The following is a 141,356-nucleotide window of genomic DNA, read 5'->3' as shown; positions in this document are numbered from 1 at the left end:
TTTTCAAAAGCCACTTCTGACTTTGGGGGCCTAATCCCAACCCCCCAGGCCCTGCTGTGCCAAGGGGCTGACGGCATGGTGTGCACCTGCTCAGTGCCTTGGAGAAGCAGGCCCCGGGTGGCTTAGCTTGGCTGCCTCCCCTTGGCACTGGCTCTGCTGACAATGCTGGCCCTGCTCTACTACACTGATGTAGGCAAGGGCCCAAATGCAGGTGTGGAGGGAAGGGGCAGGACTGGGCTCCTTGGGAGGGATTAGAGTGGGTGACGGCCTGTGCCCTGCCTGAGCAGCAGCTTTCAGGAGCGGAAAAGCCTCTGTTTCACCACACCCCATGGTTACATTCCTAGGAAGTGCTTGTGTGCACCGCCTGTTCCTAGAGCCCTCCCTCATGTAGTCACTCTTCCTGCCCCCTGGAAATACTCACCAGGTGCTAGTTGTCAGACCCCTCCCAGGGGGCTAGAGCAGGGTCTGCATGCCCCAGGGCACATAGCAGGTGAGATGGCCACTCTGCCAGCGCTCGGAGGAGCTGGGAAGGGGAATCCACCCATCTGAGTCCTGACACCATGCCGTGGTGTGGCTTGTATCAGCACACAAGCATGAGAAGCACCCATCCCACCTGTGTCACCACTGCCCTAGCAGGGAGTGCACAGGGGGGCAATGGTGTTAGGTGAGAGGGAAGATGGGAATAATTGTTGGTATAGAACGGGTCGGCAACCTATGGCATGTGTGCCAAAGACAGCACGCGAGATGATTTTTAATGGCACGCTGCTGCCAGGTCCCCGGCAGGCAGCAGCATGCTATTAAAAATCCTGCCTGCCCTCGCCTGCTCTTCTCTGCACCCCAACCCCCCGCGGGGGCAGGGTGAAGAAGCTTGGTCCTGCCAGCTGCTGCAGAGCAGGCAAGCGCCCTCTTCCCCCGTGTGCTGGGTTCCTACCCCTCTTCTCCCTCCCTGCCACCAATCAACTGATGAGGGAGGGGGAGAAGCGGAGCCGCAGGGTGCTAGCTGCTCGGGGAGGAGGCGGAGAAGAGGTGGGGATGGGGCCTTGGGGAAGGGGGCTGGATTCAGGGCATATCCCCTCCAGCCCCTGCCGTGAGCCGCTCTGGGCAGGGGGCTGGGAGCACCCCCACGACCTAGCCCACCCTCCCCCAGCCCTCTGCCCTGACTCCTGCACCCCCCACACATACCCACCCCCCCCATGCTCTGACTCTTACACCCCGCACATTCTCACCCCCACCCTGAGCACCAAACAGGAGCTCCTGCACCCCCCCCACATTCCTACTTGCACCCCTCAAACCAAATGGGAGCTGCCCAGGTAAGCACTCCACACCCCAACCCTGAGCCCCCTCCCTCATTCTAGCTCCTGGCCAGACCCTACACCCCAACCCCCAGCCTGCTTCTTCACCCCCAGCCCTGTGCTCAGTGCACTCCCACCCTAGCTCAGTGCAGAGAGGGAGGAAGAGAATGGGAGAAGGTAGGTATGTACCCACTCTATGTGGGCAGGGCCAGGACCCCAGACCGGCAGCGGGCTGAGTGGCAGCGGGCTGAGCTGCTCAGCCCACTGCCTGTCTGGGGTTCTGACTGCCGGTCCCTTGCCAGCCAGGGTCCTGGCCGCAGGCCCCACTCAGCCTGCTGCCGGCCTAGGTGAACAGAACTCCAGGCTGGCAATGGGCTGAGCGGGCCAACGGCATGAGATCAGCATTTTAATTTAATTTTAAATTAAGCTTCTTAAACATTTTGAAAACCTTGTTTACTTTACATACGACAATAGTTTAATTATATAATATATAGACTTATAGAGAGAGACCTTCTAAAAAACATTAAAATGTATTACTAGCACGCAAAACCTTAAATTAAAGTGAATAAATGAAGATTCAGCACACCACTCCTGAAAGGTTGCCGACCCTGGTCTAGAATTTAGCATCTCTGGTTTTTTCCATGTCTGTTTCCTAACCCTGTATTTGTAACCCTGCTGGGCTGATCTCACTGTGACAGATGGGGAGGGCATGAAGTGGGAGCCCTGTCCTGTCCCTCACCCCTCCACACACACACACACACACACACTCCTCCTCACAACAACAGGAGACAGAGCATTCAGTAGCCCATGAAGGGCTACAAAACAGGGAATACGCCTCCTTTGTGTTATACCTCTGACTAGCCACGAGGTGGCTGGACCTATTAGCACTCTCCTCTGCCTTCCCCCCTGCCCTGGGATGCAGGAGGACTCTCCTTGTACTTTTTAAAAAAAAAAAAGGACTACTTGTGGCACCTTAGAGACTAACAAATTTATTTGAGCATAAGCTTTCATGAGCATCCGATGAAGTGAGCTGTAGCTCACGAAAGCTTATGCTCAAATAAATTTGTTAGTCTCTAAGGTGCCACAAGTACTCCTGTTCTTTTTGCGGATACAGACTAACATGGGTGCTATTCTGAAACCTCTCCTTGTACTGTCCACAGCTTGTACTGTCATGATATCTACCACGATTAAGCAGGAATATGTGTATCAGAGTTATTGCTGTGTGTGTATGTGAACATCAATGGATGTGTCGGTGACCAAGGAGACAGGTGGCTCTGGTCACATCTGCAGTGAGCCAGGTAGCTCCTGTACAATTGATCCCAAGTGTTTAAAATACATTTATTTAACAAACATTAAAATATTAAATGTGGCCAAGGAGCGCTGTGTGCTTTGTACCTCAGTACTCTTGCAACCCACTGGGGCCAATCACAGCAACAGCTAGCAGGGTCTAGTAACAGAAGGGGAGCCAGATACTTCTCTCCTGCTGCAGCTGTGAGACTAATCAGCCTTAGTGGAAGATCCTGGGGACAGTCCTGCAGTGAGGGCCCTGCCCATGTCAGGCAGATGAAAGAGCCACCACACAAGAGAGATGAGAGAGTCAGGACTCATGGGAAAGTCACTTTCAATGGTTTATTGCCAGTGTTACAGAAGTTGACACAAGATCAGACAGGTGGGAACCACACCAGAGTTGTAAAAAAACACTTCTAAGATTTTAGTTTACTTCCAAAAGAACCAAAGAGTTGGTTGTGGCCAAGCCAGCTGCCCGTTCCAGGAGAGATGCCAGAGGGAGTTGCAGTTTCTGGCACTTGTTGCTCCACCATGAGGAGACATAGGTGGCTGCTGCTGTTTTAAGCTTGATAACCAAAGAACAGCAGTGAGGATGTGGTGGAGTTACCTCAGCATTCAGGACAGAGCCTCCAGTGAGGAGGGAATAACCTGGTCCCCTAATTAGTTTGCCCTCAAGGGCTGAGGCAGGTGTTGCATGAGATGAGCAGACTACAGCATTCCTTCCTCTGTCTCACACACACGGGCAGGAGCTCACAGCCCAGTGGGTTCCAGGAGTTAAGCCCTGTTATGAATCACTCTGTGATAGGCCAGATCCCACTCCCAACAGCGCCAATATAAGTTTTGCCATTGATTTCAGTGGCAGTAGGATGAGACTGTAAATAACCCCCAGTCCTTGAACAGTTCAGCTTCAAAGGGCAGGCTAGTAAGGCTGTTGTGACGCGCAAGGAATTTCCCCTTTGCTCCCGGGAGTGTAACACTGCACCCATAGAATAGCAGTGGCACAGCCTGAACCCATTTGAGTAGGGGAAACGAAAGGAAGGCTCATGTACCAACCGGACTTGATGGGCCACTGATCTCACCAGATACCTCAACTATGAATGGATATTGGGCTAGGCTCCAAAGCATACCAGGCATTTTAGGCTTCAGCAAAGTCCTGGCAGGATGGTGTCTCCTCTCTGAGTCAGGGCAGAACCCGCGCACCCATGGTACCGGAAGCAATACCGGGGAAAACACTGCCCTCTAGCCACCATACAAAGCCACCTGACAGCGTTGCCCCCTCTTCTAACACAGGTGCTGCTCATGCACATGTGCTTTCGCTCTCTGGACCAGGCAGCCCATCCACTTCCCCCAAGGGCATCCTGCCACTCAGCAAAACTGACTTCACCCCGCACGCCACTGTTGTTGCTGTGCTTGGCCAACATCCCCTCCACTCCAGCTTCTTCACCCTTGGGATGCCGGCATTTTCCAGAGGACCAGCCCGAATGAGTCCTCAGGAGGACGTGTTTGGTTACAGAGTCTCCAGAGGGTTGATTCAGGTTGAGGAGCAGATAGTATCAGTGCACACAGAGTTTCAGCCCTGGCTAAACCCCTGGTCAATACACATGTGCTTACACTGGAATGTGCCTCAGCCTGCCGATAATATGCAAGATCATACCAGCTACGCCCTACACACAGAGCCCCTCCCCTCTCCTGTCAAGCTGCATTGGGAGATTTGCCTCCTCAGGATATTTATAGGAAGACCAGAAATTAAGGTTATGTTGTAGCAGTGATCCTGTATGCCCCAGGGGGAGGTGCCCAGAGAGACCCACGTACTATAACTGGAGGAAGCAGGACTAAAGAGGCACATCTAGGCAGCTGAATTCCCACCATGAATTACTGCATAGCCAACTAGACTACTACCCCTGAGAACATGCTGCCACCTATACCCTTCCTCCATCTCCCTCACTTCCCAGCCACACAAACATACGCAAAGAGAATTTGTGTTAACAAGAGGGGAGGGGAGCTGTAGCCCAAAACTCAGGTCAGCTCCAAAGAAAAGTGCTGCTTCACCTGCAACACCTCTAAACACTGCGGAAGTGCAGAGGGGTCTTCAACCCCAGGTCTCTGGCCATGCAGCAGCATAGAGCAATAGCTACCAGCCCAGACCACTGCTCTGCTATTCATCCATTCTCAGTGCAAAAATCACCAGCTGGGGAGGGTGGGGGTGTACCTAGCAGGTCTTTTTCATCTGCAGCATCTATGGTGCTGTATGTGATCAGGATATTAAGAGTTCCTGCTTCAGCCATCAAGCCCAAATCACCCCCTGGCACAATCCTCCCTATCCTGTATAGAGAGTGTGACCTGTACATACAGCACACCATGGTACCATAGCAACCACAGTAATTATGCCATGTAAATCCACAGGGTCACAGAGACAGAGTTGCTACAACAACTAGGACACTCAAGGACAGGAACAAACCATGGGTTTTTGTGTGTGTGTGTGTGAGATGGGGGAGCAGGAACCAGAATGTACCATTTGTTGCGGCTAGAGGAAACTTGAGAAGAGTGCCTCCTAAAAAAGAAAAATCTTACATTTTGCATTTGCAAAGATTTATTATATTAAATTGCTTAAATAATTTAATCAACTTAATCTAAAGCAGGAACTATTTATCCAGCTATGTAGCTAGTGAGGACCACTCTTTTGAGGATTAAAGACAGCGAGTAGCCTACAATTTGGTGAGTCTGCATGACTGGACAGGACATCAGTAACTAGAGTCTAGATTTATTCCCATTGCCTTCTTGGTTTGTTATGCTCTTTCCTGATCTCTCTCCACACACACCCACACAACAATAAACACCACACAAACGTCTATACAGGGATGTTTGACCTGTGATCATCTGAACGAGGAAGATTTCTAAAGGAGTATGAGTAAGACTGTAAATACCAACTAGTACTTCTAGTGAACCTCCGAAGCGCAGGCCTCAAAATGGGTAGGACTGAGGGAGAACAGACTTCATTGTCCCAATGGGGAAATGGAGGCAGAGGTTCAGAAAAGCATATACTGAGACACTTAGGCCCTGATTTGCAGACATGCTGCAGACCCACAACTCCAGATGAAGTGATTGGGGACTGTGGATGCCCAGCACCTCTGAATGTCTGATCCAAGATGATTCAAATTCAGCCACTAAAAACTGAAGCACCACGAAATAAGAATCAGAGATCCCTTCTGAGTCTGCTGCCTAAGTGACTTGTCCAAAGCCCCACAGTGAGTTTATACAGACTAGAGCCAAAGTCTCCTAGCACTCTGGACAGGAAGAAGTTTTCAAAGCTAACCTAATTGTTTTTAGGACATCTCCCTCCACACTAATGAGATTTGGCAAATCTCAATCACATGTGTGGGGACCTGAGGGAAGGGTGGGGAGAGAGACTTAATTCATATTTTAAAAGACTCCCCCATGCCCCCACACAGAGGTACATTCCATTGCCTTAAAGAAAAAAAAAAAACAGCCTCTTGGTATATACTCCCCAGGCTCAGGATGCCAGTATTTGGGGGAATTACAGGCAAAGGAGGTGCAAATGAGCCTCACTAGAGCAGTGGCCAGATCCAGAGCCCATGGAGCACAACTTTCACTCTGCAGCTGCTCAGAGCCAGCAGGCAGGTGTATAAAATGACCTGGGGGAGGTACACTCCATTTTGCCTCTTCTCTCCCCTCACTGGCTGGAGGGGGAATAAATTCCATCTCTTGCCAGGTGAGGGAGTCCCAGGAAAGACTCTAGAACCCCGAACTGGAGCTTTCAATCTACATGTTTCTTTAAGACTCTGTGGGGCTGCACTGCCCCTCAAATGATGAGTGCCTCCTTGCCCACTGTCTCCAGGAATATTGCCACCCACCCCTTATTCCCCCTGGCTCTCGTTAGCATCTGCTTTGAGGAAGTTGCGGGGCTCAAAACTCTGGCTGTCCTGGCCCCCTGCATGGGGGATCTGGATCTTCCTGAAGGAGTTGGGATCAGGGAAGGGTGGTGAGTTTGGATAGCATGGGCAGCAGGATAAACTGGACATCAGCTCCTGCTGGGTTCACACCTCTCCTCTCCCAACACAAAACAGGCTCTTCTGCACATGTCCCTGAGGAGAGACCACATGAGCTCATGACATGTAGGAAAGTGGGAATCTGCCCCAAAGCAGCTCTACCTCTCCCTCCGCCCTCAAGAAGACACAGTTACAAACAAGGATGTAATCGTATAAAAAACACAGAATGGATACGGCTACATGTCACTTCGCAAACAAGAAATGTGATCCCACCCCTCTCCCCCGCAAGCCAGCTGTCCCAGACTTTATCCCTGTCCCCACCCCCACCCCGCCTCTAGACTGAGCCAGCCCATGTAGTCTCCACCCGAAGCCTAGGATCCAATTATTTGGCCGGACCATGTCTCGTGCTTTGTGTGCGGGGCCAGGTTGGTGAGCACCACCTCCACAGCCTGGAACTTCTGGTTCTTGGGTGGAATGGGGCAAATTTTGTATGTGACCTCATCTCCTTCCATGGGGACGTACTCCCCCTCGATGCTGGAAGAGAGGAAGACATGGCAGATCATTAGAGGATGAAACGAGACCAAAGCCAAAAAAATAATCAGGAACTAGTGATGTCCTTGGTCACAGGCTGCTCTTGGGGGAGTGGGGACAAATGCTTCATTCCTGAAGACCTGACATCAGCTGTGCCCTTTCTATAGGGGTGGAAAGAGCTGCAGTGATAGCCCCTCCTCTCCCTGACTACAGGATGATGCCATGAGGGACTCTGGTACCAGGCTAAGTCCCATTATCTGGGGTCCTTCAATGGGGCAAAAGCAAGTTCACGCCTCTGGCATTCAGGTCCCTGACTCTGTGGGCCCCTTTGGAAATCCCAGCCTTAATAAATGTTTTGCTGTGGTGGGACACAAGATCCAGACTTCCGGAAGAGGTTTTACCTCCAGAACAGGTACAGCCCAACCAGCAGCACTGTGTGCACTTTGCTGACACACACTATGCCTCCAACCTAGAGAGCCCAGTTCTGGAAAGGAGCAGGCTTCAAAGTGGAGTCGGCCCATCCCTCCCCCCTGAAGATTTTAGCCAGTCCTAGGTTCCATAATCAATCTCATCAGCTAGCCCTCATGCCCCAGTTAACACCAGTCATCATGGCTATTTGTATCATGTGAATGCATCTCCACAACAAACTGACCTGAAATCCTGCTGGCTCCCCTAGCCCAAACTCACTTCTCACAGGCCCCAAACAGCCATCAAGTGGCAACAATTTCTGGTCATTCCCATCTATTGTTACCAGTGACCTCCAAGTTAAAGAATCCTGTCCCATTCGCAGTCCCTTCGTTCATCCAGTCCTCCTGGACCTAGCGATGCCCTCAAGGTGAAAGGTTCTATATCCCATTCCCCACAGGACTCACTCAGACACGTGTACAAATATGTCCTCTGTGCCGTTCTCTGGAGTGATGAAACCGTGGCCCTGGGAGCGCGAGAACTGCTTACAGACGCCCTTGAAAACAGGACCAGCGGAGGCACGAGCTGTCCTAGGGAAGGAGAGAGGAGTGGGGAAGAGGTGAAGTAGTCTCACAGTTGGCACCACAAGAGACACCATTAGGCAGTGCCACTTAAAGGAGCCAGACCAATCAGTCTCACCACATCTTTAGCCCAGGAGAGAGTTGTGTCGCCACTTTTCTAAACAAAATGGTGTCCCTTACCATTAAGATCATGGTCTTGTGTTCCCAGGACCACTGAACTGGCAGACCAGGGGGTAATGGGTAACTTCTATATATGCCATCTGCTAAGAAGCTAGATACTAAAGTGACTGGTGCTCTTAATACCAGAGTTAGACCTGCACACTCGGGATAAAGAAGGGAGAGTTTGTTTGAAAGTGTCAGTTGTTTACAGGGTCTTCTGGTTGCCATGGATGCCACTCAGTTTAGCAGGACAGACACTGTTAATCACGATTTCTCAGAAGATCAAGGTTGCAATTACAACCGGGAGGCAGATTTTTAGGATCCTCTCCTCTGCCAGAAGCAGCTCTCCACAACGGACAATCCCAAACCCAGCCAGGAATCAAAGACATTGTATTGCTTCTATTGTTATCCCCACTGTCTGGCAAAGGCCTGTCAGACCCAGGTATTGCTGGCGTTGCAGCGGAGAGATAGGCAGTGGAAGAGGAAAAGGTTGGGTCAGAAATCAGTCAGCTATTTACAAAATTAACAGACCGTAGCCAGGCAATAGCCTCCTTTCAAAGGGAGCAGTCACTATGCGACTGAAAGGGCTGAGCCCCCTATGCCACACAGAGCACTTCTCTCAACCTCTGCGGCACATTGGGGGGAGGGGGACGGGGTGGGTTCAGCCACGCACTCACCATGTCAAGTGGCCACTGGCTAGGGAGGCAGCAGCCCAGAGTGCCACATGTTAAAGTGGCACCTCTGCAATAGCACTCTGAGTGCCAATCACCCACCAACGTGCCAGTCCCAGACAGCTCTTCACCAGCCCTGGGGCATCTGCCTATCTGCTCCCCCATGGCTGCTAAGGGGCAGCTCCCATTTTTACTCAGTAGAGGGGGAGGTGCGTATGAGGGAGGGGTCCTTGGCAGCCTAGAATCCTTCACGTCCATTACCTCAGGACCTCCTTTGAAGCATCACTAACTAGTGCAGAGGGTTCTAGGAGGGAGGGGGGCTGAAATTAAAAGCACCTGCCGTGTGCTTTTGAGTGGGTACCGATTCCTCTGTTTAGGGGAGGGGATGACAGTAGGGAGCCAGCTGGGTGGGTGGAAGTAAGGGAGCTACTTGTGGAGGCATCAGATCCTCTCCATGCCTAGGGCACCCGGGGACACAGGTCTGAGTTTGCTCACCATGAGCATTGTTGGCGTGTAACAGTATGTGCATGCGCACACATACCCCTGCGCAGAGACCACAGGGCAAGCGCCAGCTCAGTTACACATAAGCTGTTCCCCCGTCTGCAGCACACACTCAAAAACACACTCTCCATGGCCCTGTCTCCCCTGGCTTCCTACTCCTTATGCGTATGCATCATCCAGGTCAGCACAGCTCCGAGAATACCTGCTTGTCTCTGAGCTAATGTGGTTGAACCAGCAAAGGAAGACCACCCCAGTGGGTGTCTGGGTGTAATCACATACACACAGCAGCTACAATCTCTCCCATTGCTCCCCCACATTGGGGCAGTCCACAGGATTTTTATACTCTGCCCTATTGCCCCTTGTGCAGTGACCGCCCCGTCCAACCCTCAGCAGCATAAGCCAGATACTTACGCAGAGTATGTTCTGGTTCTTTTGGTGGGGAGGGGGCTGGGCAGGTCCCGGAGCAGAAGATTGCCCCGCTCCCAGATTCGACTTCCCTCCCGATGAAAGGGGAAGGTGGGCCAGACAGGCGACTTTGGGGAGTGGAGGGTTGGGACTGTCGTAGGAGTAGTTGGGTCTGATGACATGGTGTGGCTGGCAGGATGCGCCGTCGTTTGGAGGGGAAAGTGGCAACAGGAAGAAGAGAGCGAGCTCACAATTTTGGCTCTTACTTCAACCTATGGTACAAAGCAGAGAAAGAGACGGTGTAACTTACAAGGAACAGACTGTGTGCTCTGCAGCCCGTTGCCTCCCTCTCTCATAGGATGAGCAGGGTCAGGCCTGGCCAGTGCTTGAGTTGGAGATCAGCAAGGAAAAGCTGGGTGCTGTAGAAGTGGCGTTGGCAACATGGTAGGCGGTGGCGTTCCCTGTGAGTCCGTACAGACCCCCAAGCCCCAGCGTGCTGTAACAGCATGGAGGTGCTGCCAGTGCTTCAAGCGTGCAGGGTGGGAATGGGTCGCAGATCTGGGGACAAGGGTGGTGGTTGTTGTTTTTGAAATCAAGCTGGGTCACAGTGGGGCATGCTTTAAGCACAGCTTTTTACAACAGCTCCTGTGTTGTATCGCTCCTGCAGCCCCCAGACTGGGCTCCACACCCCCACAGACACAGGCACAACCCACTCCCCACACACACACACACACACACCAGGATCACCCCTCCCCACTGGAACCCACACTGTTCTCACAAGAGGGGAGGGCAAAGGAGGAAGTGGAAATTACCCATCTGCTCTGGGTGGCCCCAATTCCTCCTCTGCTCCTGGGAGCAATAGGATGGCTCCGCCCCTGTCCCTCCCTGCTGCATCCAGCATGGGAAGGGGCAGAGGGAATCCTGTTCCCACCCCTCACTGCTCTGGGAAAGGGAGGTAAAGAACCCCAGGAGCTGCAGGAGGAGCAGAGGGGAGGTGGGGCCAGAATCAGTTGCTGGGCAAGCAAATGGGCACGGATGGGGGTGATAAGACCCCCACATACGTTTGTCAGATCACTTAAGCACTGGGTAGTTTGTTATCCGAGGTGGGAAAAAAAAAATCAAGGTCTTCCCCGCGCTCCCTTGTGGTTAGAAAATATCTGTCTGTGGCTGCTGCTGCAGGGTCCCATGTCGTTGGAGAGATGGGCCCCACACAGAAAGCTACTAGGCTGGATGGAGCTGCAAGAACTGCCGCTGGCTGCCCATTTGTCTCAATTTTATTGACTTTGCTGTTATCTTGAGGGACCCGTCTCCAATCCCTTTACTGCTGAGAGTCAGAGCTTCAGCAAGGATCAAAACCTTGTCACTTCTGCTTGAAGGAACCTTCAGATATTCGCTATGTATGTGCTGGGGAGGAATTCACTAGGCAAGTTGTAGGGAAAATTTAGGAGGAGTTAGCTCCACTACCCCCATTGCAATTAATGTGAACTGTGCAACTAAGTCCCCTAGTAGGCTTTGAAAATCTCATCATATAGAACAGAACTACTGGTAACTCCCACTGGTTAGTCCTATGGGGTGGGACTTTTCAGATGTGATTTAGGCCAGGGCTATGCTAGAAACTTTTGCAAGAACAGTAAATTCAGTCAGGAGTGGGATTTTTGTGTGACATTTCTATACCAGCAAAAGGCCTAATGTAGCAGTGTTTGTACCAGCATAAAAGTGGTAGTAAATATTAGCTTTATGATTTATAGTGTTAAACTCTCATAATTATTATATGCTAACCAAAGTCCCTTTTATGTTGTGAATCAATATATTTAGTGCCTTATATCTACTGAAACGGAAAAGTACTTTGTCCTTCAATCGAACCTAATGGGTGAAGGAAACAATGAATTCAGTAATGGAACGTGTATAATCTTTTACCCTGACCTTACTAATATAGCCAGACACCCAGGGAAGGGACCCCTCAGAACTAATGAAAGGTACCTATAGAAGTATGTTATAATAAATAAGACTGAGTAATTGGTAAGGAATGCTTGCGATCTAATTATGTTCCCTGCGCAATAAGAGGTACTTGTGATTGCAAATGTTTTCTGTAAGGGGTGAAATAATGACCCACTGAAAGGTATTTTTAAACTCATTAAGAGCTGCCAGTTGCCACAGCTGTCAGTAATAACGACCAGATCAGAAAGCCCTTTAGTTTAACTCAGCCATGGAACCTGGGACAGCCATGACAGAAACACCATAAGTAATTAGTTCAGATAAGGTATCAAAAGCAGAACAGGGTGAAACTAATCATGGGAAAGTATTTTGCCCTCCAAAAAGGCATTTCTTTGTCTCAAACCCTATAAAGGGACAGAGGTTTGGGAAGTTAGATTGGGAATGAATGCTGCCAGCATTCCAGCAGGTACAGAGGAAAGGCCCAACTACTTTCTCTTCACTATCTACAGGGGATGGGAAGACATGTTTTCTTTCTGTATCCTGTGCAGTGCTGTATGAATATTTGATTAAATAATTCCATTGGAGCCCGTTATTCTGACATTTTCCATTGTTATTACATTCCAATACACCACAAAGTGCTTTTATCAGTGTAGCTTATTTTGCTTTGGGAATCAGTATAAGCTCTACTGGCAAAAACACTCCTTTGCCAATTTAAGCTGCATCCACCCCAGAGGGTTTGCCAACATAGCTATACCAACACACCTTTTCTGGTGTAGACCTAGCCTAAGGAGCAAAACTCCCGTTGGTTTTCAGTGGGTATTGAGCATCCAAATCTCTTTGGCACTTTTGAAAATCTCTCCCATTTTTTTCTAAATCCCATGAGTAGATTCAAGAGGTGAGTATGGGCACAATGCTCCCCCATCTCTGCTGGGATCTACATGCTACCGGAATACGAATAAGAGTTTCTATAATAGCATTCAAAAATATATCTGCTGTTGGAGGAAACAAACCTTTATCCTCCCTCCCAACCCATTGCCGTAAGCTTTGTGAACATCAAGGCACGTAGAACGGGCCAATTCAAAATTAGCCAAAGGAAAGTAAACCCCACGGAAGCTGTTCCATTGAATAGAATCCTCTCCATTTTTGTTCTGTCATCCCAGATTCACGCTGTGCCTCACAAACTGGTATTGACTTCAACTACATTGTTGTCATCACCTCTTTCTTTTAACAGACATCTCCATTTCCGTTGCCCTCCAACTTACTTCCGTTCCCCTCCTACTGCTAAGCTAATCGTCTCAAGTTATTTTTTTCCCCACACCAGAAAGAAAGAGCTAGAACAGAATCTAGTGATGGTTCTGTAAGCTGAGGTACCCGTGCCCCATCCTTCCTCTTCTATCAGGGGCTTACCCAGTCATTTTCCATATGCTGGAAAACCCCAGAAGGGCCCCTCAAGGATACTCAGGCAATAGAAAGTCACAATGCAGTTATGGAACCCCCATCACTGGAGGTGTTTAAGAACAGGCTGGACAGACACCTGTCGGAGTGATCTAGGTTCCTTGGTCCTGCCCCAGTGCAAGGCGCTGGACTAGATGACCTTTCAAGGTCCCTTTCAGCCCTACATTTCTGTGATTCTATGTTTTTCCAAGGGAAACATGCTGCAGAGTGACTATTCACCAGACTCCCCTCTCTGTCTAGCCATGCTCAGGCACATAACATCTTAACTGAGCCAGAGAGATTCCATCTTTTAAAGAAACCTGCATCAGTTTATTGCTTTAGAAAAGTTGTGCTTTTCCTGGGATTTGGCAATACAACATTGACCTGCCCTCTCTACCACTGATCTACTGTGTGACCCCAAGAAAGTCACTTCACCTCCCTGTCTGCGCCTCCATTTCCTCTCCTACCCTTTGCCTCAGCCATTTACATTGTAAGTTCTTCAGAACAAGGACTCTGTGTTGCTGTACACTGTCTTGCACAACTGGGACCCCCAACTCAGTCAGAGCAGTAGATAATAACATAATACTAATGCTAACACTAACAATTCATTTTGATTTGAACCACAGAGCAGAAGTGGATATTGAGAGTTGACTCCACACCGTGATTCCCTTTTTTGGGAGCACAGTGTTTGTTTCCCCGGATGTTACTCAAATCACCTTGCACAGACGGAAGTAGTTGTTTCTCTCTCTAGTTTCCCATTGTAAAGGTTTCAATGCAGATTTTAAACTTCTCTATGCCTGCTGATGTCAGATGGCTCTTCAGAAAGATGTACGATCTGGACAAACTGGAGAAATGGTCTGAAGTAAATAGAATGAAATTCAATAAGAACAAATGCAAAGTACTCCACTTAGGAAGGAACAATCAGTTGCACACATACAAAATAGGAAATGACTGCCTAGGAAGGAGTACTATGGAAAGGGATCTGGAGGTCATAGTGGATTGCAAGCTAAATATGAGTCAACAAGCAAACATCATTCCTGGATGTATTAGCAGGAGTATCATAAGCAAGACACGAGAAGTAATTCGTCCGCTCTACTGCGTGCTGATTAGGCCTCAACTGGAGTATTGCATCCAGTTCTTGGTGCCACATTTCAGGAAGGATGTGGACAAGTTGGAGAAAGTCCAGAGAAGAGCAACCAAAATGATTAAAGGTCTACAAAACATGACCTATGAGGGAAGATTGAAAAAATTGGTTTGCTTAGTCTGGAGAACAGAAGACTGAAAGGGGACATGATAACAGTTTTTAAGTACATAAAAGGTTGTTACAAGGAGGAGGGAGAAAAATTGTTCTTCTTAACCTCTGGAGATAGGACAAGCAGCAATGGGCTTAAATTGCAGCAAGGGTGGTTTAGGTTGGACATTAGGAAAAACTTCCTAACTGTCAGAGTGGTTAAGCACTGGAATAAATTGCCTCGGGAGGTTGTGAAATCTCCATCATTCGGGATTTTTAAGAGTAGGTTGAACAAACACCATCAGGGATGGTCTAGATCGGGGGTCGGCAACCTATGGCACGCATGCCAAAGATGGCACGCGAGCCAATTTTTAATGGCATGCTGCTGCCTGCCAGGTCCCAGCCGCTGGTCCCGCTCAGCCTGCTGCCGAACCCAGGCCGGGACCCCGGCAGGCAGCAGCGTGCCATTAAAAATCCTGCCCTCCCCGGCCCGCTCTTCTCTGCCGCCGCCCCCCCCCCCGCGGGGGCAGGATGAAGAAGCTTGGTCCTGCCAGCTGCTGCAGGGCAGGCAAGCTCCCCCCTCCCCTGCCTCTTCCCCTAGCGTGTTGGGTTCCTGCCCCTCCTCCTCTCCCTCCCAGCTGCTGATCAGCTGATGGCCCTTGCACGGGAGGGGGAGAAGTGGAGCCACAGCACATTCGCTGCTCCAGGGAGGAGATGGAGAAGAGGTGGGGATGGGGCCTTGGGGAAAGGGGCTGGAATCAGGGCATATCCCCTCCAGCCCCCTGCTGTGAGCTGCTCTGGGCAGGGGGCTGGGAGCACCCCCATGACTCTAGCCCACCCCCCCACGACCCTAGCCCTCTACCCTGACTCCTGCACCCTCCTCACACACCCCCAGCCCCCTGCCCTGACTCCTGCACCCCCATACATACACAGCCCCTCCACCTCATGCCCTGACTCTTGCACCCCCTACAGTCTCACCCCCACCCTGAGCACCAACCGGGAGCTCCTGCACTCACACCCCCACATTCCTACCTGCACCCCTGACACCAAATGGGAGCTTCCCAGGTAAGCACTCCACACCCAAACCTCCTGCCCCAACCCTGAGCCCCCTCCCTCATTCTAGCTCCTGGCCAGACCCTACACCCCAACCCCCAGCCTGCTTCTTCACCCCCAACCCTGTGCTCAGTGCACTCCCACTCTAGCTCAGTGCAGAGAGAGAGAGAGAGAGAGAGAGAGAGGAAAAGAATGGGCTAGAACCAGGGAGAAGGTAGGTACCCACTCTATGTGGGCAGGGCTGGGATCCCAGACCAGCAGCGGGCTGAGTGGGGCCAGCAGCCAGAACCCTGGCTAGCAGGAGCCAGCGGACGGAACCCCAGACCAGCAGCAGGCTGAGCCGCTCAGCCCACTGCCGGTCTGGGGTTCTGGCTGCTGGCCCCTTGCCAGCCGGGGTCCCGGCTGCAGGCCCCACTCAGCCTGCTGCCTGCCTAGGTGAATGGAACCCCAGACTGGCAGCGGTCTGAGCGGGCCAGCGGCGTAAGATCAGCATTTTAATTTAATTTTAAATGAAACTTCTTAAACATTTTGAAAACCTTATTTATTTTACATATGACAATAGTTTAGTTATATAATATATAGACTTATAGAGAGAGACCTTCGAAAAACGTTAAAATGTATTACTGGCATGAGAAACCTTAAATTAAAGTGAATAAATGAAGACTCGGCACCCCACTTCTGAAAGGTTGCCGACCCCTGGTCTAGATAATACTTAGTCCTGCCTTGAGTGCAGGGGATTGGACTAGATGACCTCTTGAGGTCCCTTCCAGTTCTATGATTCCATATATGCAGGAATGCCAACCCCCCACATTCAAAAGATCAGGAATCGTGAGATTGGCATAATATGAGGTTTAAAAATTGAGGGTTTGGGGGGGTGGCCTTGTGCTTTTAAAACTTTTAGGGTTCATGTTCTCAAGCTTCTGTCTGCTGCCACGAAGGCTAAAAAGTCTCATGTAAAGCAGAGTTTTAAGACTTACAGCAAATTCAGAGAGACAAGCAATTAAATTGCAAGAGTAGACAACACTCAGATGCCGGACTTTACGCTAAGAATGAGAAATCCGATACTGTTGTTGGCGATCTGACCACAGCTGAAATGAGAATCAGAGCCATTATCAGGATCCCAAAGCTAGTTGTTTAGTCATTTTGAAATCACCATGTAAGTGTGATCTCAACTGTTTTGGCACTCGGTCCAATTGCACACTAGTGCTAGCTCTGATGGCGCAAGAGGCATTTAGAGAGGTTATTTTTGTACATTTCTATCCTCTTGGGCAATTCGGTGGCCTCTGTTTGATGTGTATATGTGATGTCATTGGGAGGCAGCTGTTGTAATCACAATCACTTCAGGGGTAGTTTTGTTTTTAAGCCGCATTCACTGTATCATGTGGGGAGCGCTCGGCCCTTCCCAAGTGGAGGGGTGCCCTGGGCAAATCCCAGTGGCAATTTCAGTTGGAGCTGGGGTTCATTTCACACCTCAGATCGTTCTATGGCACTTCATTTAAACTGCTGCCATGGTCCAGCTCAAAGGCCTTTGCACTGCAGCAGTGAATGACTGACTCCTAGGTCTCTGGTGAGGTAGAGCCCTTCAGAGGTAGCAGCACTATGGATATGCCAGAGAAGAATGTATTAGCTTTATCTAATCACATGCCTGAAATCATCCCACACAGAACTTAACTGGCACCAGCTAGGATAAAAGTGACCATGCCCTCATGCAGTGGGGGTAAGCTGATTTCCAGGACATGCTCCACGTGAGTAGCTGTCCAGCATAGAATCATAGCACAGAAAGGGACCTCGAGAGGTCATCTAGTCCAGTCCCCTGCACTCATGGCAGGACTAATTATCTAGAGCATTCCTGACAGGTGTTTGTCCAACCTGCTCTTAAAGATCTCCAATGACGGAGATTTCACAACCTCCCTGGGCAATTTATTCCAGTGCTTAACCACCCTGACAGTTAGGAAGTTTTTCCCTAATGTCCAACCTAAACCTCCTTTGCTGCAATTTAAACCCATTGCTTCTTATTCTGGTTAACCTCTAAGGATAGGACAATTTTTCTTCCTCTTCCTTGTAAGATCCTTTTACATACTTGAAAACTGTTACGTCCCCTCTCAGTCTTCTGTTTTCCAGACTAAACAAATCCTGTTTTTTCTGTCTTCCCTCATAGGTCATGCTTTCTAGACCTTTAATCATTTTTGTTGCTGTTCTCTGGACTGTCTCCATTTTGTCCACATCCTTCCTGAAATGTGATGCCCAGAACAATACTCCAGTTGAGGCCTAATTAGAGTGGAGTGGAGCAGAAGAATTACTTCTCGTATCTTGCTTACAACACAGCACTCCTGCTAATACATCCCAGAATTTTGTTTGCTTTTTTTACAACTGTGTTACACTGTTGACTCATATTTAGCTTGCGATCCACTATGACCCCCAGATCCCTTTCCACAGTACTTCTTCCTAGGCAATCATTTCCCATTTTGTATGTGTGCAACTGATTGTTCCTTCCTAAATGGAGTACTTTGCATTTGTCCTTATTGAATTTCATCCAGTTTACTTCAGACCATTTCTCCAGTTTGTCCAGATCATTTTGAATGTTAATCCTATCCTCCAAAGCACTTGCACCATGCTGTGGCATGGGAAGCAGAGCAGTTGTACAAAGGCTGTGAACATGATGCTGTCAGATTGCAGAAGGAAAAGTCACTTTTGTCCAGGGGAGGGGTGAGAGAAAGATACCACCTGGCTTAGGGGGACTCATGAGTAGGTGCAGTTTGTGTGTGTTGGAGAACGAGGCTTTGAAAGGCTAGCCTAGCTCCACACCCCCAATTTGCAATTAAACCACCAGCACCTTCAGCTGGACTTATTTAACACCCTAGGAAACCCAGAGATTTGAAATTCGATTTCAAACTCATGCATAGCCTCCAGAGGAAGGAACAGAGTCCTTGATGCACAGATAAAGGGGGTCCCCTCCACTCTGAAAAGAGAAGGTGCAGAGGGCTTTGGGGAAGTTTTCTACATCAGTTTCAGTTTCTGGAAGAAAAAAGCCGAGTGGAGCAGACTCCCCCGCTCTTCCCACAGGTTTTGTTTTCTCTGGAAGTTGCTGAGCCAGAATGCTGCCAGCGTTCATCCTGGCTCTGCCCCAGCAGACCCTTGTATCCATGCCTTAACCACTTCCCATCTGAACAACAGCCATTGCCACTTGTGATCCCCCCAAACCCTTTACTCAACTTCTGTGGGTCCTGAATACTGAGGCCATGCTGCTCTCATTCTAGGAAGTGGGCCTGGCCTATGCTAGGAGCGCTTTCCCAACATACCAGCAAAGTGATTCTAATGTGGGCACTGCTGTACTGGCAAAGCTGTGCTTTCACTGGTATAGTCACATTGACACAAGAGGCTTTTGCCAGCACAGCTATGGCAGGCAGAGATCACAACTCATCATCACTCCCACCCTCTTTGGTGGCTTCCTCGCCATGTTCCTAACTACCCCAAACCATTCTATGGTCCTTCCCCGGCTTCCTAGCCATCCTACCACCCCTTCCAAATTCTTTATCCCCTTCACTGACTTCCTCTTGTGATGAACTGGGTAGTGCCAATGCCTAACACTGCCCTCTGCTAGGTGGAACCAGAACTGATTGGTAGAGCAGTATTAATGCCGTTGTTCTGGTGAGCCCTCATTTGGAATAGCGTGTACAGTTCTGGTCACCCACGTTCAGAAAAGATGAATTCAAGCTGGAACAGGTGCAGAGAAGAGTTACTAGGATGACCAGGGGAATGGAGACTGGAAGAGCTTGGCTTGCTGTGTCTAGCAAGAAGGCTGAGAGGGAATATGCTTGATCACTATAAATACATTGCCAGGGAAGGGGAAGGTAAATACCAGGGAGGGTGAAGAGCTTTTTAAGCTAATGGACAATGATGGCACAAGAACAAATGGGTATAAACCTGCCATGAACAAAATTCAGGCTCGAGATTAGAAGAAGGCTTCTACCATCTGAGAGGCGAGGTTCTGTAACAGCTTCTGAATAGGAGCTGTGGGGGCAAACCACTTAATTAGCTTTAAGAAAGTGCTGGACAAATTTCTGAGTGCGGTTGTAAAATGGGGCTGAGTGTGATGGCAGGGGAGAGGGCTTGGCTGCCCCAGGGGCTCACGTCCAGTTGATGTCTTACGTTCCTAAAGCTCATGCATCAGGGTGTCAGCAGGTCACCTGTCGGGCTCAGGAAGGGATCCCCCCCACACACACACACTCACTCATACAATGTATTCTGTGAGGGTTTTATTTTAATCGCCTTCCTCTGAAGCATCAGAGATGGGCGCCACTGGAGATGAGACATTAGATGGGTGGGGCCAGGCCAGGGCTCTGAGGTGGTATGAAGCATTCTCTCTCAATTGCTTGGCTGGCTGGTTCTGGCTCATATGCTCAGGGCCTAACTGATCACCATAGGCGGGGTTGGGAAGGAATTTTCCCCCAGATCAGATTGGCAGGGACCCAGGGGCTTGAGGGTGGGGGTTTCGCCTTCCTCTGTAGTGGTGTGGGTGCAGGTCATTTGCCAGGATTATCTGTATATACCTCACAATCATGTCCCTGACATTGTGCACCTCGGTCTCTCCTAATCTCTGCTTATGGCACATAAGAGTCTACTCTCAAATTTTAAGGCCAGAAGGGACCATCATGATAATCTAGGCTGACCTCCTGCACATTTCAGGCCACAGAACTTCACCCACCACTCCTGTAATAGACTGACCCTTAACTATGGCTGAGTTACTGAAGTCCTCAAATCATGATTTAAAGACTTCAGGTTACGGAGACTCCACTTGCAAGTTTAAACTAGAGTAAATGGTGACTTGTACCCCATGCTGCAGAGGAAGGCGGAAAAAAACCAGGGTCTCTGCCAGTCTCCTGTGGGGTTGGTAATACTTTGGTCTAATTTCAGTGGTAGACGTAGTGTGAGGGTGCTGGTGGCCTGTGATACACAACAAAGCATCTAGTCTGACCTCGAGGGTCCCTTCTGGCCTTAAGCTCCAAGTATGATGATGTGTCATAGTCCTTATACTGCTAACTATCTGTGGAGAGTCCTTTAGTTCATATATAGGGGGCTGGGCTTTTGGAGCAGGATGATCAGCCTTCTTCCCCCATCATCCCCAGGACGGTCTGAATAGTCACGGTGTGCAGCAGAGAGACACCAAAGTTCCAAATGGCCACAAATTTGCTATGCTATCCCTTCTCCCTAGAGCGATCAGATGTCCCAATTTTATAGGGACAGTTCCGATTTTGGGGTCTTTTTCTTATATAGGCTCCTATTACCCCCTATCCCCTGTCCCAATTTTTCATACTTGCTGTCTGGTCACCTATTTCTCCCAGCCCCATCCAGCTTTCCTGCCTCCTACCATTCTCCTCTCACTGGAACCAGTCTGGCTCACATCATAGCATTGGGGGGTGGAGGGGGAAAAGACTATTTGACTGTTTGTAGAATGTTATCTAGTTCCACTGAAATGAAACATCAGGATTAGGTAACTTCTTGCAGCGTCACTCCAAAGATTGCACCAGAGCCCTCTGGCTCCTACAGTCAGCAGAGGGGACTATCTTCACTTCCTTCTCCTCTAGGGGAAGCAGCAGTTGTTGCAAAATAGTGTGATACATCCTCCTCTGGCCTGCTCCATTCTAAGAGCTACAGGACACACACAGAGACCCAAGAGCACACCAGTTCTGAAACCTGATCAGATGTGGATTTAGCCCGACAGCCAGATTAAGACAGCAGCACTACAGAGGTGCATCTAGGGTCTCTGTTTCTGGAGTCATGTGATTAAAAAAAAGCTGCCCTGTTGATGTAATAAGAGTTTCTAGCCCTTATGGTTTGTTATGCTTGGGTCACATTTAGCAATCTAGAGACATCTGCTGGAGTCTGCCACCATCCTGAAACAGTGACTCTGAGAAGTGTGAACTGCCCCCAGCTTCTCAGCCAGCTCTGGAAGGACCCTGCTAACATACCCCAATAAGGGATTATGGTTATAACAGGAAAGAGTGTAAGGGGCCCTGCCCTTTCACCCAGGCAGGTAGATCCAGACTGCTGAGTTAAGTACCAGGGGGACCCCAGCCTGCCGCCCCAGCTTCTCCAAAGGGCAAAGACAGAATTCCTGCTGTCCTCTGGAAGGTGGAGAAGAAGAGGCCCCATATTGCTGCCCCTGTCTCTCTGGGAAGGGAGTGGGGCCTGCCCCTGCCTTCACCAATCCAAGTGTGGGTGGGGCCACAGGGGCAGAGCTATGAGAGGCCCTATGGCGTGGGGCTATCAGGGCACAATACATTACTCCAGCCCTCTTTGGACCAAAAACAAAACGCTCTCGCTGAGCTCCCTTTTCTTTTAGTCAAAAAAGCTTTGATCAACCGTCTGACCAGCCCTTCTTGGGGTAAAACAGCAGCACATTGGCAGACCTAGAGGGGAGCCCCAGTAGGGAACACAGATTAGCCAAAGTGCATTGAGAGAGCTGGGTGGAGGAAGAGCAGGGCCTCAGGGCTAGAATAGCAGGAAGGGACATAGTCACCTGCACTACAGAGTTTTCTGCTTTGGAGTCTCTTATGCTAATTTTCTTGCATCACTTCATTCCTATTCTGGTGCCTAGACACCACAGTGATCTGCACCTTCCAGATGCCTAGATGGAGCTATATCGGCAGATGCAAAACAGTGTCAGGTCTGCAGTAGCAGGGGATGCTGCAGCTCACAACTGAAATGCATTGGCAGAGTTGCGCAAGGAAGGTTGCACAGCGCCTGCTTGAGACCAGTGCTTTCAATCCAGTAAAGGATACTGATCAACTCTTATTTTACCTTCTTCCCTTGCTGTCCACCACTTTAGATGCAGCAATGCCATGTTTGCCTTCTCTGAAGAGCTGCTTGTGACCAGCCTCCAGGAAGAATCAACCACATCACCGTATGGCTTTGCTAGGATACGGCTGGCATTTAGGTTGCTGTGTCTTTGGGAAATGTAGTGTCATATGTCACTAGATCTAGTGACAGATCCCCACCATTCTCCCCATTCACTACATGAGAGGCAGGGAATGGAAGTTCTCAGGAGACAATGCAGCAGCAACTTTTGGGTATGAATTGAATGCTGTCCAGCCCTAGAGCATGGCAGTGTAGCCATCTCCTGGTTTTATCAGATGATGTTTTGCATAAAGCTCCAGCTGGTAGAACCAAGAGATTACAGGAGAATCTCAGCTCATTTAAAAGAAAGTTTCTAGCTCTCCTGGTTGCAGAGAAATGTGTGAAAACATGACAAGAGCGTCACTGAAGGCTTAGAACCTATATGGCAAAGAACAAGAACCCAGTATTTGTTATTATTTGAATTTTTTAAGCCACACTCCTGCTTTGAGCACTTGGGGTGGTAGCAGTGGAGTAATATCCTGTATAGCCACAGAAGAGATACAGCGTGGAGTGGCACTGCTGGCTTCCCTATCCACACGGACCAGTCCTTCCTCCTGATCTGGGCTAGAGGAGAGGTCTGTCTCCATGCTCAGTTTTGGCCCTGTTGATGGCAATGGGAGCAGGACTCATCCCTCAATCTCAGGCCTCTTTCCTCAAATAGTCAAGAAGGGAGCCAAGTGTGTTGGTGGCTCTTTATAAGAACCATTGTCTGCTAGGAAATTAGCCGACACCCCCTCCAAGTCATTACACATGGACCATAGAACAGCCAGCAGCTTTGAGTCACTGCCAGTTCGGGGGTCACTTGAGCCAGCAGCCGAGAAGCAACAGGCTGGGTGTCGTATCAGTCCCCTCAGCCATCCAGCCCTGCAGGGCAACATACGACCTTCTCTTTGGGCAGCAGAGGCAGAAACATCCGTGTGCTGAAAAAGACTATGTCACAGAGAGGACGTGCGCAGCAGCGAGTGGCACTGTCCCAACAAAGCACCTTCCCTGCCTGCCCTAAGCCCCGCAGGAAGCAAGGCAGTGCTGTAATCAAGGCTGAAATCATGTTGTGCACGTACAGACAAGTCCTAGCCCCCCCACAACGCCCTCCACCCTCTGCTAGTCAGGCACACTTCCAGTATGCAGGGACCAGAACTAACTGGAGGCAGGTGCAGGGACTGGTATCCTGCAGTCTCTCTCTCTCTCTCCCTCTCTCTCTCTCTCACACACACACACACACACACACACAGTCCCTCAGTGCAAGAAGCAGCCCCATGGGCGATGTCAGACTAAATGAAGGAGCTTTAAGTGCCCCAAGATCTCCCAGATCAGTCTGAAATAAAGTATCTGCTCCCACCCCACTCTTCTTCTGGCATCCAAACTCTAACAGCGTCCGAGGTCTCCCTCTGCCCCCACACTCAGATCCTGCCCTCAGACTCGGGAGGGAAGAGCTGCGGAGGAGAGATCAGAAGAGCAAGCTGGATTTCCCCTGGGACGTACAGTGATCTCCAAGAAGTGGCATGTCTCTCATTGCTGGATAATGGCACTTCATTACTTTGTGTCACAAACCAGCTTAGGCAGCTTGTTTCAATGCAGCCAGCCTGCCTCAAAACTGTCCCCGAGCTCTCATTTGGACTATCAGTGCCCTCCAGTGACCCACTCCCAGTGAGGGCTTGTCCTCTCCTGCCAAGAGTTTCACAAAGGGCACCACCAGATTGTCTATTGGACCCTTATACTTGGAGACTCCATCGCTAAGGGAGTCTGCAAACAAGCCTCACTGGATGATCCTCTTTGTTCCTAGACTTTAAGCCAACACCTGCCTTTCTCTCCCCCCTCCCACCTGGCTGCCCCTGGTTTTCAGATCAGCCCCCGCAGCAACAATTTCTCACCTCCTCTGCTTCTACCAGGCTCTTGCTGGATCCAAATGTCGATCCCCCAGGCTGGTTTGCGCCCCAGCAACAGCGTTGCCTCCCTCCTCTCTGATCCCGTGGCCAAGACGGCCCCTCCACCCTTCCTATGTATGTTCACCTCCCCTCCCACACACAGCACTGAACCCAGCTCTGGCAGAGGGACAGCTTCCTATCTCTGCGAAACACCACTCAGCATGCTGCAAAACAACACAGAAGGCTGAAGGAGGGTATCCGTGCCAACCCCCCAGATGCACCGCTGCACGACCAGCCAGGGATTGCTGCCACCTAACACGCAGTGAGGCAGGGGCTGGGGACCCAAGAGACAGACTCCAAAACGGACTGGACCACAGCAGAAGCCTGCTCACCTCTGCCCCAGTCTTTTACAAAGGATGAGAAGCCAGGGCTCTGGTCACTGGCAGTCATTACAGATCTCAGGGCACTTCTCAAAATTAGGGTTGTTTACAATAAGATCCTGGCCTGACTCCAAATCAGATAATATTCTGTTGGCCTAACCCCACCTCCTGTGGGTTCTAATTGTCACTTCCCCTCCTAAGACATTGTTGGATTGTTACTGGCAGTCACACTGCTCAAGCTACACAACCCCCGCCACGATATGACGACAAAACTTAACATTTATATAAAAACAATCCCTGTATATTCCGCCTGCTCGGCATTTAGGATTATTGTAGCATCATTTTCCTTTAATTTCAAACGCCAATATCTGAGCAAAATGTAGCAAAGGGATTATCTTCCCCATCGCCCAAGTCTCTTCCTCTCCCTTGAGGTCCTACCTTCTCTGCCTTCCCCCAGTCAACCCTGCAGGGCAGTCACCCAACACAAAGCCTGTAACATCACAACCACTTCTGTGACCGACCACGAGGAACATCACAAGCAAGCTCTGGCAGAAGGAGAAGCCAAGTGTTGGGGAGGAAAAAGCTCATTCCAAGAGGCACAGATATCTGCATTAGCCGGGAAGGAACCACAGGAAGTTGCTGGCAGAGTACACTGTTTTTGATTAGCATCTCCCACCTGTTCCTTGTGACACCTCGTCTTGTGACACTTCAATCTCTGTGTTGTCACTTCTTTGGGATTCTTCAGTTGTTTCATGAGGCTGTGGGGCAGACCAATTACAACCAGGACTCTCCCATGCAAGCTTCTTGTCCCTGGACTGGGTGGATGGGCTGAAGGGACATTTTGTGAGAACATGGAAGAGCCACTGGAGGCAGAGATTGAGGCCGTCACAGAAAGAGTCCCACAGGTAGCTGATGGGATGTAAGGTAGCGCTCAGCATTCCCATGGCATTTTACAGCTACTACTCCTGGAGGAATTCTGCACCAAGATATTCAAAATTCTGTGCACAGTATTTAAAATTTGGCAAAATTCTGCATATTTTATTTGTCAAAACAACAATATAAATCATGCCAGTTTCAATTGTTTTGGTAATTTATTTCAAAATACCTGTCAGCAAGTACATTTGTAACAATACAGACAACACAAGAGATTCAGGAAATGTTTTTTGACAAGTAGATTCCCTACTAGGCCTATTCATAAAGAACTCTGGGTAATAATTCATTTAAAGTTCATTTTTGTTGGTCTTTCAGAAGAGGTCTTCTAAAGAGAAGGATGTGTGGTTCTGGCTCGTGGATCATGTAATGGACCCAGCAAAGACTTTGCTGGACACCAAGTCTTCTCCAATACAGAACCATATTTCCCGCATCCCTCAGAAGCGGTGTAAAGGCTTGGAAGTCAGGGATAACGGAGGAGCTGCGGGAGAGGCAAGTAATTGCTGGGAAGGAGCCTGGGTGTGAACTTACAGGGTTGTTGGATGTGGGTGGGAGAAGTAAGGAACAGGTTTTTGGGGGGGTGGGGAGGGCTTGGTTAGGGAGCCTCCACCACGCAGATGCTGGCTGACCCCTAGCCTCTCTCGTTCAGTCAGGCACATCTGCATCTGGGCAGCAGGTGGCCGGCCTGGTCGGGGACTAGCCCCCGCCCAAGGCCCTGCTCCTCCCACCTGAGGCCCTGCCAGAGCCCAGAGGCCCCACCCCCACGGCTGCCAGCCCTTGAGTGCCAGGCAGCGTGTGATCCCCCCAGCCCCAGAGTGCCCCAGCTCCATGTGTCCCTGCACCCCTACTCCCATTTAGTCCCCACCCCAGTCTGTTGCCCCCCCCCACGCACACACACACTCCTTGGTGCTTGAACATAGGTGCTGAAGCACCCCCTGGCTTGAAGAGGTTTCCATCATATACAGGGTTTACAGTTTGATTCAATGCCCCCCCCCACAAAATACAAATTGTTCCAGCACCACTGCCCCCACTAGCCCTTCTGAACCCCAGTCTGTGACTCCCCAGCAGCCCCATGCTGTCTGTCCTCCCCATACCCCATGCCTCCTGACCTGGCCCCATGAGCAGAGCACTGTGAGGAAGGCAATCTCTTCTTTCCCCTATCCACAGCTGGGACTGGCCCAGAGTGACTGCTCTCTGTTCTGGAGTCACAGCAGCTGGGTGAGAGGCATAACTACTGCACCGCTCCAGCAGAATGGGGGAGGGGAATTCTGCATGGCACATGAATTCTGCATGTGCGCAGTATTCCCCCAGGCGTAATCTGCAAACAGAGATGATACATAACTCTTGATGATGGGAGGGAGCACAATTCCAAGATTTGGGGTTTGGGGGGGATGTGACCGCCCCACCCATTGCCTCTGGGCTAAGGAGCAGCAGCAGAGTCAAGAGCATTAGGGCAGCAGTGAGCAAGCTCCTCAAGGAGCATCTTATTGGAGCCTGCCTCCACAGGCAGGGGCCGGGCTCCTTCAGGGGAAGAGGCAAAAATGCATCAGGGTGCAGCTCAGAGCTATGCTGCCTGCCCTACCTGGGGAGTGCCTGGCCACGCAGAAGCAGTCCGGCAGAGAGGGATGCCAGGCAGCCAGCCAGCGCCCTGGCTCCCATAGCCTGCGCAGCTCCCACCAACTTCCAATCCACCAGCTCCTGGCAGGAGATGGTTTTCAAACTGTGGGGTGCAGCCCCCACCCGCAAGAGCTAAATGGAAGGCAGAAATCTGGGGGAGTACCTGGGTTCACATGCCCCCCATGTCACCTCTGTCTGCAAAGCATTCTACATACAGCTAATCTCTCAAGATCAAGCTGCTGCACAATAAGAAGCCCATAAACCTCCTAGCTGATCAATATTTTTCTAACGGGGGTGGATTGGATTCTTCCACTTCTACCCTCCCTAGTTAGGGGTTCATAATCTGGGCAACAGCAACCTTTTCAGGCACTATCTCTTAATTAGCACCTTAGTGGTAACTCAAGTTTTACCCCTCAACCTATGCGTGCAAGTTATTGGACCATTCGATTAGGTGAATATGTGCTTGAAGAGCACACCTCAGACTCAAGTTTATTCTCCCACTAGGGTTGCCAACTCTGACTGAAGCTATTCTGGGAGATTTTTCCCCCTCCCCCCCCACAACAGAATGTCATTTTCTTAAAATATCCTATTAAAATCTCGTTGATTGGTTTCAATAGTTACTGGGAGATTGATGTTGATTCCAGGAGGATTGGCAACCCTATCTCTCACAGGCCAGCAGGAGGTGGGAGGGCAATGGAGAAGGGACAGAGCCATGTGTAAGTAGGGTGTTTTTGGCAGATGTTGCTTTCCATGCTGGGGGACCATGGCATCTGTGGGTCCTTACATCTCCATTGCCCTGGAGAAACCACCTTCCTTTAGCTTGGCCCTGGTGTCTTGCCAGTCAAATACTGATGGGGCCCAAAGGGCATCACCTAGTCCAGCCTTCCCACCACTAGAGATTGTGTCTCAGGGTCTCCTCTTGAGGAGCGTGTGCATTTGGCAGGGCTGAGGTGGGAATGCCAGGTAGGATTACGTTCCGTCTCATCTGCAATTACAGACGGTGTTCACCACATATCCCCAAATCCACAGGGCAGCACCCAGCTTCACACAGCAGTGCCATGAAGCTAATGCCCACTGGCCCATTCAAGTGCCCCAAGTTTATGTCAGGCACTACTGATGCCAGGACACCTCATGACAGCAGTCTCATCGATGCCCACAAAACAAATACAAGCAGGGAAGGGACCCTCCTTTCCACATTCATCTCTGCTGCAAGGAAGCAATCCACATGCCCTGAAACAGAGAGACAGGAGGGCCCCTCCCCAATTCCAGAGACCCGTTAAGGGTCCCAAGACATGGGATAGTTTGCTCAAAAGTAAGCCAGATGGAAATCTTAGCGCAATGGGTCACTATGGGATAGTCATGCTGACCACAACCTAATCTGAAGCCCCACCACAAACAAAGGAATGGAGGAAATTAAAGTCATGGAAAAGATGCACTAGAGCAGTGGTTTTAAACCAGGGATCCGGGGCCCCCTGGGGGGGGGCACGAGCAGGTTTCAGGGGGTCCACCAAGCAGGGCCAATGTTAGACTCCCTAGGGCAGAAAGCCAAAGCCCCCCACATGGGGCCGAAGTTCAGGGCCATGAGCCCCACCACCCAAGTCTGAAGCCAAACTTAGCTTTGTGGGGGCCCTGTGGCATGGGGCCCCAGACAATTGACCTGCTTGCTACCCCCTAACGCTGGCTTTTATATGCAGAAAACCAGTTGTTGTGGCACAGGTGGGTCATGGAGTTTTTATAGCATGTTGGGGTGGGGGGCTCAGAAAGAAAAAGGTTGAGAACCCCTGCACTAGAGGATGAGAAAAGTCCTTGCTCTTCCCATCTTGCTGGAGGGGGATGCAGAGGGGCGTGGGAGCACAGAGAAAGCCTATTTCATGCCCCTCCCCAGCAGGATTCCCCTTTGGATTCCAGCAGCCACATTCTTACGGGTAAGATCTATATTAGGCAAGGTGGAGGAGGGTTGTTGAAAAAAGCACCTTGCATTGCTCCTCTTCCACATCCCCAACAGCCATGCTCACCTCTGGTGTGGGACTAAGAGTGCTTCCTTCACAAGTGTTTCAACCTCTGCTGGCCTTGGCAACAGAGATCCCACGGACAGGTGGCAGACCTGCCCAGGGGAAGGGAATCCAGGTCACTCCCATGGTACAGTACTGCATACACCAATGCAGCTCCGCAAAATGGAAGTCAAGAGGTTTTCCAGTACAGCCCCCTGCCCATTGCTGACAGACTCATTCGCCCCAGGCATCGCCCTTTCGAGAACAGAAGCTCCATGGCTTTGCTTGGACAGTAGGAGCAGGTGAAAGCCATCTGAGTCCAGGACCCAAGCATATAGGCCTCCCACTCTGAGCTCATTTGGGGGACCAGGCTCAGCAGCCTGTGTTTTTATTAAACACCAAACCCTTATATTTCACTAAAAGCACTGCAATAGTCCTGAACCCTGCAGTTTTACTCTCTCCTGCAGCAGCATGAGGGACAGCTACCTTAGCTTCTTCAGGAAAGAAAAAAGAACATTTCCAAGCGTCACGGACATAGAAAAAAAGAAGACTTGTTCTACCAAAGAATATGCAAAAACCTAGTTCAATTATTCAAGAGAGGTTGTAGACACATCAGCTTTCATCCAGAGCTCCCTGTGCCCCATTCATCCCGATGATCAGAAGCGCCCACAATTTATCAAATAAAAATCTCTCTTTTAAATATAGACATATTCATTTGGGAGCTGGCTGTGACCTCCTTTAAACAAACACCCTTTGGGTGCCTCCAAATATGGGAAGGATGCTTTTGAAGAGATAATACCCCCATTTCTCCCTCCCCCCCTCCCCTCAGTACAGGAGCAAAGAAAATCCCTCAGATATCATTCAGCCAAGCTAGCGTATATATAGCTAGTTTGGTTACTCTGCCCCTGTGAATCAATGCCTCCAGTCCTTTAATCATCTCTGTTGCTCTTCTTCATATTTCCTCCAACTTGTCAAGATCTTTCAGGTAAGGAGGTGCCCAGAAGATAATATTTCAGGGGTGATTGCACCAAAGACAACTAAAATGGGACTGTTTTACATTCCTGCTCTCTAATTGGACGCCTCTGCACATCCAACCCCAAATTGCATCAGCTTTTTTGGTGGGTAATTATATCCCATCACAAATTCATGTCTACTGTGCTATCCACTCTCATCCCGGTCTGTTTGAGCATTCCTGCTCCCCAAGCTTCTCCTGTTCCTGCTTCCCTAGCTTCTCCTATTCCATAGACTAGCTGCTTTCAGATTATTTTTCCTCTGGAATCTCATTTAGTTATTTCCTTCCCATCTCTCTCACTTATCTAGGTCGCTAGTGTTTGCAACTCCTCCCAGTTTAGAACCATCGTGAGTTTCCTTGTGCTATTTGCCACCTCTTCCAGATCATTAATAAAGATGATACATTTTAAGAAGGGGCTGATACCTGCAACATTTCACTGAAAATCCCCCCTCCCCAACTACTGCATCAAAGGGAGCATGTTGCCAAACTGGAGACCACCATGTGTATTTCCTTCACCCTAGAAAGCATTCTTGGCACACCCTGGCCTCAGGCAATGAAATAGTGGTAGTATGGGCACAGAAAAGTTAAAGCAGCATTCTGGCCTGTAGCCATACATGAAGCTGGTCTAACACCCCCAAAACCCAAATTGTCTAGACAGACAGATCTCTCTCCATATTGGTCTACACACACATACAATTAGTTTGTCCTCAGAGTTCAGTAACAAAATTACATTTTTATTTCCCCCCCTTATATACACACCCACTTAAGGTCACTGGTCTGAGAACTGGACTGGACTGCTCCCATGGGTGATTATTCTAATGGATATTCATCTGGGAAATGTGGTGATTAAATAAATAGGTTATTATAAACAGTCTGCTGCATTGGTTTACAGACTACCCTTATTCTTTCTTCCTTCCTTTCTCCCTCCTCTTCAGATCAGAGCTTTGGTGTCTGGCAGGTTTTTATAAATGCTGTCTCTATCCAATGCTAATGAAAGCCTCTTATCCCTGCCTGGGTTGGTTACAGTGTCCTGCAACCAAGAGTTAAATCACATCACAAGCAATGCACTTTCACTTACATGTCCTAGATGTTAAATGCTCCTTTAGGGAGATGAATCACAATAAGAAAAATAAATAAACCATTTACTGGATTACATATTTAAAGCTCCCCTCCCTTGAGCTGATCACACTTACCCCTCCGAGGAGCAGCCACGTCTACAACAGACCAGCCCGATTAATGGTAAAATATAAATGTCACCTTTATAGCTAGATTATAAGAGCCTTCTTAGTCAGTGCTAGGCTACTGGATTTGGGGGCTGGTGATGGGAGAGAGAACAAACAAGCTACCAGTGCCAAAGGGTGGGGGTTGGAAAGAGAAGCCATCATGGAGTCTTGATGAGCTTTTTTTTAAATATATATATATATATATATATATATATATGCATAATAATAAAAAAAAAGATACCCAGCTTGTTTTTTAATGGGAAGAGTGGCTGTTTTAATACCTCAAGCTAATGTCTCCATACACCCTCTTCCTTCCTCCTTTGGAGACTGGAATTGCTGTTTGCAGGAAACAATTTTAGTCAGTCAGTCAGTCAAAAAAAAAAAAAGCCACCCTCTTTAAAAGATCATTAAGGAGAGGTTTTAACAAATCGCACCACCCCCACCCCCGAAAATGACAGAGTAGATACGAGACGTAGCCCAGCTGATCCCCGCCTTCGATGGCAAAACTACAGCTATTCACCCACAGCACACAAAAAATAGATCACACACACAATACTACGGCTGATGCCAAAGGGTTTTTGTTTTAAGGGAGGGGAGGGGAAGAGGAGAGAGAAATAGGAGGGGGAAGTTAATGCACATTTAATTGTACACCTTCTCCTCAATCTCAGCACAACTGTTTAATCTCCGAGGATGAGTCACTACACACCTCTGGCTCGCCCGGCAGGGTTCCAGAGGATACCAAAGGGGGCATTCCCCCTCCTCGTCAATTACAGCCCCTGCTGCAGCTGTAATTTACAAAGCTTCCGTGCCTCCAGCGGAGGAAGGCTCCGCTATTACCTTGCGGGGAGCCGCGGTCCTGCCGCACTCAGCCTCGCTCCGGGGTTTTTCTTCTGCCCCCTCTCTCCTCTCGTCGGGCTGCTGGCGGCTCCTGGTGAATTGGAAATATTTGGCGTGTGTGATGTTGCACCCTGAGCGTCGCACATTATACACTCCTGACGTCAGGATGCTGAGGGAGGCGGGGAGGATGGAGGGGACAAGTGGGAGGGATGATGATGATGATGATGATAACGGCTGCTCTGGATTTAAAGAGACATGTATTTTTTGCGCGGGGGGCGGGGGGGGGTTTGTTGGAGCACATCTCTCAAGAGTTCAGACATGCCTCGGGCTGGGGGTGTGAGAGAGAGATGACATGACATAAGAGGGGTAGCCCTGAAAACTGCCGGGAAAGAGGCTGATTATGAGGAATAGAGAATGACCCAAGAATAGCACGGGGTGGAAGCTGGGATTCAAGGAGGGGACAGTCATTTATTTCATTGGCCCTGGCAGGTGGAGCTAGACTTGCTCTAAGCTGCTTCCAGTCATTCCCAGTCATAATCAGCTCTTAAAAATCATTAGAGATTTGTAAGAGCAGGTTGGACAAACACCTATCAGAGATGGTCTAGAATGATAATACTTAGTCCTGCTATGAGTGCAGGGCACTGGACTGGATAATCTCTCGACGTCCCTTCCAGTTCTATGATTCCTATTGAATAGGTCCCCAAAGAGTAGTGAAGGGTAACTTCTCTTCCCCAAGGCCTTTAGTCCCATCAATCATGCCTCCTTCTCAGTACCTGCCCCCGGGGAGACTGTGAAATGCTATAAGCTCTGCTGCTCTCGGTAGGCAGATGCTTGAAGCGACCTTTTCAACAGTTGTGAGTAAGGCTAAGATCTTGTCATGGTTATTTTTAGTAAAAGTCACAGACAGGTCATGAGCAATAAAAAAAAAAAATCATGGAAGCCAAGATCCTGTCTGTGACTTTTGCTGCTGCAGCTCCATGGTTTCCTCCCCCACTGTGATGGCTGTGAGCTGCGGGGTTCCCCCTCTGCCCAAAGCGACTGGGAACTGCAGGGTGATCATATTTCCCAAAGAAAAAATGGGACACCCCTAGCCACAAGCCTGAAGTCTGTCCCCTGCTCCTGCCCCTGTGCTGGAACTCTGAGGAAGGCCCCCTGAGGAGGCTGTCGACCTTCAACCTTTGCTGAAACCTTGCCGGGGGGCCCTGCTGGCTGCCAGCTCCAGTCCTGCTGCCCCTGGGGCTGAAGCAGAAAATGTCTCTGAGGTCTCTGGAGTCAGGGATTTCATGACTTCCGCAACCTCCATGACATAAATGTAGCCTTAATCATGGGTGCTGTGATTCCCTCTTGATACAACACGAGTGAAGTGTGGCCCTGGATGAAGAGCAGCTGACTGAACCAGGTAAGACAGAGATAATGCTGTTCAAAATTGAGTAAGCAGTTTGAGGAACTAACTGAAAGGAAGACTTCCTTTTTCCCTGATGGTGTCTGCTGGCTGCTGTGGTCAGGCATACACCGTCTCAGGGGCCTGCTTGCCCCAAGATGCCCGGGAAGATGCAGTAACCAGAAATCTCTCTGTTCTCTTTCAGCTGGTCAACTACCAATACTCATTGCTAGACCCCTTGCCACAGAGATCTGAGATTCTGTTGCTGCTGGGCTGGACTATTGCAACTCGCTCCATCTGGGGCTGACTACCCCCAGAGATACCCAGAAACTGCATGGTCTAGCATGCCTTCTAAGCAGAGCTACACACCATCAGTTCATCACACCAGAGGCATGGCACTCTGTGTTGGCTGCCATTTGCATTTCAGGTGCATTTCAAGGTCCCCATCTTCAAAGGCCTGGCTGGGTGAGGCCCCAGGTGCTTTAGGGGCCATATCTTTCTGCCCTTTGCCAATCCTGCTATGCCCAAGAGAGCCATTTCAGTGCGCAGAGCCTAGATTTCTACTTGTGAAAGCTCAGCTTAAGGCATCCTCAGTGATGGGTCCACAATTACGGAATAAACTCCTACAGAAAATCAGAGTGAGCCCAAATCACATTGTCCTCAAGTTTATATGGCTGGGTAGGAGGTGTCTGGATCTGCTGCTGCTCCTGCTGGTTTGGCAGGAGATGAGGAAGTAAAGCACCACTAAAGAAAGGCAAGCTGTAGATTCTCCCCTGCCTCCTCGTTCAGCTGCTGCTGCAGGGCTGAACCAGCAGAACCATGGTCCAAAATGTTTTTAAGCTACTATCTATATACTATTAAATGGCTTTAAAATAAAACCTACTTAGACTAAAGAGAGGCAGCCCAGCCCTTTGGGCATTTTTTTTAAACTATAGATTTGTGGCTTTTGTCTTTTTCCCCTGTGCTCAGACAATGGCTTACCAACTGACCATACCAAACCACTAGCCCTGCTCAGCGTGCTGCGAGACACACTGGGCTGAATTTACCCCATGCGGGTGCTGAACCCAGCACAGGGACAAAGAAGACAGACAAGGCACCTATGTCAGGGTATGTCCAGGGGGCAGACCCAGCTGCCTTAAAGCCCCTATGAATCAGCAAAGGGAAGAATTCAGCCCACCAATTTTAAACTACAGATTTTCAATTAGAGTTTTCCCAAATTACCATGGTGTAAAATACCCTGCACAAAATGAATTGGCCACTAGCAGCACACAGTCTCCATGAGAAATTGACTTACCTAGAGAAAGGAGGAGAGAGATCTACCTTCTAGAAGTGATGAAGTAGCTTTACATTTGTGAGGCACTCAGCTACTACAGTGGTGAGTACCATAAAAATGCTGTGACATAAATAAAGTACATAATGTGTCTGTAGCTTTTAAAATATTTTTACTTACTTGTTATGATGCCATAAGTGTACATAGAGCTATACAATGAATGTTCTGTGTTGATCAATTAACAGTCTCCTTGGTAGCTCCAAAGAGCTTGCAATCTAATAGCATAAGCTAAACAGTATGGTACAAGACAGGACAGACTGGGATATGGGTATCAGAACCTGAATGCTTCATGGAATAACTGGGGGCTTAGAGGTTTTTGAAGGAAGAGTTCTTGGGAGCATGACACATGGTGACTTGAAGGAGGTTCAAGGCATATAGAGCAGTGATAAAGGCATAAAGTCCAGAGTGCGTAAAGAAGACAAAAGGAGATGAGAGGAGGGAAGCTTTAACTGAAATTAGGGTGTGGGTGTTGGAGGGAGATAAGGACAGAGATGGAGGCAAGGGAAGAATGATGGAGGGCTTTGGATGTGAGAAGATACTTGAACCTTTTGTGGGGGATCAAACCCAATGCCGAAAAGTCTATCTATGGGATTGCCAACTTCAAGTGTTCAAAAATCATGAGTCAGATCCCAAAAAAACATAAGGTTGGTTTTAAAATCATGAGATTTTTTACAATAATAAATGTTGGATTCTTTTGATTTTCCTGCTGGTTTCTGAGCCTTTAGGTAACACTCACTTGATGATTTCAAGCTTTTCTCCCCAACCACGAGGTCTAGAAATGTACCTTTAAAAAAAAAAAGAAAATGAAAGCTGAGATTCTCATGGATCTCTTGATTCCAGAAACCAGGGCTTTAAGTAACACACCAAATATTACAGCACTCACAATACAATAGCAAAAGTTGGCAACATTGCAGATGTATGTATTGTGACAGGGTCAGGCCAGATGGCTATAGGAGAGTAATTTTCTTTTTTTTGGTCAGCTCGGGGCTCACTGAGGTTTCAGATGGCACCAGGGCAGGAGGGGCTTCCTCAGAGGGGAGGGACCCCCGTGGAGGGGAGTTACTGCCTTCCAGTGCTGCCACGTCTTCCCCAGCCGGCATTGGTGGATGGAACACCGGTGGGCTCGACGGGGCAATCAGAGGTTAGGGGTCAGTCGCTAACACAGGGTGGAATTCCAGCTCCTCTAGCTGCACTGGGGAGGGGGGGATACAACAGCATTGGGGGTGAAGAGGGTTGAAACTAAAATGGGGAGTTGCACAAGCGCATGGGAGGGGGCATGGGCGCACGGAGCAAGGGGCTAAGCGGGCTGGAGTTAGGGCAGGGAAACCAAGGAGCTAGCTTCAGAGGCTGGGGCAGGGCAAACAAACAAAGGCTGCAGAGGGAAATGGGTGGGGCAGGCAAACAAACTGAAGCTAGTAAGGGGGCTGGGGCATAATGGGGGGCAAAAGCTGCAAAGGGCAAACAGGGCAGGTAACAAAGGGCAAAGCTGTGAGGTGGGCAGTCTGGGGGGGGGGGTACATGCACCCACGTGCACTTGCACAAAGTCTTTTTAGGCTGGCTGCTGCTTCTGGCCCAAAGGGTGGAATCAGGGCATGGCAAGCCAAGCAAGTAACTGAGTCCAGAGGCAGGAACTGAGGTAGATGGTAAACAGCCAGTGGGGGTAGTGGAGGGGGCAGCGGTGGTAGTGGTGGGGGGTCGGGGGGGACACACAGATGGATCGGGGGGCAGCTCCACGCCACACCCCCTGTGTCCCTGCAAACACAGTCAAGACCCCCACCACAAGAGCACAGTTTGAAAGTTACTCAGTCTTAAGGCCCCCTCCACGGTGGTCTGCAAAGTCTCTGGGTGCTCCCCCACTGGTAGATGGTCCCCTCCTTCTCCTCCTCGGGCTTCAGCAGCTCCAGGCAGCAAACTCCGCAGCAGCAGCTCCAGAAACTCCAGGTGGTGGTTCAGATAGGCAGAAAGGACCCCTCTCAGGTGGTGGTGGTGTCCACAGCAGTAAACAGCTGGGGTGGGGCCCCTCACTCTCCCCTTCTGGGGAGCGGGCCAGCAGACCCCCCCCAAGGGGTTGCAGTTGGAGCAGTAGCAGCACCCAAGGGTGGGGGGGGTCCAGCAGCCGGCCAGCAACCAGGTAGTAGAGGACGGGGGGAGGGGTGGTGTCTGGCCCAGCCAGAGGAGCAGTTAGAGCAGCAGTCGCAGCAGAGAGAGCCCAGGACCTAGCAGCAGCAGCCTTCTCCCTCCAGGCCAGAGAGCTACAGGAGTGTAATCCTACTGGGATCCGGGAAGTGGGCGGGCAAAGCCCGTCCACTGCTAAAGGATCTCCCCGAGCCTAAAAGGCGGATCCACAGGACCTAGATACCAAATAATTCCGGGGGACAACTAATGAAATAACAGGGACAGGGGTGTGGTCAAAGGGTCAAATGAAGGGAACTGGATGGGGACACTAAGCAGAGAACCCCGGACAGTGCCCACTGCTCCTCAAAGGCATCAAGGGAGTCAGAGGACGCCGCCCAGAGGAACTCTGCCCGGATACGTGAACAGACCGAGGATCGGAAAGAGGCCCCACAGTCACAGGAGACTCCATCGGCCAACCTCCTCACTCTGGTTTTATAGATGGCCATTTTAGCTAGGGCCAGGAGGAGGTTGACCAGGAGATCCCAGACTTTGTGGGGCCACAGATAGGGAGTGCATAAATAAGAAGGTGAGGGGAAAAGTGCAACCAAAAACGTAATAAAATATTGGTGAGGAGCCGGAATAGGGGCTGCAAGCTGGCACACTCCAGGTATGTGTGTGCCAGGGTTTCCCTCATGCCACAAAAGGGGCAGGTTTCTGGGATTGAGGTGAACCGCGCCAAGAACACGCCCGTGCTCACAGCTCCGTGAAGGATCCGCCAACTGACATCCCTGGCAGGCCTCGGACCAAGGTGGAATATAGGCTGGCTCACCGGGGCTCATCACCCTCCAAAAGTGGCAGGGGGTCCCGCCATTTTGTAACGGGGCAGGACACAAGGGTGAGGGTGTGAAGGGTATGGAGCACGAGCATGTATAGATGTTTTCTTGGCGCGGTTTGAAAGCAGACTGGCTGCATCTCGTGCAGCTGGCTCACAGTGAAGGGGTGAGGGGGTGGGTTGGGTCCATGGGGCGGGGGTCCAATTAAAAGGTCCGGCAGGCCTGGGGTAGAGGGTGGGCGGGACGTGCCCTCGTGCAGGACCCGGTTGAGATAAACCCAAGCAGCGGGCGGCAAAGCAGCCTTCACCTCCTGAAGTATGCGCAGGGGAATACGAGGTCTGGAGAGCCCCATGCACTGAGCGAGCGTCAGGGGATCCAGCCAGTCTCCCCAGTCGTAGTCCAGGAGGTCTCCGACTCTGGTGACTTCAGCCAGGACCAACCTCTGGCGCACCGAGCGGGACTCCGCCACCTGCACACAGAGCTAGGGGTTGTGTAGCAGGGGCTCCATGAGGAGATCTGCCCCCTCCGTGGCTGCCACAGACCTGGTCATTGAAAACAGTTTCCAGGTCCGGAGGAGGTCCTGGTAGAAGACCGGCAGCCCGGAGAGGTCTCGCGGAAGATCTCTTGGATGGAGATAAAGGAGCTGCCGGTCATATCGGAGCCCTCAGAAGCGGGGTAGGAAGGCATGCGCCAATATGCTCCACACCGGACTACCTACACCATAAAGGAGCTCTGCAGGGCCTGGAGGCGGAAGACGTGGACCTGAGTAAGCGGACATTTCAGGCCCTGCCCTCCCTCCTCCAGAGGTAGATAGAGAACCCCTACAGGGACCCAGTGCAGTCCTGACCAAAAGAACTCCAGAATCGATGTCCAGAGGTTGGCCAGGAAACCCGGGGCTGGGACCAGGGTGTTGAGCCGATACCAGAGCATGGACAGGACTAGTTGATTAAGCACCAGCGCTCTCCCTCAAAGGGAGAGGCACCGGAGTAGTCCTGTCTATTTCTGGAGCCGCTCTATCACCCCGCCCTCTAAATTCTGCCGGTTTTCCGGTGGAGAGGGATGTGTGGCAGAAAGGTAAACGCCGAGATAGAGCAGCAGACCCGCACTCCAACGGATGGCCTGAAGTGTGGGTGAGAGGGAGCTCGCCTGCCACCAGTCCCCTACCACCAAGCCAGAGCTCTTGACCCAGTTGACCCGTGTGGAGGAGGCTGCCGAATAGATGGCCTGGCAAGCCTGCACCCGCGCCAAGTTGCCCGGGTCCTGGACCACGAGGAGCATGTCATCGGCGTACGCCAACAGGACCAGCTGCAGCTCCAGCTCCTGCAGCACCAATCCTGTCAACCTCTTTTGGAGGAGACAGAGGAAGGGCTCGATCATCAGAGCGTACAGCTGGCTCGAGAGGGGGCACCCCTGTCGTACTCCTCGCCCGAAGCTGACCGGTTTGGTCAGGGTTCAGTTGAGCCTGACCAGACACACTGCGGAGGCGTACAGCGCCCGGAGAAAACCCACAAACTGGGGTCCGAAGGCAAATGCTTGCAGAGTGCTCAGGAGATGGCGTTTGACAGGGTGGATAATGGCTTTCTCCTGATCCAGAGACAGGAGGGTGAATGACAGACCATCCCTACACCCGAGTTCCAAAAGGTTCCGGACCAGATATAGGTTGTCAAAGATGCTGCAGCCTGGGACGGTGTAGGTCTGGTCTGGGTGGACCACGTCCGCCAGCACAGACCCTAGCCACAGCGAGATTGCTTTTGCCACGACTTTGTAGTCCGTGCTGAGGAGCGAGACAGGATGCCAATTTCGTAAATCGCAGAGGTCCCCCTTCTTCGGCAATAAGGCGAGCATGGCTCGCCTGCACGAAAGAGAGAGGACCCCACCCTGGAAAGATGTGGCCCAGACGTTAACAAGGTCTGGTCCAAGGACGTCCCAGAACACATGGTAGAACTCCACGGTCAGCCCGTCCATGCCCAGAGATTTATTTGTGGGCATGCGATGGAGGGCTTCCGAGAACTCGGCCAGAGTGAGAGGCAGCTCTAGCCGGTTTCGGTCGCCCACGCTGACCGTAGTGAGCTCCTCCTGCACATCTCTACCAGATCCATGAGGGGGGTGCCATCTACTGCCAGAAGGCAGGTGACGTGTTTCTTGGCCCCCCTCCTTTTCTCCAGAGCGTAGAAGAAGCGGGAGCTGTGATCCAACTCCCAAAGGAGATGGATGCGGGATGGAACAAAGGCACCCCGGGCCCAATGGTCCTCGAGGGCCCGGAGCTTCTTCCGCTTCTCCCAGCATGCTCCGCAGAGGGGCGGATCTTCGGGGCTGGCGGCCAGACGCCTCTCCAGTTCTAAGACCTCCCGTTCCAACTGCTCTATTGCTGCATCCCTCCGTCGGCTGGCGCCCTGGGTGTAGTCACAGCAGAAGAGCCGGGCGCGCACCTTCCCTAGGTCCCACCACCGCCGCGCTGAGGGAAAGGCACGCCGCTGCCCTCGCCAGCCCAGCCAGAACTCTCGGAAGGATGCCACGAAGCCCACATCCTCCAGCAAGCTGTTGTTGAAATGCCAATAGGCCGGCCCCAGCCTCTCCATGCAGAGGGAGGCCGTCACGGTGGCTAGATGATGGTCAGAAAATGAGGCTGTCCGGATGTTGGAGGAGTGGGCTCGTGAAAGATGGAAGCGTGATAAATAAATGCGGTCCAACCGGGAGCGGATCAACCTAAGGGCCTCCACTCGGACAAAGGTGAACATGGAAGTGTCATCTGGGTGGTGGTTGTGCCAAACGTCCACCAGGGAGTGGTGTTCGACTATCTCCCGGAGGACAGCGGCGGCGGCCGGGCTCTGCTCGGTCACCCTTGGTCTTCTAGGGTGATGGTAATGTCCCCTCCCGGGACCAGGCACTCATGAGGATCTAAGGTGCCAAGGAAGGCGGACGCCTGCTGATAGAATTGCAGCCACTCCGGGCTCGCTGCCGGGGCATAGACGTTAATGAGGTTGACCACGAGCCCCTTCATACGGATCCGGAGGTGCAGCAGGCAGCCCGGCACAACCTCGGTAACCCCCAGCACCTCGGGCCGTAGGTCGAGAGAGAACAGGATCGCAACTCCAGCCATACGCACTGTGAGATGGCTAAAGTAGATCGTGTCCCCCCAATCCAGCTGCCAGCTGTCTTCGGCGGTTGGATCCGTGTGGGTCTCCTGCAGGAAAACCACAAAGTACCCCCCGTCCCAGAGGAAGGAGAGCACCTGGGACCTGCAGAGACCCATCCTACAGCCGCGGGTGTTCAATGTTGCGATGGTAAGAGGTGCCATGAGGAGGGCTGGGGGGGATCCTTCCCAGCAGGGAAGCTCGCGGCTCCCGATGGACCGTGCAACACTCCGTGACCTACCCCATAGGTGAGTAAGGAGTCACGGAAGAGGCGGACCTGCTGGGAGGCCGCGGTGCCCTGCTTCCCGGTCCTTTTACCCTCCCCCATGAGGGCCCTTGCAGCCCAGAGGATTTGATGAAAGTCCCCCCATCGCTGGAGAGCAAGCTGTACTTTGTTGCGGGAGCCATGGACGTCTTCTAAAAACTCCCACAACTCCTCTCGCAGCGCATGGGGGGGTGGGGTTACGGTCTCCTGGTGGAGCCCTTGGTACAGCCCCATGGCCCACTGAGATGGGAAGACAGGGTGCGGATCCCAGATGGGGCTCCTGATGGGTTGGCGCCACTAGGCCCACCTCGAACCCTGGGGCGATAGGGGGCGGCGGAGGGAGGATAGCAGCCCCTGGTGGGTTGGGACAGATAAACACAAAGGCCGCTCCCTGGGGATCATCTATTGGAAAAGGGAAGGAGACAGCCCCAGGGGCGGCAATAACAGCTCGGGAGGTGGATGGGATAGGGGCAGGGGCAGGGGCAGGGTTAGAGGCGAGATTCCGGGCAGGGAGAGATCTCTCAGTGATGCTGGGCGTAGGCTTTATGGTGGATTTGGCAGCCACGGCATCAGGAGGTGGACTGTCTTCTGTAGGGCCCCCTCCTGGGAAGGAGGTTGATTGCTCCTCACCAACGAGGGGTGCCCCTGATGGCTCGGGTCCCACTGGCCATCGCCTCAACAAGCTCGGTGGCTGTCAGCGGGGTGCTATCTGCAGCCGGGTTGATGGAGGAATCCAGGGGCTCCTCAGAGGTGGGAGCAGAAGCAATGGTTAGGGGGAGGGAGCATGGGGAAAGGGGGGCTGGAGTGAAGTCACCCAGATTGAGGCCCGCTGGCATAGGGTCGTCTTCCCCCTGGGTGACCGGGGTCAGACCTAGGGCCTCGATCTCCTCATATATGGATGGGAGATCGCTTTCTGCTACCCCGGGATTCTCCCTGCCAGCACCTGACGCGACGGTTGCCTCGGGGCTCATAAAGGTTTCAGATGGCACCAGGGCAGAGTGGGCTCCTTCGGGGGCCTCTGAGGGGAGGGACTCCCGTAGAGGGGCGATACTGCCTTCCAGTGTTGCCACGTCTTCCCCAGCCGGCACTGGTGGATGGAGCACACCCGTGGGTAGAGCGGAAGGCTCGGCATCGGTGCCCCCCTTCCTGGTCTTCTAGGGGGCCTCTGCATCAGATGGGAGTAGAGGAGCTCAAGCCTTCCGCTTGACCTGCTTCCCCTGGACTAGGGTCCAGCCCTCCCTGGCATCATTCGGGGGCTGGCTAGCAGGGGTCGTGTCAGGGGGCAGAGGCGATGGCTCAGGGACTCGAGGGGATAATGGTGGGGCAGAACAAGGGAGGAAAGATTCCCCTTGGGGTGGGTTTTCCCATGCCCGGTGGTGTCCCTGCCGCACCCTCCTCCACAGGTCCCACCAGATTGCAAGCAGCGGGGGCGGGGTTCTCCTGCTCATCTGGGCATAGTGGGGGAGGTGCCCCTTGGGCCCAAGTGGAAGCAATGGTGGACTGGGAAGGAGGAGGGGTGGTTTCAGGCGCCAGGCAGCCAGGGGCACCAGCGATGACGGGGCTGGTGCCCTGCCGGGGCTCAGGGGTCCCGGATGCCCCTCCTTGCCAGGCCAAGGGGCAGTCCCTCTGGATGTGCCCCATCGCCTGGCAGAGGTAGAACCGGGCCTCCCCCGTGGAGTAGTACATCCGGTAATGGGCTCCCTGGTAGGGGACTAGGAAGGACCCCTCGAGCGCTTCTCCGTCACGCACCGCCGGCGGCAGTTGAAGCTGCACTTGCCGGCGGAACGAGAGGACGTGACGGAGGGCAGGGTCTTTGCAGCCCAACGGGAGAGGGCTGATGACAGAGATGGGTTTCCCCAGGGTAGAGAGGGCGGGTAACAGGGCGGCATTGGGAAGAAAGGGAGGGACGGAGGTCAGGACCAGGCGGACGCCCAGGTCCTCTAGCGGTTCCAGGGGGATGAACACTCCCCCACTGCCAGGCCCTTCTCCACCCCTCCTGGACAGCGGCCTCCGATGCTAAGAAGAAGACAACCTTGCCATACATTTTGGAGGCCGCCACAATGGCCGTGGGCCCCACCACCCTCGCCAATGCCCGTACATAGGTCTCCACGTGGGGTGAGGCGGGCACCAGGGGGCAACGGACGCCGTGCTTCCTGGTCATGGTGGGAAAGGGGCCCCGGCTGCTATAGATGGTAGCGGAGGCGGTGGGCGGGAGAGATGACGTAGTGGCAGGCGGGGGGGCTGCCGCCACCTGGGCGTATGCCCTGGGTGCCGGGGGAGGGACACCCGCAGAGCTGGTGGAGGGAACAGCGGGGAGGGACGCTGCGGCCGGTGGCAGGGCCACAGCAGTGGGGGCATCCCCTGCCATAGAGGGTCTGGTCTTTTTAGTGGGGCCCTTCCCCTTCTTCTTACCCTGGCCCTTCCTGCTGGCAGGAGGGGCTCCCCCAGAATCTGAGGTGGGGAAGGACATGGCAGCAGCAGAGGCCACCCCGGTGCCTGTCGCTGCTGGCACCCCAGCGGGGGCGGTGGCAAATGGTTCGGCAGCAGTAGCAGAGGTAGAGGTTTGGGGGGGGTGACGGAGAGACAGGCGGGGAAGGGGCAGCTCGGGCTGCTGGAGGAGCCCCATCCGTCTCATCCCCCGCCATCATGAGCGGGGAGGGAATTGGAGATACCAGAAGAAGGAGGGGAAAGGGGAAGCAGGTCGACCACTCCTCCCTGCTAGGCTGCAGGCAGGGGAGAAGGGCGCCAAAAGGGGTGGGCTGGACAGGGGGGCAATCAGAGGTTAGAGGTCAGTCACCGACACGGGGTGGAATTCCAGCTCCTCTAGCTGCACTAGGGGAGGGGGGAATCCAACAACATTGGGGGTGCAGTGAAGAGGGTTTAAACTGAAATGGGGAGTTGCACAAGCACATGGGAGGGAGCATGGGTGCATGAAACAAGGGGCTAAGCGGGCTGGAGTTGGGATAGGGAAACCAACAGGCTAGCTTCAGAGGCTGGGGCAGGGCAAACAAACAAAGGCTGCAGAGGGAAAACAGGCAGGGCAGGCAAACAAACTGAGGCTAGTAAGGGGGCTGGGGCAAAAAGGAGGGGGCAAAAGCTGCAATAGGGCAAATGGGTCAGGTAACAAATGGCAAAGCTGTGAGGTGGGCAGTCCAGGGGGGGCACGTGCGCCCACGTGTGCTTGCACACAGTCAATTTGGGTTGGTTGCTGCTTCTGGTCCAAAGGGTGGAAATAGGACATGGCAAGCCAAGCAAGCAGCTGAATCCAGAGGCAGGAACTGAGGTAGATGGTAAACAGCCAGTGCGGGTGATGGAGGGAGCAGCGGTGGTGGTGGTAGTGGTGGGGGTTGAGGGCACATGCAGATGGATCGGGGGGCAGCTCCACACCACACCCCCTGTGTCCCTGGAAACACAGTCAAGACCCCCACCACAAGAGCACAGTTCAGAAGTTACTCAGTCTTAAGGTCCCCTCCACAGTGGTCTGTAAAGTCTCTAGGTGCTCCCCCACTGGTAGATGGTCCTCTCCTTCTCCTCCTCAGGGCTTCAGCAGCTCCAGGCAGCAAATTCCACAGCAGCAGCTCCAGAAACTCCAGGTGGTGGTCCAGGCAGGCAGAAAGGACTCCTCTCAGGTGGTGGTGGTGGTAGTGTTGGTGGTGTCTACAGCAGCAACAGCTGGGGTCCCTCACTCCTCCTTTCTGGGGAGTGGGCCAGCAGGCCCCCCCCAAGAGGCTGCAGTTGGAGCAGTAGCAGCACCCAAGGGTGGGGGGTCCAGCAGCCAGTCAGCAACCAGGTAGCAGAGAAGGAGGGTGGTATCTGGCCTAGCCAGGGGAACAGTTGGAGTAGCAACAGCAGCAAGGAGAGCCCAGGGCCTAGCAGCAGCAGCAGCAGCAGCAGCAGCAGCCCTCTCCCTCCTTCTTCCTCCAGGCCAGAGGGCTACAGGAGAGTGATCAATGAGAGAGCTGTGGGTCCCAGGTTAAGCAGGTCCCTTTTCCCTGGGTAAGGGAACAGGGAAGGTTCCAGAACAATTAGCAACCTTCTGGAGACAATGAAGACAGGCTGATTAGAACACCTGCAGCCAATCAAGAAGCTGCCAGAATCAATTAAGGCAGGCTAATCAGGGTACCTGGGTTTAAAAAGGAGCTCACTTCAGTTTATGGTGCCTGTGTGAGGAGTTGGGAGCAAGAGTTATTAGGAGCTGAGAGTGAGAAGGCATACTGTTGGAGGACTGAGGTGTACAAGCATTATCAGACACCAGGAGGAAGGTTCTATGGTGAGGATAAAGAAGGGGTTGGGAGGAGGCCATGGGGAAGTAGCCCAGGGAGTTGTAGCTGTCGCACAGCTGTTCAGGAGGCACTCTAGACAGCTGCATTCTACAGGGCCCTGGTCTGGAACCTGGAGTACAGGGAGGGCCTGGGTTCCCCCCAAACCTCCCAACTCCTGGTCAGACACAGGAGGAGTCGACCTGGACTGTGAGCTCAGAAAAGCGGCCAAGCTGAGGGCTGCCGTGAAGCTCCAAGGTGAGCAAATCTGCCAATAAGCACAAGACCCACCAAGGTAGAGCAGGAACTTTGTCACAACTGGTGTCTGAAGTGGGATCTGCTGTCCACAGCATGGTGGAAGGAGGAGGGTGTTTGGAAGGGGGAAAAAAAAGGGAAGAGGGTCTATTTTTATTTTTTTTTCACTACAATGGAGGAGGTAGTGTGAGCACTGATACAAGCCACGGCTGCCTAGCAGGAAGCTACTCGTGTCCAGGCAGCCACCCAACAGCAGGCAGTGAGGCTGCAGCAAGAGACTAATCGCCTGCCGATGGACCAGGCTGCTCAAGACCGGGCTATGTTGCGGGAACTGGTAAACCAGGTAAAGGCCTTTATAGAGCTCAACCAGGGCCATGATGGGACGCAGATCATGCGGGCCAGCAATTGGCTGCAGAAAATGACATGGGAGGATGATGTAGAGGCATACCTCCTGGGCTTTGAGAGGACAGACCTGCAGGTGGCTTGGCCCCAAGAACAGTGGTCTGGCATCCTCGCTCCATTCCTGTGTGGGGAGGCCCAGAAGGCCTACTGTGATTTGCCTGAAGAGGCTGCAGCAGACGACCCCCAGCTGAAAGCAGAGATCCTGGCCAGATCTGGGGTAACGATCGCAGTGCGGGCCCAGCGATATCATGAGTGGAGATACCAGGAAAACAAAACCTTGCGGTCCCAATTATACGACCTCATCCATCTTGCATGAAAGTGGTTATGAACTGAGTCCCGAAGTCCGGAAGAGATACTAGAGGTTCTGGTCATCGACCAGTATATGAGAGGACTACCGCCAGACCTTCGTGCCTGGGTAAGTCAGAACGAACCCTCCACCTACAACGAGGTTGTCGCGTTAGTAGAAAGGCAAAGGACGGCAGGGAGCTGACCTGACCAGTTAAGGAAGAAGCACCCCGGGTTAAACTAGCAGCACCAAGCCCTAGAGCTCAAGTGACTGGGCCACCAGGAGAACCCAGGTGGAAAAAGAGAGAGGCTGAAGGCCCACCAGAAAGAGTCAGAGAATTGAGGGGGAAGAGGATCGTGATGGTAGACTACCCAAACCAAGAGACTGGGGAACACCTAGGGCTCCATACAGATGTTACGCCTGCGGGGAGTGGGGACACATGGCTGCACAGTGTCCTAAGGCCGAGGAGCCTATGCAGTATAACCTGGGGAACTGGGCAAACCCATGCTCCCTAATCCACCTTCTGGGGGTTTCACTAACCCCACATATGTACACTAGACCAGTGAAGCTAATGGGGTAGAGACCACAGTACTTGTTGTTTTGGGGAGTGCTATCACGCTTGTCTAGGGTAAGCTCGTGAAGCGTAGTCAGCTGCTGTCTAGGGTAAGCTCGTGAAGTGTAGTCAGCTGCTGTGGGCTAAGCATACAGGGATAACATGCGTCCATGGGACAGTTGGTTATTACCCCACCATCAGTAAAAATCGAGATTCAGGGGAACACTACTGAGGTAGTAGCAGGTGTAGTCCCTAAACTCCCATACCCAGTGCTCATAGGGAGGGACCTCCATAGGGAGGGTTTGGAGACTTATTCCCTGTAGGGGAATTGGAGAAAGGGAGAAGCCCTGAAAGTAGTGAGGCATCCACAGTAGACTGTCAACCCCCAACCTTCTCTGAAATATCCCCAGATTTGTTCTCCACTCCCAGACAGGGTAGAAAGACGAAAAGGAAAAGAAGGGCAGCTAAGGCCTCGGGAACACGAATACTGGCCTAAAGCCTGAGGGTCGCTCTTGTAGGTAGGCGGACCCGAGCAGCTGAAAAGGAGGCCACCCAGGAGGGAGAAGCACCCAAGTCTGACCCACACCTTAGCGCCTCTGAACCAATAGAGGCAACAGAGACTGGCCCCCTTGATCTTGGGCACATTAGCCCCAGGAGAGGAAATTTTGGATGGGACGAGGCTGAAGACCAAGGTACGACAACATTAGGAAGGAGGTGACTGAAATAGATGGGGTCCCCGTGGAAGGGAAAACCCAGGGACAAGGACCCTACTTCATAATGAAGAAGAATCTCTTATACTGGGTTGCACCAGTACAGGGGCAGAAGGTACAGCAGATCCTAGTACCTCAAAAACACCAGAATGTGTTAAGTCTGGCCCATAGTCATCTTTTTGCGGGGCATTTGGGGATAGAGAAGACTCTGGCACGGGTCCTGCGACGATTCTTCTGGCCCAGAGTATATGAAGAAGTGCGGAGGTACTGTGCGTCCTGCCTGGAGTGTCAGCTGCACAGTCCCCACACCTTTAGTATCCCTTCCCATCATAGAGTTCCCCTTCAAGCGAATAGCCATGGATCTTGTGGGACCCCTGGAGAAGAGAGTCCAGGGCCACCAATATATACTTGTCATTCTGGATTATGCTACTCGCTACCCAGAAGCCGTCCCCCTGCGGAACACGGCCTCTAAAACGATAGCTAAAGAGTTGGTGGGGATCTTTGCCTGAGTGGGACTACCAAAGGAGATATTAACAGACCAAGATACCCCATTTATGTCAAAGATAATGAAGGAGCTCTGTACACTGCTCCATATACATACCCTGAGAACTTCAGTCTATCATCCGCAGACCGATGGGCTGGTAGAAAGGTTTAACCGAACCCTCAAGGCAATGATAAGGAACGTGGTAAGTTGAGACGGGAAGGATTGGGACACCCTACTACCCTACCTTATGTTTGCAATCCGGGAGATACCTCAGGCCTCAACTGGGTTTTCCCCCTTTGAATTATTATACGGATGCCACCCCCGTGGCATACTTGATATTGCAAAAGAAATCTGGAAAGAGGAACCCAATGAGGGGAGAAATATAATTGACTATGAGTTGCAGATGCGAGAACAGAGAGCCCGGGTCACCCCTATTGTACGGGAACATTTGGAAATGGTGCAGGAGGCCCAGCAAACCCATTAAAATCGCCAGGCAAAAGTCCAACAGTTCGAACTAGGGGATCGGGGGATGGTGTTGGTACCCACAGCAGAAAGCAAGCTTTTGGCCCAATAGCAGGGGCCCTATGAGGTGATTGAACTCATGGGGGAAGTAACCTACAAGGTGCGGCAGCCAGGACGCTGGAAACAAGAACAAATTTATCACATTAACCTCTTAAAGTCTTGGCACCAACGAGAGGCATGTGTAGTGGCCCAAGAGACCCCGATCCAGGGAAATAACATGCAGGAGCAGATCGGGATATCCACAGATCTGACACCAAACCAGAAGAAGGAGGTAACTGAGATGATCAACCGATACCAGGACGTGTTTTCAACCAAACCAGGCCAGACTACCGAAGCCTATCACCACATTATCACAAACCTTAGGGCCTTAAAGTTACCTTTGGCCCATCGGGTCCCAGCAGCAAAAAGGGAGGAGATCAAGGCAGCGGTAAAAAGGATGTTGGAGCTGGGAGTCAACAGAATCCCACAATCAGTGGTCAAGCCTGATTGTGTTGGTGCCCAAACCTGATGGCACCACTAGGTTTTGTAATGACTTTTGCTGGCTGAATGAGAGATCCAAATTCACTGCATACCCCATACCCTGTATTGATGAGTTAGTTGACCGCCTGGGCAATGCCCGATTTTTGACCACCCTTGATTTAACAAAGGGATACTGGCACATTCCCTTTGCCAAAGCTGCAAGGAGCTCACTTCAGTTTGTGGTGTGCATGTGAGGAGCTGGGAGCAAGAGGCACTAGGAGCTGAGAGTGAGAATGCGGACTGTTGGAGGACTGAGGTGTACAAGGATTATCAGACACCAGGAGGAAGGTCCTATGGTGAGGATAAAGAAGATGTTGGGAGGAGGCCATGGGGAAGTAGCCCAGGGAATTGTAGCTGTCACACGGCTGTTCCAGGAAGCACTCTAGACAGCTGTATTCCACAGGGCCCTGGGCTGGCACCCAGAGTAGAGGACGGGCCCGGGTTCCCCCCAAACCTCCCAACTCCTGGTCAGACACAGGAGGAGTTGACCTGGACTGTGAATTCAGAAAAACAGCCAAGCTGAGGGCTGCCATGAAGCTCCAAGGTGAGCAAATCTGCCAATAAGCACAAGACCCACCAAGGTAGAGCAGGAACTTTGTCACAGTATGTATGCATGCGTATCTGCATACACACACACACAGGTCTACAGCTGTACAGGGCATCAAGACCAGTGGGATCTAGGATGCATACCCTATCACCACACATTGAGCTGAGTATCTGATTTCCAGAGCTTTACAAAAGTCAAGAATTCAGAAAATCAGCCTCACATATAACATTAAATCACTAGGTCAAGTGAGTGAGAGAAAGGCAATACAGAAACAAGTGCACTCCAGTATATGTATTGTTACCCCTTTTGACCCAAGAGGTTACCAATATTTGGGGTCTTGTGGGTTGTTTCCACCAGGAGGAGAAATTGATGATGAACTCTGCTATTTCTTTGATGCAGTCCTGTGTATTTATGAAGAATGTACAAAAAAGTCTTGATTCCCTGAATACAGCAGGAAGCAAACAAGGCAGTTTTCTTGCTGTGTAGTCCAAGCCTCTTTTTCCAGCCAGCATGCTACCCAAAAAGCTCTCTTAGCTTAAGAACATAAGAACAGCCATACTGGGTCCATCTTACCCTGTCTTCTGACAAAAAGAAAAGGAGTACCTGTGGCACCTTAGAGACTAACGAATTTATTAGAGCATAAGCTTTCGTGAGCTACAGCTCACTTCTTCTGACAGTGGCCAACGCCAGGTGCCCCAGAGGGAATGAACAGAATAGATGCTCATTAAGTGATCCATTCCCTGTCACTCATTCCCAGCTCCTGGAAAACAGAGGCTAGGGACACCATCCCTACCCATCCTGGCTAATAGCCATTGATGGACCTATCCTCCAGGAATTTATTTAGTTCTTTTTTTGAACCCTGTTATAGTCTTGGCCTTCACAACATCCTCTGGCAAAGAGTTCTACAGGTTGACTGTGTGTTACGTGAAGCTTCCTTTCAGGGGCCTGCTACAAGCAGTAGAAAAGATGGTCCAGTGGTTTAGGGCAATGGAGTGGGCACTTTAGGTTCAGTTCCTTGCTCTGCCATGGCCTTCCTGTATGCTTTTAGGAAAGTCAGTTAGCCTCTCTGTGCCCAGCTGTGCAATGGGGACAATAATGCTTCCCTACTGTGTGGATGTGTTGTGAGGATAAACACATTACAGATTGTAAAGTGTTGTGAGAGCTACTGATGAAAAGCACTGTATAATAAATAGGGATTAATATTACTAAATGTTTCTGCTACCTTGTCTGTCTGCTTCTGTGGTGTTTCTGGCTGCACCTCCCCAGCTCCACCAAAACAGGCCCTTTGCAGTCAGCCCTGTGACAATCCCCAGGGTACAAGCTGGACTGATTGACAGCTGTGTCCCCTCAATTCTCCAACATGGAGTGCCTTTTACACTACTTTTCTGTGAGAGCAACTACTCCCGATCTGCTCACATACAGCCTCCAGCACGTAAGTTACTTTCAGCTGAGTTATATGAGTGCTCTTTGCCAGCCACTCCTGAATTATACTACAGAGAGACACCAGCAAATTCCCAGTGCCAGACTTGTCCCCAGAAATGTGTGTTTATACTGTTAGCTCTCTCCTTCTGGACAACACAACCTCATATTAAATCTGTCATTTTATTTTTGAAAATGATATGCACAAACCCTGTTATCTCAAAGGGATTTTCTCAGACACTTCAATCTAAACACATACTGGTTTAGATAAAACAATAAAACAAATTTATTAACTACTGAAAGAGATTTTTTTTAAGTGATTACAAGTAATGAGTCATAAAAGTCAGAAATGGTTATAAAGAAATAAAAGGTAACATGCAAACTAATACCTAACTTAACAAGCTAAGTGAATTTAAAACAAAAAGGTTTCTCTCACCACATGCTTACAGCAGTCTGGATTTTTCAGCCAGGACCCTTCCCCCAGTTCAATGATGCTTCTTTTCTCTTTCAAACATTGTTGAGGCCGTGAGTAGAGATGAGAGGACAGAGGCAATTTAGGTCCTCTGTTCTCCCTGCTTATAGCATTTCTCTTCCTTGAGAATCATCTCCAACTGGAGTTCAGGCAAGAGCAAGTCTGTTTGCAAAGATGTAAATTTCTCACTCATACCCTACTCCTGGGGGAATTCTGCTCCACTGCGCATGTGTAGAATTCTTGTCTGATGCAGAATTTTTTTTCTGCACAGAAAATGCATTCTGCCCGAGAAGTGCTGCAGTTCTGCCTTTTGCCCACCAGAGGCTACTGTGGCACCAGAATAGACAGCAGCAGCTGACAGGCACTAACAGCCACCTGCCGGCTGCATTCATAACAGCACCCTTGCCTGCGGAACCAGGTTAGGAAGCACAGGATATGGGGAGACAGACTGGAATACATGGGGCTGCTGGGGGCCACAGACTGTGGTTCAGAAGGGCTAGGGGGGACAGGAGCTAGTGGGGTGACAAGCATTGCACCAGGGGCTGAATGGGAGGGGGCTGCAGGGCCACATGGGGATGGGGGGAGGAAGATGCAGGGACACATGGGAACAGGGGCAGATGTACCTGACTGAATGGGAGAGGCTAGGGTCAGCTCTGCAACAGTTCCCCTCCCCCATAAAAAAAAACTGTTCCATACTTCTCCCACCCACACCAACAACCCTCCAGGTTCAATCCCATGCTCTTTCCCTCTTCCTCAGTTCCTCCCTTTCTAGATTCCCCCAGTCCTTTGCACTGCTTCTGAAGGGTGCAGGAAATATGTTTCTTTATTGTAGTTTAAATGAATTATTACCCAAAGTTATGTATTAATTTGCCTAGTGAGGAATCTATTTGTAAAAAAAAAAAAAAAAATTCCTGAATTATGTTTGTGTGTATTATTACAGACATTACTTGCTGGCAGGTATTTTGAAATCAATTACCAACATAATTGAATCTGGCATGATTATATTGTGTTATTTTGACAAGTAAAGTATGCAGAGTTTTGCAGAATTTTAAAACTGCAAATCCTAGCCACCGGCCCCAGAGCTCCAAGCCGCCGCTGGTGGCGGGGGGAACGCACAGCTGCTGTGAGCTACAGCAGCGTTGGATGCTGGACCCTCCACTTCCCATTTTGTCACAGTTATTTTTAGTAAAAGTCATGGATAGGTCCCAGACATCCGTGAATTTCTGTTTATTGCCCATGACCTGTATGAGCCTTTTACTAAAAATATCCATGACAAAATCTTAAGCTTAGTTATAAATGGTGCTGCATTGATGGCTGGGAGCACCAAGTGCCTCTGTGTGCCTACAGAAGAGATAAAGCATGGAAAATAGCAATGCAAGCATCTGCCACACAACATATCTCTCTGGCACACCCTCTTATTGGAGGGGCCAACCATAATGGATGAGAACAGAGATCAGTCTCTCTGCCCCATTCCATTCTTGGCAGAGGGTGCCGACTTGTCAATTAGTACCAGCTGTGGTGGTGTTTTTTGTGATATGGCCACTGTTGAATTGAGACCCACAAACCCATTTCCTACAGGACACTCAGCGGACTTTGCACACTGACCATTTTTGTTTATTACCAACATGGGCCTGATTAGATCAAATGTGATCTAGAGCTGAAAGGCTTGACAGACTCTAATATGACATGATTTGCTGCTAACTCACTTTCCTTCCCCATCCCTAATTCACCTTCCTCTCTCCTTTGCTGCCCTGACTTAACTGTCTTGTTTCTTATTCAAAACTCTCCAGACTGATCATCTCTCTCTGCCATCCCAATACCTCTATTTCCTCTTGTGAGGTAGAAATGTTTTATTCCATACCATTGGGAGAAAGACGTGGGCAAGAGCCTGGGGCAATGGAGAAAAGGAGTGATGGAGCAAAACTAACAGACAACTGTAACAAAACAACTGTGCCTCAGTTACAGGTCCTAACGATGGTGCATTGAGAGACATATGTAAGGCAAGGACTGGAATAGCAAGGGGCGCTGCAGATCTCAATCAAGATGCACTAGCAAAGCGCTGTGGGGCCAGGATTGGGATAGCTGGCACTGTAGGCCAGCAGGAAGGTACATTTGTAGTCTGTGTGGGACTGGGACAGGAATAGCAAGGGGTGCTGCATATAAAGCTTGAGGTACATTAACAGAGCTGTGTGGAGAGCTCAGGACTGGGATAGCAGCAGTTAAGGACTCCGGTACTCACCTGGCAGGTGGAAACTGGAATAGTACATGCCCCCGCTAAGCACACTTCTAGCCTTCATCATCCCCCATTAAAAAAAACAAAATTATTCAGACCACAAATATTTATGAAGAAAAAAATTCCAGTGAAATGGGATAGTTACTAAGTGAGAGAGCATAATATTGGTCTGAAAACCCTAACTTCAGAAAAATAACATGCTAAATAAAGCCTAGAAACACTACTCCCAATCCTACTCCCACATGTGTTCCCCAAGACAGTACAGTATCTAATAATTCAGAAACTCCCACTGCATACTGCTGGGAAGAACATAGTGTTTGCATCAAAGCGATTGCACTGACTGTGGTTTTGACTGGCAGCTGCTGAGATGCTTGGTTTTCCTTAAAGCTTTTTTTAAACACCTCAAGCCTTCTCTTTTCATCTTGCTTTGGAAAGTTTCAGGCATTAGCAGAGCCCCTTGTTTTCCACAGTTCTTCAACTACTCATTTTGCTGCACAATCCACTGTGGAAGAACTGCGCAGGAGAAATTACAATTATCACTGGAAAGGTCATGGATGTGATTATCCAATTTGTATACATGTATCATTTCTGTATCTGGAGTTAGGAATATTGACTATGTAACAGTTACAACTGTGGTTATATTTGGAGATGCCCACCAGATAGTGAGCAATCAGCCTTAATAGGCTATTAGGAAAAAGACAATGAGTCTTCAAAGATGTGAATTATCACCCGAAATTGGGCCAGCTAGTAAGCTTAGGGAGGACTAATGACCCATCAGAGTTTAGCAGAAAGTAGCATGTTTATTATACTGATAGCTAAGCTCAAAAGAAGGGGGGGGGGCGGTTCACACTCACACTCTCCCAGGACAGGCACAGCACTGGAGATGTCAGGATTCTTCAAGGTAAGTGTCCCACAGTGCAGCAATGGATAGTGTGATGAAGGTAAGTCTTCCCGAGGCACGATGGAATGCAACGCAGCGAACCACTGGCCAGGCGGTCCGGGTGAAGGGCCTTCATGGGAGGTACAAGCTTGTGAGTGCACTCCTGAGCACATGGCCCCTTCCCCTTTTAAGGACCTGCTCCTCATGGCCTGTGACTAGAGATGACCTGGCCACATCTTGTTGGTCACACTCCTCCTCGGACAGTGTCCATGCAATGTCATGCATTGGGTGTGTGAGTGCTGCCTAATCAGAGTGCCAGACATCTTGTCTACCTGGGAGGTCTTCTGATCTTTCAGTTGTTCAACCAGCCCATTCATCCCACAAGCATTCCAGGAGGGAGGGGGAAAGCCACTTCACAGGTATTCGAACAGGGAGAGGAGACAAAACGGGGTTAGGGGGAAGGTGTAACAGACCTTTTGAACATACAGGTTATACAGAGCATATAGATCACTGCTTCTCCTACAACATGGATCCCTCATCTCTTGGGAGTTCCTTCCTGCGGATATTGAAAATAAACCTGGTTTCATGGTTGTTTTGACACTACAAAGTCAGGTGATAATGTTACCTGGTAAAAAGTACCACCTTGGACACTGTTGTACTTTTACACTGGAAACAAAGGCTTCCCACCTTATGTAAATTCTATATAAGGCTGGGGTGTCAGGCAAACAGGACTTTTCTCCATTGCCTTCCTGCCCAAGAAGAAAGACAGCTCAAAGTACCCGAGGAGACAAAGGAACTGGGCTGAGAGGAAGGCATGGGATGAGTCTAGACTGAGGCTGTGTCTACACTGCCAATTTCAGCGCTAAAACTTTTGTTGTTTAGGGGTGTGAAGAAACACCCCCTTGAGTGACAAATGTTTTAGCACTGAAAAGCGCCAGGATACACAGCACTTTATTGCTGGGAGCGCTACCACCGCTCATTCAGGGTGGGCTTTTTTTTAATCACTGGGAGAGCTTTCCCCCAGTGATAAAGCGTGTCTACACTTCCCACATCACAGCACTGCCGTGGCCACGCTGTAATGTGTGTAGTGTAGATGTACCCTAAGACAGGAGTCTAGTCTGTAAAGAGAAATAACTGGAACTCTATGCTACAGAAACTCTGCAACTTGCCTAAAACAACATTTAGAGTGAGAAATTACATTTTGTAACCTGTTTCTTGAGTGTATTAAGCCTAGTTTGCGTGTTTTGTTTTATTTGCTCATTAATCTGCTTTGTTCTGTTTGCTAACCCTTATAATCACTTAGATTCTACCTTTTATAGTTAATAAACTTGTTTTTGTTTATTATAAAGCCCAGTTTGTGCAATTTATAACTGGCGTGGAGGGCAAGAAGTTGTGTATATCTTCCTCCACATTGAGGGAGGGGGTGAATTTATGAGCTTACATTATATAGAGATTTCTCTACAGTGCAAGACAGTATTATCTTGGGTGTACTTTCCAGAGGGAAACTGTACTTGACTGCTGGGCAATTTCCTAGCTGAATCTCCCCATAGAGAGCTGCTTGCAGACTCTGTGCAATTCTACAGCTGGTGTGCCCTATCTGTGTGTGCACTGCCAGAGGCAGAAGAGCCTGATTCAGCAAAACAGAGAAAGGGGGACCAGGCTAGTGGAACATGTGGGCTCAGTGAAATCCCAGTACATCAGGGGCATCCCGGAAGGGTGTCCACCCTGTCACACTCTCCTGCTTTGATGACAAAATAAAACTACCTCGATGAGGGACATAGACCTTTTTGCAGCAAAGTTATATCGACAGAATATCAGTGCAGACACTGCGCTTGATTATGTCACTGTAAATGGCCTCCAGGAGATATACCACAATGCCTATCCTGACTGCTCTGGTCAGCAGTTTGAACTCTGTTGCCCTGCACCCAGGAAGGCTTCTACCCCTCCCCCTTTAAAGGACTGGGAATTTTTGAAATTCCACTTCGTGTTTGCTTGGTGTGGAGAGCTCACATCGCATCTTTCCAGCTGGCCATGAAGGCTCCATGCAGCAAACACTCTCCCGCTTGGAGCACACCAGAGTTGTTGGATCTGCTGGCACTGTGGGGAGAGGAGGCTGTGCAGCCTCAGCTCTGGTCCAACTGTAGGAACTCTGATCCCTACGGTTGGATTTCTTGGGCATGTTGGATAAGGGCTATGAATGGGACACACATCAGTGCCATGCAGAGATAAAGGAGCTGAGGAAGGTGTACCAGAAGTCAAGGGAGTCAAACTGTCACTCTAGTGCTATGCCAAAGACTTACTGCTTCTATAAGGAACTGGATGCCATCCTCAGCGGTGACCCAACCTCCACCACCAAAAACCCTGTGAATACTTCAGTGGGGCTGGAGACAGCGGACAAGAGACTCAGCTTCAAGGACGAAGTTGTAGACAATGAGGTTGAGTTGGAGGACAATGTGGAGCACATGGCAGGGTCATCTAGTGGCGTGTCAAGTCAGGACCTCGTTTCCACTCCAGAGGGGTCTAGCCAGTCCCAGCAGTCCATTTCTGGTGTGCATGATACAGGAGAGGAGAGCTCTGGTAAATGATCTTTTTGAGTTGATGCTGCTCAGTTATAAGAGGCAGAGCTGTCCTTTGCTTTGTATATTCTATAAGTGGGTGAAGGGATAGAAATGTACAAGACTAGCTGTGTTTGTGTGCACTTCACATTCCCCTGTGCAGCTAAGCAATGCAGTGGAACAGTGTGTTAATGGACACCAAGATTTCAAGGGAATCCTTCAGAGAGATCTCAAGGAAATTTTCCTGGAGGTACTCACCAATCCTCTGCCAAAGCTTCCTTGGCAGAGCTGCTTTGTTCCTTCCCCCATTGTAGGAAACTTTCCTGCTCCAATCGGCAATCAGTTATGCAGAGACCAAAATTGCACACAGGCGTGCAGCATAAGAACCTGGTCTGAAGCCGCATGTATACAGGGGATGTACCTTTGCATCCTTGCTTATCCTCAGGAGTGAGATATCGTCTTCCATGACCGCCTGTGGAAATTGGTGGCAGAATTTACAATATTGCCCCTACTGGCCTGCAGTAATCCCCTTAAAAAGACACCAAGATCCTTTGCCCCATCTTAAGCGCTCTCCCCCATTCTCCCTGACCCCAGGCTGAACTCACCATGTTTAGGGTGTGTGCTGTGTGCTTGCCAAGGAACAGTGAGAAACTAATTCATATTTTTTAAAAGATGCCTTTTACTATAATGATTCAATGTTGTGCGTGCACTAACAATCATGCTTCTGTTTATTGTTTCTTGTTCTTCTGTAGATGTGGCTGTCAGGGGAACACCCTACACACCAGCAGAACGCCTCCGCCAGATAAGGAAGCATCCAAGGAAGAGCAAGACAGACATGTTTTGAGAGATGCTCCAATCCTCAGAGGCTGAAAAACAAGAATGCGGGGTGTGGAGAGAGACTTTACAAGAAAATTATAAAACAGACAGGCAGAACAGAAAGAGAGCCAGGAGCGAATTTTAATAGGCCAGAAGTGAATGACAAAAGTGATGGAGGAGCAAACGGAGATGCTGAAGTCCCTAATCACACTGCAGGCTGAATTAATGTATGCTCGGCCCCCCCTTGCAGTCGATACAGAACTGCTTTCCATGCCCTCTCCGAATTCCTCCCACACATTCCTTGTAACTTCCCGGCCCATCTCAGTACCCCGTTCACTCCACCCCTTTGGACAGCTTGCAAAATGATAGCTGGACTTACACACAGCTATAAGAGCCTATATTGCCTTTCATTGTTATCTCCCTTCCCACTAAGCCTTGTGTGTGTGTTGTTAATTGGTATTTAATAAAAACATACTCTCTGAAAGATAACCAATCTTTATTTGTCTCCTACACACAGTGGTTGCTGCTGGAATTAATACACTGTGGCAATCTGATCATTTCTGTGTATGAATCACAGTCAGGAATCATCAAAATTTTCATGCAAGGCAGCAAGTTAATAAAGCATGACAGAGTGGTGTATAGAAAGACACATTACTGGAGCTTGTTGTCAAAATGGTGCCTCAGAGTCCCTGATTCGAATAGCCCCCCCCTCCATTGTGGCCCTCTAATAGCGCTGGTATCTGGCTGCTCAAAATCAGCCACCAGGCATTCCACCCCCACGCTCCACCCCAGGGGAAACTTTTCACCCTTAGCCTCACAAATATTATGGAGCGCACAGCAGGCTGCTATGACCATGGGAATATTTTCCTCACTTTTGTCTAACCTGCCATAAAGGCAGTGCCAGAGTGCTTTTAATCTGCCAAAGGCACATTCTACCGTCATTCTGCACCTGCTCAGCCTATTGTTGAAGCACTCCTTTTGGCTGTCCAGGTTTCCCGGGTAAGGTTTCATAAGCCATGGGAGTATGGTGTATGCTGGTTCTCCCAGGATCACTATGGGTATTTCAACACCCCCCCCCCCCCATTGGAATCTTCTGGTCTGGAAAGAAAGTTCCCGCTTGTAGCTTTCTGTACAGGCCAGTGTTTCTGAAGATGCATGTGTCATGCACCTTCCCGGAACACCTCACATTGATGTCAGTGAAATGCCCATGGTGATCCACAAGCACCTTCAATAACATAGAGAGGTACCCCATGTTATTGATGTACTCCATCCCAAGATGGTCCAGGGTCAAAATTGGGATATGTGTGCCATCTATTGCTCCGCTGCAGTTAGGGATTTCCATTGTTGCAAAACCATTCACTATTTCACACACATTGCCAAGAGTCACAGTTCTCAGTAGCAGGATGCAATTAATGACTCTGCACACTTGTGTTAACGCAGTCCCAATGGTCAACTTCCTGACTGCAAACTGATTTGTGACTGATCTGGCTGTCTGGAGTTACCAGCTTCCACACAGCAATCACCAGCAAGAAGGCAGCTCTCATTTTGGTGTCCTAGCACCACAGTGCTGAGGTGAACTCCACACACAGTTCCAGGAAGGTGACTTTCTGCATCTGAAAATTCTACAGCCACTGCTTGTCATCCCAGACTTGTGTAACAATGTGATCTCACCTCTCAGTGCTTGTTTCCCAAGCCAAAAAGCAATGGTCCACCATGTGTAGCTGCTCTGTGAATGCCAAAAGTGATCTGGTGTTTCTTTCCACACAGCATGTCAGGCACCTCTGATTCCTGTTCAGACTGGCTGCTCATAATATATTGCATGGCCAGCCATGACATGTTCATAACAGTGACCACAACAGTAGAGAGCAGTGCAGGATCCGTCTGTTCAGACAGAGATGGTGGGCACACAGTAAACAGGGGTCATTGAAAAATGCCGTGAAACGTGGTTAGAAGCCCATGAAATGATGGGGTAGAAAAAAATGCAACATGGGATGTTGAGCCCGCTCCCATAATGCCCTGCAATCCATTCCACCCTCCCACAACTCCTAGCTGCAGAAGGTGGCGAGTAGCACAGTGGGATAGCTACCTCCAGTGCACTGCTCTGTCAATGCTAAAGCACCAGTTGTGGATGCGCTCTTCCAACAGAAGGAGCGTTGCATGAACATGCAGAAGTGATGTAATTATACCGGTTTTTGATCGTCAGCATAACTTGCATTTGACAAAACTCTGTAGTGTAGACAAGGCCCAATTGTCACAGTTCCAAGCTATGCCACTTTATACCGGCTAAGAATCTGGTCCGAAGTTTCAAGCTGTTGTAGCTGTGAGGAAAACATTCCAGATGTAAATCTGTTAGCACCTGAGTATACAAACACCCTGATACAACAGCTCCAGGAGAGGCGAGAACCGTTGTCTCTATAATAGTGTTAACATCAAAGCCTAACAATGACACTTGAAATGATAACATTGTTAACGATTTTCCAGTTGATCATTTTAGCAGAAACATCCAGCTAATGTAGATATTCATCATGGTTGGATGAAATGGCAGATATTGGGTCAGGGGAAATGGGAAGGCTAGTGGTTGTCAAGAGTTCCTGGGGAAGGAGAACTAGGAGTTGAAGCCCCTCCATAGTTTCTGGTCACCTATGTTTCAACCTACAAAGGGAAGGAAAAAATAAGATGAAGCCTCTCTTCAATGTGAAAAGCTTCCAACAGCTGCCTGCATGTTAAAAACATAAACTGACTCTCACACCTTCTTGGATACCAAATATCCACCACTGCACTGCCAAACTCCCTGCTCTCTGCTGAAAACTATACTGCAAATAGGCCTGATCAGTAGCAAACACTGTGGCATATTGAAAAGTTATAGCAGCATAAATAAAATAAACTGAATTTACCAGAAAAATAAATCATACATAGGGACACTGCACTGGTTGTATGATTTTTCACATTTAATCCAATACAAACTTCCATTTTACCTGAATCTGCCATAGAATTCAGTACCAGAGTAGCACAGACAATGGGGGACCAAAGGCAATTGGAGCAAGCTGCTGAGGGACAATGGGGAAAGCTCTTTCATGCACTGCACACGGCACAGTAACAGCACAGGATCCAAGTTTCTAAAATTAAATTGGCTTTTTATTAAAAGAACTATTTACAGAGATGCTGAAACTGCAGCTAGCATTCCAGCCACGCGCACCCAGACTGACTTCTGGATACCTCCACCTGCAACCTCTGCTCTTCCCTCCAACTTCCATGCAAGGTTGCTACAACCTCACAAAAAAAAAAAAAAAGCTTACAAAAGCTGATATTTATTTACATCATTACAAAATATTTATATTACCAACTATGTGTTTCAGAGTAGCAGCCGTGTTAGTCTGTATTCGCAAAAAGAAAAGGAGTACTTGTGGCACCTTAGAGACTAACAAATTTATTAGAGCATAAGCTTTCGTGAGCTACAGCTCACTTCATCGGATGCATTTAAGTGAGCTGTAGCTCACGAAAGCTTATGCTCTAATAAATTTGTTAGTCTCTAACTATGTGTTTGATTATGTCCCTTTCCCCCACCCTTTGTATATTGTTCATCTTCTTAGACAATAAGCTGTCTGGGGCAGGAACTGCATCTGCCTAGCACAATGGGACCCTGATCCCAGTTCTAGTTGCTCCTGTAATAACAAAACATAATAATAAACAACAGAGGTAGGATACTAGGCTAGATGGGTCAATGGTCTGCTCTGGCATGGCATAAAGGTGGGACAAAATGACCATCACCGGCCATTCAATGGTCGGGTGTCGGCAGCAGCTGGGGTAGCTGAAGAGCTGGACCAATGACCACCTGACCTGCTAAACCAGGAAGCAGGATGCTGAGGTTAGAGGGCCCTGTAGTTTGCTCCCCTGTGCTCTAGCGATCGCACAACGTGTCCCCCAGGAGGGCACCGAGGTCCCCTCCTCATGGCTGGGTCAGTCACGGCCCTGGCTTGGCTCCCCAGGGGGCTGTCCCGCCACATCCTGCCAGGCCTAGGTGAAGCGAAGGGAGGCCTGGGGGGTCAAGTACCCCCCCATTTCTCTTGGCCCGCCGGGGGGAGGGAGGGGGCTCTGTGCTGTGCCTGCCCCCCGGCCCGTTCCTGGCAGCCGGGGCTGGGCAGGGAGTGGAGGGGGCGGGATCCTGCCGGCGAGAGGCTGGTTGAGAAGGTCGCGGCTTCCGTCCCCTACCCGGGCCTGGCTGCCGGGGCGGGGGCCGAGCGAGCCCGACCCCTTCTCCCCCCGGCACGATTCCGGCTCCCTCGGCCCCGGGCCCGCGGGGAGCGGAACCCCGCACCGGGCTCTCTCCGGCACCAGCAGCAGGAGTCGTGCCACCGCTGCCCCGCGAGCCTGGGCGGGACCAGGGGCGTCCAATGCAACGAGGGGCTGGAGGGAAATGGCGCAGCCCGCAACAAGTCGCCCGCCCCACCGCAGAGCTAGACCCGCTCCACTCCTCGCTCGGAGATTGGGGGAGCCCTGGTCAGCTGATACTGATTCCATATGTCAATCAACCCCTTCGGCCCGCCCACGAAAGGCGATTGGCCAGCCCACCGGAAGTCACCTGGCCGGCAATTAGGAGGCTGACGCGGCGCGGTGACGATCTGCTGCCACCAGTGTTGCGGTTGCCACGTGCGCGCTGCACCCGGGAGAGGTGGGTGCACGGGGGGCTCAAAGGGACCGCAGGGCCGGTGCCTGGAGAGGAACCAGTTTGGTCCTCCGGGAGCCGACTGTATCCCGCCATGCTTTGCGGCACCATAGGGTCCATGGTTCGCTCGTTGGTGGGCCGCGCGCGGGCCCGTTAGCCCCCTGGGCACGGAGAGCGGGCGGCCCTGCTGGGCCGCTGCCCCATGGGCGGTGGGGGCGCTGCGCGAGCCTTACCGTCGCGCGCGGGGAGGAGGGGCCTGCGCGCGGGGCTGAGCGCGGCCCGCGCGGACGCTGCGCTACGCCACGCCGCTCTCCGGGCCCGCGAGCCCGGCCTGTGCCAGGGGCGGGCAGCGAGCGCGCGGGAGCAGCGCGCAGTGACCGGCCCGGGCGGGAGGCCGCTGGTCGCTCCCTAAGGGGGGAAACGCCTCGGGACCGCGATGGGCCTTTGTGCGATCCGGGTTTGCGCTGATCCCCCGGGGGTACCCCGGGTTCCCCAGCTGAGGGGCCTCCCATGAAAAAACTTGCGTTGGGCTCTGCTAGGAGTAACTCGGGGGTAGACAAAAAGAGGAGGAGGAGGCGGACTTGTGGCACCTTAGAGACTAACAAATGTATTTGAGCATCAGCTTTCGTGAGCTACAGCTCACTGCATCGGCTCACGAAAGCTGATGCTCAAATACATTTGTTAGTCTCCAAGGTGCCACAAGTCCGCCTCCTCCTCCTCTTTTTGCGGATACAGGCTAACACGGCTGCTACTCTGAAACCTGTCATTAATCGGGGGTAGACTATTTTTTTTCTCAAGGTCCAAATTTCTTCATCAAGGTATAGTCAAGATACAGAGAAGAACATAACAAATCCCCAAGAATGATAAATAAAATATTTTGGAGGGCCATTCAAAGGTGATTGGTAGTCTGGATGTGTCCCTCGGTCTGCTTGTTGATTACCCCTGGAGGAACTAATCCAAACTGATTTTCCTATCCCTCTTCCATGCTACTCAGTTTTTGTCCAAGTCCCTTTCCTGTGTTGTCAGGTTTGACTTACCTGGGTGTGGAGCAGAGAAATCTTTCCCTCATTTCTCTCCTCTGGCAAGTCAAACACTAGAAGAAAAATCTTTAGGGGACCTCAGATGGCTGCAGGAGAAAAGAATCTATCACCCTAACTGCTTAGCTCAGTAATGAAATTTTAAGAGGTTAGTCCACCTCTTGCCAGTGTTTGGAGCTGTATTTAAGCTTTCATGGTGGTAGGAGGGAACGTATCTCTTTGTGAGGGGGTGGGCAGAGGTTGGTTGGCACTAGCCTCTGAGTATTACCAATGATTGGCATTTCTACAAATGTGGAAAAAAGCCCAGAATTGTTAACTACCTAACATTGGGGCACATGCGCATCTGGCATATTGTAAATAAGGATCAATTTGTGTTAACTACAGTATCTAATTTAGGGATTTGCAATGTGCCTATCACCTTAATAGCTATTACAAACTCCTTTTTTAAAAAAAGCAAATGATTTTCCTTTGTTTGTTCCTATATGTGAGGGATAGTATTTTTAGTGGGGAGGGATTAGACAGTGTGGGTTCAAAGGTTTGCTCCTGAGTTTGCATGAATGAATGCCATTTCTTTCCCCCAACCCACAATTGAAGATCACTTTTTTGTGACAATGGGCAGGTGGCATCTTTGACAGTGGCCTAATCTGTCCTTTAGGCAGGTAGTGGAGTGGTGCAGAATCTTCTAGATGAGCTAAGAACCAAAGTTCCCTTCAATCATGCTCTCTCAGGAACCCTTTCTTTCACTTCCAGCGGGGGGGGACACATCCTCACTTACGCTTGAGCTTGTCTTGTGGATGTGCCCTCAGCAATTATGTTGATCCCTTTCTCAGCTGTCTTATTGGGTAGTGCTTAGAAGCCCAGTTGCTAGGCTCTGTGCATGCATATAAAGAAGAGATAGTCTTTGTCCCAAAGAGCTCATGATTATAAAGGATTGAGCTGGAGACTTGAATGGAAAAATAGAAAGTTTCCATTTGGGGTTTACTGGGTAGGACATCTAGCAAAGTGAATCTAAAAATTATTTTGCTGCATAACTGAATCACTTGAGTATTTTATTGAACCTGCCAGATTTTATAGACATTCCATGCGAATGAAGTGTCTATGGTGCAGGGACTGAAAGATTTCCCAGACACTTCACCCAATCGTTATGAGCTGTTAGAGGATCCTAGGTCCACCCCTGATCTTAAGGTCCTTCTGTTTTTAGGGTTTATCGACAGTACAGAGCCTTGGCCTGCATAGGGGGTTCTCCACCACCTCCCCAAGCAACATTAGTTATGCCAACAGAAGCATGCTTCTGTCAGCATAGTTGCGTACATACTGGGGGATTTACCGGCATATCTATATCGGCTAGTTGTGTGTGATTTTTATTTCCCCCCCACTCCTAGCCAACATAGCTATGCTGGCAAAACTTTGTAGTGTAGACCAGACTTTATTGGCCCTTTGCTCTCTTTCTACAGGGACACTTTGCTACTAGCCACCATGTTTGTTCTAGTGGAGATGATGGATACGGTACGGATTCCTCCGTGGCAGTTTGAAATGAAGCTCAATGACTCCATTGCCGAAGAACTAAATAAGAAGTTAGCTAACAAGGTAAAGCTTAGAGCACTGAACATGTGAACCAGACTTTTATGCAGCTGTGAGTGACGGCGTAAGTAGCAAAAAATTAAATTCAGACTGGTTTGGATATGAGGACCGTTACAAAGACTGAAAACTACCTAAGGGACCATCTACAAAGGGTAACGATCAAAAATATTGAGTTGGAGAAGGTGATGGCTCTGGCGTTACTTAATGTGATCTCAAATTATGTAGAACAAGGAGGGTAAAGAGCACAGTAATGATATTCCGAGAGAGTACTGAACTGAGAAGGATGCCAAGTGGGACAGAGAAATAATGAAGGGAACTTAAGAGTAGTTGGCAGGAGTAGGAAGTAGCAATAGGAGACTCCGCCTTGAAAAATTTTAATTTACACGTCTTGGCTGGAGAAAAGCCTTGAAGGCAGAAATGTTGAAAGAAACCATGGGGTGATAGGTTTCAGAGCAGCAGCCATGTTAGTCTGTATCCACAAAAAGAAAAGGAGTACTTGTGGCACCTTAGAGATTAAGGTGCCACAAGTACTCCTTTTCTTTTCTTGGGGTGATAGTATCTCACTGCTGTGCACTAAGCACTTGAAATGTGATCTGGCAACAAAAAAACTGATAAGATTTGGCATAGCATATAAAAAGGCATCATAACACAGACCAGAGAGGTCACAACCTCTCATATATAGAACTATTGGGACTAAGATTAGAGTGCAGCATTCAGTTCTACACAGGTAACTGATAAACTGAAGGGAGTTCAGAGAAGAGCAACAAGAATGATCGCGCGCTATGAAGAGTGACTTATGTGGAAAGATTATTAAACGTGTCTCAGTTGGCCACCAGTGACTTGAGATGGGATGCTGTCTGCAAGTGTTTGAACAACAAAGAAAGAGAGGGAATGTTCAGGGTCTTTTGTGGGGTTGGGAAATTAGCAGGATAAAACTAAACAGAACTGAACATCAGAAAAGATTTCTGATAGGCTGAGGAGCAATCTCCTAAAGGAATGGCAGAAGCCCCATTGTCGGGACACTTAATACACTGTAGGGAATCATCTTCCACTGACGGGGATGAATGGGCAAGTTGGGACCTACTAGGTCTCTTCTATTTGTAATTTGGATCGTAAGGCAGTCCCAAGCCCATAGGGTATACTGACATCTTCAGTATTTTCATTATTCTGAAAAAACCTATGCTCCCTCTGACCTGAGTATCAACTGATGGGTCCAGAGTTAATGATGGGCGTACCCAGATGGAGGGGAAAGGCTTTCTTCACCTGCGCTAACAATCTTCGTGACTTCTGAATGAAGCATGTCTCTTACAGAAAGGGATTCAAGGGCATGACTACCCAGCAAGGGGCGTTTCTGGCCTTTGGAAGAGCTAGTTCTGGAAATGCTGTATTTCTCATCCAGGTGGTGGTGTTTATCTAAGCCACTCATAGGGCTCACTTCTCCCATTTTCCCATCTTTGGCAACAACCTAAAAGGCTCAGGTTGTAGCAGTGCTGTTTCTGGAGTAGGTCAACACGTGCCCTCTGATACCTCTGAGAGAGCCAGAGGGGTCCCTAGAAGGTAATGATGGGTGCGCACTATCTTTTCCCCATAAGAGCTGAGGCTTGCACCTCTACAGTGCTCTGATCTGATGCGCATGGATCTCTTGTCCAGTTCCTCCTATGACAGCTCATCTGGTTGGCCATTTGCATGAGCTTCCTGCTTAAAAACTTGTGTGTGAGAGTGGTGTGGGGCAGAGATTTGCGGGGTTTACAACTCCAGGGATTTATTTATTGCTCATTGGCTTTTCTCTGAACAGGTTGTGTATAATGTTGGCCTCTGCATCTGTCTGTATGACATCACAAAGCTGGAAGACTCGTACATATTTCCTGGGGATGGTGCATCGCACACTAAAGGTCTGCTACTGCTTTTCCTAAGCTGTATGGGTCTCAGGATTCTTTCAGGTCTCTAATTATACTAGGAAGGTTGCAGGAATGGTTCAAGCCTCACAACCTTAATTCTACCCAGGTAGAGGTCCCAAGAGGAACATCACCTGTCCCTGTCAAAAGCTGTTGTTTTCTGTGTGCTCACCGCAACTTTAAATTGGCTCACCTGTTCATACACTCCAACAGACCTTCTCTATGCTCTGAGCAGCACCACTGCTGTGGGAACTACTTGCTGCTAGTTGGACAAAAATGTGTAGGGAGGCATCCAACTCCATTGCTTCCTCTTGTGATCTGCCTGAGGGACTCCTCACGGTGGGAATCCAAGGGGGGCAAAGTGAAGGTTATGTTGTGTGGGAAGTATGGTCTTAATTGCATTTCCTGGCTTTCTTATGTTTGAAGGTTTTTTCTTGTAGTGCTAACATTTGTTCAGGGGGTCCTTAGCACCACACTTCCTTGTTCTGCAACATTTGCATTTTGAGAACTTAAACTCTCCCATACTGGAAGGGCAAGAGCTTGAGCACCTGCAACCTCGGTTCTGTATTAAAGGCTTTTTTGCATGTGAATAGTTAAGCCAATTCACCCGTGTTCCAGAATAGCCACTGGAGTGGGCTTTACCCCCACCCTTCCACTGAACAGAGAAAACTATTTCAGTATCTGTCCCTGAGTATTGGGTAGCCTGCAGGAGAAACTGTATATGGCTCTTGGGCATGTGTTAAGCTATAGAATTTATCATGCTTCTGAGCACCCCTCACCACCACTATCCTGCTGCCTGCATCTCAGCCACTCCTTAAGGTAAATACCATCTATTACAGAAAGCATCTGCAATGCCCTCTGACACCCATAGTGTCCCAGTAGCCAGGCGGGTTCCTAATCATTAACAAAGGGTTGAGACATCAAAATGTTTGTGGTGAGAAAAGTGACACTGTCTAAAATTGGCCTTTCCAGATGTGTGTCCACCTCTGTTCCTATCACCACAGTCTTATCCGTTTAACTTATACTGGAGAAAGACTTGGTTTGGTTAGTATCAGCCCCGCAGAAGAGCAAAGCTGGGTTACGTTCTGCTTTGCCAATCATCGGAATACCCAGCCAGGGTTTTAGATTCCAGGAGCTTTATTGTGGGGGGTGACCTAAGAAGCAGAAAGAGAATCCGTCTGAGCAGGTAATCCCCACCCTGGCCACTTTACTTGTATATTCTATCTCTCACCATCCCTTCCTCTAGTTTTTTAATTCATAAAACCTGCCTCTTTGTGTTGAGTGCTTACATTCTCATACTTGCAGTGCTTCCACAATCTAATATATAGTAATAAATATTGGTATAGAGGTTGTGGGGGAGCGTATCTGAAATTCTGTGATAACTTCAATTCTCTCTGTTGGTTGTAACTACTTTGGAGTAACTTCTCCCATCTCTTCCTGGGCTGGAGAAACACCTTTTATAAAAATAAGTAAATAAATAAAAGGCAGCTTCAAAGATAATATTTTGAAGTTTACTTCTGGAATCAAAATGGGAATTTGTCTAAAATTGAGCCTCACGAACATCTCTCCTATGTAGCATTGCTGTGCATTGTCATACAACTATTGCCTTCCACCTCCGTGGCAGCTGCTTTTCAGTGGTTAAGTGCGTTATTTAGGCAGTGTGGGCTAGTGGCTTAGGCACGGGACTGGGACTCATGAGACTTGGGTTCTATTCCTAGCTCTGTCACTGGCCTGCTTGGCAAGTCACTTCCAATCTCTGTGCCTCAGTTTCCCCTTCTGTAAAGTGGGGATAATGATACTGACCTTTGGGAAGTGCACTGAGATCTACTGATAGGAGCTTGGTGGTATTATTTATTTGTGCTGTAGTAATGCCCAACAGGAGGAGTAGGATCCCATTGTACTAGGCAGAAAGAAGTAGTCTCTGTTCTGAGAAGTTTCCAGTCCAATACAAAAAATAACAAGCAAGTGTGGCAAACAATAGGCTGGTGAGTGTTATAATAACAAGATTGTGCAATTACTTAGACAAGTTATATGCACACCACATGATTCCTGAGAACTTAAAAGTATTGTGGGAGTTTGATTGTGCTCCTGATATCGTTGGCATGGGAATGAAGCTGCTGAAGAAATGTCAGATATGAGATTTGGAGGCTGTGGGGTAGATTTTTTTTTATTTTTAAATGGCTGTCACCCAGAGGAAGTTAAGTATGTGACTCTCTCAGACCTAGCATCTTTGCTTCTTTCCAGTGCATTTCCGGTATGTGGTATTCCATCCCTTTCTGGACGAGATTCTGATCGGGGAGATTAAAGGCTGCAGTCAGGATGGAGTTCATGGTAAATTGCAACTTCTAATACTAGGGATACCGTAGCTGTTGAGCATTGTGTTGAATCCTGCATCCTTGGCTATGAGATTGGTTTGAGATACAGAGATGTTCAACCCCAAGTCATTATTTCTATTTGGCTTGGGTCAATAGTAACTAAGGCTATGTCTACACTTTAGAGTTTTTTCGCTGACAGTTTTGTTGGTGATAGAAGAGCGCTAAAAGAAAAGTGTTGGTTTGTGTTCACATTATTTTCCACAGGCATCAAAGTGTGTTTACATATGCAGCACTTGCATTGCAGATGAGAGGAGTGCACTGTGGTAGCTGTCCCACTATGCACTGCTTCGGGACACAAAACAAATCATTGTTGTGGAAGGGATGGAGATGTGTGTATGACAGCTGTCAGAAGCAACCAGTCCTGGGGGAGGGGGAGAACCCGACCTCACGTGTTACAGCACCGAAACTTGCTGCGCTCAGGGGAGTGTTTTTTCACACCCCTGAGCGACAACATTGTAGCGCTGTAAATTGCCAGTGTAGACAAGCCCTTAGTTAAATTGCTAGATTCAAACTGGGGGCAGGCTGTGGGCCCTCTTGCTTGCGGGTTTTGCCCAGACCCACAAACCTCCTTTATTCAGTCCCGTAGGTGTACATTTCAGAAGAGCTTGGAGTCACTAGATTGTGCAGGTGGATAAACCCATCGGTAGATGGAGGCATAGGTTTGCTTTGTCAGGAATTCATTTAGCATGGCTTCTGAGAGTCATTTGGTTAAAAGGGTATATTATCACCGTAAATCACATTGGTCGGAATTCTCTTGCTTTCTGTGATTATGTGCAGCATCTGTGACCCCTCCCTGCATCGAAAGTTAGTGAAAATTTTGTTTACTTTGTGGATTTGACAATAATTAGTTTATGGTCAGGGTGTTACTCTCCTTTTTTGTTGTGAGGGACCTTCTCACAGCAACTGAGAGAGAGAAACACTTAAAAGAACAGAAGAGTGGGACTGTAGAGCTATAGATCTGCTAGGGGGACTTAAGCAGGCACAACAACTGATACGCTGTACTTCACACTGAAAAAAACAAAAGACCACGTTATACCACTTTAATGTACTCCGTCACTGATGGCAAGATCCTTTTCTTCCTAATTTGATTCTTTGCTTTGCAGTTTCTCTTGGTTTCTTTGATGACATTGTCATCCCTCCAGAGTCCCTGCAGCAGCCAGCTAAGTTGTATCCTCTAACCGTCTGCCACATTGACTTCTTTTTTTTAAATAAAGGAAGGAAGTGGCTACAGTTCTTTCTTGTCACCTGAAACCTTGCATGCCCCATACTGTACTATAAAGAGGCTCAGGGGCAGCAGCTAGAATATCATGCTTAGTCCAGAGTCCCATGCAGTCAACTGTCCGAGTTAGACAGCTAATCCCTTTCGGGTCACACCAAGTGGGTCTTGTAGGGTTATTCTGCCACCTGTTAGAAATGAATGGCAAAGTCACCTGAACAGCTGGGTTTTTTTTCTACAGCATAGACATTCCTCAGTCTTGTAACTTGCCTCCATCAGTGGCCAATTCCCCTGCCCTACATGATGCACTTGGCCAATGGGTACATGGTGGGAGAATTCTTTTTTTGACTCCATCCCAGGTGATTATCTTATGCCTTGAAGCTTGTGCACTGATTATCCTTTTTGCTGCTGTAAAGCTAAGATAAAAGGGCCTGGGTTTTAGAGCTGCTTGGAGAAGTGTGGTTTGAGAAACGTGTGAAGAGGGTGAAGCCACAAGCCTCCTGCTCTGAGGGCTCTTGGTCTATTGAGTGAGAGAAAACCACTGGATTCTCATGATGTGTTTTATTGCCTTGACTTGAGCTGGCCAGCGATGAAGCAGAGCAGGTCTGGGTGTGGGAGTACGAGACAGAAGAAGGGGCTCATGACCTGTACATGGACACGGGGGAGGAGATCCGCTTCCGGATAGTGGATGAGAGCTTTGTTGACACATCCCCTACAGGTCCAAGCTCCACAGAGGCTTCCACCTCTGGTGCCACAGAAGAGGTGCAGAAGAAGGAGGCACCCTACACTCTGGTGGTAACTATGTATAATTCCTACAGCACCATAGATGTGCATGGCATTTTAAAGAGACAGTGCCTCTTCCCCAAGTAGCATACCGTCTAAATTAGAGATAACACAGTGAAGGATGACAAAGGTTGGGGATGAGGTTACTGAGATTAGCTTTATTAAATATGTATCTGGTGTCTTTGACAGTGTAAGAAACATTGGGATGAAGTTCTGAGGAGGGGGCTGAAGGCAGTGAGTGAGGTTGCCTGGTGCACATGGAATAGTAGTGCTAGTGCTGCACAATAGCCTTTTGCCAAACAAGCTCTTCCACCAAAGAATTTCTGATCTAAAGGCTTGTGCACAGCAGAAAGGCAAGACTCTAAATTAGTGCTGGTGCTCCTTTAAACTGCACCTTCCCAGTGATGGAGTGGGGTATTTGTATGTGGGCCAGTGGGTACTTTGCCTTCAAGTGATGCTCTGGCCAACATCTGAAATAGTACTGACCAGATCCGGAGGAGGCTGGACCTCTGAGGGTCATTGTGAGACAGGGAGGAAAGGAGGATTCCAGTAGATAACTCAGATATTCCCCCTCCTTTGAATCCCCCCCACACACACACACAGTTGACTAAGTTGGATCAAACATTCACTCCTATCTACTTGCCTCTGAATCTTCTTAAATTCTCATCTCATTCTTTTTTCTTCTGTCTGGACAGGGATCCATCAGTGAACCTGGCCTGGGCCTCCTCTCATGGTGGACAAACAGTTAGCAGGAGTCAGAACTTGCTCTGCATGGATCCTACAGGATGGATGTTTTCAAGGATTGCAGGAGCCAGCTGGTGCCCTGCTCCCCTCCAGGCAGTGGACAAGAAAGCAGGGCTTCCATGTTCCTGTAATTGCTCCCCACCAGGTCGGGCTGGCAACTGCCAAGAAATACCTCCGTTAGAACTGTACAAGTAAAACTACAGATACAAGGGCTGCCCTGTTACATGAGCCCAGCAGCCACAAACCCATCTGGGACTTTGACATCCTGGAAAGCAGAGCAAAATTGGGTTCAAATGCCAAAGAAAGTCTCTGCAGTCTTGAAAAAGAGCAATCTAAGTTGTAACAGTGGCAGGACAGGTGGTGCTGTCTGGCCAGAAGAAACTGGTAATTTCCTACCGCACCCAGTCTCCTGGCTTGAGAAATGTAATGAGAAGTGTAAGCAAAGGCCTGTCTCCTTTAGTGGAAGTGTTCATAAACAAGGAGGTGCTGCTGTCTCAACATGAGAGAAAAGTATGGGAAAGGTATACGTTGGCTCTTAAGCCATTGTAAAGCCTGGTGATGGAAGGATGGGGAAGGCATTGAGAGCTGGGGCAAGGATGGGAATCCAGCCCATAGAGGAGTATTCACTTCACTGTACAAGGGAGCTGGAGTTCCATTACATGAATTGCTATGAAGATGGAAGGGTGTCAGCTTACTAGGAAGCAATTTAGCTGCTGTTTCTAATCCTTTGCCAAGTACCTGCTATGGTGCTGAAGTGAAATGCTGTAATATGGTGGATGGGCAGTGGTCTTATGCAAAACAAGCTCAGGCTTGGCTGAAATGTTCACTTAATTTTAGATGCAAGGCCATATTGCTGAGTAAAGCTGTATTTCCAATCCCTTAGGGGGTGGGAAGGCTGGTTTTAATATTAGATGAATAAATATTACTGACTGTACACAACCCAGCTTCCTGTCTATCAGAAAAAGACAAACCCAGGTTCCTGCAGTTTGGGATGCTTACTCCATCTCAATGAAGATACTTTCTGACTTCTACTTTGAGGAGCAGTATTAAACATGCAGGAATCAAACTCAATTACTTTTGCAGACAGCAGTGAAAGGAAAGCAGGGAACAAAAAGTTAGTGGGAGTCTGTGCAGGGCTGTAATGTGTTTTGCATGATTAAATACCAGCTATTTTGTGGGGCTGGAATTTGATTGCATGGTGGTTCTGCTGTCCTTAAACCATGAAAGCAAAGCTTAAGTCACTGGAACCATTTTTACAATATAATTGCAGCCCCTTACTTCTAAGCTTGGCTACTGCTGGTTCATAGATTAATCAAAAGGAAGTCTAGAATTCATCTTCTCACTGCCATCTGAACCCATAAAGTCCCCTCTGTGCTGTCACCAGCTTCTCTAATGAAGTATAGCAACACTGACCAAACATCACTCTAACAGGGCTGCTAGTGGGAAAAAAAGGTATGGTATCTTACAGAATGTTATAACTTGGAGCACAGTTTTGAGCATGTTCTAGGAATTGGCTTCCAGGAGAAGAGGATGCTCTTCACATGGACTCATCTCTTTGTGTTTTAAGGCACTTTGGCTATGTGAAAACTATGGATTCCAAGCAGCTGAAGTCTGACCAATAAAAACTACTGTGGGTGTCTCTCTCATACATTAGTTATTGCACTGTGGCTTCTATGCACACATGAGCATGAACAACTAGCAAGTTACAGCCCTGGCAGTGCTTTCTTAGCTATTCTACCCCCCTGAGTTCTGATGCTAGATTGAAGCTTGCATTGGTGCAGTGAGAGAAATGGAAAAGTTCTTGAATTTTCAGTATTTTGGAACATGAGTCCCAGACTGGACTTCTTTCCCCTCAGCTATGTATTACTGCTGTTCCTTTCAAGGGGAGCAATAAATTAAGGGGGTAGTTGGAACTACACAGCTGAGAGTTGCCTCCCCTAACCCTTGCTGCAGTTGGGGCCCTTCTGTTCCCAGTAAGTGAATTTCAGACCCCATTCTAAAAAAACAAGAAGTCTTCCATTTGGCAGCACCTGTGTACCTTTACTCTGCTTCCAAAGTGCTCTGTTTGTATATGCTGACTACCTGAAGCTTCATTCCCTGAAACATATCATTTCTCCTCTACAGTCCTAGGTACTCATGCTCATACTATCTGAAAACCTTTCACCTGCTTAAACACAAATGATCTCTGGACCTGTTCACCTAGTGAGTGAAGAATCAATTAGTTAAGATTTGCATGTAAGTAAGGGAGTGAGTGGCAAGGTCCATTATTCTTGTCTCTTCTGGGTGAGTGTGCTGTACTAGTCGGGTCCCAGGAAAGAACTTGCCTCCCTCATTTATGTTATCAGTCTGGTAGACTATAGCTCGTGTAGGAAGGCAGATGGAGAGATGAGTTCTTGCTCAAAGTCCTCTTTGGAATTGGCTTATCAGGACAGGCTTGATATGAATGGGGCAGGGGGAAGGTGTGGTTAGTGCAGAGATGTGTTTCTGGAGATTGGAACTGCTCAACAGCAAGATTTGTGCCTGTAACAGCTTTTTGCAGCATGGATGAATTTATTCCTAGGAAAGAAGTGCAATAGACAGTCAGGGAGGTCACATAGCTGGCTGCTTATTCCCTATCCTAGCATTTGGCCAGTCACAGATGGGAATGGGCTTTTAGGACATACACTGACATTCACAAATGCAAAAGGAGACCAAGGCCGTGTACTGACCATTGGAGTGCAGATGCCCTTGAGAGTAGAGGATGGTGTAGTGAAGGGAAGTTGACAGCTTTTCTGGAGTCACACAGCCCCACCTTCATTCAATCTCTTGCATGCAGAAAGTGGGTGGTGTACTGATATTTCTGATCAACATTTCAGACCAGCAATATCCATCACAGAATCTTTATTTTGGATTTTATGTTTTCACAAGAACCAAGAAGTCTTACTTTAAATTTCTTCAGCCATCCATGAAATGATTGGGCAGAAAAAGCTAACTGAGTAGTTATCTTCAAAAATAAATACAAGTGAAATCTGAACCAAAGAGCTAGAGAGTTTGGAAACCACGCAGCAGCAAGCTGAGCTGCACTCCCTGTTCAGTGTCAGTGAACTAATACAGGTACAAAAAAGAAGCTATGGTTACATATGATCAGACATGTCCAACAGCCATGGAATTGCACTTTTATGAAGATGTCAGGGCCAAGTCCACTGGGTGTACATGCAGCTGTTTCAGTGTTGCTGCATCTCCTTCATTCTGTTCAGGGCACTGCCAGCATGGAACCATTCTATTTGTGTCTCATTGAAGGTGTGGTTCAGCAGGATAGTTTCCTGATTCCCATTAGGATGCTTGATGATGCATTTCAGGGGCTATAGAGGGGAGAGGAGGGAAGCAAAAAGTGGAGTTTAAGTTTTCTCCTTTCATGGAGCAACATTTATAAGAGACAATGCAGGATGCTCACCAGAAAGTCTTTCGCCCTACCAGTTAAAAGGAATCACTTAAAGGAGCACACTGAGCCCCTGATGTAGAGGAGTGAGTGACCCCTTCTGTTTAATACAATTTCTAATCCAGGGGTCCTTGAACTCAAGTGCCCTATAGACACTGCCTCATCCATCTGCAATCAGGAAGCTCAATTCTCCCATTCACAATTCCTTAACACTCCAGTGGCAGCTACATCAATCTGTTACAGGGAATAGCAATAACTGAAGTAATTTATTTTTACCTCATCTTCAATAGAGGCAGGAGGAATTGAGGCCAACACCATGCAGTGAGTCAGCTCTCTGGATTACCAGCAAGTCCAGAATACTGAACGACTACATGGGACCATTCAGATCTGGTTGGCAATTCCTGTAGTTGTAAGTACTCCATTCAGAACACTAGGCCTGGCTTCCATCACTCCCTCTAATATAGGGGTTCTCAAACTTCATTGCACCATGACCCCCTTCTGACAACAACAATTACTACACAACCCCAAGACGGGGGACTGAAACCTGAGCCCCTCCACCCCAGGAGTGGGTGACTATAACCTAAGCCCTGTCACTCAGGGCTGAAGCACATACACCCAGTGGACTTGGCTTCTGTAGCTTCAGCCCTGGTAATAGGGCTTGGGCCTTGGGCCCCCGCAAGCCTAAGTCAGCCCTGGCGACCCCTTTAAAAACGGGGCTGTGACCCACTTTGGAGTCCCAATCCAGTTTGAGAACTGCTGCTATAAGAGCAGAGTTAGTCATAACCCCTCCCTCCCCCTAGAAATAGCTCTGATCCCTGTGAGTGAGCCCAGTGGAAGCAAAATGCAGCTTATTGCTGCAACAGGAAATCCAACCAGTTACCTTTCCAGGTGCAAAATCTGCCAGACCCACAATGCTCAGCTTGTCCACAGGATGAATTTTCTTGTAGTCAGCTGGGTCAGCAAAAGTTAGAGGCAGCAGACCTTGCTTCTTGAGGTTGGTTTCTGTAAATAAGACAGCAAGGGTTCACCACCCACCAGAAAGGGTATAGGACAGTTTAGTGAGCCTGGCATGGGGGATAAACCACACACCACATTTATTAAGTATTGCAGCATAATATACTGACAATGCAATGGCTGTCATTGCATTGTCAGGCAATGGTAGCTCCATAGCTAGTGCTCATTTTATCCAGCAGCTCTCACCTCTGAGCAATGAAACGATAGTATGCTGACAAGCATCAGGAAGGCATCTTCCTCATTTCCTCCTTCCACCCAACAGTGTTGGCAAGTGGACAAGGAGGAGCATTGTTAGTTGGAAGGGAAGTTTGCAAGGAATGTGATGGATAAGCTCAGAATCACAGAGGTATAAGAACATCCACTATACTGTTTGGTATTTGAATATCACAATCAGCAGCTGTCATGTGTTTCTACAGTGTCTTGCACAATGTGGCTAGAGCCCCTAGGCGCTACAATAGTATAAATATTGGTACTAAGTATATAAGGACTTTCAGATCTCATGAGTAATGAGATTTTGCAGATGTTTCCACCACAACAAAGTTTCTTGACCATGGAACGCCTGGTTCATATTTGGAGGCCTTGGTGTATCCATTACAGCTGATGAAACAGGACATCGATCCTTCTGTAACTTTGCCCCAAACTATGCTTGGCTTTTCTAGGGGCAGTAAAGACCAGATAAAATGTTACTATAAAGAGTACTGTCACAGATCTGAGATCCAGCGCACATTGAACTTTCAGACATGGCTGAAGCGTGAAGAAGCTGGGGAGGGAAGCATCCAGACATACACCCAACTCTGTTCCATTGCAGATCCTACTGAAAAAGCTGAGACTGTTTAAGGCATATTTTCAAAACACAGATGGAAACCATAGACAGGTGGAGTTTCAGTGGTACACAACTTTCTGAAAGATTGTATTATATCTACCACCACTGGCTTAGTAACTCCCGCTCCTCAGACAGCCAATTGCAAAAGATCTAAAAGTCACTGTCTGCTATCCCAACTCACCCCCTGCACACCTTTGTTGCTTTGAGTCTGCAGAGCAGTGAAGCATGTGGCATGTTTCTTACATACCATCTCTAAGAAGAGTACTTCTAAAGGCTTTTCAGGCACAAAATATTGATGGGAATGCAATAATTTAGAGTCTTTATAATAAGATAGATGGTTTGTAAGCTTTTTGGGTCATCTTTATCCCTGTTGGGAGAGGATTTCAGTGGAGCTTCCCCAGGGAGAAGTTTGTTCCTGTGTATGTAGGGATTCATAGATTAAGGCCAGCAGGGACCATTAAGTCATCTAGTCTGACCTCCTGTATAGCACACGCCACAGAATTTCACCTAGTTATCCCAGGATTGAGCCCCATGACTTGTATTTGGTCAAAGCACAACTGACAAAAAAGCATCCACTCTTGAAGACATCAAGAGATGAAGAATCAATCATGTCCCTTGGTAGTTTGTTCCAGTAGTTAATCATCCTCACCATTAAAAGTTGTGCCTTTCTTAGTTTGATCAGCTTCCAGCCATTGATTCTTAAGCCTTTCTCTGCTGGATTAGTCTTTCAGTATGTGATATTTTTTTCCCCTCATGAAGGTACTTACACACTTGTCAAATCACTTCAGTCCTTTTTTGGTAAGCTAAACAGACTGAAAGAAACACCATAGAGTAAGACAAAGAGCTTAATCTTTCGGGCATAGCTCTTTCAACATCCTCTTAAAAATGGTGACTTCTGGAATAATGCATAAAGCTCTGCAGTGGTCTCAGCAGTGCAGCAAAATAAAGCCTATACAGAGATAAATCCCCTCCCTACTCCTACTGCCCTGTTTATACAGCAAGGGTCACAGCTCTTTTTGCCCCAGCATGGCACTGAGAGCTCCTGGGATTACTGAAACGTTGGAGTGATAAAAAGGATGTGTTCTGATTTGCCTCTGGATACAGAAGTTGGGTTCAAGAATACAACACTCCCTCCAATCAGGTAGATGTTTGGAAAAACAACAAGGAGTCTGGCGGCACCTTAAAGACCAAGATTTATTTGGGCATAAGCTTTCGTGGCCTAGAACCCACTTCATTGGATGCATGGAGTGAAAATTACAGATGCAGGCATTATTATACTGATACATGAAAAGAAGGGAGTTACCTCACAAGTGGAGAACCAGTGCTGACAGGGCCAATTTGATCAGGGTGGATGTAGTCCACTCCCAATAATAGATGAGGAGGTTTCAATTCCAGGAGAGGCAAAGCTGCTTTTGTAATAAGCCAGCCACTCCCAGTCCCTATTCAGGCCCAAATTAATGGTGTTAATTTGCAAATGAATTTTAGTTCTGCTATTTCTCTTGGAAGTCTGTTTCTGAAGTTTTTTTTGTCCAAGTATAGCTACTTTTAAAGCTGTTATAGAATGTCCAGGGAGACTGAAGTGTTCTCCTACTGGCTTTTGTGTGTTACCATTCCTGATGTCTGATTTGTGTCCATTTATCCTTTTACATAGGGACTGTCCAGTTTGGCCTATGTTCATGGCAGAGGGGCATTGCTGGCACAAGATGGCATATATAACATTAGTAGACATGCAGGTGAATAAGCCCTTGATGGTATGGCTGATGCGGTTGGGTCCTCCGACGGTGTCGCTAGAGTAGATATGGGGACAGAGCAGGCAATGAGGTTTGCTACAGGGATTAGTTCCTGGGTTAGTGTTTCTGTGGTGTGGTGTGTAGTTGCTGGTGAGTATTTGCTTCAGTTTGGGAGGCTGTCTGTAAGCGAGGACTGGCCTGCTTCCCAAGGTCTGTGTGCAAGGTCCCCTCGCTTACAGGTTGCTTCAGGTTGGGGGGCTAATACCTGGCTTCGGCCTTTAGGCATTACTGGAATAAAATACTGCTACTGCTAATAGAAAAAAGCAACACTAAGCATGTGCTAAGCATCAAGTGTTAACTGCTGGTTAGACACTAGATTAGATGGACAATGGATTTGCTCCAGCAGATCCTGTTCTCTTTCCTGTTCCCAGTGCTGAGCACAGCAAGGAAATGGGTCTTCCAAGCCATAAGGAAACCTCCTTATACACCACACAGTATCCAGGTGCTGGTGGTGATACTCACCATGAATCCTAGCAAAGCTCTTTGTGATGATGGCTCTGCCTCCCAGGTGACGTGGTTCCAATGCTGCATGTTCCCGACTCGATCCCTCACCATAGTTTTCATCCCCAACAACCACCCATTTGATGCCATTTTTCTGTGACCAAAAGCAATGCAAATAATTTTATATTACACATAGAAATTATGTTGAGAGCATTAAGGTTGCAAAGCCAAGCACTCAGAAGTTAAGATATGCCAAAATAAAGGTTACTTGTGCGTGGTCACACATCTTCATCTTAGTGCTCTATGGATTAAAAAAATCTGCTGAGGAGTGTCCCCCAGAGGGCTCCTCTGACCCCCACATCGATCTCTCCCATCCTATTAAGAGCTATATAAAGAGCTAGGTATTGTCATCCTTGGCCATAGAGGACTGACTGGACAATGGATTTTGGAGACCCTGGACATTGCTCAGCCTCCAGGATGGAGTTTCAACCACAAGTCTTCCTGAATAGTCCCCCAGTGCCATTGTCTATCCTGTGGCCTCTGCTGGCAAGGTGGCTGCCACATAAGGTAGACATAGCACGTTCCTGGAACTGCTCCCAAGAGTCATGATTCTTCTGGCAGATGGGAAGTTAACCCATGGACACTTGTCAAGCTGCGGGGATAGGGTAGTAAGGGCATTTTCTCTAACAGTTTCCATCATCTTCAAGTTCGGCAAGGAGTTTTCAAAGAATGGAGGGGGCAAAATGTTTGATATTATTTAAAAAATTATCAGATTGATCACACAGATGGAACACACTCCAGTGAAGAAATTCCACCATGGCTTGAAGACACAACTGTGCTCATAAGGGCAGCAGGGACTTGAGCAGCATTTCCAGTGTCTCCCTTCAGGATGAGAGCTCTCGGTAGAGAAACTCTGGGGCACTAGGTATTCTCTCCTCCAGAGAGGGAGAGGACAATGGTAGTTACCCCACACAATCTAGCTAGAGTGGATCCTTGGAGATCCCAAACACTGAGAGGATTCGCAAAAAGAAAAGGAGTACTTGTGGCACCTTAGAGACTAACAAATTTATTAGAGCATAAGCTTTCGTGAGCTACAGCTCACTTCATCGGATGCATTTCCGATGAAGTGAGTTGTAGCTCACGAAAGCTTATGCTCTAATAAATTTGTTAGTCTCTAAGGTGCCACAAGTACTCCTTTTCTTTTTGCAAATACAGACTAACACGGCTGCTACTCTGAAAACTGAGAGGACTAGTAAAGAGCCAATTAAGTGGCGAGGTACGGTGTGACCGCTACTGCAGAACAGCATGAAGCATAGCACCCTATCTGTAGCTTTTCAAGCCAAACAGTTGGTCAAAGTTTGGGAGCTGGAGATGTTCCATTTGGGAGTGGAAACTGGGGATAGTCTGGTATTTCTTGGATGCAGTTTTGTACAGTCTTTATAGTGTCCCATGTCTCTGAATGCAGAGGGAATCAAGCAGCAGGAAACACCTTCTTTTGCTTGTTCAGCTTGCGCCCCTTACACACAAGCTTCTCCCTGGGTTTCTTCCAGGGCCAGGGCCAGTGCTTTCAGCTGCTCTTTCCAGCTGGCTGTTTCTGCCCTGACTCTTCTGCCTTCACATGCCTGCACTACTCCTCAAACCCCCTCCACCCACTCAGTCCAAAAGCTCCCAAGTCGGTTCACAACCTCCTTTTGTCTTAGGTGGGGGGCTTGTGATTAATTTAAACTGACAGCTATGTTAGCTATGTTGGAGACCTAAGCAGTCACCAGTACCTCTCACCGTAACACATCCAATACCCTCTGACGTTAGGAGAGGTGGCTGTAAGGTAGGAACTCTCACCTTATAGTAGCGGGCTGTGTCTGGGACTGGCCCAAACTCCTGGGTTAATGCATTCCGCACTGAGTTGGCTTTGCCATTCTCAATATTGATGGCGCCGATCAGCAGGTTGTTGGAGATATTGTCCAGATGGCCACGGAATTTGAGCCAGGGACCGGCTGCAGAGATGTGGTCGGTAGTACATTTCCCTTTCACCTGGAGTGCAGCAAAAGAAACGAGATGAGAGAAAGTCTTTCCTCACTCAGGGAAGGATGCTGTAAGGACCGATTTTGCATTTCTGGAGCACTTTTCATTCTGAAGGATCCTAAAGCCCTTTAGAAGCCATGTATGTGGGGCCATCACACCTGATATGGAATCACAGCCATCTCTGGGACAAAATGCAGCAATCATTCTGCATCTGTAATGGAGGGGAAGGGAAGAACATCTCCATTTGAAACTGCTGGAAGAATTTTAGAAAGGTAGAATTCCAAATTGGAATTGAGCCATGACACCTGACCCCACCACTTTTTCACACTTCACACAAAAGTGGGTTCATTAGGAACCAAATAAGCAATCAAGTTCTCTGTGTTACATTTCATCCAAAAGGCAGCACAGTGCCCCTTAACTTCATAGTGGGGCACTGGTTCAGTAAGAAATTAAAAGGAAGAGTGCCCACCTATTGAGTGACCAACCCCACTTTCCACAGCACCTGGTTTTTCTATGAAGGTCTCCAATCCAAGTACTGAAATGGTCCAACCCTTCTTGGCTTGTAAGGATAGAGCTCACAACTCAGATAGATTGTTAATATCGCTGCTGGTCTCAAACTGCCAGAGTGTTAGTCAAAGGAACCCTTCACGATTCAGATTTATAAGGGCTAGCATCAAAAAGCTCTGGGATGATACACCACCACCACAACCTGGTGGTAGCTCTTTACACCACACACTGGCCACCAAGGAACCCAACATTCACTTCCTGCACCAATGGGAATTGGGAACATGCTCCAGGAGGAGTGCACAGATCGTAAAGGGCTGCATTTCAGAACTCCTCTCGCTAATTAGGGGCGTTCACACAGATTTCATTTCTCTCTTCCTTTAGAGCAATCATGAAAAGCTCCATCTCTCACACCCTATTAAAATATAGGAGCAATGTTTAGCTATTGTGAAGGGACTTCCACTCATGACACGCAGGACAAGAAAAGCAAAAATACAAATAAAGTGTTTGTGGCAGGGAGGGGAGGAAGTTCCTGAGGCATAAAAACTTCTCTCAGAAAGGAACGACAGGAAAGATGGAATGTGCTACAGAAATGCCCTCCTTAGCTTTCTACTGCAGGATATTACTGGTGCAAACAGAGGAGAGATTCAGAAGAGGATCAGACACTTCTCTGACTAATAAATAAAAGTGACACTAGCTGAGGTAGGCTAATAAATGACAAGGCCTGCAAAGCCTTATGCTTCAGGATATGAACTGAGCAGCTGGCAGTCAAGAAGACATCTCCACCTCCACCTGGTTATGCAGCTAAATGCATTATGGGGCAGTATGACTTCCTCTAAAGTAACCTTACAAAACTATCAGAGGGTTGGGGGAGGGAGAAAGGAAACAACACAAAAAACAAAATCACTCACTCACCCACCCTTTCTGTGATGGAGTGAACAACTGCTTTATACACTTGTCAAAATGGTTAATCCGGGTGAGTCATTAGAACCTTGCACAGCTTCTCTATCCAAGTCAGGTCACCCAAATCCAACAGTTGCTTTATGGATTTGTTCTAGAACTACCTGAAGTCCTTTCAGATCTGAGCCCCAATCCACCTCCCATTCCTGACCTTGATGAGGATCAGCATGTCTTCCAGATCCTTGCCATCCCACTTATCAAAGGGCTCAAGCAACTGCAAGCGCTGGCTGGTGAGGCTTACATCTACATGCTGCCCACTGCTATCTTTGGGGGGGTGCTGATAGGTGTCCTGGCCTGGGTCAAACTCCTGTAAGGGAAGAAAGATCCAGTTCACACTACTATTCTCTTCAACCACATTCACAACAGCATTTGAAACAAAAAGAAGCCAAGTCCTTGTAGTCACATAAGGCCAGAACTTGTGTTTCAACAATGGGAATAAAGTGGTTGTTTGTATATGAGAGGTCTTCCATGACCAACACCCAGTTTTCTTCCTCTGTGCCACCCTCTACTCCCACAGCAGGATGGTCCTCACCCCAGTAACCCCCAAACTACATCTAATCAAGCAGTAATATACATTTCCATGATGTTACATGCCTCCCTTCATCCCCACTTGGTGGAAAGTCAGTCTACAAGGCAAATGTTACCAGGGTGGGCAGCTCATCTGCATCAGGTGCTTCTAGTTTAAACTTCTTCCCATCAGCTCCTGTCAGGGAGTCCGTCTCAGGGTTAAATTTCAGGGTGCCAGCAATAGCCAGGGCTGTGACAATCTGAGAAAGTATACAATCCGTCTTAAGAGTACGTTTTGCTCACTTAATCTCTCTGATTTTAAAGTCCTACCCCCAACTCTGCCAGAAATTAAAGTCTCAGACTCAGAAGTCATGGTGCTTCCAAGACTAGCAATAGGGGCAGTGCCTGCGGGGGGGATGGGAACTCAAATGTATTTGTCTTGTGTTTCACAGTGAAATGAAATCAGGCCAAGACAAAGTAGTTTGGGGGCTACTGAAGACACTGGAGTTAAAGGACAACAAACAAGTTTAATAGAACAATGTAGTTATGAGGCAGAGTAGGAAGTTACCACCCCTGAATTACAGCAAGATTTAGAATCCATTTGGGGATTTTGTAGATGGTCCAAGAATTGATCTTGATAGCTCTTTGGGCACCCAGACTATTGATTTCTCAGTGAGCATTTTATACTGAGAGAATCAAAGCCAAAGTTTACAATGGCCTTCAGGGTCCTCTTCTCACATCCCACAGTATTTGGAACATGGTCAAGTCCAGTCCATATCAGGGCTGCCAATTTCTCTTCCCAACCCCACCCAGAAAGCAGGACCTTCTCTTCAGACAATGTAGGCCCAGGAACTGAATTCCCACAGTCATTCTACTGGTTCAGCTCCCTCCTGCCAGCCCGTGTACTGTACCTCTGGAGAGGTCACAAATGCATGCGTCTCTGGGTTAGCATCATTGCGGCCTGTGAAGTTTCTGTTATAGGATGTAACAATTGTGTTCTTCTCTCCTTTCTTGGTGTCTTTCCTACAAAGAAATGCAGAGGAACAAATGTGCTTTGCTAACTCCACCAGATGGTATGTTGCTTCTAGAGATTCTTCTAGAATCAGCAAGATGTTAAAGATCCCCTTGGTCTGGCTTTTGTGGCATCTTCCAGGTGGAAGAGATCACACAGTACTTTGAGAGAGATCAGGTCAGTGCTGTGACCTAACAGTCCCTCTCAGTATAGGTTATAGCGTGCAACACTCAGTGAGCCGTTGCTGAGCAGGGATATTTGATATTTTATGGGAGGTTGAGCTCTCCACATCTCCATGCTACTCTCATAATAGATTAGCAGCACACAGTATCCAGAATGTGCTGCAACGCTACTCCAACCCTTCAGAATGAAGATGTGAACACAAGACTCTCCAAACCCCGTGCCACTGGCTCTCCCCACCTATACAATACAGGATCCAGGTCAAATGTCACCCTTTGGTTTTAAAAACCAAAAACCCAGCAGAGCCTTAACTCTGTCCTCTCACACATACCTTTTCTCTTTATTCACCTCCTCTGCCCCTTCCTAAAATATGGCCACTCTTTGCAAGAGTCTTCCCCACTGCAGTTCCTAGTATCCCCCTCCACCTCATGTTAAATCTCAGCTGAAAAGTTCCCTTGCCTGTAACTCTTCCTTTCTCTCCTATTGATCATCTGTGGCCAAAATGCACCAGTTTATTCACTTGGTACTCTTAATATTGACAGCTTCTGCTATGCCAGTCAGTCTTATTGAGCGCTTCAGGATACCAGTTAGTATGAAAAGTGAGATACGAAATAAAGCTGTAAAAGGGATTTCCTTGTGTGCATTCCCCCTTACCTGTCCCACTGCCCAATGCATGGCCCACAGGCATTGGCAAGAACCACCCCTCCAACATCCCGCAGGATTCCAGCCTGGGAGCGGAAAGGAAGAACAAAATTACGCAGCAGAAAAAGCAACCCAGTCATCTGCATTCCTGCCTTTCAATGTGCAGTCACCATCTTTCTGGCAGGAGAGACGTCACTAACTAGGGCACCTCAGCCTGAAGCCATTTATTTGCTTCCCCTTTCAATTCTTGTGTACTTCATTGGAGTCATTTTGAAATAAGGTGAGTTTAATCCAGGAAAGGCTGTAAATTAGTACTGGAGGAGGAGAGGTGGGCACTTGTACGGCTGCTGCCCATCCTGTACTGGTTTTAGAAGGTTTTGCCTGCCAGTCCAGTACCTTGCACTAAGTACTACATTCACTTGACCAGGAGCCACCCCTTAACTGTCGGTACACTCCCTAGTTTCCAGATACAGGACACCTGGGAGCAAAGCATTTTACAGACACTGGGGGTGGAAAACAAGGGACCAGTTCAAAAACCAGCGGTCGTGGGCAGAGTCGTTATGCAGAGGATTGGGATGCCCATCAAGCGATTGCAATAGGCAGTGTGAAGACTGAAGTGTTGGGAGAGGTATCAGGTGCGTGGAGTGGGGAGCCTTCAAAAATGAAGGCTGATGTGGCAGATTCAAAAGTAGTCCCAGTTTGGATGGGACAGCCTTGGATCTCATTAAGCCGTGGAACTGGTCAGAACATGGCTTGTGCCCTTCCATCCCCAGGCCATATCAGTTCCCCCTCCCTCCCATCACAGCTGGTTTTGATGGAAAGTTTTCAGTCAGCCTTACTAAGCAGTCTTGGAGAGCTTTTATGCTGGGACTCAGACAGTGGGAAGTGGCTGTGTGTCTGCAGCGTTGCCATCTCTCCTCGGGCAGCTCCAATCTCTGCTGGCTGCTTCAATTTCACAGTTCCAGTCCTGCTGTTTTCAGCACAGGAGCACCATGCTGAGATAGTGGGGGAGTGGCAGCTAGCCCACACCCTAAAGCTAACCCCTACATATAGTTGGGAGCAGGAAAGGCAGCCAGCCCACCAGTGGGGTGATAGCAGCAAGAGGGCTTCTAGAGATCAGCAAGAAGAGACTTTAAACTCTCCAGCACCTGCCTCCAGACCCTCAAATTATTAGGAAAAAAAGCCCTTCCTGGAAAATAGTTCAAAAGACTCATTCCTCTGACGGTTAAGTGCCGAAGGGGTGGGGGCATGCATACTCACATAGCCATCTCTTTCAATGGTGGCTCGGATCTGCTCTGAGCCAGGTGTGACAGTGAACTGAGACTTGCATTTCAGCCCATGTGTTAGTGCCTGCTTTGCCACCGCAGCGGCGCGCCCCATATCCTCATAGCTTGAATTGGTGCAGCTGCCAATCAGACCTGTGTGGTTTTGATGGATAAACAGGAAGCAGTTATTTCACTACCAATTATAGGTTCCTTTCCTCCACACCTACCCATCAGTGCAGAAAACACAGGGACACCAATCTAAAGCCCCAACAACATACAAAAACAAAAACAAAAAAGAGCGAGGAGTGGTTTCAGGTACTGCACCTACCCCAAATCTCCCAGCCAATTTCTCTGGTTTTATAACACTTTAAAAAATTTAGAGAGTTTAAAGCTAGGAAGGACCTGATCTCCTGTCTATCACGGGCCACAGAATTTTACTGTTACCACATTAGTGAGCCCAATAATTTGCATCTGACTAAAGCATAACTTCATCTCTTGATGGCTTCAAGACTAGAGAATCCGCCATATCCCTTCGGAGTGTGTTTTAAAGGTAATCACCCTCACTGCACCTTATTTCTAGTTTTAATTTGTGTGGCTTTAGCTCCCAGCCATAGGTTTTGTTATTCCTTTCCCCACTAGATTAGAGAGCCCTTTAGCATCCAGTATTTTCTCCCTGTGAAGGAAATGATACACTAATCACGTCACCTGTCAATTTTTTTTTTTTTTAAATATACTGAACAGATTGAGATCTTTAATTCTCACTATAAGGCATTTTCTCCTTGGGTCTTCCTTGATTCTCTTGAATTGTGTTTGTCTCTCTCCTGTTGCTATGTGAGAGAATCACATGAACACAGAAAACAGACTGTTACACCAGAGTGCTGTCAAATGCACAAAGTAACAAATTGGGGGAAAATTTTCCCACTCTTTCAATTTCAGATAACACCCCAGATCACTAACACTTCTCCAGACTGAAGTGTAATCTTTTGAGGTCCACAGTCTGAGTAACAGAGAAAACATCCAGTGTGTTACAATGTTGAAAATGAGAGTACAAGAATCCAGCTCTGCTTTACAGGCCAGTAGGTGTTAGGAAGTTCATGCTGAGTTGGGGCAATGACCAACTCTTGGAGCTCAGAGGAGACCAGGCTGTGGAAGGGCAATTTTAAAGGAAAGACAGGAAGTGGCTGAGAAAGTCAAACAGGCCGAGACTGAATGGAGATGGCAAGCCACATCCTCTTGAGGCAAGAGCAGTCAGTTAGTAAGGGAAAAAATGCAGACCAGGAAACAGGCTACTCACCAACTCTAATATCCACTGGCCAGCCCTCCTTTTCTGCCACAGTGCCAACATCTGCCACAGGGTGTGCCAGGTCTGGCGTGAAAGGCCCATTGATATGGGGTTTCAGCTTTAAGAAACAATGAAAAGTAGCTGAGGGATTTCACAAAGGCCAGAAAGGAAATGTTTAACACATGGGCCCCCAACTCAATAAAATAAAATGTTGATTTACTGTTGACCTGGAGAGTTTTTAAAATGGAGCTCTCCATTATGGGCACTTCAGTAACAGGAAGAGGTCAAGAAATTGAACAGCTCTCGCCTAAATTCTGGTGAAGAGAATACCTGAGGGCACAAGGAACTGAATTTACTAGGCAGACAGCTCTGGAGATTCAGTCAGGAGACAGGCTTTGGAATTTATTTATTTTTGTTTAAGAAAGAAAACTTTATAGCATCACCAAGACGGACACTTGCTTGAATTGAGTTATCACATGAGCATTTTGCTATCAAGCCTCATCCTTGCTTCATCCACCTCCCCAACTGTTGTCACCCTTGTTTGCTGTGTCATATCAAGCTCTTTGGCGCAGGCACTGTCTCTTTTTATGTCAGCTATGAAGTGCCTATGATTCCGTAGGGCACCATGAAGTATCCCATGTTAGACTCTTCTTTTTTATTCATCCAGGACAAAGTCATGTCTAAATGTTCAAGAAGAACAAGGTAGTGAAATGAGCCTCACCTCACTGAGGTTAATTTCAACCAGCTGGTCATATTCACAGCCAGCATCAGGCACCAAGTGTGCCTTGAATTCATCTGCCAAAGCAGCAATTTCTGAAATAAGAAAGGAAAACTGGAAAATGCAGAGGTCAGGAGAGGCTGTACACCATTTCTCCTAAGGGACACTGCCCACAGGCTATTCCCAATCCCACCATTAACCAGGTACATTACCTGCTGATCTTCCCTCCTGCACCACATAACCCAAGTGACCACCACTCAGTGAACATATTTGATCTAGCCTTCTACAGTGCGCATACCCTTGAACTCTCCTCATACACCTGGGATGGCGTGCCCACAATGCACCCCTTACTGTACCAGTTAGCTGCATTTCCACCCAATCCCCATAGCAAGTAGCATGTGAAATAACAGGTTCTTGACAGCAAGAGTCAACAGGGTAATCTAATGGGGGCCAAAAGCTTCTAACACTCCTGAATTCAGTCTTTCTAGGGGTGCTGATGAGGAGCACAAGAGATTCCCCATTTCCCCCAAGGGTGAGCAAGCGTGCCACCTCTACGGTACTGTCTGCCACAAGCACCACCCCTGTGCAACATGGTAGAGCACCCAAAGCTAGAGGAGATGGGCACCCTGACACCAGCCTTCCCCAAGCCTCTTACCAGCTCGTCCAGTCTTGCTCAAGTATTTCTTCATCCGGTGGTTATATGGGAAAAGGGAGGTGGTGGCACCAATCTCCGCCCCCATGTTACAGATAGTTGCCATTCCTAGAGACGGGCCAGAGGAAAGACCCACAAATTAAGTGACCGAGGATCCAAAGGCATTCAGCTCTTCAAACAAAAGCAAATCTATGGTGGAGACAGCAAGGCTAGGACAAAATGGGGGAAGTGGGCACAGGAAAATAAGTCCACATCAGCTCAGTCTAAGGTCCATTTGATCCAATATTCCATCTTGTTAGTGCCAGATATTTCTGACCTTCTGAATGCACATGACTGTATAAAGCATTTAGTGTGGCGATCAGGGCTGGGGCGTTCTAGAAGGTAAAATGCAGCTGATAGGAAACAACCACTTTATATGGCTGTATCTGCTGAAGCCACCAGACATATTTTGCAGCAGTCTCTTTACTACCTGCACAATACTAGGGCAGGGTTCAAACTCCTCCCCAGCTGTACAGCATTTCTCTAGCCAGAGGAGCCAGTAGTACGCTGATCTTGTCGACTGAAAAATGACAAAGACTGATTTAAATGGAGTAAAAGTTACTCTTTCACTGACTGAGCAAGGAAAGCCAGTATGTTCTTATGCCACTGGGATCAGCCATGAATTTCAAGAGCATAGTGGTGAAGATTTAGGAGCATTTTAAATCTAGGTAAGAGTTTCCATTATGCCAGTGCCATTTTTCACCTCCCCACAGGAAGGCCCAAAGCCTCTGTCTAGGGCTTTAGTCTAGACCAATCACCTTTCATCTCTCCCCCACTCCAGTTATCTTCACCGGCTCTTGTAAGAGGCCTTTCTTCAGCACCAGTGCATACACTAACACTCACTGTCAACCATCAGCTTCCCTCTCCTCCCTCTAGTTACACAGGCCTGATCAGGTGTTCAAACCCAAGCACAGGAAGGTCAATCACCACCTGTATCCTGTCAGAACCATGAAGAAATCTCTCTCTCTCCCTCCTCCAAACATAGGTGAGGCCCCTGCATCTTGCCAACTGTCCTGACTGGCCATTTAACAAGACCTGTTGCAGCCAGCCATTCTATGCTCCTGAATTGCAGGAGTCACAATTGAGTGATCACTCCTACCCTGGCGGGAGCTCTGGGCTTATGCAGCATTCCCTTGCTATGCAGGCTGACAGAACAAGAGATCAAAACTAGAGTCAGTGTCTCCGGGACACCAATGCAGCACATTAGCTATCAGGCCAGTGTCAGGGGTTGGGTTCTTTTAAAGAACTCCCATCATGTTCCTTTCCCACCCTCAGTCCACCAGCAGTCAATCCCCATGATCACCAGAACAGCGAACAGCATCAGTTTGTCCATTACTGTCCAGGGACTACAGCCTCCAGTAACAATCTACATCCCCAATAAATGGGATTGCGTTGCCTCACCGGTGCAGGAGATTGAGTCCACACCAGGCCCATGATACTCGATGATGGCACCTGTGCCACCTTTCACAGTGAGGATGCCGGCCACTTTCAGGATCACATCTTTAGGAGAGCTCCAGCCTGACAGCTCACCAGTCAGTTTTATGCCAATAACCTAAGTAGTACCAACAAAAAGAGAAAGCTTGCTAAAATATGGAGATTTTATCTTCTGCTGGCTAAGCCAATGAGTATCTGCATGGATCCCTTTCCTCCTCACTTCCAAGTGGCATCAGTGCCCAGAATCAGGATGTGGGGTAAGGAAGGAAATCCTGAAGTATCAAAGCCATGCTCCAGGAAGCCTATATTGCCAGAAGGCCTGAATCCTTTTTGCATGGCTAATTAATGGGAAATTCCTGCTGATGCATCCTTTGAGGCACAAAAAAAAGGAACAATGCAGGGAGTGGAGACTCAGAGTTGTGAGTGAAGCATGGTTTAGTTGCTTCTGGACCAGTCTACTTTCTCAAGGCTATAGTGGCTCAAAGCGCCTCATCTATCTGGGAAATTCAAGCTCCCCTTTAACTTCTCATTATTCAGCCCCTCACCCATTCAGAATTAACCCTTCCCCCACTGTCTCACCTTTGGGCATTTGAGCTCCCAGGGGATGCCTGCCATGACATCTACTGCGTCAGCTCCGCCCACTCCTATGCAGATTCCACCCAGGCCTCCTCCATTGGGGGTGTGGGAATCCGTACCGATGAGCAAAACCCCAGGGTACGCGTAGTTCTCCAGGATGATCTGACACAAACGTAAGTGGAGAAACAAAGAACAAGATGAAACTTAGTGAAGAGGAGAGCCAGGAGCAGAAGGAGCCCTGGATCAGATCAATGATTTAATTTGTAGGTCGTGATCCCAGGACGGTCACTAGCTTATTTCAGGTTGCAAGCTCATTGTCATTCCAACTGCATCTCCCACTAAAGCAGATTTGCCCAGTCAGCAACAAGTAGCCCTTCACCAGATGCCAGGAAGGGATCTAAACCAGTCCAGGCAGAGAGAGGAGCAGATATGAAACCAATGATAATACAACATGGGACAGGGTTGTATGGGATCCGCATGAAGTCAGAAAGCTCCACACAGATAGGTGTCAGAGGCAGAATCTGTTTCATAAAAACCCAGCTAACCCACTCAGGTGACCGCAATGACAGAAAACAAAGGTTCACGCATTAACTGAGATCCTCATTCATCAGACCTGGCAAGGCCTCCTCTCCATCAGGTCCAACGAAGGCTGCCCTAGGTGCACCTCAGTCATTGGGGGTAGGGTGGCAAACAGGTCAGGGTTAGAACAAACACCACCTGAACTACCCCTTTTCCTCCCAGGTTATGCTTTCAATGCCTTTGGCACTGGGGTGAGAGGGGCATACTCGCCTTGACCCACCCAAGAAACTCTTGAGCTTTATCAGTGATGAATAAGCCAGAACCCCTGCCCAATGCTACTATGGAAAAAAAAATTATATATAAAGAACAGCACTCAGCACTGACATCCCCTTATGCCTGAAAGCCCCAACCAAAGACAAACCCTACCCCAAGCGATGCTTTTACCCCAAAAGGGAGAAGTGCCAGAAACTCTGTGAAGGCCACTACTGCGTTTACACACAAAATGCTCAGATATTAGTGATGGTAGTAGAAAACACCACTATAGAGAGATGGTCACATGGTAAGCGTTACCACATGATCCAAGAGCAGTGGCAGAAGTGAGTTATTCCCACAGTTTCCTGTGTAGACACTCCCCTTTCTCTTCTGGGCTGGCCCATTATGGACTGAAGGTGACATATCATCTACAAGATGAGTTGCAAACAAAGAGACCTTTAAGGCACATCTTAAGTGCACTTGTCCCCAGACCCTCCAGTCAACTTCTTAGCTTTTACAATTGTATGTTCCTCCCCATCTCTTCCCTGTTTGTGTGGGACATTCACAAAATAAATAGGGGAAGCCACAAAACAAAAGCATGGTCAAATACACAAAACAGACAAACTAAAAGCAACATGGACTTTTCCCCCCAATCTCCTAATTACACCTATGGTAAGTATTACTTATAAAATAGGTTAAAAAGATTGTGAGAAAAATGATTTTTTTTTAAAGTTGATTGTATTCTGTTAAGGTGCTAATGGAACATGAGATTCTAGAAAATGTTTTTTTTGTTTAAAAAAAAAAGGTACTTTCACCCTCAATGGAGTTTACTTTTTGCATTTCACAAGGTCTGCATAGTGACTCTAGACTGGTTATTGCTTTGCTACTCTCAGGCAGTAAGACAGTGCTACTGTTTTTGGGCATCTTCTCCCCCATTCCAACCCGTTTTCATTAAAAAAAAAAAAAAAAATCATAAAAATGTCTGGTTTTAGATTTTAAAAGACACTCTCCTCCCCATAAAGGCAACTTACACTGGGCCTAAGATACTTCACAGCATCACTTTAGTGCCCCAGCCAAACCAAATTAAGCTAGCCAATTAACCATTCAGATAAAAGGAGTGAAACTCTGCCCCTTCCCACTACAGTAAGTGCCAACAATAGGCCATCAAGCATTAGATTACAGTTTGACCAGCGTAACCTTGGAGAAATGTACTGGTCTAGGCCAGAGGTGCAAAGAGGTCACCTTGCAGGACAAACACAGCCAGTGTAGATTAAATATGGAGGGAGGGGAGGAAGGACGGAAGGAAGGAGAGAGAGGACACATGCCTTTCCTTAGAAGGAGGGATTCTTTTAGTACTTGACAGGTTTCAAAGTAGCAGCCATGTTAGTCTGTATCCACAAAGAAAAGGAGTACTTGTGGCACCTTAGAGACTAACAAATTTATTTGAACATAAGCTTTTGTGAGCTAGAGCTCACTTCATCGGATGCATGTCGTGAGCTGTAGCTCACGAAAGCTTATGCTCAAATAAATTTGTTAGTCCCTAAGATGCCACAAGTACTCCATTTCTTTTTAGTACTTGCACTCACGTTCTTGCCCCACCATAAGGTGGTGAGCCATTTGCCATTCAAACACTGCAGTCAGGCACTCTTTACCTGGTGAATGATTCCTGATCCAGGTTTCCAGAACCCTACTCCATACTTGGCACCTGCTGTTGCTAGGAAGTTGTACACCTCCTGGTTAATGTCCTATTCACACAGAGTTAAACAAAGCATTAGTAAGACATTACATTCAGTTTGCCCCCCCCAGAGCCAGAGTTCAGCCACCCACCAGCCCCATGACTTCCTGGACATTTTGTAGGCAGTGGAGGGGAGAATGAAGTTCAGCATCACTGACTTCCAGGAAATCATTTTAAGGCCAGAAGAGACCACAGCCATCACCTAGTCTGATCTCCAGCACAACAGGGCATAGAATTTCACAGTGATCTCAGCACTGAACTCGACAACTTGTGACATCACTAAAGCATCTCAAGACTGAGTCAGAATTACTGTTTAAAGTTATCAAACAAAACCCACATGATTTATAAACCATTCTGCTTCCATTTCATGGACTTCTCTTTTGCTTCCTTGGTTCTTTGCTTTGTTTAGTGCTTTGATAAGCATGTTAGTCCCACTGTACAGATGGGGCAATGGAGTCAGAGAAGCTAAGTGACTAGCCCAAGGCCAGACATAGTTAGTGGTAGAGTGGGAAAGAGAACCCAAGTCTCCTGTTCTACCACCTATACAATGCTGCCTCTCACTGTGACATCACAATCATCTGTAGGATCACAATTATGAAGCCTTCCAGGACAATCACTTATTGTTGCAAGCAGAAGACTGTATGATGTCCAGAGATGTTCTTGGCAAAGCAGCTGGAGAGTAGATATGATAAGGAATGGGATGTGGACGATGACTTGGAGACCCTGTTCTCATGCAAACACTTCAGAATAAGGAGTTGGGGGAAGACTATGTGGAGATAGAGGAATTTTCGCTACACAGAACATTTACTGAAGTTTCCCATGAGGCAGCGAGGGCTCTTTGAGCTTTGTTTGCACTGGGAGTCAGGTCACTTCACTCTGTTTATGCAGCTCTCTTCCCAAACGGAGCATGCTGATGTGCCAGGAGCAGATCCAAGCCACTCTCTGCCCTGCCAGCATTCATTCCATGCCAACTGGCAACATCAAGAGCGAAACCCAGTCAGAGGCAGGCAGGACCTTCACGTGCTTTAATCACTGAGCGGATGGGGAGGGAGGGTGGTACCCAGAGCTGCAGCAGAACTGCTATAAAGAATACAATCACACCACAGAAAACATGTTCGGTGCCCAGAGCAAGGAGCAGCGGGAGGGCAAGGGGTGAAGGGAAGAAAGGGAACAAACAGTCTAGTAAGAAGGCTCCAGATTTGGAACCTCTTGCACAACTCTCAAGCTTCCTGAGTCAACAAAGCTTCGGACAAATACTCCTAATGAGGGGAAATTTGCTCCTGACCTCAGCTTCATGAGTGGCATAATTCAACCTTACTATGATTTCCGGGCGCGTGGGCGGTGGGGAGAGAAGAGGGGGAGGAGAGATTCACTTACTTGGGCCAGTATCTTGGGCTATACAGTAAATTAGATGATTAAGCTACAGCTCATCCGTGTACAGGCTAAATCTAATTCACCAGATTTGATATCAAGTTCTTCCTAGCCCTTCAGGGACATATGAGAAGGGGCCAGCTTTCTCTCAAGCACTGCAATCAGAATGGTCCATTAAAACAAGAGGAGCTTATCCACAATCTATCCTACGCCCTCAGGGTGAAGGAAAGGCATCAGTAGACCTGAGTCTTCCATCTTCTACTGTATGTTTCTATCATTCATGAGGTTGTAGGGGAGGAAAGGAAAGGTCCTGCAGGATTTCCACCCCAGAAAAGCAACAAGGGAGAGCAACCCCTTAGTTCATGTCCTGATCTCTGCTAGTTAACGCTTCTCCCCCACTGCATGACAGACTGCTGTATATGTGGCCAGGCATATTCTGGAGGTTTTCACATCCCCATGCTGTGACACACCAGGTTTTGATCACTGCTGGAAGAAAATTTCTAGTGCTCTAGATGCAGCTATTTTCATGTGTCACCCCTTTAAAATGGCCTCCCTTTTCCCCCTATGCCCAGAATACACCTTTTGCCTTGGTTTTCCAAAGCAGATTGACTAAAACTGTCTTTCTCAACATCATGCTTCACCCTTTAAACAGTTTGTGATGAATTTGTCTAGTTCAGATTGTAAGCTCTGGGGTTTGGACCTGTCACAACTTTGGTTTTGTACTGTACCACGTACATCTATGGTGCATACAGTACATCATCTGGTGTGATTTCTGTTCCTTTGATTGTTCTCCTGAAAATCTGTTCTCTAGAGTGGACCAAGTGTTTCCAAACATAGGAAAAGAATTGTCTATTTCATGGGTCTTGGTGCAATAATGACCTTAGCTCTCCGAAGATCCTTCTCAGACCCTAATTGGGCTTCAATGAGGTGATCACAGTGGATCGTGGAGGGCACCGCCACCCTGGGCAGGCCACTGCTGATGAACTGCAGCATTGCCATCTGAGCGTCGCATCTTGCATGGCTACGCGGTCTGGCCGCAAGCGTAGATAGGTTTTGCCCCGCTCGATATCTTGTTTCAAAGGGTCATCCAGGTGCCCATATACAATCTTCCTCAGACAGGGTCAGGGGACGGTCTAGCCTGTGGGAAGACAAAAGGGAGGAATTTTAACAACATAAGCTCATGTTTTTCAACCCTTCTGCCCCATTTAAATGGGGATCTTAAATGAACAAGGATACTCCTTTACATTTCCACACACATCATCCAGGAGAACCAGACTCCCCAGGCACGTTTTACACTATATACAGAGGGACCCTTCACTCCTTCCACAACATTGAAGTTCAGTTACTTCTGACAGCTGTTTAAAAGCACGCAAACATGAAAAAATGCAGAGGCCCTGGTTCAGTACTGACTCAGAAGGATGAGCACTCTTCAAGAGCCATCAGCACCCCTTCCTGAAGCATACATTTTTCCCCCCCAGAAGTTTCCAAATGCACACATTTGGGTGCAAGTACAAGCAACAGTCATCCTACTTCTGCTTCGCTTATGAGATCATAGTCCACAGTGGTGCCTAAGAAGTGGGTACAGTTGCAGGAAACTTTAAAAAACAAAACAAAAAACCACAAACACAGAACCCACACAAGTCATCAAATCTACATGTGCCAGGCCCCATCATGAGTGAGGATCCCTCAGCGCTAGGAAACAAGTGGGGCTCAGGGCCTTTTCAGTCATTGGATTCCTCACGATAAGGTCTCAACAGAAAAACACTAATTAATGACTATGGGGATGTTTTCTGGATGAACCTACTTGGCTACAACGGACTGATTGAAATAGCCACTCATTTCACAAGGACTCAGAATGGCCGTCACAAGGGCATGACTTTCAACCACTGCCAAGGTTGAGTCTGGAGTAAAACTGGTGACAATTGAGGTCACACTAATCTCTGCGTCAGCAAACTAAGTTCACAATTACGTATGCAAGGTATCCTAGGCCAATTTTACTCTAGATATCTGGACCATGAATACAGAATGATAATGCTGTATTGGAAACAAAGTGCAACAAAGAGAAATAGACACGGTTAAGTGTCTTACTCAGATTAATCACTAACCTCATATCTGGTTCCATGATACAAACAGACTAGGGTGTGATACACCAAGAGTCCCATCTGAACCTGACATTAAAGCACAAGAAATATGAATAATCTCCAATAGCTGGTATGAAAATCCAATGCCTAATACTTTACTTCTTCAGCATCTCCTCCACTGGCAGTGGCCTGACTGTTGTATATAAAAGACATCCCCCCACGTTTTCCTCCACCTCACAGGAGTACACCAGCACATAGAATTTCATTTGTTCTATGTAAACAGCACAGCCAGTTAAAGCTGCTCTTTCCCCACTAGATTCTTCTTGTGCTTCCACAGCCCCTGAAGTCTTCCTTTCCTTCCCTTCATTGTGGGGTGGGTTCTCCAAACAACCTCGGCCCCTTACCTTTTATGGACGCTATTGATGTTTTTCTCAAGCATTTCATAATTTATGTATTCATTAGGCTCAAAGTGGCTCATGGCCACCTTGGCCTCGGGCACAGGACAGGAGCTACATGGTACCGTCGTACACCTTTACTCAGGACTTGCTGAAAAAGGAAGAGACAAAGATTATATTGGTTATCTATCAACCATCTGCAGCAAAGTGATCACCCACAAAAAATGGTAACGTGTTTTCCAGCTCTGATTTCTAGGACCCTAATTCTAAGAGATGAGCAACAAACGGATTAAACAGTTTTAGAAATAAAGACCTAGCATGTCCAATATGTGCCCCCCACCCCCACCAACTCATGGCAGGGTTTGGGCTCTCATCCACGCCCCCCCCGATCAAACCCATTTTGTCACAAGTTATTTTAGTAAAAGTCCGGGACAGGTCGCAGGCTTCGTGATTTTGTTTATTGCCTTGCCCTGTCCATGACTTTTACTAAAATACCATGAAAAAAAACTTAACCTTACTCATGATTAGAGGACCATTGGCTGAGCTTTTCAAAGCTGCATAAGGAATATGGATGTCCAATTTATATTACAATTAATGGAATTGGGCATCCAAAGTTCTTAGGCACCTGTTGGTCAGAACTAGAAATCTGGCAACTTTCCCCAGCACTGGTATCACATAAAGAGGGGACAACAGCAAAGGCTGAAGCTGTAATAAACCCTCATCATTGTAATATCTGAGCATTTAATCTTACTCCTGCATTCCCCTTTATCCTTAACTATTCATTCGTTAGTAGACTTTTTCGGTGAGGAGCAGGGACACCAATCCCACTCCACCCACCTTGGTTTTCTCTTCTCTGTGTGTTCTTCACAAAATAATCTTGACACCAGCCTCTGAAATACTGACTAAAGAATTGTGAGCTAATGAGGCAAGATCATGACAATATTTGGATGCTCTAATCTTATTTATATTGCCTCTCAATATCAGATGTATGAAAAAGGTTCGAGAAATCTAGGAAGATTTGGGATTGACGTTTAAGTCGGTTGGATAGCCAGTTTTGTAATAGCAGCAATACCTAATTTGTCCTTTTATTAAAAAATCTGTACTATTAGTTTTGCCATTTTGTGGGGGAGGGGATCCCAATCAAAGCTTCCTAGGAACTACTGTAATACAAAAAATAAATTGTCTCAGATTGTTAAAGCACATGCCAGTAGGAAACAATATAAAAGGTACAAATGAGAACACTAATTCTAAAGGTGCAGTCACAGAGCTATTCATTAAATGAATCAGCTCCAACTCTTTTTTTGGTAATAATTCACCACATTTGGTGGATGTGTTTAAGATTCAACCACAGACCAAACTCAAGTACTAGAGGTGAAACATTCACTGTACCACTAACTTGGGCCTGGTCTACACTGGGGGGAGGGGGGAAGGAGGCGGGCGCGGAGGAGATGACCTAAGATACGCAACTCAGCTACAAAAATAGCACAGCTGAAGTCAACGTATCTTAGATTGACTTACCTTGCGTCCTTACGGCGTGGGATCAACTGCTGCCACTCCCGTCAACTCCGCTTGCCATGGTGGAGTACAGGAATTGACGGCAGAGTGATTGGGGAATCAATTTATCGCGTCTACACTAGACGTGATAAATCAATCCCCAATAGGATCGATCACTACCCACCGGATCCGGCAGGTAGTGTAGACGTACCCTAAGATCCCTGCTAACTCATTGTTCAAAGTGTACATGCTGATCTTTGATCAGCCAGTGACTTCCTCCAATTCCTTCAGCCCAGTTCAAGCTCACTTTTGTGTTACTTTCTTGTCTGCACCCAAGGTATATCCACCTTATTGTGAAAGCCTCCACTCAATGCTGTAGAGTAAGGATAAACCTCAAGATTCCACCATCATGTCATGGAAGAAATATCACTTTCTAAGCCCAAATTAGTAAAGGCATTTACTATATACTGCAAGAACTCTCACCGTATTCACTGTCTCCTCCCCCGTTCTGGACTTCTGCCCAAGAACTCTTCTCTGAAGTCTTAATTAGTTTAACTCATCTTCATTCTCATGCACTTGTAATGATTAATTTGGTTATGGGACCCTTGCCCTCCGTGGATACCACAAACAAGAACTTGAAAAGGCCCTATGAGTTGGTAACAAGGTCTGAGAGGAAAACAAACAAACAACAAAAAAAACCACCTCCTCCTACCCTCCTGTAACTTATGTCAAGACTCCACTTCAACCATGACAGTAGGTGATGGATCAAGGAGAATTGGGACTAATAGGTACAAGGAAGAATAAGACAAGTTACAGATTGGTGTGGAGATGCGTTGTACAGTAAACTGCACCCGCAAAGCTCTGCTTTGTATTGGTGGAATGGGTCTACATTGGGCGTTTAATACACTTAGCTCACTGTCTACATAAGGATTTTCAACAGTGGAACTACAGGAACAGCCATCATTTTTACACCATGAACTGGTAACAGACCAAAGAACACTTCCTAAGCAGATTATGTCTGAAATTAAAACAACGGTAACGTCTCCACAACAGTCCACTCTTTGTTTGAGTGCAGACTTTGGTACGAACAAAATCTGAAGCAGGGCTCCCCCTGTCCTCAGGTTTTAGGAAAGGGTCAAGACTGTCTCAGTATGAATCCTAAGCGCTGGAAGTAAAGAACCATTTAAGTTTTTGCTTCAGTAGGATCTTACACTAAATTAACGGCGAAGAGTCCTAGGAAAGGTACAAATATTTGGATGCTAACCAAAGCCATCAATACCAGGCAGTAAACCCTTACTTGAAGGCTGCTACAACCTCTTAGACTCACCAGGAGGGAGGAGAGAAATGGAAACATTTCAGAGATGAAAGTATTCCAGCCTGGGGAAGGTGCCAGTAAGACAAGGGAGAACAGGCTTCTAAGCCACTTCCACTTGGACCTTTCTACACTCAGAACACTGTATAGGCATTCCAGCATACTATATCAGCAAAGCAATCCTAGCGTGGATGCAGTTTTACTGACAAGCACAGCTTTGTTGGTATAGTTTATTCCACTTCCATACCTAAGCAAAACAAGCTATACCAAGTAAAATTCGTGTTTTGCCATCACAACTGCATCTGCACTGGGGGCTTTTTGCCATCGGAGCTGGGCTGGTCATGGATTCACAACTCTTCACATTCCTTAATCAACATAACTATACTGGCAAAAGCCCTAGTGTAGACATAACCTTAGGTTTTAGTAAAGACAAGAGACATACCCAAGAAGATAAATGTGAACCATTTCATCTTTTCCACAAATGATGATAACGTGACAGTGCTGATTTAAATTCACTTCTTCTGAAAGTTTCCTCCCTACTACTGTTACAACAATTAGCAATTACAAAACTCAAAAAAGAGATTTAATAAAATGGTGACAGCTCACCTTAGAAGAGGGGGAACTGAGGCACAGGTTAAGTGACTTGCCTGAGTTATGCAATGACACAGTAGGGACTAGTACATACATCCTTATCTTCTGGACTATACGCTTCTAACAAGCAACACCAAGATGAATATTTCTCTAATCTAGCAGTGGTTTTCCTCTGCTATTTGCTTACTTTATACACACTTGTTGTCCAATTCACTATCAGTTTCCTGTTTAGGTGGGTCCTTTCACACAGAGAGGAAAAAAAAAAAAAAAAAAAAAAAAAAAACACACACCTCACCCAGCCTTCATACACTCTTCAGCCTGACATCCTTCACCTCCTGCAAGCCTCAAAGACCCCAACCCGTCAGAAGCTTATGGGTCCTGCTAAAACTTAATGGGCCCCCTCAATAGCCTTTGGAGGCTCATGGCCCACCGCCTCCTCTGATAAGCCTTTGGAAGTTCATATAGGGCCCCACTCCCACCTTCACACTCTGGTAGTACTTTGAGGCTTCTGAGTCCCATCTTGAGGGCTTGTGACCTTCCCTGACCCTTAGCATGTCCTTCAGTGCCCTGACAGCTTCCAACCCCACTCCCTCCTTGAGCTACCTTTGACATTCCAAGGTGCTATCTAGACCAGAGAGGGGCGTGTCAACCACTTGCCCTGCAACCTGGGTACTCACAACACTTTTTCTGCTTTAGCTCCCAACCTGGGCTCTTATAAGCAGCCAAACAGCATGCAGGTCACATCCTGAGCATCTGTGTATAACCACAGTGCTAGTCCAGCTGCTCTGAGCACAGCAGCTTGTCAGCATACACCAGCCACTCTCCTGGTTTCCAGACACCTTGGTTACAACTTGTAGGGTGACCCAATACTCCCAGTCCTGGATTTTCCACCCCAAAAATGTGTATTCTGCACTGTCCAGCCCTCTCCTGGACAGTCCAGATATATTAGGTGTAATTGCCCCTCTAAGGGATCAGCACACAACAGTCTGCTACCTTAAATGGAGTTATCAAAACATTCACAAACACTGGATTAAAGTAAAACAATTTTATTTAACTACAAAGGGATACGTTTTAAGAGAGTAGAAGTAATGAGGCATTTTACTTGGAAATGTTTACAAGATAAAATGCTTTCTAAACTTACACTAGACTTGGTTCAAAGTGAGGTCCCTTACTACATGTTTCCAGAACATAGCTGACCAAATTTTTCAGGCTAGAATCTGCTCCCAAAGTCCAACAGCTGTTTCTTTGTCTTCTTAGGTGAAGAGAGAAATGGACAGGGAAAGAACTTGGGGTGTTTTGCCCCTCACTTGTATAGTTCAGTTACCCTTTGAAATGAATTTTCAGAGAGTGACCCTAGATAAAGTTCTTTCCAGCTAATGCAAGGAGACATGAAGTCTGGGGGGGGGAGGAGAAGTTCATGCTGTAGTTAGCTAAAATGCCAGTCTGTCTGTTCCTGCCCCCTTTGCTTGCCAAAGAATGACCACTTGATAGGTGATGGCCATATCAGCTTTGATGACACTGGTTTAGGGTTGTCAACTTGTCCTTTGTCTTTGAGAAACAGGTTTATCCACTCCCCAGACTTGTCTGGTAACACATTTCAGTCATTATTCAGTTTATATTTATAAACTTTACATATAATGTTGCTACAGACATTTTATCATGATATTATTGACCAGCAAATTACTAGTTTTTAAATGATACTTACAAGGCATATTTTGTACACAAAGATTATTACAATAGCATTTAGGGTATGAATACAGGGGTGCATTTTATCACATACCTTCCCACCCCTCCTCCTGATAAGAATCAAGCAAGCTTTATTTAGTGACCAGGGAAGGTCTCCCTTGAAATCATACACTCAACAGCTTCGGAGGGGGTAACCAATGGTCTCCTAAACCCAAACCCTGGAACTTTAGGAGGCTTCGTTACCGTCCATTACCCAAAATAGTAGGCTGGCTAATACCTGAAGAGTTTAAGAGCTTATCTGCATGGGAAAATTGACTGGGATAAGACCTGGCCCAACACCTAAAACTTAGGCTGACCTACCAGATCACTTAGGCCTGTAAAAAACGGTGCACTCTGTGCGACGTAGTGAGGTAGACCTAGCATCCAAGGAAGATGCAGCTAGGTCTATCAAAGAGTTCTTCCATCAACCCATCTACTGTCTCTAGGAGAGATGAATTAACTACATGGACTGAAAAAAAAAAAACCATTGTCTATGTAGGAAGCATCTACACTTCCTACATTCCTACACTCAAGCACCACACTTGAGAAGTACTATGGGTAAATTTACAGATTAGGAAACCTGAAGCAAAGTAGTAAAAAATGTTAGGGGATGTCACAGATAAAGTCTATGAACAAAGCTGGGAACAGAATTTAGATCTCCTGACTCCCAGTTCCATGCTTTAAAATGAGGAGCATGATTTTCCATGAACATTTTCCTTTTAAAGAGAAAGCTATACCCAGATACATGTCCGCAACTTAATAATGAGAACCTCTAGAGTTCTTCAAGTACAGATTTAGACACAAAAATATGCCTGAAGTACAAGAATCAGACCTGTGCTGAAATTATGTTTGCAAGTCTGTACGAGTTTTAGAGATCATTACAAATAGGGCATCTCTTCTAAAAGAGTGTAAATTTATTCAAGTTCTAGTGGGCTAGAACTTGGATGGGAAGGTGGATCTCTTTCTTCCCTCACTAGTCTCATTGCAGACTCCCTGTAATTACTGTATTTAGACCTAAGCATGCACATACACATTTTCCACTCAAAGTCTTGTATGCTAATACTCCAGTGGCAACTGGGATTTTTTGAGAACTGGTAAACAGAAGTGTCAAGAGGTAGATTCCACTAGAGTTGGTTTTACATATACATCAATAAAAGTTGTATTTATTTCACTATATCTCACAAAGGGGAGAAACGAAGCAACAAAACTTAACCTGAGAAAAAAACATTATGATCACTTTTATGTCTAACAAGTCAATGCAGGTGCACAGTGGCACCCACCCACCAGCTCTTGGCACAGACTGCAGCACAAATAACCTCCTCATGGCATCCCCGAAGCCCAGGCCTGAGTGGAGCCCTAGTTTAGTATGGTGGGGGGAGGGTGAAGTTGCTTTAGTCCACAAGCGGGAAGGAGTTTAAATCTGACACACAGACTGCAGAGCACCCGGCCCCGAGAGGGGAGAACTGAGGCCAGCACAGACATGACCCGGCTCGCTAGCAGCAGGTTTGCGAACTCTGCGGTCTGCCCCCGAAGGGGCTCGGCCCGACTCCTGTCCCCTCCAGCCCCACCTCACGTTCACCTTGTCCTCACCTTGAGCAGACGCCACCGCCCGCGCCCCCGGCCGGCGGAGGGAGCTTAGCCGGGGTGTCACCTCCCGACAGCGGAGCCTGGGGCTGCCCCCGCCCTACGGGGACCCCGCTCCCCAGTCACTATGGAAACAGGGCCTGGGCAGGCGCGAGGGACCCGCTGACCTACAGGGAGAACGAGGACGCCCCAGTCTCAAACCGACGCCCCAGCCTCCCAACCGCACCCGGCTCCCCACCGCCACGGGCCGCCCAACAGCAGCCAGCTGCCCACCGCCACACCCCGTTCGCCGCGAAGCACGGTCACCTGCAGGCGAGTCACCAGGACACAGTACGGCGCCATTTTGTTCACTGACAAAGATGATGTCGCATTCCAATTACGTCACGCGTCGCCTTTAAAGCATATCGTGAAGTGGGCGTGGCCTCTATGGCGAAAAGGCGGGGCTTTGGGGGACCCGGAGAGGGCGGGACTCCGGCGAGCGACTGAGCCTAGAGAAGGGAGTGGGTGGTTTGCAGGTCCTGGAAGGAAGTATCCAAGCAGTGGGAACGCGATTCCGGCCTAACAGAGAGGACATTGGGGCGGGCTCGGGGGAGCAAGTCGTGGTTGATGGGTGCTTTATGGACGAGGCTGTGGAGTGATTAGCGTTTGTCATTGGGAAGCTCTGGCAGCTTTGTGGGAGAAGATCACGTAGACCCTGCCAGGACCTGGGGTGAGAGGTCAAGGGTGAAAGGGCTCAACGGTGCCCGCGCGACACTACTCGCGCGGTGATGAGAAATGGCCAAACATCATCCGGACCTGATCTTCTGCCGCAAGCAGGCGGGAGGGGTGAGACCCGGATACCCTGATTCCCGCTCTGCCGCGTCCGTGGGGCGCGGGATCCCAAGACTGTCCAGGGTCACAGCCCCCGCGTGGGGAGGGGCGGAGCGCCCCACACACCCTATCCCGGCAGTGGGGGAGGGGGGTGTGGAGCACTTTGGCGGGCGGGCACGTTAGCGGCGCGGGGCACCAGTGCCGGGGAGGGGGGGGGCACGGAGTGGGAGGGGCACGTCGGCAGCAGGGGGCACGGGGCACCCGTGCGGGGGGAGGGGCACGTCGGCAGCAGGGGCACGGGGCACCCGTGCGGGGGGAGGGGCACGTCGGCAGCAGGGGGCACGGGCACCCGTGCGGGGGGAGGGGCACGTCGGCAGCAGGGGGCACGGGGCACCCGGGCGGGTGGAAGGGGCACGTCCAGGGTCCGGCAGTGTTGTACCAAGTTGAGTGTGGGAGTCAGAGGGACCAAGTCCTGTTTCTGGCTCTGCGACAGACTGGCTGTGTAAGCTGGGAGGAATGTTTCTTCTTCCCCTCCTCGCTTTATGAAGTGCTTTCTGCCTGGGAGTGCCCTATCGGTGCTGGGGTTGTTACTACGTTGGGGTGGCTGCCACAAAAACGCATCCAAAACACTTTTCAGAAATAGCCTTGTCCTCCCATTTACCCCAGTCACCTGCCCTTCTCCAGGTAGCCCAGGGCTCTTGGCCTTGAGCCTCACCTGTGCGTGCCTGCATGCGTGCTGTGTTCCCATATAACCTAACACCTTGCTGTGTGGCTGCCAACTTGTGACGTACAAAGAACATAAGGATCTATTATTGTAATTCTATCTTTGTAGATTTTACATTTGCTGCTTCTTAGTGGCAGATGGAGTGTACACTGCCCTGTTGATTTTAAATACTTTTAATTGCACCTCAATTATTAGAAAAATGAATATAATATCTACTTACTCAACAGACTAGTTTGTATGCTTAAGCAGTCATAGTTGCTCACTTTAGTGACTAAATATCTTTGCTCTTTACTCCTATTATCCTGGCAGTGCCAACACAGCCAAGAGAACAAGTGGGAGAATATTTTGGTTTTCTCATTATCACAACTGTTGATTTCTTTCCAATTGTAGGGCCAAGTTCTGCCCTCAGTTAACTGTGCTGTAGATGGTGTAACTGAGGACAGAAGTTGGTTTGCTAAATCTATATAGTGGTGATGGGGCATGAGAGAGAAAGAGACTAGCTTGATTCTTCGATCCAGATCTGGCTGGCTCAGAAAAAAAAAAATCTTGCTTGCAAGTTCAAATTGAACTGTTCTCATTGAGACAAGGGGAAACATGGAAACCTGGGTGCTGTTTTCAAAGAATCACTTTCAGAGTAGAACTGTACCTTTCTGGTGAGAGGCCTAACTGCAGCTGAGACCTACTCTTCCAGCCTGGTGGGTATCTATCTGTTCACTGGTGACTGAGTCTTGCTGTGGTGGTCACTGTGCATTACAACTCTCTATAGCTTGATACTTACGGTAGTATTGTTTTGAAATCTTATAGACAAATGTAATTTTTTCAGTTAATTCAAATAACATCCTGAACATGACCTGAATATGCTAGTAGCCTTCAGAACCAAACATAGACTTAAACAAAATATTTGAAAATAATTTCCTCTCTCAAACCTCATCCAGCTCCCATTAGTGCAATGGAAAATTTCTGCCATGGCCTGTGTATAGGGCTCTGGTTATTTCCTTGCTGTTGCTAATACCTTGAAGCAGCATAGTGATGCAGCACTGTGCTGGAAGTGTGAGTGGTGCCATTGAATGCTGCATGGGGAAACATTGAACTCTAAACTCTGGTCTTGGCAAATGTATGTCCAGAGGATGCTTACTGTTTACTATTAAAATGTATGTATTTGCTATGTTAAGGCTGCCGTTGTATTTTGTTAAATTAGTTTGGATTTTAAACATTTTTAAAAAAAAAAAAAACATTAATTCACTTTTAAATCGGAGTTCACCTATTTAAAACAAAAGTTTTATTTAAAAACAAGTCTCTCTGTCAAAAATAATTCTTTTTTCTGCTTTACTTATTGTAGCTATTGGAAGACTGTGTGAAAAATGTAAGTATAACATCTGCATATGGTGTTTTATGAGAGCATTGTCATGCGGTTAGAGTACACAGCTGGGATTTAGCCTGGATTTTGTTTCCAGTTGTGCCACTGATTTTTTTGTGTAAGCTTGGAAAAATCACTCTTTGAAATGGGAAAACCCACATGGGTGTTGTGAGGTTAAGTTGATGAATATGTGGGAAGCACTTTGAGAGGCTTACGTGGAAGATGCCATACAAGCACAGAGTATTATGGTATGTGTCATGGAAAAGGTACAGGGAGAGGGTCCTACCTGTGGATAAAAAAACAGGTTTGTGGCCAGAGTTTAGGGAACTGGGTTTGTACTGATCTCAGTTCATCATGATCCACTTGTATTGCAAAAAGATAACTTGGTAATTTAAAAGAGGAAAAAATCCATTTTCCAAAAATGCCTATTGCCCAATTTGATAAAGGCTCAAGTCATAATCCTGAGTGTGGGAAATACACAGCAAAAATTATCTGAAACTAGAACATGTGAAGAGACACAGAACTAAATACATTCTTCTCCTACTATAAAGAGGAGACTTTGGAGAATGAGAGGGTATGATCATCCTTCATGGGCACAGTATAAATGAAATAAGGATGTTAGCCTGTGTCTCAGAAAATAGTGGGAAAAGGAGCAAAGGAGGGAGAAATTCAGTCTGACATTAGGGAAGCATTTAAGAGTATATGGCCAGTGGAATAGATTCCATAGGAAGTAGTTGAAGCCTCATCACTACAGAGATAAGAATCTTTAGCTGGAGTAGGGATTAGATGACTCAGGCTTCATATACCCTTTTCAGGTCGAGGTCATTGGTTTGGGTATAGTTCAGGAGGCTACAGACTGTCACTGGCATCTGATGGCTATATGGCCTATGTGAAATGAGTTGTTAGGTTTTACTCAATTCTTTGTGAGGTTTCCACATCACAGAAATTGTTGTGGCTGTCTACACAAATTCACCCTCTTTTTGGCCTTCTCAGAAGTCAAGGATCAAATAGGTAATGAAGACTGAACCTCCCCTTTCATCCTTGGAGGTAATACTCCAGTCTCATGTTTATGTAGTGGTGTGTGAGAAGCTTGCACTGCTGCGGCCGCCCATGTTCTATCTGGCCTGTAGTTAGAGACTGTCTGGTGCTGTCAGTTCAGCAACTTCTCACAAGTGCTAATTTTGTCAAAAGTTTAACGACACAGTGGTGGGATGATGTAATGAAGAGTTTTGTAAAATGCTTGCTGATCAGAGCATTGGCCCTCATCTCTGATTCTGATTGCAAAGCAAAAAGAATTGAAAATGAAGTTTTGAAAGATACTGGCTCTTCTACTTGCTCATTCGCTTCAGAGAAGTAAAATGGCTTTCATATATCAGCTCAGTCCCACTATTTTAGGGTGTATGGGGGAGTTGTTTGGGTAGGGAGTTATCCCCTCTCTGTAGGAATGGTGGAGAAGGAAACTCTTTAGCTGAGTACTGTGCTCTATTTGTAGGTGATGGTAAATGCGTGATCTGTGACTCATACGTGCGACCCTGCACACTTGTGCGCATATGTGATGAGTGTAACTATGGGTCGTACCAAGGGCGCTGTGTGATCTGCGGAGGTCCAGGAGTCTCTGATGCCTATTACTGCAAGGAGTGCACCATCAGGAGAAGGATGTAAGTTGGATGCAGTGCCTCAGATTGTCTTTCTGTCTCTTGTTAAACAGATGTGGTCTTTATTTAACAGTCATGCTTACTTTAAAGGCAGCCATGGTCTTGTGGAATGAGCATGGAGCTGTGACTTTGGACACCTAAGCTCTAGTACCAACGCTGCCACTAGCTTGCTATGTCACTACGAGGAAGTCACTTCACCTCTCTTCCTCTCTTTTATGCATCTGGGGATAGTGGTGCTTACCCACCTTTGTAAAATGCTGTGAGATCTACAAATAAGCCCTGTGATTTCTCTCGTGCCTTTCATCCCAAACGATTGGAAAATACCTTACAAACCACACGTATGTGGTTCACTTCATCCACCCATTGCCTGTAGCATTACCACTTAAGATGTTATTTTACTAGGTCTCACAAGCTAAGCTTTATCAGGGTCAGGTCACTAGCTTAGAAATGCTCAGATGCTGCAAAAGCATGTGACTACTCCAGTCAACACTGAATCAATGGCCCTGTGTGCATGTGGTGCTGTAGGACATCCAGTACTGCTGTTGTTTTCCTCTGGGTTAGATGGAAAACAAAAGTCATGGGCCACTTGTAGCCATTAAAATCCATGGAAGTTTTTATAAGAATATGGGTTATGGACTCTGGTGTCCTGATCAAATTCCAACTCTGGTAATTGCACTCTACAGACCTAAAACTCACTTTCCCATTTATTTGGATATGAATTTTTCACTGCTTTGGGGTTTTATGTATTGTTGGCAAACATATTCCAACCTAGAAGTGGCCTCTTTCCAGTGGTCCTGTTCCCTTGTGTTTCTGTAGCAGGATCCTATAATGCTTAATGACAGTAGGGTGAGAGTTAATCTCTGCACACAGAAACACAGCCATCTTTGAGTGTGAAACATGGCAGTATAACCATGTACAGCAGCACTACACGCAGTTAGAGCAGGATGTGAAGAATACCACCTCCAAATGAAACGGCAGATGGAACTTAAAGAGATGGAATGCAGTGATTAAGATGGACCCCCATTTCCTGTGGAAATGTGTCTTGAGAGGGTTTTTTTAAATGAACACAAATGATCAGGACCACATTACTGCTTCTACAGACAGAGCTCAGTGTCTGAAGCTTTAACACTTCCTTAGTTAGTCAGATGAGTTAATCTTGCTTTTCCAAATGCTCTACATTCAGCCCCAGACAGAGTCAAGAAGAACGTATTTCCATTAGAATGTGAAGCAAGAAAGCAAAAAAATGGATGAAATGGGCTGCAGGGAACATCCTCCATGTAAAGGGGCAAAGGTGCCGGGTTCCTGTTCGTGGGGGGTGCTGGTTCCACTCATGCCCCATTTGGGGCTACAGGCCATGGTCATGCCATATCATTCTGGAGAGCTGTGGGTTGCAGGGAGGGTTTCTTTCTTGGGGATAAAAGTATGTGCATGTGCCAATCCTTTTGAGGGGGTGGAGGAATGAACAGAAGCCTGTAATGAAGCTGCCAGATTTATCACAGATGCTCTGAATTGTGGGAGGAAAGGTTTGGAACGGCACCACCTAGGAGGTTCAAAGTGAAACCACAAGACAAGAGCTAGAGGCTGGTTGGTGTAGGCATATATGTGGGTGTGGTGGGTAGGGAAGAAGAGACTTATTTAATTTTTTCCCCTCTTCTATCTCTGCCATCCTGCCCATCTCATCTCTTCTTTCCTCCCCCATAACAGCAAGTTTTGGTGCCACAGCTTGGGTGTGGTCTCTGCAGTGGATGACATCTGCCCAAAGGCTTTCTCGTCTAATCCACTCAGGCTTACGCAACAACCAGGGACACGTGTTCCAGTGCCCACTGGGCCCCTCAGCACAGCGCAGCTGCCAGCTCCAGCAGTAGCATTTTGCCCTCAAGAGGCGCACAGATGCCAGGCTGAGTGACCCATGGGCAAACGTTCTCTGGCATGCACATGCACATGTCCATCTCCCATTATTTGTATTTAAATTTTTCCATCTCCCATAACTCACAGCTGCACCCTTGATTTAGTCTCCCTAACCTGCTCCTCTCATGTCTGGCTTTCCCTCCAGCTGGTGGACTGGGATATGGAGGCCTTCTCACATATGCTTGCTATGAGTACCCCTGCACCTGCAAAATGACCATGTGACCTTTACAGTGAATCAAGTTCTACTCTGATGTGTCTAAAGTATGGGGAATCTGGGAGTTGCTTTGGCTGTGGGAACTGAGTGCAGAAGGAATACTTGTTGACACCTAATGGAAGTAGGTTCTTCTTGCCTCAGGGTGGGGAAGGTTGTTCCCCTTGCCCCCATAAGTAATGTGTATCCTAGCTTAGAAGGATCCAGTCTCAGGGCACTGTACATCTCTTTCATTAAACTGATTATGTTATTCAAACTGTTCTCCATGCTCCCCTGAAGAGGAGAATGCCCTAGTAGTGTTAGCAAGGCTTCCCTCCTCCCCTCCACTTCCTCAGATTTTGATGGCTGGAGCCAATGGAGTAGAAGGGAAGTTTGCCTGCATGGGTGTTTCCAGGAGGTGTTTTTTGGGGTGGAAGATAGTGGTCACTCTTCATACCCTACTCGGGCCTACATGACTGGACTGTTCTGCTTGCTGTAGCTCTAACTGTATCATCTTCTCTCTGTATGTTTCCAGAGGGATGGCTGCCCTAAGATCGTCAATCTGGGCAGTTCCAAGACAGATCTCTTTTACGAGCGCAAGAAGTACGGCTTCAAGAAGAGGTGATCCACCCTTGATGCTGCTGTGCCCGCTGCAGGGTTGGGGAAAGGGTCTTAAAGCATCTCTGAACTTCACTGTTATTGAGAACCAATTAATCTTCTCTAAAGTCTTACAAGTTAAATTATGTGTGAGGGGTGGAGGAAGAAACAAAATTGACTGGGGATTGGAACCTGATAGCTGAGTACTGCAGATGGCAAAAGCAGGCTACTGACTCTTGCCTTCTCTCAAGCGTGGCTAGTGTCTGCCACACAGCTCTGCAAAATGCCTGGTGGGCAAGCACTTACATTCTAAGGGGATCTGCTCTCTTATCAAGGTGTAGCACTGCTTTTACACGTCTAGTCCCCTTTCTGGAATCGGGGGGGGGTCACCTGCAGTTCTCCTTTCCGTGCACTCCCTCTCAGTTGATAAGAAGTCTTCTCCCCTGGCCACACCTCCAAAGTCTGAAGAATGAGTTCAGACTGCCGACCCACTGAAACTCTCTATGTATTGTTATGCAGGGAGGCTAGCATGCTCATGGCTGATGCCCTTTTCATATGAACACAACCATTACATGTCCCTATGTTTTCTCAACTGACTAACCAAAGGCTCTTTCTGTAACTATCTCTGCAAAATGTACACCAATAAAGTTTTTTTCCTTTTTCTCACAGAAGGGTTTCTCTCTAGTTCATCCCACCCGTAATCCTCCCGGAGTTTCCTTTTGGTGACTGGAAACTAAGAACTTAGGAGTTGCCAAACTAGAAATGACAATGAGCCGTCTGTTCTCTGACAGTGGCCTGTCATGGCTACGCTGACCTCTCTGTGAGATGCTTTGGGGAAGGACCGCTGCTTGCTTTCTCACCCCAGTCATAGATAATTTTATGTCCTGAAGCAGAGTGTAGCTCGCTTTGTGTAACCCTTGCCTTTGCTAATGTGTCTGGATGTTTTCACCATGCAAACATCCAATCCCTTTCTAAAACCTCCTGAACTGTTTGACTCTATCCTGCTGCAGGAATTTGGAGCCTTCTGTGCTGTAGCTGGAAACCAGCTATTATATTCCAGACTAATAGCCATATACTGAAAACTAGAGCCTGCTTGTTTGCTGAATATCAACAGAGGCTGTGGACTCCCAGGCTGCTTAGCACAGATCTGGGGAAGGAAATACAGATCATGTACGCATTGTACACACCTCCTTCCCCTTCCCTGCTGACTAGGAGCTTGCAAATCATGTTAACTTTTAAGGAGCTGCTTTTTGAGCAGGAGGGGCAGCGAGAAACTAAACTGATTTGAGGTACAGTAGAATTCCCACTTGTGGTCTAGGGTCCCAACAAAGATGTAGTTGGGATGCAGTATTCATGTCTGAGCCTGTTGGCATAACTAGAAATATCATCCAGGCAGGGATCGCTATAGAGAGATGAGGAATATCCCTTCCTTTTCCCCCATACAGCTGTGCATGCTGTTTCTTCATCCCTCCCAGTCTTGCTACGGCTGTAGGGAATCAAGGGCTTATAGCTTAAGAACTTTGATTACTGGCTATATAGCTCCATGTTCTGGCAGCTGTGAAAGAGTTAAACTGCCTTATCTAGTGTTTCTCATCCATTGGTTGAGTGGAGGCAGAGGGTTGTTTTTCTCCTTGGCCTTGTCTACACAGGCAACTTTGGAGAAGACTTCTACTGCCACTAGTGTGTAGCCTCGGTCAGTGCCAGTGCCTCTCCTGTGCTGCTACCCAAGGTGGGAGATTGCCCTAAAACTGCTAGTGTAGTTAAGGCCCTTGTGAAGCAGAGCAAGAGATACAGTAGGGTAGCACTGCAGTGAAGATTCAGTCTTTCTTATGTGAAAAAAAAAAAAAGAAAAGGAGTACTTGTGGCACTTTAGAGACTAACAAATTTATTTATTATAAAATAAATGTGTTAGTCTCTAAGGTGCCACAAGTACTCCTCTTCTTTTTTGCGAATACAGACTAACACGGCTGCTACTCTGAAATCTTTCTTTTGTGGTTACTTGTCTGGTGTTCATTAGTTTCTAATCCCCAGACACTGACCCTAGAAAAGACGAGTTCTCTGAAACAGAGAGATTCTGTGTGATACTGTGAGGTTAATTGCAGGGTCTTTTAAAAAAAAAAAAAAAAATCATTAAAACTCATTTAAATGAGTAGAAAGTGCTTGCCTTGACAGCTGTGAAGACCAAAGTCCTTTCTTTAAGCCCAGAACTGGTTCAGCAAGGGCACCGGCAGTACAAGCTTCCCCCACATGCTGCCCTCCTGTTGTGCCGCAGCTCTGTCCTGGAGGGGCCTCTGGCAGGACTTTAGAAAGTAGTTCAGTCTCAAATGGCCTAATTCAGAGGTTCCCAAACTGATCTGTGGGATGGTTGGTGCAGAGAGCAGTGTGGTCTTATAGTGGCACTCATTATAGTGGTTGAACAACTAGGAGGTATGCGGCTAAACTGAATGAAAGGAAGCTAAATATGCAAGTCTGGTATTCCTTTTCCACATATGTTATTGCTGTAATTACTACAGGGATGATATGCATCTGTAAATGGAAGAAGAGGTTTCTGCAAGAAAATCCCTGTATTTACAATGTCCACACTAAAAAAAAAAAAACTGGAGAATTCCTGGCCTATTTAATACTTAGCCTCTCTGCTCACAGTGCTAACAAGGTGTTTATAGTGTTCTGGGATGTGGACACATACCCTGAGTCCTCTTTCCCCCCACTCCCCTCCACATGCACAATGTCACCTCATTTCATATCAGTTAACAGAAAGGTGGTGTGACTTTTGGTTACAAATAAGCTGGGACAGGGTCATATTAGACAGGTAAATGGCTCTAAAACCCAGCCCCAGTTCCTTGAATCACTTGGTCCCCTGCTTGACCCCCTGAACCTGAAATGTTGCCTTCTTTAAAAATGGGATGTTGGTAAATGTCTGGATTCTATTCATGTGCTTTGCCTCTGAGTGTTAGCTACAGGGATCAGATCTTACTATCTGAAATTTTACTTATAGGAGCAGCCATGTTTTTGTTCTTTATGGTGCTTGGTGGGAACTTTTTGTTGACATGTTCAAATTAGCAAATGTTTTCATTTCTAAGGCAGGAAAGAATTTCTCATTTCCTTTGAGTTTAGTTAAGTGTCATGTGACTTGTAAGTAAAGAATGTTCCTGTGCATGAAAGTGCTAATTATGCCCAATTATATCCTGACTGACCTTCCTTGGCATTAAACAACCTAGCAAAACTAGCTTTGTTCTGGCAACCTGGAGATTCCTTCCCTCTTGTGTGTGTGTCTGATTCAGTAGTTCTCCTTTGTCGTAATAGCCAAGTGGTCAGGAATGCATAAATGGATCCTTAGGACAGAATTCCACTCTCTCTTTCTCTGTGTGTGTGTATTCACCTCTGGATAATTAAAGGGACATAGTCGAGAGAAATATTTTAAGAGTCCTTATGTGCTATTAGTAACACCTGATTAAAACTAAAACAATTTCAGAAATGTAATTGGCTTTTTTATTAATGATATTGAACCTAGGCTGGTCAGTTTCTTTTCCTGATGCGTGGCTGACAGGATGATTTTGTTTGAAGCAAAGCAATGGAATGTTTACATTCTTAATGCACTCTTTAATTGAATTGCTGTTAAACTAAAGTAATGGAGATATTCTGTTCATTATAGGTTTAATAATTTCCCAATGGCCACCCATTTTCAGCCTGTCCCCCCCCCAAAAAACAAAACCAACCCCATATGCGCCAGATCTTTTTCGGGGGGAGGGGAGAAGAATGAGTAGCCGTGCCTACTGCAGTGTGGTATCCAACAATGACTGCCACAACAAATTTTCAAGATACTCTTGACTGAGTTCATTCAGTCTTCCTTGACTACAGAGATGGTGGCTGGAGGAAGAGGGGTGTGAGGAAAAGGGGGTGAAGTGTAGAGAGATCCTGGCGAACACAGAGTATCCTCATGAAAGCAGGGTTGGGGATGAATATTTTTTTGCAATAGCCATTGTGGAGAGCAATTTAACCTGAAAGAATTACAACTGTTTCAAAAGGATTTATAGTCTTCTGTAGTCTGAAGCTCTAGGATGATTCAAAAATAAGTGCAACTCCACAAGTTAAGAGAATCCGATAATGAGGTTACGTAGGAATCTACTATGCCACCTTTTCTGGGGGATTCTTTAGGATCAAAGGAAAATGTGAACAGAGTCATTGGGCCAGACTCTTGGTCAATCTAGTCAATTACCTTTTCTCCGCCAATGGTGATGCAGGTGGTTAATGATCTAAAAGACAGGTGCATACTCATTCTCTCTCTCTGACTTCTCATCCACTTGTGTTCACTCTGAACCCAACTGTCCTAAAAGTGAAGCTTGCAGAAGATGGAAGCAGAGTATTTTTAGTAGTGGTTCATATTTCTGGAGTTTACTCCTCCAAGAAATGTATCTTACATAGACGCATCTAGAACACTTTGCAAGACATGTTTTTATTCAGACTTTTTCCTTCCTGTGATCTCTGGAATCCTGGGCGCTAAAGGTATGTCTACATTTCAATAAACCACCCATGACTAGCCTGGGTTAGTTGACTAGGGCTCACGGGACTCAGGCTCTGGGGTTATAAAATTGCAGTGTAGACATTTGGGCTTGGGCTGAAGCCTGGGTTCTCAGACCTTACACTGCAAGCTCAAGTCAGCTGACCCCAGCCAGCTTCAGGTTTTTATTGTAGTGTAGACATACTCTTAGGTAGGCAGCTGGCTGTATTTTTTTCCTGTTCTCTGTGCTTAAAGTTAGGGGCCTGCAGGAGCTTGTTGTGTATTTGTTCTTGTTATTTGGAATTGAGAACAGTTCCCAGTTTAAAACATTGAAAGTGGGGCCAGTGGAATAGCTCTTGGCACCCTATAAATGCATGTAAATAGCACTGCGTCTGAGGAATGCATCAAATCCTCTATAATGTGCCTTATTGTGCAGTACTATGTTGTGGAGAATATACCTGCCTGACACCAGTTGGTGATTGGCTTCAACCTGGAAGCAGCAGGACCATGAACTCTTAGAATTGTATGTATTTATTTTACTATAATTTTCAGAAAAATATTTCTTTCACTACATGAAGAACAAGCCCTTGTGCTGATGCTCGCTAGTGTCACTGTAGAGCCTCTTCTCAGTGTCTAGCCCATTTTGAAAAGGGTAAATATATGGTATGTCATAGTGCAACTAGTAGATGAGGCATCAATTGGAGTTCAGATAATTTTACCAAGCTCTGCACTGCCTTCTTCCCTAGGCTGGGACTTGGGCCATGAGCTACAGAGGTTACCACAGTCTTAGGTAATCGTTTATCCTGCTTGCGCTTAAGGTGAGCCCTGCCTACTTGACCTAGATAAAACCTTAAAACAATATCTAGCTGTTCATCTCCACAAAGCAGGGCTTGGACACACAAGGTCTATTGTAAGGCCTCCTAGAACCTTTGAATAGAAAACTACAACTCCCAGCAGCCTCTGCTCCGCGGTTGAGGCGGCCCTGCCCGCACACGCCCCCTTCAGCTGACTGGTTGGCGCAACAGACCAATCCGGAGGCGCCTCCTAACCTTGCCAGCCAATGGGGAGGCTGTTGCTAACACGCCGCTGTTATTTTTAGCACAGTCTCCGCTCGTGCACCTTGCAGGTTGCTCGCAGTGTCAGTGCCTGCGCCTGAAGTGGTGATGATGAAGTCAATGCGCAAGCGCGTTGGGGAAAAAGTAGTCCCTGAGCTGGGCGTTGCAACCAGAGGGCTGAGAGGAGGGAAATGCGTCCCAGGGGACAGTTAAAGTCACATCCCTGGCTCGAGGAGCGGGGCCGGGGGGCGGGGGAGCTGCTGCTGCTTTGAAAGGCTGCTGGCTTCCTGCGGCCCCAGCATGAGGCGTAACACTGCGCCAGTGAGGCTGCTGGCTGCAGGCCTTTGCCTCGGTGCGAACCGCGCTGTGAAACGCAGCGAGGGGAAGTGGCGGCGCGTTGCAGAGCCTCCCTCGCTCCCGGTCCGAACACGCGCTCGGGCGGGCTACGCTCCGCGGCGAATGCCCGTGAACTCGGGGCACGGTGCGGGGGCCTCCCCTGGGACGGGGGGCGATGATGGTCGCACTGAGTCTGGGCGAGGGGGGGGTGTCCGCACACATGCAAACGCGCGTGGGGCGCTGCTGCTCGCGCAGCCTGCGTTCGCCTCGAGGTGTCACCCGCCGCTCCCATGCCCCCTCCTTACAAGCGCGCCGGCGCCCTCCGCTAGCCCCGTCCGCCTCCCCAAACAGTGCCGCGCGCCTACGCGTGTCCCACTCCTCCGCCAGCCCGCAGCCCGGGACGCGTGGGGAGATCTGCTGTGGCAGGAGCGGGAGGCGACTGGATAATGGGGTTTCTATGGAGCAGCGTGCGGGGGGGGAATCATTGTAACGCATCTAGCTGCTCTCCGCTGCTGGGAGAGCTTTTTTTTTTATTCTCCTCTCTCTTTTGCACAGCAGCAGCCTGTGGAGCGATCAGGCTAGGGCATTTCTATCAACCCCCTTGGAAAAGAGGTTTCCGAGTAGCAGCCGTGGGAGTCGGTATTCGCAAAAAGAAAAGGAGGACTCGGGCCACCTGAGAGACTAACACATTTATTAGAGCAGAAGCTTTCCTGAGCTACAGCTCACTGCATCGAAAAGAGGGTTGTTCTTTCTTTACCCTTTTAATTGAACAGATTTGATGCTGAGACTGTAGCCTGGCTTTTACTCGTTTCTTTCGGAGTGGGAATGCGGTTGTTCAAAGAGCCTGTCTTCTGCTTTGAGGTCATTTTTGAAGCGGGTCCTCGCTTTCCATCAAAGAGATGGATGTCTACGACGATTAGCCACCCTTAAAACCCACACATACCCCATTAACACCATTCGCTGTAGCTGCCGTTGGGAGACGTCAGATAACGAGGCATGTAGGATTAAAAAAAAAAAAAATCTCATCAGTTTTTCCCTCCCTTTTGATGCGCTTGCTCTGTCCCAAGTCCTGAAGCGATAAGAAGCTTGGGGAAATCTCAGGTCAATGCAGCCTGGCTATTTGATTCCTTCCAAATCCCTCCGTGCCCCTTTCTCCTCTCTCTTAAACCAGTGCATACGCCACAGCGTTACAAACCACTACACACGCTGCAAAAGCAGCCTGCGGAGCTGCCCCTGGGCCGCAGCGCTGTCCTGTCGCATAGCTGCCTAGCCACAAGCGATCCACCATGAACAGCCCACGACAGGGAAAGCGGGGGGGAAGCTCCAACCTTTAGTGAAGCCACAACCTGGAGCAGGGGAGAGAAAAGGCCAGACACACACAGAGACGACTGCCCCGGGGCGATCCGCGCACGGTCTCCCTGCCGGAGAAGGCGCGCGGCGGCGGCTAATGGCCGGGGACGGGCATGGACAAAAGGGTTAATCTCCAGCGAGGGTTTGGGGAAGTAGTTCCGGCTCTTCCTTCTCCCCCACCCCCCCCTTGTCCTTTGCAGGACGCGTCACGCTGGGTGTGGAAGAGGAGATCCTTGCGCAGGGTTGCTAAGGGTGAAACTTTTCATTTACTTTGCTCACTTTGGGCCAGGGCGAGGGAGGCTCCGGATCCCAGCCGAGGAGGAGGGGGGGGGAAGAAAAACTAGCCACGGGGCGCCCCAAACAACCCCTCCCACCCAGGCCATAGCAGGGAGGAGTCACCCACCCGCCCCAACCGCACCCCGTAAAAAAGAGAGAGGAAAAAAGAAACCTCCCGAGAAACCCTCCAGCAACACCCACCCCTGGCAGGAGAAAGGAGCCGCCCGCCCGCCTGCGTTGCAGCCGAGGACGAAGTAAGTGGGGCTGGGGCGCTCCCTGGCGATCGGGGGGCAGGGGGGGCACAGAGCGGCCCTGCCTCTCCCCCCCCCTTACACCTGCTGTTTGACCCGCACCCTCCCCCCCCTTAGACTAGGACCCGTCTCTTCCCCCTAGCCCCGCTGTCTGACTGCGGCTGGCTCGCCTGCCCCCTCGGCCTCCATCGGAGCGGAGAGCGGCGGCTCCCCGAGGAGAAACCCCCCCCCTGCCTCAGTTTCCACCCTTCCCACTCTGCAGCATGCGGGGCGGCTGGGGGAAAATCCGGCCTTGGCTTGCGAAGTGGGGGGGGGGGGCTCCCCATTTGTAGGATATTAGCTTTGGTGGCTCCCCCCCCCCCCGCCAGTCGCTTTCATCTTTTAAAGCGTGTCTGGTGCTGGTGGCTTCTTGGAGGAGGTGGGATCTTTATTTGCAAGGGGGGGGGGGTGACCGGCCTTTGGCTTGTGACGCCGAGTTCACCATTTTGTTCTGGCTTTTGTTATTCTTCTGGCGAGGGGATTTAAAAATGAAAGGTCCAGAGACAGCCCCTAAAGACAAATGAGCCTGCGGTTTGGGGCTGGGGACAGGGCCAGGGCACCTATTTGGTAGCTGAAAAAGAACGGGGGGGGGGGGAAGAGCTGGGTCCGCTCCCCCTTTGTGGCAGCAGCTGCCCTTGGCCAAAAGGGAGAAGTGGGGGGGCTGGATGGGGGGCGGGGGGGGGCTGCTCTCTGGCGGGGCTCGCTTGCTTCAGCACTGCTGACAACGGGCATTGTGTTCTGGCCAAGCGGCGCTTCTGTTGGACGCTCCGTAGCCCCCCTCCCCAGCATGGGATGGGGTCCTGAAGGCCAACGGGGGGGTGGCCTAGCTCAGGAACGGCCCCTTCCACCGCGGACCTGGAAGATTGCGGGGGGGAGATACAAGACCGAGAAATAAAATCCCAGTGCCCTTAGTGGGTTGAATCATTTCTTTTCCCTTTGAGGAGAATCCGTGGGGAGGATCCCCTGTTGTTGGGGCCGGGGATATCAGGTCCGATCTGTTCCTGCTTTGCCCCACTCTAAGAAGGACTAAGGATGTTTATGCTGCGGGAGGGAGCCCCCAACAAAGGACCAGGCCTAAAGATCTGTACGCTCAGGGCGATGGGGGCTATGTCTGGTCTGGAAAGCTGTAACAAAGCCAGCTCTCTGGCCTGGGCCCCCTTCTCCCGGGGAGAACAAGAGGGGTCATTTGCTATATCCTCCGCAGAAGTAAAGGTCAGGTGAGCACCCTTCCACCACGGAGGGTTATTAGAATTTCCCTTCTTCCACGCACCCCCTTCCCTAATACGTTTTGAAGCAGAGAAATGTCCTTGCTTTGGGGGGGGGGGGAATCACCCCGTGTCTCTCCTCCTCGCTGCCACCCAGTTGCAGGCCTCTTCCTGGGGCCTTGTTTGGGATCTGTTGAATTGGTGGCTGATCTCTTCCCCCAACAGCGAGGCAGCTGTGGGTAGTGACCAGATAGCAGGTGTGAAAAATCAGGACACTTTTTTTTTTTGCGGGTTAGGGGGGAGGAGAGTGTATAGTTGCCTGTACAAGACAAAACCCCTGATATTGGGACCTCTGATCACCCTTACTGTGGGACAGGGATAAATAAGTAAAGGGGGTGAGGAGACAATGTGGGAAGAAGGGAGTAAGCTGGGTGGCTTTTTTTGGGGTGGGGGTGGGGATAGAGGTGTGGCCTTAAGTCTTTAAGGGCAATTGTCATAATACCATCAAAGAGCTCTCCAGTACCCCACTTCAGAGTCTCACTCCTAGCGCCCAACCAGGGGGATGTTTGCTAATACCTGTGGGGGGCTTCCGGGGTGCGTATGGGAAGGTGAAGGGTAAATAGCGTTCCCCCCACCCAAAAGGCGAGAGCTCGCTCAGACCCCTAAAAATACCCAGCAATTCCCGGTGACACGGTACATGGGGTGTGTTTCTTGCATTGGGCAATTGGCTGGGAGGGTTGAGAGCACTAAGAGCGCATGTGCCATGGAAAATTTTCTACACTGCTCCTCTGAGCAGGCGCGGGTTCTCTGCTTTTTTTTTTTTTGGCGAAAAGCATATTGGGAAATGTAGTTCAGGGACAAAGTAGGTCACTCCTCTCGGCTCAGATGAGGGCCTGGAGAAGTGGAGGATGAAGGACCGCAACTCCCAGGATCCTGTGTGTTAGATATAGTAAGGTGGGGGAGGCGGACTCCGAGTATTTGTAGAAATTTCCTTGGCTGGGTTATTGGAAATGCATCATCCTCTATGAGCCTTGGCTGCTGTGCCTAAAGGGGGGTGGGGGGAGCTGGACTCCCAGCTGAGAGAGGAATGTACGTATATTTTGCATAGGATGGGGCTTGGGAGGGGCGTGTCCTCTGTGCAACACTCACCATCACCACACACACACACACAGGGACAGTGGTTTTGATAGTGTTAGTAGATTTTTGCTATCTTGGTGTCTAGAATGTGTGTCCATAGGGCCCATTCCTCCCCATGCACACAGTCTGCAGGGATGGCTGAGTTTTAAAAATATTTTTTTCTCTCTCTCTCTCTTTATTTTGGAGGTTATGTGCCTTAAAATTGTTTAAAACTAGAAAATAATTGGATTGCCTCTTACATTGTGTGGGTGGGGGTGAGTGAGGATGGTTAGAGACAAGGCTGTTGTTTTGGTAGGGTGTGGCCTGCAAAGTAACATAGAAGGTTTCATCCTGGCCTTGATTTTTTTTTTTTTTTAAGCCCTTTGAAATGTCACTGTGTGCACTTAATGAGGGGGCAGAATCGCCGACCTGTTTTCAGAGGGATAATTGCTCTTTATGGATTTTAAAAAATGTCTTACAAGGTCACTGCCTAATGTCTTCATAACTGGGAGGAATGGGGATGTTTAAAGTGTTCACTCTCATCTAATGTGTATAGTCATTTTGCTCATTTTCTTTAAAATCTGTGCTCTGTTAAAACAGAGAGATGGTTGATCTCCAGAACTCCTGCATTTCTGCAACATAACCTATGTGAGGAAACATTCATCCTCCTTTTCTTTTCTTTTTTTTTTCTTGCCCTCCCGCCCCCATCTTCCTTCCACAATAAAATATTTTTCCAGCAAATATATGCAGGAGATGGGGGAAATGTATACATTTTTCTGTGACTGGCCTTATTTGCAAAACATGCTATGACACTTTCTACCTTGGTCATCAGCTTCAAGACCTTTGCTTCCCCCCCACCTCTCCCAAAAGCTCTCTAGGTATGTAAAAGAAAATATATTTTTTTTCACTGCAGATGTGCAGATTCAGCTGCAACTATTTTATAGTTTAAAACTAGTAATTGGCTCCGCCATACAGGTTCTTGTATTGGCAGTCCTGGGATTAAGGGATCCTAATGGAATACATTTTATTGTGTTAACAATGTGGGGAATAAATGGTGCCTCTTGCTCATTTGGAACCCTCTCTTACATTTGAAGGCAGCTGCCAAGGCCAGTTGTATGTAGCTGTCTTGGTGCCTGCTGTTGTTTGGTTAATTGCTTTTTTTAAATTGAAGCCACAGATGCCACACTCAGAGTATTCTCCATTTTAAAAAAAAGAAAAAATACTCCATTTTTATAACTCCTCTCTGCAAGCTTGATACTGAAATTGGTTGCTGCATTTTACTCCTCCTCCTTGCCTCCCACAGAAGTACTGTGCTGATTTGTTGGTGAAGATGCAGGACTGCTGAGAAGCACTAAGGCTTTGTGCTGTTTTGGGGATGATAATAAATCAAGTCCCTAGAGTATTTGGATTTTTTTCCCCTCCCCCCTTACCTTCTTCTAAAACATCTGGTGCTGGTCACTGTCAGAGAAGTAATCCTAGACTAAATGGACCACTGATTGATCCCATCTGTCAATTCCAGTTTGCCTGCGGTTGCTAGGGACCATTAAGGCTGTTGGCAATTTCTGTTAAAGATCACTATATCGATTCTCTTTTCAAGAAAACTCTTTATTACCTCCTGTCCTTGTTCTGTTAAAGGGACCTTTTGAGTACAGCTTTTCAGGTAGCTTGTATTTTTATACTGTCATTGTCTCTCTTTTTTTTGGAACTCTCTTGAAAACATGCTTGTTTCTCTACAAAAGTTTTTGTCAAAATTTGAAAACCAAGATTTTCTTATCACCCCACTTAACTTTTGGTCTCTAATGCAGTGATCTGGATCAGAATTGTGACCCAGAGGTATCATCCCACTAACATCCAATCTTGCTAGGATTCCAGTGAACCAGGCTGGGTGCTTTTTTTTTTTTTTTTTTAAGGTCATAGTAACAGAAGTTGGTTTTATGCAGTCTACTTGGCATAACATGGGCTGATTAGGCCTCTGTGATCATTTCAGCATGTATTCCGCAGGCCCACTGACTCTTCTTTCCTCTGAAAATCATTTAAAGCCTCCAGCCCACGCTATCGAGTCCCACCTACACACCAGCCTGAGAATGACCTGTCCTAGTTGGCCTTTCAGAAAGCTGCTTTGTTCAGTTCTTCTTAGCATGTTTCTATTTTATGACAGAACTTCTCATGGTCCAGTAACTTCTGAAATCCAAGCTCCAAAGGCTGGCGGTGTCTTTTTGACTCTCAGCAGTCACTCACTGCCTCTACTCACTTACTTCCATGCAAGGCTAAACCTGAAGGGGTTTATTTCTAGAACTCTGTAGTTTCTTCTGCTAACTGATTTTGAGGTATTTACAGCTCCAACTGCCTGTTGTTGTACTCCTGGATATAATCCTCCCTGAACATAAGTTACCAATATAATATCTTTTTAATTTAGAATTTGTATTGTCATTTTTGTCATAACGCCGTCTTCATTTAAAAACAAATTGTGCATGTCACCATTAATGCTGCATATTTACTCCCTGCCATCCACTCAACCAGGACAGGTAAACTAGCCCTAATCAGTTTCCCTTTCTGCTTCTCTTGATCTAGACCAGAGTAGTCTGGGTTTCTAGTTCTGTAGGGGAAGGCTTACTTCTTAACTCTGTGCTCCACACGAAAAAAAAGAGAAATCCATTTGGCCTGCAGCCTAAATGCTTGGGCTGAAAGCTTGAGAGCGTCCCTTAAGCCCATTTTGCCAACATGGATGAATGTGGTGTGTATATGTTTGTTTGAGCAGATTAAGCCCAGGGTAGTAGTGGAGAGCTGACTTGCCTCTGACTAAGCTATCAATTAAAAACTGGATGTGCCGCTTCCCTGCTGAATGGAGCAGGAGTTGATAGTGGTATGCTGCTTTTTTAAAAAGTCTGTAAGATTCTCTGTCCTTTCCCTCCCATCTCTTCTCTTTGAGGAAATGACCCACCTAGAGAGTGTGTTGGTACCTGGAAAAAGACTCTGTTCATTAATCACTCTACGTTGGAGAGTTAGTGTTGTGGTTTCACACTCTGCTTTTGTGGGTTTTCATACTTTCAATAATGACCTCATCAGGGAGGGAAGGAGGATTAGTTCTGTTTTGGCAAGTGAGTTGAATTGTGTGGGCCTACAATACTCCCCATACACACTTTTCTGATGGAATAATCACAGGGCTGGGAACTGTTCATGACAAGTGTCCAGCAATGTATGTAGTGTGCACACCCCACGCTATTTATTGATCTGGATTAAACTGAGACATGAAGCTTGTTAACTTGATTTAGCTAGACAGATCCTCTGTCGGGGCAGGTGAGTATCTGAATGTCAGATGAACTGTCCACTTCAAGGAGATAAATAAAACTGGGCAGGCAGTAGTGCCTCACTATCATCATACCCTCACCACCACTGTCTCATCCTTGAGCCAGCAGGACCAGAGAGTGCAAATCTCCAAAAACCACCAGCAGCCATTGCCTTCAAACCGAGTGTTTTTGCTGTTCCTCAACGGAGGCTGGGGTTGCAATACAGAGTTAAGGAGTTGATCTCCATTCAGGATGTGGAAAGACTCTTATGATTCTGCCTTGGTGTAATTTTTTTAAATCAGAGGCACATGAGGTGAAAGGAAATAAATAAGAGTTGAAGCAAAAAGAGATGTATTAAAATACATATTAACCACTACCAAAAAAAACTATTTGTCTGGTTAGTTTGGTATCCTGTCTCCATTGGTGATCAGTGGTGGATAACTTGAGAAAACGGCATCGTGTACACACAGTTCAGTGTAGTACTCATTCCATTTAGTAGGGCAGAATTTCTTCCCGACCTCCTCTAGCAATCCATTTATGTCATGTAGCATAAGGATTGATCACATTTATGTAGCTTTTATTCTAGGAAGTGTCATTGCAAATGCTATTTGTAGAAATGTCTAATCCTTTTTAAATATATTAAGCTGTTTGCCTCAACAATATTAAAATTGCCCCGTTCTCTTCTCTCCCTTCATCCATCTTTTTTTCTTCTTTCTCTTGTAGAATTACTTGGAGCCAAATCTTGTGTATGTTGTTTGTCTCTTTCAATACACTGCCCTGACTTGCTTGCTGTGAAGGGAGTATGCATCTGGAGATCAAAGTTGCTCTGAACTTCATCATCTCGTACCTGTATAACAAGCTTCCCCGGAGGCGGGCAGACCTGTTTGGTGAAGAGCTAGAACGCCTGCTGAAGAAGAAGTATGAGGGCCACTGGTACCCGGAAAAGCCTCTGAAGGGTTCTGGCTATCGCTGCGTCCACATCGGGGAAACGGTGGATCCGGTGGTGGAACTGGCAGCCAAGCGGAGCGGGCTGGCTGTAGAGGATGTGCGGGCCAATGTGCCTGAAGAACTGAGTGTCTGGATCGATCCTTCTGAGGTCTCCTACCAGATTGGCGAAAAAGGGTCCGTCAAGGTCCTGTATCTGGATGACAGTGAGGGCTGCAGTGCAGCTGAGCTGGACAAGGAGATCAAGAGCAGCTTCAACCCTGATGCCCAGGTGTTTGTCCCCATTGGTAGCCAGGACAATTCGCTGTCCAACTCACCATCGCCATCCTTTGGCCAGTCACCCAGCCCCACCTTCATCCCCCGCTCTGCCCAGCCCATCACCTTTACCACTGCCACGTTTGCTGCCACAAAGTTTGGTTCTACCAAGATGAAGAAGGGTGGGGGTGGTGGAGCAGGAGCTCAACAACAGCAGCAAAGAATGGCCAGGTCACCCACCAACAACCTGCTGAAGCACAAGGGCCTCTCCCTCTCTATGCATTCTCTGAACTTCGTTGGGGGCGGGGGGAGTCAAGCTCCACAGTCGCAGCTCTCCCCCAATGCCAAGGAGTTTGTTTACAATGGCGGATCGTCCGGAGCCAGCGGCCTCTTCTTTGAGGGTGTCACCAACGAGAATCAGGGCGGCAGCATCCCGCCGGCCTCCCAGTTCAGCACTAGCACCGGCGGTGGTGGCGGCGGCTTTGACATGGCTCAGGTCTTCAGCGGCAGCAGCAACAGCCTCTTTCTGGAGAAGTCTCCCTTTGTGGAAGGACTCAGCTACAACCTGAACACCATGCAGTACCCCAGCCAGTCGTTCCAGCCTGTCGTCCTGGCCAACTGACCAGGAGGAAGGAGAGTATTTGGGGAAAACAAGAATTAAAAAAAAAAAGAGAGAGAGAAGAAAAATGAAAAATAGAAATATACAAAAATTTGAAATCTTATAAATATAGCTTCTTGGAAAGAGAGACAACCCCGGAGTCATTGTGCTGTGCTGGGCAGCGCTCCTGAAGCACTGAATTGTTTTTTAACTCAATCTCCGTGCTTTTTCCTACCCACTTTTTTACTCCTGTAATGGGTTTGTTTGGTCCAGAAATGGTGGAAACATAGGTCACTTTATCTTCCTGTCTCCCAACTTCCTCCTCAGAACTGGGCTTTAGTACCTTGTTTTTTGGTGTAGAGATGGCCTGTTCTGGGCCATTCCCATATCCCTGGGTGCTAGGCTGCCTTGCTGAGCGGACTGGGGGTATTGGTTTGGTTTTCAGTGCCAGTCTAGAGGTGCACAATTTCACTGCCTGCTTCCCAGAGAGGGGTGTGGGGGGCTTGCTTCTTTCCATGATTAGTCAGTTCCTCTCCTCCCCCTGGGAAACAGACTGGGTGAGTGTACCAAGTTCCCCTTACCCTGCCTGCTTTAGACTGCTATGACCTTGTCATCCAAAACCCTTCAAAACTGCCACAGTTGATGCCAGCCTCTCTTTTGGAATAAGATTCCCCCGGCCTCCTTTCCCTTGCCAGGTGGATAAGTTGGAGCACTTCTATGAAACAGCTGCTTCCTGCGGTCTTCTCTCTCTGCACTTTCCTCCAGAGGTGAATGCTGGAGAAGAACAGCACTGTGTTATACCAGTGAGTCCATTTATGATTCCTACCCCCACCCTCATGCACAAAGGATCTTGTCTGAGCTGGTCTCTTCAAGTTGGTCAGAGCCAGTGTCAGTTCAATAGGGTTGCTGTTATAAATAAGCACTACAGTAGGTGCACCCACTGCTGTTTAAAGGGAGGAAATATTGGTCCTTATGTATTGCACTTCTCTTTCAGGGGACATGGTTAGATATGCTGCCTCCCACATTCTTATGTGCTTTCCTTCCCCTCCAATGTAAGCAGCATCCACTGATGTTCCTTTGGAGCAGTCTCCAAATGTTTTGAGTTCTCTTACTCTCAGCTACCTTTGGCTCGGTGGGGGGGAAGGATTTCCTTCTTTTGAAGAGGCAGCACAGCTTTCTGGGGAGAGCAGGGGGTTGCATCGCCCAGGCTGCTTTCCTGATTGATAACTTGAGGACGTCACTTCCTGTTTTCTTTTATTAAAAAATATAAAGTGTGACCAAACCCCTTTTGCTTTCCTTCTGGAAAGATAGGAGGGAGCAGGTGACTTAGTACAGAGGGGAATGCCCAGGTGGGTTTGTACTCGGCCCCTGGTGTTAACTGATCAATCCAGCCAGAGACGCATAGTCTAGAGGGGGCTCACTGCGGAATAGGACTAATACTTTGAAATGACTGATGGTATGGGGAGAAGAAACTGATATTCCAGGACCTAGATGAATAGTTGTCCCCTCCTCATTATTGGGAGTAACAAAGAGCTAGGAATCCCAGAGCTGCTCCCTAATTTCTTCCTTGTCTCCCCCCACCCCAAGTAGAAAATGCTGGAGTAAGGGAGGGAGTAGGACAGTAGCAGCCTTTGATAGGCTGCTTCTGCATCTTGACATTCGATAGCCTGTCTCCATGATGTGTGGGGATCCCTCTTCCTCCCAGGTGGGGCAACCTAGAACCCCAAGGGCTACCTGGGATTGAGGACTCTAGGTGGGAAGACTGCCTCCTGGGATGTCGGCCTTGGGCTAGGAAGCAAGTGAAGAGACATCTAGCTTTGGGGTATTCTTTTTTCTTTTTCTTTTTTTTTTTTTAAACAATCATTTCCATCTTTGCTGTCTCCCATGTTTATTTTTAACTAAACCTATCTCTGGAGCTTCTTCTGAGACTTCACCTTGAGCATTTCTGTAATTAAGGGATAAGATCCAGTTTATTTTCCCAAGACTTCACTGTGTATCAGTGGAAGGAGGCTTTGAACTCCCATTTCTCCCCACCCCCAAAAAACCGAGTTGATGACACTCCAGTCCTCATGTCTTTGTGTATGTTGTGAATGAACCTTATTTGGGTTAAGGGGACTGCCCTGCCACAACTGACACCACCCTGGTCTCAGTAGAGAGCTTGTTTCTAAATCCCCCTCACTATTGCATTAATGGGAAGATCACTCTTCTGATTGGGTTGAATCCCAGCACACCATTTCCCAAAACAGGCTGCTTGCCACTTATTGGATGTGAACCAACTGCTGGCTGGGTGGGGGACAAGGGCATCCACTACTAAGCAGTCTATCCTAATATGATGTGTGAAACCTGTGGGGTTGAAGATGGAAAAACTAGAATGAGACTCTGGGGATCTGTTTAGCTGATACTCTTTCCCACCAACTTTACCACTGCCACCCAGTTCCCCCCCTTTGAGTGTACTGTAGACTGCCAGACTACTGCTCTAGACTAAATAACTCTCCACACCTCAGGGGACCGGCTGGCTTCCCAGCCCAATTTCCTTTGTTGTTTCCACCCCTCTCATCCTTCAGCAAAATGCTGCCATGAGTCACTGCCTGGGTGGGATTGTGCACCCTCTAATGGCATAGGAAGGGAGGGGAGAGATGGAACATCACCAGCCACCTGCTATGTGTGTGAAGCTTTGACGCTGCTTTAACCTGCTTACACGTATTGTAACTGCTTTAAAAATAGTGTCGCAAAGATGAGGAGGGAAAGGGGAGGGGACCAACCTCTTTGTATCTTAAAGGAAAAAAGTGTGCTTCAGAAGCGCTTCTCCAGCACTGGTGGCAATTAAACTAATGGCCTTTTTTGGTCTGGTCTTGGATTTAGGCGTTCAGCTTCGATTTTATTTTTTAAAACCTGCACTAATTAACCTGGTTTCTTAGGAAAAGAGAGCAAGAGAGATTTTTTTTTTAACTTTTATTTTTTATGGGTTTGTGTTTTTTTGTTGATGTCCGTTTGTATTGAATAATTTGCTACATTTGTAAAATGTAAGAGGTATATATAATATATGTATATTTCTAACGTAAAAAATGTAATTTTTTCTTTGAGATTTTTTCTTAAGAGGAGAGAGAATATTTTTTCAGGAAAAAAAACTAAAAAAAAAAAGCAGTGAAAATTCCTTTCTCCATCCCCCAGCTCCCTCTTTCCCCCTCCCTAACCCCTTGTGAAGAGAGAATCAACAACTGTATGATCTTGGAGACAGAGAGAGAGAATGTGTGAACACAAAGAGGACAGAATTATGTATGTTTCTTAATGTAAAAGGTTCCTATGTTTGTTCTGTTTGTTTTTTATGAGAAGGGGTCTACTGAGAGGGGGATCAGGGGGTTGCTGTTTTTTTCTTTAGCGAAGGAGGAATACAATCTGAGTTTTGTATTCAGAATGTTGTGCAATATTTTGGAACGGGACATTGGCGTGTCTAGAGATTTAGTTAAAAACAAAACAAAAAGTTGATCAAATCTGTACAGTTTCTATTGTTCCAGATTTTTTAAGTTTGTATTAAAAGCATGATATATAATAACTTCTTGTCCTGTGTTGTTTTGTGCACTCAGCGGGAGTAGGGGGGATGCATGGAAGGAGTCCCTGCTTTCTGGCCTGATGTTAGACAGCAAAATCGTTACTGTGCTAACCCCCTCCTAGAAAGACCATTGGTCCATCTCGGCCAGTCTTCCACCTGATGCTATGTTGGATACAAGATGTGGCCCATCTAGTCTGGTATCCCTCTCCACATAAACCCACTGGCCCATACTCTGGTATCCCTTCTCAACCAGTGGAGTGGTGGTAAACCTCCCTATTGTGCAATATGGCAGCAGAGGCTGCCTTCCTGATGTCTCTCTGTGCCATAGCAGCTGTGAAGGGGTTTCTACATCTCCTTCTAGAATCCATCAGTACCACAAGGGTAACTAGTGATCAGCAAAAGGAGCCACCTCTCACAGCTGATGGGGACTGAATGCTATATTGCCTCTAGCCCTCAGTGCCCTGGGGCCCCTTGTCCCACTCAAACTCAGGATTCCTCCTAGTGAATCGATATCACAACACTGAAGTTTGTCAAAAATACAGGCTCCCCCCAACTGACAAGCGCAGAAGTACATATGTGGCCTGCAGCCATATCACGCTGGCCTGTAATCTTCCCTTGTTTCATAAACTAAACAGGCCCAGCCCACTCACACTGGGCTGGGAGGCCTCCAACAAAGAACTTGGGTTGCTGCAGGAGGTGATGGTATAGATGGAGTGCCCCAGCGTGCACTGGGTTGGAGAGAAGTAAAACAGGTTGGTCTAGCACCCAAAATGTGCTAGACAGTCTCCAAACGTGAGTGAAGAGCACCCAGGCTAAATCCTCACCCTGTAAGATTGTTCAAGAGCCTGTGGCATTTCTCATAACAGTACGAGTCTCATTCCAGGAGGGAGCTAATCGAATTCTGCTTACCTCAAACACACCCTTCAAGTTCCAGTTGGAGTCAGTATAATGTGGGATTGTAACACGTTTAAACAGTTCCTCTCCAGCCAGTGAGACAAGGTGAGCTGATCCCTGGATTTGGTGTCGATTATTTTGAAAAGAGCTGCATAATCTTAGGATGCTGTGGTGACTTGAATCTGTTGGGTATATAATTGGGCTAGTGGAAACTCCCCACCACCTGTGTTTACCAGAACCTAATTAATTTAGTCTTCCTTTCCTCTGCACCAGAGAGAGAGGGGTGGAGTTAGTCCTATGCAATGGCACACACACACACAGCGACCTCTCCCTACCACCCTCCCTCAAAAAGCTGTTGGAAGAATGGAGTCAAGGGAGACTTTGTTCCCTGCTCCTGCTAGGATCTCTTCCCCACAGCTCTGACTCTTGAGTTTCTCACTAAGAACTCTTGTTTGGATTAATGCCAGGTAAAAGAATTGTGGGGCTCTATACACTATGAAATTGTGACCACCCACATTTTGGGGGGGAGCACGGTGAGCCTTCTGATTGTTGGGTGGTTATGGTAGAAGGGCTTGGGGGATGGAAAGTGCCAGTTTTGGCCTATCTGCTTCTCTGTCACGGCAGGGACAGGTGTGAGTGGTGTTGCAACCTGGCACGCAGCTTTGCAATGCCACTCAGGTTTATTTGGGGGTTTTCCCCCCGTTGTCACGGAGTCCACAGGCAATGCTCTGGAACTGCTCCCTACGAAGCCAATCCCACCTTCCTGGGTCTGACCTCGGAGCATTCAGCATCCTCTGCCCCTCCATGCACTTCCCACAGCGAGCCCGCCCAGGCAGGGTCTGGGGGAAGCTAGAGGGTCCTGGACCCCAATTCCGCAATCAGATGTGACTCTCAGCCAGCCAGTAAAACAGAGGTTTATTAGATGACAGGAACACAGTCTAAAACAGAGCTTGTAGGTACAGAGAACAGGACCCCTCAGCTGGGTCCATTTTGGGGAGCAGTGAGCCAGACATGTCTGCACTTCACTCCACGTCCCCAGCCAGCCCAAACTGACTCACCCTCCAGCCCCTGCTCCTCTGTGCTTTGTCCCTTTCCTGGGCCAGGAAGGCACTTGATTCCTTTTTTCTCCAACCCTTCCTGCAGAGGGGAAGGGCCCAGGCCATCAGTTGCCAGGAGACAGAAAGAAAAGGAGGACTTGTGGCACCTTAGAGACTAACCAATTTAATTGAGCATAAGCTTTCATGAGCTACAACTCACTTCATTGGATGCATTCAGTGGAAAAATACAGTGGGGAGATTTATATACATAGAGAAAATGAAACAATGGGTGTTACCATACACACTGTAAGGAGAGTGATCAGGAAAGGTGAGCTATTACCAGCAGGAGAGCGGGGGGAGGGGGTGGTGAGAGGGAAACCTTTTGTACTGATAATCAAGGTGGGCTATTTCCAGCAGTTGACAAGAACATCTGAGGAACAGTTGGGGGGGGAGGGGGAGAATAAACATGGGGAAATAGTTTTACTTTGTGTAATGACACATCCACTCCCAGTCTTTATTCAAGCCTAAATTAATTGTATCCACTTTGCAAATTAATTCCAATTCAGCAGTCTCTCCTTGGAGTCTGTTTTTGAAGTTTTTTTGTTGAAGAATTGCCAATTTTAGGTCTGTAATCGAGTGACCAAAGAGATTGAAGTGTTCTCCGACTGGTTTTTGAATGTTATGATTCTTGACATCTGATTTGTGTCCATTTATTCTTTTACATAGAGATTGTCCTGTTTGACCAATGTACATGGCAGAGGGGCATTGCTGTAACATGATGGCATATATCACATTGGTAGATGCGCAGGTGAATGAGCCTCTGATAGTGTGGCTGATGTGATTAGGCCCTATGATGGTGTCCCCTGAATAGAAATGTGGACAGAGTTGGCAACGGGCTTTGTTGCAAGGATAGGTTCCTGGGTTAGTGGTTCTGTTGTGTGGTGTGTGGTTGCTGGTGAGTATTTGCTTCAGATTGGGGGGCTGTCTGTAAGCAAGGACTGGCCTGTCTCCCAAGATCTGTGAGAGTGATGGGTCGTCCTTCAGGATAGGTTGTAGATCCTTGATGATGCATTGGAGAGGCTTTAGTTGGGGGCTGAAGGTGATGGCTAGTGGTGTTCTGTTATTTTCTTTGTTGGGCCTGTCCTGTAGTAGGTGACTTCTGGGTACTCTTCTGGCTCTGTCAATCTGTTTCTTCACTTCAGCAGGTGGGTACTGTAGTTTTAAGAATGCTTGATAGAGATCTTGTAGGTATTTGTCTGTGTCTGAGGGCCTGGAGCAAATGTGGTTGTATCGAAGAGCTTGGCTGTAGACAATGGATAGTGTGGTGTGGTCTGGATGAAAATTGGAGGCACGTAGGTAGGCATAGCGGTCGGTAGGTTTCCAGTATAGAGTGGTGTTTATGTGACCATCGCTTATTAGCACTGTAGTGTCCAGGAAGTGGATCTTTTGTGTGGACTGGTCCAGGCTGAGGTTGATGGTGGGATGGAAATTGTTGAAATCATGGTAGAATTCCTCAAGGGCTTCTTTTCCATGGGTCCAGGAGACAGAGTATCAGCCATTTATGTACCCTGGCCCTTTGTTCTGCAACAATTACACTCCCTTATCCCACCACCTAGAAACTTCAGAAATGCATAGGGGAAACTGAGGCACCCCTACAGTATTCAGAGGAAACATTAAGAACAGTCCCACTTCATCAAACCATGGTGGTTGGCAGCCCTGTGAGAGTGCACTGAGTGCACATTGCTTATCATTGCATTTCAGTTACAGACACTAGAAGTCAAGCTCCTTTCTCTCCCACCCTGGATAACATGGGGCTGACACAGCCCCAAGTAACAAGATTGGGGCGAGGGGGCGTGTTGTGTGTCTGTCTGAGCCTTGCAATCGTGTGTAAAATACATTTGCAGACTGGGGCTGAGCGAAGGTGGGTGACCATAATAACCCCCACATAATGTCTGGTGAATAACACACGATGGAGGAGATAAGGTGATGGTGAGGCAGGAAATACAGAACCTCTCACTTCTAGGCCACAGGTTAAAATGGAGCCCCAGGCTGGCAGGGGCTGAATGTAGTTGACATCTGCTAGCTTTTGGGCCTATAAGTGGATGTGGAGAAGGGCTTGTCTCAGCCTTGCTTCTAATGGGACAGAAGCCCACACTGGCTGTCTCAGCAATGGGGCCAGGGCCTGAATGATTTGAGGGGACCGAACTCCCAACCCTGCCCTAGCTGTGGTCCCTCTAGGTTAGGCTGAGGTGGAGTGCCAGAGGCAGTGCGTGGTGTATAGCTCATGCTGTATTAGAAAATTTCACACTCCCTCCTGGCATTTTAGATGGACACCTCTCAGGGTGAATGCATTGATCACCTAAATGGGGCAGTGCTTGGACTTGAGGAGAGGGAATGATTACCTTGAGTTTGACCCTATGCATGGACCAAATAACATAGCTAGATCCCCAAATGCAACACATTGGTAACTGAGTGGGAACAGCAACAAGATGGGACGTGTCCCTTGAAATCACTGGGTAGTTTCTCCAAAGCATAGGTGTGGGGCTATATTAGGCACTCATCACCAGGGACTCCATTATTAAAAGAAGGAGCTTGCAACTTGAGTCACCGAGAAGGAGGGATCCCACCTGAATGGAGGCGACAGCTTCAATAGACAATGCCAAGCTTCCCACTTATCTCTCTCAGCCTCTGGCAGCCGTAATTTCTGACATGTCAGGCTGCGGGGCGGGGAAAGGAGGAGGAAAGCCGGCTGGGTCTCATGGGTGAGAAAATCAGACTATGCTATAGTAGCATTTGGGATTTGTTTGTGCATAGGAGCACAGGGATGCTGGGTTAGGCTTGCTCTGCAGGAAGGGAGCATATGACTGCCCTGAAGCATCTCACTTATTTAGATGATTGGATTCATATAACAGGTACAGCGCAGCCAGTGGCAGCCGGCACTGTCCCAACCCCACTTCCCTTGCCAATGTGCTTGAGCCCTAACATGGAAAACCAGAGGAAGAGCCTATGACCTATTCAGTCCTTGGCCTCTTTAGAGTCTCCTATGTGTCTGCATCACACCACAAGGGACGGCATTGAAGACACCTGCTCCCATCTTGTGCATAAATGGTAACTGCGTTCAGGTTGGGGGATGGGTTAGAACTGGTCAGCAAGAAGAGAAAGGCTGCATAGCCCAGATATCCTGGCAAGCCCCATTCCTCTCCTTAAGCACTGCCTCACTGGATTCAAAAATCAAGGACTCCCCTCAGTTTGACTTAAATTGTCACTTGCCCTCTGAGCTCTTTTCTCACCCTTGCTCTCCGTGCATTGCTGTCCATAAACCCAAAGCCTCGGAGGACTACGTGCACACTCAATCCTCACCAGTTCCTTCCTCACTGCTCAGCTCGGTTTGTTTTGCTAAGCCAGAGCACAAATTTAAGAAAACCAGAAAAGCTTGGCCCTACTTAGCATTGTGTGAAAACTTTTGCTGTGTCAGTGCGTGCAACTTTCCCCCAATCCCTCTGGGCAGGCTCCAACACAAACAGTTCATGGATCACGCTCATCCTGACCCCTGCCTCTGCCCACTTATGGGGCTACCCTTTCACTAACCCCACCCCTAGGTACACACCCCATGACGGTAATGATTTCACCACAAGAAACCTTTGGTGCTTGTTTAAACTTGTTTAAAAAGAGACTTTGTCCCCAGTGTCACTATTAAGTTTAGTGCCCTCCTAGAATGAACGCTGCTGCTGCTTCTTCTTAAGTATTATTATTGCTATTGCTGATTGGGCTGGGGCAGTGTGTAATGCAGTGGCAGACTCAGGCATGCCTATAGCCTACAGCAAAGGAGACTCTCTCTAGTGCATGCGTGGAGGCAGACGTATTATGGCCTGACTTTCAAAGGTGCTAAGCAGCTGCCATGTTCATTGCCTTTAGCAGGCATGATAGGTAGTCAGCACCTTCAACACTCAGGCCTTTGTGGGGAGAGTTCAGTCCTGGATTTCACTTCGCCATTGAAGGGGGAAGGAAGTGAATAGAAGGTCCCTGTGCTCTGCTGGAGTTTATGCAACACTAATGCCAGGGGAACTTGTTTTTCAGTTGAGTGGTTTTATTTTTGTTGGCAGCCCTGATGTGGTACTCGCCTGGCGTTCAGATTGAAGGAGGCACCTCCACCACCTCCCTCGCCACGCGTGCTGTGCAGGGAGTTTAAAGCAAGGACAATGTTTTCAGCTGAAAGGAATCAACAAGCAAGAGCCTGGAGAGGATGGGCTGGACTTACTTTAAGAAATCCAAGCTCATATATATGTATTAAATGCCCTAGATAGCATTGATACAGCGTGCAGGTCATGTGGCTGACTGAGCCAGCTGCAGGAAATGGTTCCCTCCCCCAATAATGTTACTGTCTCTCCATGTTAAATGCTTTAAGTCTCGCATAGTGCAAATGAAGGTTCCCACAGCAACATTAACTTTTGCATTTCCTGCTGTATATGTCTTCAGCTGTGCTGCTGCATGTTGCATTAGTACATGGCATGTCATTGATGTTTAAGGTAGGAAAGAACAGGAGGCTGCATGGGAATCACGGCAATGCACCATGCCCTGGAAGAGCCTTTGAATCCGTCACTCCAGTAAATTCTACAGTTCATCTGTCTCCACTGCAGCTGACAGCTTTAGAAAAGGGTCTCAAAGCAGTAGCAACCCTCCACTTTCATGCAGTGTTCACTCCATGGATGCAGGAGAAACGTAGCTGCGGCATTGTAGAGTAATGCTAGTAATTCTGAAGGTGGATGGGAAAAATAGCAAGTGCTTTATGCAGAGAGATTAATTCAGATAGGCAAGCAGGAGCACTGAAGTGTTCTGAGTCAGCCTGTACCACTCCCCAGCCCCAGCAGGAGAGTGAGTGACAACACAGGCGGCCAATGAAACAGCAAAAGAGAAGCCTTTCCAGAATACTCTGGGGTTGGAACATATCTTCAGAGCCAGGCATTATTACCTAGCAACTGGGGAGAAGTGAACTGATCAGCACTTGGGGGAGCACAGTCTCCTGCTTACCAGTGAATGTAGTCCTGGTGAAAGGCTGAGAGGTGTGGAGACTGCAGTGCTCCGTGCATCCATCCCACCGGACAGATACAGAATGGCAGTGATGCTGCTGTGTGCTTTCCGCTTTTTGGAACTCTACCTGTGCTCCCCAAAGCAACCGGTTGCCATCCTGGGCCCCTCTTTTTTCCCCCCTCACCCTGATCTCCTGCATGGCTGATGTTAATCAGTGGTGTCCTGGGGAGTATGACTGAATGAGCCTCCATAAGCCAGTCGGAGGGAAAGCATGTCAGGGGGAAAGGGATTGGGGTAGGAGCATGTGCAGGGGAAGTTGGGGAGAAGACAAACATGAGACGGTAACATGGGGACAGGACAATCCAGAGGCCTAAACAGAGGAATCCAACCTGGAGAGCAAAATAGCATCATTACAAAAAAAATTGCCCTTGGTAATACCATTAAAAACTACTGCCCCTCCCCCCACAACCCTGTGGACAGACATGTCACAGTACAGGAAGTGAAGGTTCCTAACCTTCCAAAACTCCAAGCAAGGAGATCATGTGGCCCAAACATTACGTGAGAGCCTAAAGCACAGCACTGATCATGTCTAGGAAGCCCTGCCAAAATGACTCCACCTAATTCTCCAGTCTGGACACTTGGTCATATGGATGAATTAATCCAATATTAGCGCCAAATAGAAAAAAGTCATTTTATCTTCCTAGGAAATAAATACATCAGTTTTTTGTTCAAAAACAATTGTTCTTTAAATAACAAACATTTTTCCCATTTTTTTTCCTCGAGGGAAAATACCTTTTCCAATAAAGCCAAGTTTTGATGGGAAATTTTTGATCAACTCTGCCCAATGCACAGAAGGGGAGATGCCCTCAAACCCAGCAGTGACAGAGGTGTTTGGAGGAACACCAGCCAGCTGTTCTGTAGCATGTTCAGTAAAAGAATAATACAATATCTGAACCACAATGAAGTAATCCATGAAAGTTAAACTGGATTCCTCCTTGATTAACAAACCACTGATCACAGCTTGATCATACTGATGCTTATTAACCAACATGCAAAAAAATCACAGAGCAGGGGAAGTACTTTATCTGCCATGTAGAATTTCAGAAAAGCTTTTGGCACTCAAGTGTGAATCATAAACTGCTCTGAAATGGAATTGGTGGAGCAACATATGAACTAATTGTCCATCAAATGTATGATGTAAATAAGCAATGTGTGAACAGAGACCTCCAAGCAAGAAGAGGGAGTCAATCGAGGCCATAACCTCATCTTGATCCTTTCCAATATACACACCCGTGACTTGGAAATCTTACTGGAAAAATCTTCAAGCCCAATACTTCCACTGAGATAAAATGCCTGTTGTATATCAAAGACCTGGTCATATTACCAAGTAGGAAACAAGGTTCCCCCAATAAACTTACACCTGCTAGAAACCTATTGCATTACAAATCATCCTGGAAAAAACTAAATTCATGATGTGTCATAAAATGCCCCCAAATGACCAAAATCAACTAATTTTATTACAGAGACATAGAAGTTGAGCCCTAAATTATACATGCTGCATGCATCAGAGAACTTTGACTGGCTATAGAAACATAGGAGAGGGAGTGTGTGGCCGGAGGGGATGGTTAGGGGGGGTAAGGAGTGTGTGGTTGTGGGGGTAGGTGGGGAGGGAAGGGAGTGTGTGGCTGTGGGGGTAGGTGGGGAGGCAAGGGAGTGTGTGGTTGTGGGGCTAGGTGGGGAAGGGAAGGAGAGAGGAAGGAATGTGTGGCTCTGGGGGTAGGTGGGAAGGGAGAGGAGGGAGTGTGTTGCTCTGGGGGTAGATGGTGACAGGAGGGGAAGGAGTGTGTGGCCGTGGGGGGTGGGAATATTAGGGGAAGAGGGGCCATGATGCTCTGGCATTCTGCACTGTTTAGGAGTGACCCGGAAGGGGGAATCTCTCTCCCAAATTTAGCAGGTGACATCAGCTGGCGGGTCAGCCTTCTGGTCTGTTTAGAAAAGGAAAAAGAAGGCTGCAAGCGTGATGAGCGCAGTCTCTGGCCTGCTTCTGCTGTCCCCTGGAATAGGCCTATAAATAGTGTGTTCTATTCTGGCCTCCTTGACGTCAGAGTCCCAGCTCCTTATCTCTGTGCTGGGCTCCAGGAGCCTGCAGGCAGAGCCCTGTGCTGGATCCTGCTGCGCGGATTAACCCTTCACCTGCCACCTGCTCAGTGATGTGCATGGCACACACATTTATCCTTTGGCTTCTGCCCCGCTTGGCCTTCTCATATATCTTTTTTGAGATGGGGCGACCACATCTGTATGCAATATTCAAGTTGCAGGTGTACCGTGGATTTATATAGAGGCATTATGATATTTTCTGTCTTATCTATCCCTTTCCTAATGGTTCCTAATATTCTGTTTGCTTTTTTGACTGCTGCTGCAATTTGAGCAGATGGTTTCAGAGAACTATCCACAATGATGCCAAGATCTCTTTCTTGAGTGGTAACAGCTAATTTAGACCCCCCATCATTTTGTATGGATAGTTGGGATTATTTTTTCCACTGTTCATTACTTTGTACTTATCAACATTGAAATTAATCTGCCGTTTTGTTGCCCAGACACCCAGTTTTGTGAGATACCTTTGTAACTTTTCACAGTCAGTTTTGGATTTTAACTATCTTGAGTCATTTTGTATCATCTGCAAATTTTACCACATCACTGTTCACCCCCTTTTCCAGCTCATTTATGAACATGTTGAACAGCACACGTCCCAGAATAGATCCTTGGGGGACCCTGCTATTTGCCTCTCTTCACTGTGAAAACTGACCATTTATTCCTATCCTTTGTTTCCTGTCTTTTAACCCAGTTACTGAGCCAGGAGAGAACCTTCCCTCTTATCTCATGACAGCCTACTTTGCTTAAGAGCCTCTTGTGAGGGACCTTGTCAAAGGCTCTCTGAAAGGCCAAGTACTGGACCACCCTTATCCACGCACTTGTTGACCCAAAGAATTCTAGTAGATTGGTGAGGCATGACTTCCCTTTACAAAAACCATGGTGACGCCTCATAAACATATCATTTTTGTGTTTCTTCTTTACTATGAACCCATTGGAACCAATGTGCCTGGTAGTGAAGTTAGGCTTTCTGGCCTGTATTTACCAGAATTGCCTCTGAGGCCTTTTTTAAAAATTACCATCACATTATCTGTCCTTCAGTAATCTATTACAGAGGCTGATTTAAGAGATAGGTTACATACCACAGTTAGTAATCTTGCCATTTCATATATGAGTGCCTTACACAGCCATTATTAGACGTACTCTCTTTTAGAGTACAAGAACATTTGCCCTGAGATGAACCCGCTTTCAGAGTGAGCTGTTGCTACAGAGGCACATAGGTCATGAAGGGCTATGAGTGTCTGCTTTCCAGCCCTCATTTCCAGGTAAGGCCTTACCCAATCTGTTCTTCCTAGTTGGTGGGGCATATGCAAACATCACAGGAGGACCCGCTCAGCTCCTTTGGACTGTGTATTTCTCACTGCCAGACCTTCTCTCTGTGTCCCGCTTTCTGCCATT

At 48.2% G+C, this 141,356-nt stretch overlaps 5 protein-coding genes across 10 annotated transcripts; 3 read left to right on the top strand and 2 right to left on the bottom strand.

Annotated features, from left to right (window-relative positions):
- Nucleotides 1-2,896: 2,896 nt before the first annotated feature.
- Nucleotides 2,897-32,412, bottom strand: CSDC2 (cold shock domain containing C2). 4 transcript variants are annotated; one of them, XM_038397781.2, is made up of 5 exons: nt 24,261-24,419; nt 13,925-14,065; nt 9,846-10,111; nt 7,990-8,112; nt 2,897-7,120 (listed from the first exon to the last, which is right to left on the bottom strand). In XM_038397781.2, the coding sequence occupies exons 3-5, from the start codon at nt 10,019-10,021 to the stop codon at nt 6,958-6,960; spliced, it is 462 nt and encodes a 153-aa protein (XP_038253709.1). In that variant the 5' UTR covers nt 10,022-10,111; nt 13,925-14,065; nt 24,261-24,419; the 3' UTR covers nt 2,897-6,957. The 4 variants fall into 4 exon arrangements, with proteins under 4 accessions (XP_038253709.1, XP_038253728.1, XP_038253746.1 ...); XM_038397800.2 differs by having other exon boundaries at nt 13,925-14,052; XM_038397818.1 differs by lacking the exons at nt 13,925-14,065; nt 24,261-24,419 and adding an exon at nt 32,245-32,412.
- Nucleotides 32,413-62,426: 30,014 nt separating this feature from the next.
- Nucleotides 62,427-72,845, top strand: POLR3H (RNA polymerase III subunit H). Of its 2 annotated transcripts, none has more exons than XM_038386759.2 (7): nt 62,427-62,883; nt 65,369-65,501; nt 67,291-67,387; nt 69,635-69,721; nt 70,869-70,932; nt 71,569-71,776; nt 72,460-72,845. In XM_038386759.2, exons 1-7 carry the CDS (start codon nt 62,606-62,608, stop codon nt 72,511-72,513), a joined length of 921 nt encoding a protein of 306 aa, XP_038242687.2. In that variant the 5' UTR covers nt 62,427-62,605; the 3' UTR covers nt 72,514-72,845. The 2 variants fall into 2 exon arrangements, with proteins under 2 accessions (XP_038242687.2, XP_038242689.1); XM_038386761.2 differs by lacking the exon at nt 62,427-62,883 and adding an exon at nt 63,705-64,062.
- Nucleotides 72,846-75,373: 2,528 nt separating this feature from the next.
- Nucleotides 75,374-105,211, bottom strand: ACO2 (aconitase 2). The gene is given in 21 exon segments (XM_038386758.2): nt 75,374-75,849; nt 76,807-76,928; nt 80,016-80,148; nt 81,834-82,025; nt 83,632-83,787; nt 84,125-84,247; nt 84,899-85,010; nt 85,834-85,907; nt 87,082-87,239; nt 88,381-88,486; nt 89,090-89,181; nt 89,742-89,846; nt 91,179-91,329; nt 91,791-91,949; nt 94,211-94,303; nt 96,544-96,668; nt 96,671-96,773; nt 96,775-96,802; nt 98,150-98,240; nt 98,243-98,291; nt 105,153-105,211. Coding segments are annotated over 21 exon segments (2,346 nt in total). The 5' UTR covers nt 105,189-105,211; the 3' UTR covers nt 75,374-75,711.
- Nucleotides 105,212-105,445: 234 nt separating this feature from the next.
- PHF5A (PHD finger protein 5A) lies at nt 105,446-112,751 on the top strand. The gene is given in 5 exon segments (XM_038386764.2): nt 105,446-105,671; nt 107,720-107,743; nt 109,230-109,379; nt 109,382-109,395; nt 112,026-112,751. Coding segments are annotated over 5 exon segments (336 nt in total). The 5' UTR covers nt 105,446-105,613; the 3' UTR covers nt 112,116-112,751.
- Nucleotides 112,752-119,343: 6,592 nt separating this feature from the next.
- TOB2 (transducer of ERBB2, 2) lies at nt 119,344-130,851 on the top strand. Of its 2 annotated transcripts, none has more exons than XM_038421538.2 (2): nt 119,344-119,856; nt 126,224-130,851. In XM_038421538.2, exon 2 carries the CDS (start codon nt 126,303-126,305, stop codon nt 127,320-127,322), a length of 1,020 nt encoding a protein of 339 aa, XP_038277466.1. In that variant the 5' UTR covers nt 119,344-119,856; nt 126,224-126,302; the 3' UTR covers nt 127,323-130,851. The 2 variants fall into 2 exon arrangements, with proteins under 2 accessions (XP_038277466.1, XP_043346558.1); XM_043490623.1 differs by having other exon boundaries at nt 119,478-119,578.
- The last annotated feature ends 10,505 nt before the right edge of the window (nt 130,852-141,356 follow it).

This window comes from Dermochelys coriacea, chromosome 1, assembly GCF_009764565.3.
Source record: "Dermochelys coriacea isolate rDerCor1 chromosome 1, rDerCor1.pri.v4, whole genome shotgun sequence".
In the NCBI taxonomy this organism is placed as follows: domain Eukaryota; kingdom Metazoa; phylum Chordata; order Testudines; family Dermochelyidae; genus Dermochelys; species Dermochelys coriacea.
This window is presented reverse-complemented; position numbering and strand designations above follow the sequence as displayed.

Coding starts and splice junctions, on each gene's coding strand:
- CSDC2 (XM_038397818.1), bottom strand. CDS start 10,021: ATGTCATCAGACCCAACTACTCCTACGACAGTCCCAACCCTCCACTCC. Junction 8,113..9,845: donor AGAACCAGAACATACTCTGC/GTAAGTATCTGG, acceptor CTCCTTCCCTAG/GACAGCTCGTGCCTCCGCTG. Junction 7,121..7,989: donor ATATTTGTACACGTGTCTGA/GTGAGTCCTGTG, acceptor CCTCTCTTCCAG/CATCGAGGGGGAGTACGTCC.
- TOB2 (XM_038421538.2), top strand. CDS start 126,303: ATGCATCTGGAGATCAAAGTTGCTCTGAACTTCATCATCTCGTACCTG.
- POLR3H (XM_038386759.2), top strand. CDS start 62,606: ATGCAACGAGGGGCTGGAGGGAAATGGCGCAGCCCGCAACAAGTCGCC. Junction 69,722..70,868: donor CAGTCAGGATGGAGTTCATG/GTAAATTGCAAC, acceptor TTTGCTTTGCAG/TTTCTCTTGGTTTCTTTGAT. Junction 71,777..72,459: donor AGGCACCCTACACTCTGGTG/GTAACTATGTAT, acceptor CTGTCTGGACAG/GGATCCATCAGTGAACCTGG.